The 108,693-nt window shown below is 45.0% G+C and overlaps 1 long non-coding RNA gene across 1 annotated transcript; it reads right to left on the bottom strand.

The window, feature by feature from the left end:
- Positions 1-312: 312 nt before the first annotated feature.
- LOC117977194 (uncharacterized) lies at positions 313-97,560 on the bottom strand. Its single transcript, XR_004668193.3, has 4 exons — positions 96,213-97,560; positions 26,152-26,252; positions 19,893-20,123; positions 313-13,629 (listed from the first exon to the last, which is right to left on the bottom strand). It is a non-coding gene; the product is annotated as an uncharacterized LOC117977194 (long non-coding RNA).
- Between the last annotated feature and the right edge of the window lie 11,133 nt (positions 97,561-108,693).

Raw genomic sequence — 108,693 nt, 5'->3', positions numbered from 1 at the left:
CCATGAACAGAAGCCAATTCTGGAAAACGTAAGAGAAAAAAAAAATGTACTGAGAGAACGTGAGCCTAGCAGCACTATTCACAACAGCCAAAAGGTGGAAACAACCCAAATGGCCATCAGCTGATGAATGGTTACGTAAAATATGGTCTATCCATACAAGGGAATATTCTCCAGCCTTAGAAAGGAATGAGGCATTAACACAGGCTACAATGCAAGTGACCCTCAAACACCATTTGTTAACTAAAAGAAGCCAGGCGCAAAAATTCATGTATTGTATGATTCCATTTACATGTAATATCCAGAATAGGTACATCCAGAGACAGAAAGCAGTTTTGTGGTTGCCAGGGTCTGGGGAGAGACAGGAAGAGGAAGCGATTGTTTCACGGGTAGGGGGTTTCCTTTCCGGGCGATGATAATGTTTTGGAACGGGATAGAAGGGCTGGTTGCGCAGCATTGTCAATATGCTAAATGCCACTGAATTGTACGCTTTACAATGGTTAGTGTAATATGAATTTTACCATAATTTTTCACAAAAAGAAAGATCAAAGGGTTAAGATTTTTTTTAAAAAATAAAAGGAATATGGGCTGGCCCAAAAGATAAAAGGAAAGCTAAAAAGCCCGGTTTGGGAAAGGGCAGGAACCAGGGCAACCCCGTGGGTCTGGGTAGCGTGGGTGGAAAGTCGGCTAGGCGTCACCCTGCCCCAGGCAGCACCCGCCATTTTTAATCCTTGAGTCAAAGACCCACACAAACCTCAGTCCCAGGCCCAGCTCCTGACAGAAGAGGGCAGGAAGCCTGGACCAACGGTCTCTCCAAGCTGCACAAGAGAAGAGAGATGGGAAAATTCATATTTTGTTGTCAAAAGAAGGGAGACGGCGGCTGGGAAGACAAAAATATACGAATTTGTGGGGAAGGAAGCTGGAGATGTGAACTGGGGCAGGGACAGAGGTCATCCGCCCTCCTTTCCCCTGTCATTGCTCGGAGGAACCCATTTCTGAAAAAGATATCATTCGATAGCTGCCCTGTTGCCCTCGTGCAGCTGTGAGTGACTCAACGCACCCTCTCCATCGGAAAGGTGGCATATGGCCCCTGTCCATCCAATCACCAATCAGAGTGCCCCACCTCGAAGCCACAGAAACTGGGTCATGGATGGGCACATAGCCCAGGCGGGACCAATCCAATCCTCGCAGGAACTTCATGGGAAGACCCCTCTTTCTGCAGGAGGCCCCCACCTACCATCTGCAGTGCAGTGGAGCGGGAGAGTGGTGTCAGATCCATCTGAGCCAAGTGGACTAAGAGTGAGGAAGGGGAGGTTCCCCACACACACACCAAAACAAAAAAACAAAAAAACAAAAAACAAGGTGCTGCTTCCAGAAGAAGGAATGTGAGCTAGGTTGGTCAAAACAACAGATGGTCATCACAGACATTGCCATCAGGAGGTTCACAGGACTGTGCTGACCTGCTGCCAATATCAGATCATGGGTCCCCTGGTGGTCCCAAATTACCCAGACCACTTAACCCTCAATTCCCAGCTTCTGGAAGCGGGGAGTCCAGGTCAGCAGGTGATTCAAAGATCCCCAGTTGAAGCATAGAGTATTTGAATTAGCCCCCCAGGTTGGATGCAGCACTCGGATTATTTAAATTTTATTTGCAACTCACGGCTGTCTTGCTGACACTGTAATTATTTTGTCAGGATGCTTCTTTAGTGCCAGGCTTTGCTTTCCCCCAGCAGCCTCCCTAGGGCTTGGTTCTGAACAGAAGGTTGGATGTAGATTAGCCAGAAGCAGCAGGACTGCAACGGTGCAGCAGCCGAAGCTGCTGTGTGGTGAATGCAAGATGAGGCTTGAGGGTCTCTCTCGGCTGGGCCACCTCCGTCACCTGCTCATCTCCAGCAAATCTTGTTGGAAATGACTTGCTACTGCCCAAGTATTGACAGTCAGCCCCACCACCTCTCAAGCCAAGCCAGCACCTGGTCCTGTCTATTCTTCTTCCTAAACCTTTCTCAAACTCCATCTTTTTCTCACCCATTCTTTTCTCTGCTACCATTCCTTTGCCTCCTCTGAGCATCCATCTCAACATTCTCTGTTCCTCCACCCTTGACCATCCAGAAGCCATCATTATCCCTTCAAGGATCATCTGACCTTATTATCCACTCCTTTCACCCATTATTATCCTTCGACAGCTCCCTATTGCCCTCAGAAAAAAACTCCAGCCTCCCAGCCTCCTTGGCATGGTTTAGAGGAACCTTCATGATTCAGCCACTACCTAACTCTTCTACCTTTCTGTTACTTTCTCACAATGAACTTCTTTGGGTTCTTTAAAAGTGATGTATGTTCTTTTACCTCTATGGAGCCTTTGCATATGCTATTCCCTCTGCCTGGAGTGCTGTTCCTTCACTTCCTTTACCTGCTTAACTCTTCTTTTTTTCCTATTTCTTTTTCAGCTACTGCAGATCAATACCTGCTCAACTCTTAGTCATCCTTCAGTTCCCATCAGAGAAACCACTGCCTGCAGAAACGTCAGGTGCCCTTTCCACAGGCTCCCATAGCGCCCTGCTCTTTCCCAGTCAAGAGTAAATTATAATTCTTGATTTGCTGCAGAACACACACACACACATGGGGTAAGCACCTTATGGGAAGGGACCTTGACCAACTTGTTCACTGCTTCCTCAGCACAGTGCTTGGCACATCAGAGCCATCCGCTAAATGTTTGCTAAATGAAATTACTTTTCCAAATATTTATTATTTCTAGTTTGCACTTTTAAACTTTTTGTTGATGCATAATGCACATATAGAAAAGTGTGGAAGTGCTAAGTGTACAGCTTACTGAATGATCACAAAGCAAGCTTACCTGTGCAACCCCAACCCGGGTCAAAACTAGAACATCAAAGGATCCCAAAAGACTTGCTGGGCCTGCTAGCAATCATTCTTTCCTGCCCCCTCTTCCAAAGGTAATCACATTATTGACTTCTAAGACAACAATTGTTTTCCCAGTTTTAAAACTTTATATTAATAACTTCAAATTTATATGTTTACATATTAACATTATATGAACGCAATAGGACTCTTTCACGTCTGGCTTTGTTCGCTTAACATTGTTTCTGAGATTTATTTATATTGTTGCAGTAGTTGTAAGTTGTTCTTTTTTTGACTGTACAATATTTCACTGTGGGAATGTACTATGATTTTTAATCCATTATACTATTGCTGGCCATTTGGATACATTCTGGTTTGAGGATATTTATGTCTTTGGTGTGCAGATATACACAATTCTGTTGACTACGTACTAGGAAAGGAAACAATGGGCCAGAAATCATGTGTATGTTTATCTTTAGCAGATACTTTAGCCAGTTTTCAAAAGTGGTTGTTTAGACTCCCAACGGCAGTGGGTGAGAGTTCCAGCTGTTTTACGTCGTTAGTATTGTTGGTCCTTTTAATTTCAGCCATTCTGGTGGATCTGTAGTAGCATCTCATTGCAAATTTCATTTGCATTTCCCTGACAAACATTGAGGCTGAGCACTAGTTCATTGAATATCTTCTTTTGTGAAGTTTATTTATATTTTTTTCCTATTCCTTTTCTTATTGCTTTGTAAAAATTCATGACATATTGTGAATATGACCCTTTTTTCAGTAATTTGTATTGCAAACACCTCACTCATTCTGATTGTCATTTTCTTAATGTGACTTGATGAATAAAAGTTCTTAATTTTAATGTAATCCAATGTATAGGTCTTTCATTTATGGTAAGTGCTATTCGTGCCTTACTTAAGAAATCTTTTCTTGCCCCAAAGTCGTAAAGATATTCTCCTATCCTTCAGTGGCTTTATTGTTTTACCTTTCATATTTAGATTTAAAATCCAGCTGGGGCTGGGCGCAGTGGTTCATGCGTGTAATCCCAGCACTTTGGGAGGCCAAAGCGGGCGGATCACAAGGTCCAGAGATCGAGACCACCTGGACAACATGGTAAAACCCTGTCTCTACTAAAAATACAAAAGTTAGCTGGGCGTGGTGGCAGGCACTGGTAGTCCCAGCTACTCGGGAGGCTGAGGCAGGAGAATCGCTAGAACCCGGGAGGCGGAGGTTGCAGTGAGCTGAGATCATGCCACTGCACTACAGCCTGGCAACAGAGTAAGACTGTCTCAAAAAAAAAGAAAAAGAAAAAAAATCCACCTGGAACTGATTATTCTCACGTAGGAGTCAAGTTTCACCACTTTTCCTTATGGATAGCTGATTGACCCAGCTATATCTGTTGAAAGGACCACTCTTTCCCCATTACTCAGAAAGGCCACCTTTGTCATAAATCATGTTACTTTATATTTGTGGGTCTGTTTCTAGAAACTGCTATTCTTTTTTGCTGGTCTGCTTGTGTATCCTTGCACAAATATTACACTCTCCTCGTTATTGTCATCTGTTACTAAGTCTTTCCTCCAACTTTGTCCTTTCTGTGGTTGTCTTGGTTGTCCCTGGAATTTTACATTTTTGTATAAATTTAAGAATCAGTTTATCAATTTCCAAACACAAAAAAGAAACCTGTTGAGATTGTGAGGATTGCACCGTACCTGTAGATTTCGTGAGAACTGATAGCTTTACAATATCGAACCTTCCAGTTCATGAATATAGTATCTCTCTGCATTTATTTATGTCTTTTAACATTTCTCTCCCTAATATTTTAGAGTTTTCTGCAGAGACTCTTACATGTCTTTCAGTGGATTCATTCCTAGCTATTTGATTTTTGATACTATTGTAAATAGCATTGCTTTTAAAACCTCATTCTATAATTGTTTCCCTTTGTTATATAGAAATGAGATCAACTTTTTTAATGTTAAACTTGTATCTAGGGACTTTGATAAAATTAATTTATTATTCCAATAATTTATTGGCAGATTCTTCCAGATGTTCTAATTACTCAAATATGTCATCTGTTGATCATTTTATTTCTTCCTTTCTAACCTTTATACATTTTTTGTCTGTTTTATTGCACTGACTAGGACCTTCAGTACAACGTTTTGTACCAGTCATATTTAGCAGGCATCCATTCTTTCAACATTTTACCAAGGTTTTTACAAATACACCCTTTTAGACTAAGAAAGTTCCCCTCTACTCCTGGTTTGCTAAGAAAGTTCCCCTTCTACTCCTAGTTTGCTAAGAATTTTTATACTAACGAATGTTGGAATTTATCAAAAGCTTTTTCTGTTTATATTGAGATAATCAAATAATTTTATGCCTTTATTATATTAATATGGGAAATTGCATTGATGAATTTTAAATGTTAAACTATCTTTGCATTTCTAAAATATATCCAACTGGTCATGACGTATTACTTTTTCTTAATTTCTTGCACAAATTAACATATTACTCTTAATATATACCAGATTTTAAAGTGTGCTAATATGTTTAGAGTATTTGCGCCTATACTTAAAAGAGGGATTGGTCTAAAATTTTCCTTTCTTACAATGTTCCTGTCAGATGTTGTTATCGGGGTTATAATAGCTTCCTAAAATGAGTGAGAAAGGAGTCCTTATTATCCACTGGAAGGATTTGTCTATTTGTATTATTTCTTCCACAGATGTTTAAAAATTTTTTGCCAGAGAAACCATCTAGACCTGCTTGAAGTTTTCTTTGTTAAATGGTTTTAAATTAGATTCAATTTTCTTAATAGATAAAGGACTCTATATTTTTATTTTTTTCTTGTATCAGATTTATGATGTGTTTTTTAAAGGAATTTGTTCATTTTATCTAAATTTACTGTCATAAAGTTGTTCATAATATCCTCTTATTATATTTTTTCATGTTCATTTGACCTATAGTGATGCCCTTTTTAAATTCTTGATCCTGATCATTTTAGGCCTTCTCTGTTTTTCCTGATCAATTGCTAAGGATCAAAAATGAGTAAAAATGTTATTCGTCTTTTCAACAAGCTTTGGGCTTTGTGAGCCTTTCCTTCGTATATTTGTTTTCAATTTCATTATTTGTTACTCCTAACATTATTATTTCCTTCTTTTTATTTTGTGTTTAATTTGCTGCACTTTCTCAAATTTATGAAAACAGATGCTTAGATCTGATTTCTACTTTTTATTATTTTCTTAATATATGTATTTAAAGCTGTATATTTCCTTCTAAGCACAGCTTTAGTTACCTCTAATAAGACTTTTTTTTTTTTTTTTTTGAGATGGACTTTTGCTCTTGTTGCCCAGGCTGTAATGCAATGGCACAATCTTGGCTCACCACAACTTCTGCCTCCCAGGTTCAAGCAATTCTCCTGCCTCAGCCTCCTGAGTAGCTGGGATTACAGGCATGCGCCACCCTGCCCAGCTAATTTGGTATTTTTTTTAGTTACGGGGAGGGGTTCTCCATGTTGATCAGGCTGGTCTTGAACTCCTGACCTCAGGTGATCTGCCCATCTCGGCCTCCCAGAGTGCTGGGATTACAGACATGAGCCACCGCACCCGGCCTTTTTCCCATTTTTTATGAAGGTATAATCTACATAAAATAATTCCACTTTTTAGTGTTCAGCTCCAAGTTTTGACAGATGTATACAGTTGTGTAACTACCACCATGGTGAAGACAGAGAAGAGCTCTGTCACTTCCCAAAAATAACCTTATGCCCCTATATACAGGACAATAATTTTCTCTTCAGCTGCATCTAAGCGGCTATCAAACCTATCCACTGAGTTCTCATTTTGGTGCACTTGTTTCTGTTATAGAAATTTAATTATTCATATAATCACCATTATATGTGATCATATATGTTGTTTCATTTGTCTGTCTACTTTTTAGTAGCTTAAAGCAGAAGGGTAAATCCAGCCCCTGTACTTCATCTTGATCAGAGTAAAAATTCCGACAAGTTTTTATAGGTAATCTTTTCATTATCATTTGGTTGAAAATATTTTCTAGTTTCCACTGTAATTTCTTCTTTGACTCATCAGTTATTTAAAAATGGATGGTTTATTTTCCAAACACATGGGAAATTTTCTAGTTATCTTTGGATTAATTTCTCGCTTAAATCTACTATAGCCAGATAACATATTCTGTGTGATTTCAGTTCTTTGAAATTTGTTGAGACTTGCCTTATGGCCTAACATATGGTCTGCTTTGTTAAATGTTCCATAAGCTCTTGAAAATAATGTATATTCTGTAGTTGTTGGGTGCAATGTTGTAGGTATGTCAATTAGGCCAACTTATTAATCATGTTGATCAAATATTGTAAACCTATACCTTTTTATTTCATCGGATCATATTAAAATCCCTTAATGTGATTGTGGGCTTATCTATTTTCTTTTAGTTTTGTTGACTTTGAGATTACATTATTTGATATAAATGAATTTTAAATTTCCAAATCTTCCTTATGAATTACACTTTTTATCATTATGAAATATCTCTTTTACCAGGCACTGTGGCTCATGCCTGTAATCCCAGGCCTTTGGGAGGCCTAGGTGGGCAGATCACCTGAGGTTGGGAGTTCGAGACCAGCCTGGCCAACATGGAGAAACCCCGTCTCTACTAAAAATACAAAAAATTAGCTGGGTGTGGTGGCACATACCTGTAATCCAGCTACTCAGGAGGCTGAGGCAGGAGAATCCCTTGAACCTGGGAGGCAGAGGTTGCGGCGAGCTGAGATCATGCCATTGCACTCTAGGCTGGGCAACAAGAACAAAATTCCATCTCAAAAAAAAAATTAAAAAAGAAATATCCCTCTTTACCTCTAGTAATATTTTGCCTGAAATTATACTTTGTCTGATATTAGCAAAGCTATTTCAGCTTTCTTTTCATCTATCTTTTTCTATCCATTTATTTTCAATCTATCCTCCTGTTTATGATAGTCCCTTGTAAGCAGCACATTGTTGACTTTGTTTTTCTAAACAGTCTAATAATCTTCATCTCTTAATTAAAATATGTAATTCATTTGATTTTAAATATATTATCATCTTGTTACCTTTCTTTTGCATCATCTAGTATAGGCTCCCTTTTTCCCATCTTCATTATTTTCTTTTTGAAAATATTCAATATGTATTATTACATAACACTCTCAATTATCTTATTATTTATACATTCTTTTACTGTCTTATGGATTTACCTAGAGATTGCAACATACATCCCTGATGTACCAGAAAAAATAAATCTAGCCTGGGCAACATGTGAGATCCTGTCTCTACGAAAAAATTTTAAAATTTGCTGGATGTGGTGGCATGCATCTGTGGTCCCAGCTACTTAGGAGGCTGAGTTGGAAGAAGCACTGCTTGAGCCCAAGAGGCCGAGGCTGCAGCGAGCCATATTTGTGCCACTGCACTCCAGCCTGGTCAACAGAGCAAGACCCTATCTCAAAAAATAGTATACACACACACACACACACACACACACACATATACACACACACACCCCTACACACATTTATTTCATTCTGAATCCCTAAGTTTCCATCTACACACACACATATTTATATATATACACACACACGCACATATGCATATATATGTGCGTGTGTGTGTGCTTTTACCATTTGTCAGAAAACAAAAGGTCCTTGGAACACTTTAACTCCACTTACTACCTCCTAATTTAAATGTTTTTTTGTCATGTGTTTCAATTCTATGTATAGTTGACCCTTGAACAACGTGGGTTTGAACTGCATAGGTCTACTTACACATAGATTTCCTTTCACTGCTGCCACCACTGAGACAGCCAAGACCAACCCCTCCTCTTCCTCTTGCTCCTCAGCCTACTCAGTATGAAGACGGCAAGGATGAAGACCTTTATGATGATCCACACACCACTTAACAAATAGTAAATATATTTTCTCTTCCTTATGATTTTTTTTTAATTTTATTATTATTATACTTTAAGTTTTAGGGTACATGTGCACAATGTGCAGGTTCCCTAGCTTACTTTATTATAAGAATATGGCATACAATCCATGTAACTTACAAAATATGTGTTAACTAACTATTTGTGTTTTCAGTAAGGCTTCTGATCAGCAATAGGCTATTAGTAGTTAAGTTTTTGAGGAGTCAAAAGTTATACATGGATTTTTGGCCAGGTGCAGTAGCTCATACCTGTAATCCTAGCAGTTTTGGAGGCTGAGGTGGGCTGATCACTTGAGCCCATGAGTTTGAGACCAGCCTGGGCAACATAGCAAAACCTATCTCTTAAATTTAAAAAATTTTAATTAAAAATAAATCAATAAAAAGTTATACATGGATTTTTAACTGTGCAGCAGCAGGTCACCACCACTAACCCCAGTGTTGTTTAAGAGTCAACTGTATATTATCTTAATGTAATATTTATAAACATGTTACCACAATAAACCTATTATCATTACAAACCCTATCATATAAAAAGATAAACATATTAATTTATGCAATCAGTGTTCATTTAGATCTATCCATTTATTATTTATCCTCTACATTGTTCTTTATTTCATCCTGAATTCCTAAATTGCCATGAAGGATCACTTTTCTTCTACCTGGAGAATACTACTTATTATTTTCTTTAGCATTAATCTTCTGGTGAGAAATTCTCTTGGCTTTTGTCAAAGAATGTCTCCATTTTTCCTTAATTTTTAAAAGTAGTATTCTGGATAGAGAATCTAGGTTGATAGTTTTTTTTTCCTGCACTTTGAAGCTATCATTTTATTGCCTTTTGGCTTCCATTATTTTTAGCTGTTATCTTTGTTTCTTTGAAAGTAACTTATCTTCTTTCTGGATGCTTTATAAGGTTTTCTCTTTGTCTTTAGCTTTAAGCAGTTTGACTATGATATGACTAGGGATGATTTTCTTTGTATTTACTGCATAAGGTTCTTATAGCTTCTTTAATATATGGATGAATATCTTTTACCATTTTTGAATAATTCTCATCAAATATCTTTAATCGTATTTCTTCCATATTCTCTCTCTCCTCTGTGATTCCAGTTCCATGTTTTAGACTGTTGCATCTTATTATGTGTCTCATGTTCTTTCATTTTCCACCTTTTATCTTTCTTTGCTTCATTTACATATGTTCTTCTGATTTATTTTTCAGATTACTAATTTTCTTTTCAGCTGCATCTAATCTACTATCAAAAACACATCCACTGAGCTCTCATTTTCATGCGTTTCTCAGTAGAAATTTTATTTGATTCTCTCCTACAGTTTGTTATTCTCTGCCAAAATTCCTCATCCTGTCACCTAGTGCTTTGAGTGTTTTAATAATTATTATTTTAAAGTCCCTGTCAAATAATGCCAATATCTGAATTCCCTGTAGTTCTATTTCTGTTGACTGTATTTTTTCTTGGTTTTTGTTCTAATCTTGTCTTTTTGTCTTCCCAGCATTTTTGTAATTGTGTGCTAGACCTTGTAGATTAAAAGTGTAGAATATTTTAACCCCCTATATTGTATTAGTCTTAGCCTGGATTCCTCCAGAAAGGAGAACCTGAGACCTTGATTTGTGTGCAGGTTAATTTTGTTAGTAATCCAAGCACACAGGAGTGGGATTCTGAGAAGAATGTGACAGGGAAAGAGAGAAAGCCAATTCATGAGTACGCTCTTGAATCGGTCATTACTGGGGGTAACTGGGGGTTGATCCAAGCTAAGACCTCGTAAACAACAACAACAAAAATCTAATTGCGTCTCAAAATGTCGTGCCTAAAGAATGGAAGAAAGAAGCATTTATTCCCCAGCTCACATTCCCCATTGGTCAAGGGTTGCTTATGGGTGGTTAATTCCATTTCACTTCCAGGATGCATGTGCGTGATGGAAAGGTAGATTCCCATGGACAGAGGCGTCAGAGTAGCCCTGACATGGGAAGTTAGAGATAGCAAAGGCTGAGGCAGGTGATGTTGAGTTACACCTGCACAAAGTTAGTTGCGGCAACAGTGGCTGGAATAAAATACAGAGCAGTAAAATATGAGGAGGGATGGAAAAAACTTCCAGTCTCTTTCCAAAGAGGATATATTTTGCTTCTAACAGGCAGTTAGGTTAGGAAAAGATGAACCTGATTCAATCATGGATTTTAATGGCTCAGAGCCGAGCTTCAGTCCTTCTGAAGGACGGTCTGTTTCTAGCTCTCCCTTACTGCTAAGGAGCAGCTCTCCGGGGTCCTAAATCAATCCTAGGGTGTTTACCAGGGCCCTCCTTCTGTGGCTGTCTCTGAATGCCCGTATTTTTTGCCCTAGCTCCATAAATCTACCTTCAAATCAATGAATGCCTTAGGGGGAAAAGTGGTTTGAAATATCAGACTCAGCGTTAACGGTTTCTTTTCTTTCTGGGATCTTGGCCCCTTTAATCCTGGTTGCCTTTGGTAGCTTTCCAAAGCCTTTGATCAGATTTTGTTTTTTACGCCCAGGTTTTCTAGTTGTTCTCAGCAGGAAGATTTGTCCAAAACAAGTTAGCTGCCATTGCCAAAAGCAAAACCTTCCCATTTGTTTATGAAAAGTTTTTGGAGGTAGACATGTACCTTCAAGTGTTAAAAACAGCCTTAAAAAACAATCGCCTCAAAGTCTGGGTTGGGCTTTGCATCCATGCTCTCCTCCTCTTTCTAGGACCCCTGCCCCCGGCCCTGCCATAGCTGTCACAATGTCTGGCAGTTGGCACACACTTAATATGTGTTAAGTGAATGCACACCCTGCAGAGTTGCTTGCTGTGTCCATGGAGGATGCTGTGGGGTTGGGAAGACCATCCTCTTCCTTCAAAGTCCGCATGGGGCTGACAAGAAGCTAAGGTGGGGATGAAAGGTCCCACAGACTTTAACACTCATAAGACTCCCTGGGAGAAGACTGATATGAGCTGATTTCTAGATCCCATCCTGGAGTTTTAATTTAACTCTAAGGCCAATGTCTACTGGGAAAATATGCACTAAGCAACAATGGCTCCAGCACTAATAATTGCCCAAGACCTGGAATTCCTAGTTCAAGAGTGGCCCAATTTGGGGACCCCTTATAGAGGATCTCCAGGCCAGAACAAGCTGGGCCTGAAGATACAATATCTACTGGAATGGTGTTTCCCAAAGCGTGTGACCCCAAGTGACTTTGGATGGTAGAGGGGCCACCGCTTGAAACAGCATTGAATCCCAGAGTAAGTAACTCTTTTTCTATCCTCATTCAGTCCATTCAATTAAATCAAGGAGAAAGGCTCAGGATGGTGCTAGGAGGTCCTTAACCCTTCTCCAACACATGTCCATCTTCCTTTTTAACAAAAGACGGGCAGTTCTCGGGTTAAGAGCCTTCTTAGGCCCAAGTATCAGCTAGCAGACAATAACATGATTCACTGTATTTCTCTTTACTTGTAAAGTCTATTTATAGAACATTATATTGGCTTTCCATTTACCTTAGTGACATAAGTTTAAGTAAACTTTTATGTCAACAAAAATATTAAGTTAATAGTAGCTTTAATTGTACATAGCTGGAGCAAAAACCATGAAGGTTGTGTGCAAAGAAGTGAAATTTGAGAAACAGTGTCCTGAAGCAGTTCTCCTTCACTGGGAACAGACAGATGATGATGAGAACAAAAGATGTGACCTCAGGGAACCTAGGAAGCCAGAAACCCAGACCAAGGGGCCTGGCCTGTTAGTTCCTACCACCCAACCAGGAAGGAATGAGGGTCAGTCGGGAGCAGACGGGTACCAGCCTCTCCGACCTCCGCCAGAGATAAGTTGCTTGGGGTCAGGACCAGCCATTTCCTAGTGATGCTGGTTTCCAACATAAACACTCCTTTAAGGAATCCAGCATTTTTTCTAGCACCTCTTGAGACTGAAAGAGATGCATGTGAGACTCTGAAGGAGAAGGTGAGGAGCCGGTGGGGGCAGTGAAAACTTTCACATGGGACTCAAGAGAAGTGGAAAGAAGTTTGTAAAAGGAGCCAGGTGAGTTTAAGCATTCACAAGACGTTTTCTATGGGCTCTGTTTCTCTCTCTCTCTCTCTCTCTCTCTCTCTCTCTGTGTGTGTGTGTGTGTGTGTGTGTGTGTGTGTGTGTTGTGAGACACAGTCTCACTCTGCTGCCAGGCTGGCATGCAGTGGTGCAATCTTGGCTCTACTGGAACCTCCACCTCCCCGGTTCAAGAGATTCTCCTGCCTCAACCTCCCACGTAGCTGGGACTACAGACGCCCACCCCCATATCCAGCTAATTTTTGTATTTTTAGTAGAGATGGGGTCTTGCTATGTTGTCCAGGCTGGTCTTGAATTCCTAACCTCAAGTGATCTGCCCACCTCGACCTCCCAAAGTGCTGGGATTACAGGCATGAGCCACCGCGCCTGGCCAGCATGGGCTCTTGAACCTTCCTAAAGGGATATCTAATACTCACCAACAGTGGGGCAAATAGTCCCACTTCCAAAACCTTCCTAGGTTGCCTGACATGAAGGCCACTGATTGGTTCATTACAAATTTGCTGCAAAAACGTAAGGCCTGCATAGGCCACTGCCATGAGAAGGCAGCCCATAGGTGACGGAAAGCCAATGGTCCTGCCTGTCACATTTGCCTGAGATGAATGGCTTTCATTTCCCCAAGCCACCAAGACATCATCACCCACAGCACCTCTGCCCGAGTTTAATTTCACATCATGCAGCTTTCACAAATGAGTGACTGCGGGCAGTGTTTATCGAGGAAATCTTTTTGTAGCCACCAAACCTGTGGAACCATTTTCTTCTTTAATTTCCGTCCCGTACTTCCTGCAGAAACAAATAAGATTGAATTAGGGAGCCACTCTGGGAAGGCAGGAAATAATGTATGTATCCAAACCAAGAAACATCCCATCCATTATGTAAGTGAGAGGGGCTGAGAAGAGTGAGGAAAAAGTTGTAAAATGGCAGCCCGAGGGCCCACACTGGTCGGCAAAAGTGTTTTGTTTGGATCACGCAGTGTTTTGTTGTTTTGCTTTTTAATGTTAAAAATATGTAAAAATTCAGAGATTTAACATAAAAATCCAGCTGTCAGGCTTCTCCTGGAAAAATCAGATCTGAACACACTGGGCCGACAATATGGCAACAACCAGATGGAACCAAATGACCGGGGCACAGGCTCCCCAGTTTGCCTCAATCCCTACCCCTGCTTTGCTCATGTGTGTTTCCCATGGAGTAACCAACTCATCTTGGGTTGGCCCGAGGTGGTTCTGGCCTTAACACTGAAAGTCTCATGTCCTGGGAGCCCTCTTGGTCCCAGATGAACTGAGACGGTCAGTTATCTTGGATACCAACCTGGCCCCGATAAACATAGTGGACAATATTCATACAGTATGCATCTCCTGCTAAGCACAGCTCTAAGCATTGTAAGTGGGTTAACTTATTTAATCCTTGCAGCAACTCTATGAGGCAGGTACTATGTCATCCCAGTTTTACAGGTGAGAAACTGAGGCACAGTCAGCTGAAGTATATGTAGCCTAGAGGACTCAGCTATAAGTTGGGACTTCAGTCTCTTTCCCTGGGTGGGGTCTAATCCAGGGAGTCAGGGCATCTTATTTTAGGTCCATGCAAGAGGAGGAAATTGACTGATCTGCTTCTAATCTGCTTATCACCATGGCCCTCTTGGTGGCAGAGGTGGTTCCTACCCACCCAACATGTGGTCCCTCCTCTTCTTGCTTAAGATTACAGGGCCTCAATTTTGTCCTGGGCCCATCGTGTACAGGGAAGGTGAGCCCCTCCCCAACCCAACCCAAAAGAATGACACTAGATGGTCCCCAGCATAGTCATTTTACTCCCCTTAGCTTGGTTTGATTGGTTTAAGATTTATGGCCCTGTTCTGAACAAGGAGACATTAAGGGAGATGTGGTGAGGTTTTTGTTCCTTGGAAGGTTTTCACTCCCTGATAAAAGTAGCAATAGGGAGGAGACCTTCTCCTATATTCTGTCTTGAATGAGGTTGTTTAAGGATGGGATGCTCGGAGCTGTGGCAGCCATTCTGTGACCAAGGCACAAACCTAAGGATGAAAAGTCAACAGATTCAGCAGGGTGGGCCCGAGGGACAGAAAGAGCCTTGGTACTTGGTGACACAGTGAAGCCACCAAGCCAACCCTGGAGTAACCCACCTCCAAACTCCTTTACTGATTGCTTAGGTCACTGTTAGTTCATTACATTGTAACTTGCAGCTAAACATATCCTAACTGATATGCCATGGGACCCTTGAGAACACCTTTGCTTTTCCCATAAAGTCTAGAGCAGCCCATGCCCTATTTTCCTTCTGTCTGAGCCCTCCCTTTATCCTGTAGGGACTTCCAAGGTTTAGGAGGCACCTCCCAAGCATGAGGCACACACAGGCCCAGTCTCACCATGTCGGCCACATGGAAGTGAACAAAACAGAGAAATATCAATTGGCTGAGGAGCCAGAAGCTCACCTTGTGGAAAAGAGCCGGGTCAAGAGAAGGGGCGTGTTTCTCCCAATGTATTCGGCAAGTAATGGAGTGAGCACTAGTGAGGGTGAGACCTGTCCCTGCAACGATTCCTTCCCATCTCCTCCAAGTGCTCTCCCCCATCATAGCCTCTGCAGGTCCTGGCTTTGACATTCACTCGCCGTGTGACTTTAATGGGGTCGTTTGCCTTTCCGTGTCTCAGTTTTCCCATCTTTAAAATGGAGATAATAATAATCTCATCCTTGTAGTGTTGTGTGGTAATTGAACAAAATGATAACTCTAACATTTTCTCCAAGGTGCCTGCCACATAGGCGCATTCTGTAAATGTTTGTGATTATCTTTATTATGGAGGTGGGGAGATGGAGTAAGTGAGAAGGAGTTGGGCACCAGCATTCCCATTTTGTGGGTAAGGAACCTAAAACTTTGAGAGGTTAAAACGGATTGTCCTCAAGTCACCCAAATAATAGGTAAATAACTAAATTTGAATTTAAACCTGGATCTATCCCATTCCAAAATCTGCTCTAGAAAGGAGAGTATTATTTTGAAGCAGGTACTAAAGGCAAGGAAAAAACCAAAAATTTCTATTCACATTTGGGATACTTTCAATAAAGAAAAGCAAAGAGGTTTTCTGGATGGCAGGCTAACCTATTTTTACTGAGACCTTTAATTAAAGACAATTACCCTTGGTGATAGAATGGCTGATCTCAGCTCTCAGGAAAATTACCCCAAATGGCAAATGGAATTAAATATCCACTCAGTTACTGACAGATGCTCTCCGAAGCAATAGAACCATAGGACTTGATTACAATGACAAGACTAGGGTCTGGGCCCCAGATTGGAGGAGAACAAAATCCACTTTCAAACAATTCTCCAATGATTTCAATTAACCGTGGGCTAAACCAGGCAGTTAGTTGTATAAGCATAGATCTCTTTGTGGTTCAAATTAAATTTCGTCTAGTACAAATGCTGCTTTGAGATTTTTGGAGAGAAAACACAATACTCAGGAAATGAATTTGGATCTCGTCTGCGTGTGTTGTGTAATTAGAGATCAGGTGGGCTCTCCCTATTCCCCAGGGCATGTTTAAGTTATTTTTGTTTGATGATAATTATTTATAATTATTATTAGCAACATCCTCATAATACTCCCATTCCTACTTACCTGTCCAATTCCCATCTACCATAAAAGAATCAGCAAACTCTAGGCTCTGAGCCAAATCCGGCCAATGCTCGTTTTTTCGTAAATACATTTTTTAGAGCACTGCCATATTCATTCCATTTACATATTGCCTCGGGCTGCTTTCCTGCTGCAAGGGTAGAGCTGAATCGTGGGGTAAGTTGTAACAGAAACTGTAGGTAGCCAGCTAAGGTGAAAATTTCTTTCAGGCCCTTTAAGAAAACATGGCTCATGCCTGTAATCCCAGCACTTTGGGAGGCTGAGGCAGGCAGATCATCGGAGGTCAGGAATTTGAGACCAGCCTGGCCAACATGGTGAAACCCCGTCTCCACTAACAATACAAAAATTAGCCGGGCGTGGTGGCATGGGCCTGTAATCCCAGCTGCTCAGGAGGCTGAGGCAGGAGAATTGCTTGAACCAGGGAGGCGGAGATTGCAGTGAGCTGAGATCACACCTCTGCACTCCAGCCTGGGTAACAGAGTGAGACTCCATCTCAAACAAAAAAACAAAAAAACAAAAAAAGGTACAAACCCCTGCAGAGAGTAGAGAGGAAGACTTTCTGAAGGAAAGTCCACGCTCAGAAGTTCAGACTTTGCCCCGAAGGTGATAGGGAGCCCCTGGAAGGTTAGAAGGAGGGGAAACACAGCCCCTGCAGCAGATGCCATCAGTGCCTCATCCTGTCCCCTGGTCATCTCCTCTGCAAGGATAAGGTCACCTACTGCAAACGCCTGTGAGCATGCAAGCCCTGCCCTGTCCATGCTCACATTAGTGATCCAGGGGCTCTAACGTCCCCACAGCCCAGGCTCAGGAGTCAGCTAGACCTGTATTCAAATTTCAGCTTCTCACATGTCCTACTGAGTGACCTTAAGCAAGTTGCTAAACTTTTCTGTGGCTAGAGAGATGGGCAGGCCAACTTTTCAGGGCCTTGGGGGACATGTGAGGAGAAACAGGCAGCACAGATGTTAAGTTCGATTTGTGCTTGTTTAAAAGACAAGGAGGAGGACAGGTACAGTGGCTCACATTCAAAATCCCAGAACTTCGGGAGGCCAAGGCAGGAAGATTGCTTGAGCCCAGAAGTTCAGGACAAACCTGGGCAATGTAGTGAGATCCTGTCTCTACGAAAAATTAACAATTAGCTGGGCATGGCAATGTGTGCCTGTGGTCCCAGCTACTTGGGAGGCTGAAGCAGGAGGATCACAGCTGCAGTGAGCTGTGGTCATGCCACTGCACTCCAGCTAGCCTGGGTGACAGAGCCAGACGCTTTTTTTTTTTTTTTTTTGAGACAGAGTCTGGCTCTGTTGCCCAGGCTGAGTGCAGTGGCACAATCTCGGCTCACTGCAAGCTCCGCCTTCCGGGTTCACGCCATTCTTCTGCTTCAGCCTCCCAAGTAGCTGGGACTACAGGCGCCCAGCACCACGCCCGGCTAATTTTTGTATTTTTAGTAGAGACGGGGTTTCACCATGTTAGCCAGGATGGTCTCAATCTCCTGACCTCGTGATCCGCCTGCCTCAGCCTCCCAAAGTGCTGGGATTACAGGCGTGAGCCACTGCGCCCGGCCAGACACTTCCTTGGAGAAGAAGCAGAAGAAAGAAGAAAAAGAAAGGAGGAAGAGGAAAGAAAACAATAAAGGAAAAAAAAAACTGTTGTAAGAAAACAGTATAACTCCTGATAGTGTCCCCTGTCCAACACAGTGGCCAGCTCAGAGAACGGAAGTCTGTGTCTCATCTTTCCTCTGGGATTTGAATAAAGTCAGTTCCACCTGCTTAAGATCCTAGAAAATGGGGGCCATTTTTATTATGTTTCGATTTCAGCAAATTACCACTTTCCTCAGGCAAGTCCACCAAAATAATGGACAGGAAGTTGTAGAAATTCAGGAGAGAGGCCCATTTTGCTCGAATGACAGCAAACCACATTTGAATTTGAGCTAATTTAATTCTCTGCTCCAGTTCAATATTTCCAGCGAAGATTTTGAGAAACAAAATTAGATTTTCAGTAATGAAGATGCATTTCAATACATGCCACAGCTGGGCAGATTCAACTTGTTGCACCAAAGGCGCTATTTCCTGGCCACATTGAAGAGTAAAATCTGAAACTCACAGTTTAAATGAAGCCAGGAAAGAAAATAGACCCTTTAGCACTAGGCAGGATGGAGAAGGTTTTAGCCAGGCCCTTGAACTACTTCATTCACAGTATCTTACTGTGCTGGAAGAAATAATGACCCAGCTCTCAGGAATATAGACAGTTTGAGCTGGAACAGTTTTTAGAGGTTACCTAGAGCAACTAAGATTCCATAAAACAAGAACCAAAAGATTTTTTTTGTTTTTTTTTTTATAAAACACGGCCAGGTACGGTGGCTCACGCCTGTAATCCCAGCACTTTGGGAGGCCGAGATGGGCGGATCACAAGGTCAGGAGATCGAGACCAACCTGGCCAACATGGTGAAACCCCGTCTCTACTAAAAATACAAAAATTAGCCGGGCGTAGTGGCACGTGCCTGTAATCCCAGCTACTCAGGAGGCTGAGGCATGAGAATTGCTAGAACCAGGGAGTCGGAGGTTGCAGTGAGCCGAGATGGCGCCACTGCACTCCAGCCTGGCAACAGAGCCAGACTCTGTCTCAAAAAAAAAAAAAAACCCCAAAGAAACAATATTTTGCTCTGTTGCCGAGGCTGGAGTGCAGTGGTGGTGGTGCAATCATAACTTACTGCAGCCTTGACCTCCTGTCCTCAAGTGATCATCTTGCCTCAGCCTCCCGAGTAGCCGAGATTATAGGCACACACCACCATGCTCAGCTAACTTTTCAGTTTTTAGTAGAGTCAAGTTCTCGCTGTATCGCCCAGGCTGGTATCGAGCTCCTGGGCTCAAGTGATCCTCCAGCCTCAGCCTCCTAAAGTGCTGGGATTATAGGCACGAGCCACCACGCCCAGCCCACCATGAGATGTTTCTAAGACTACAAGAGCCCAGCAATTAGTAACAAAATCTTTAAATCCACCTATCGAGAAAGATATTCCCTTTTCAATTCATCTTTCCCATTACATCAATGAAGGAGTCTCTGTTTGGTGTTACTAGTTCTTTAACACTTCCTTTTGAAACAATAGGCCTTAGGTCAGTGGCCACACTGCCCCGCTAGAATTTTCCTTATAGATCAGGAGTCAGCAAATACTTCCTGCAAAGGGCCAGAGAGAGACTATTTCAGACTCTGTATGCCACGTGGTCTCTGTCACAATTAAAGGCAAAGGCAGCCATAGATAAAAATCATAAAGTTTATAGACAAAAAGTCATAAAGTATAAGTGTGGTTGTGTTGCAATACCTTTATTTATGGGTACTGAAATTTGAAGTATTCTTCACATATCATGAAATATTATTCTTCCTTTGATTTTTTTCCCAACCGTTTAAAAATGAAAACATCTTTCTTACCTTGGGAACAGCACAGAAACAGGTGGCCAGCTGGATCTGGCCGTGGCCATAATTTGTAGACTTTGTTGTAGAGTAGGGTGGTGGCCAGAGAAGAGGAGTTCACCGTGCTCGTCACCAGCTTGGACTCTGGAATTCCAGCTCCTCAGTTTATCACTTCTGTGACTCCAGAGAGTTGCCTTGCTTCTTTGAGCTTCAGCCTTCCCCTCTGTAAAGTGGGAATAATAACAGCACCTGCCTCAGCAGGTTGTTATGAGCATGAAGTGAGTGCTTAGAACATTACATGGATGCAGTGTTAAATCGATATTAGCTCTTGTTATTGTTTATTTTTACTTTTACTTTCTCTTTAGAGCAAGCAATACTGATTTTTCAACCATGGTGATAATATAATTTCCTTTTTACCTAAACTTATTTAGGTAAAAAGTCAGTTTAAAGGGAAATATCATTTGAATGCATATAGTCTTATGCAAATAGGGCAAAAATTATAAATGGAACACTCAAATGACCAAAGGTTCAGAAATGCTTTGCCAGTTCCTTACCTTCACTATACAAGGTTGAGAAATAAATATTAATGATCAGACAGAGTCTTCATATAAAAAGAGAATTAGCCCAGGTGCAGTGGTTCACACCTGTCATCTCAGCCCTTTGAGAGGCCAAGGCAGGTGGATCGCCTGAGCTCAGGAGTTCGAGACCACCCTGGGCAACAGGGTGAAACCCTGTCTCTACTAAAATACAAACAATTAGCCAGGCATGATGGTGGACACCTGTAATCCCAGTTACTCGAGAGGCTGAGGCAGGAGAATTGCTTGAGCCCTGGGGGCAGAGGTTACAGTGAGCCGAGATGGCACCACTGCACTCCAGCTTGGGCTACATACAGAGTGAGACACTGTCTCAAAAAAATTTTTTTTAATAAAATAAATAAATTTTAAAAATAAATAAAAGAGAATTCGAGTACATTCCCTTGTCTGTGACTTTTAACTGTTAGAGTCATGTGTGTACATTGTCTTCCTGTCCCTGCTATACCACGAGCTCCTAGAAGGAAGGGACACATGGCTTCTGAACCCCTAATCCTCAGATGTGGAACATAGCCCACAGACAATGACCACTGATCGTTGTTTTTTGAATTGAGGTAAGGTGGATTATTCCATCTCAACTGAGAACTAAAAATAAAATCCTAAGCCCCCCAACCAACTGAATGGACCCCCCTCTTGGCCAAGAGAACCTCAGAGAAACCATAAAAACTGAGTTCTGGGCCAACACGGGACAGGAGGTCAGACTCACCCAGTTATAAACCCCTTCCCTTTTGTGGCTCAGACACAATAACTGACCAACACTAATGTGAACATAGAGATCATAAGACTGATAGAATGGACTCTTTGTGGCAATAAGATACCAAATTTTAAACAGGATCTAAGGCCATGCCAAACAAGGGTTAAGTCACACATCCCCATCCTTAAAGAAACTACTGTTGTCAGCTAACGACCACAAGGTTTCTCTTTTTCTCTAGCATCTAAACAAGCACTGACCTCAAGATCAGCAACACTAAACAATTGCAACTTACGCCTTATGCTGACTAACTGCCCCCCATTCCACAAGCCACATCTTCAGCTTTAATGGGACAGAAACTGATTTCAGTAACTTCCTCCTGATAAAAGACTGACAGCCATAAACAGGTTCTGGCCAGTTTATAGAGGCTGCACACTGAGTGCCTTCATGGCCCTGCTTCACCTTTTGACCTATAGAGCCTAACTAGAATGCATTTAAACAATGTCTCCTTCCCAAAGAGAACACAGGCCACACGTAACACACGTTTGTTCATGCATACATCAGAACCCCTTTCATGAATATTCATAGCTCCTCCTGTAACCCATTGAATATATCTACTTGGCCAACCCATTCATGAATTCCTGTCTCATCTTTCCCTCCCTCAAAGTGCCTACTAACGGCCTCCTCCAGAGGCGATGCTTCCCATTCTGGCAGAATGGCCACCTTCCAGGCTATAATCCTTTATAAGAAATAGTCTCCCTTCTAAATTTATAAATTTGTGATTTTTTTTCAGTTGACACAACACATATGAACCTTCAAGTTGCTTCCAGCCTCCCAAAAGACTAGGAGTCTGATTTCTTGATTCATTCATTTCACAAACACTTAAGAACCCCAGCCAGGAGCAAGCTCTGCTCAGAGAACCCTGAGATAAGGAATAAATAGCCATTGCTCCTGGTCTTTGATGGTTGGCTCTGAATTCTTTGATCATGCATTCCTAACTTTAAAAACTGCTAAACACTCACCTTTAATATGTATCAATTATTAATATGTATTCATTATTATTTATTATTATGGTATTATATAATAATTATTATGTTATTATATAGTCATAACTTTTTCCTTTTTTTTGGAGACAGAGTCTCAGTCTGTCTCCCAGGCTGGAGTGCAGTGGCACGATCTTGGCTTACTGCAACCTCTGCCTCCTGGGTTCAAGCAATTCTCCTGCCTCAGTCTCCTGAGTAGCTGGAATTACAGGGATCTACCACCACACCCAGCTAATTTTTGTATTTTTAGTAGAGATGGGGTTTCACTATCTTGGCCAAGCTGGTCTTGAATTCCTGACCTCAAAGTGACCCCACCTCAGCCCCCCAAAATGCTGGGATTACAGGTGTGAGCCACTGCACCCAGCCATATAGTCATAATTACACATAATAATATATTTTATTACAAGATATAAAATATAATTATAATTATAAAATATAACATCTGTTATTATAATTAACAACATACTATTTATTAATTAGGAATAAAAAGGAAGAAATGACCATAGCTCCTGAGCTGCCCCTGGTGTGATGAACCAGGAGCAGCTCAGAAGCAATGATCATTCCTTTTTATTCCTAATTAATAATTGAATTATTAATTATATATGTATTTATTTATAAATTGCATGTGAATACCACCTTTTTTTTCTTGACACAGAGTCTCTCTCTGAAGCCCAGGCTGGAGTGCAATGGCACGATCTCGGCTCACTGCAACCTCCGCCTCTTGGGTTCAAGCAATTCTCCTGCCTCAGCCTCCCAAGTAGCTAGCTAGGATTACAGGTGTCTGCCACCACGCCTAGCTAATTTTTGTATTTTTCGTAGAGATGGGGTTTCACCATGTTGGCCAGCTGGTCTTGAACTCTTGACCTCAAGTGCTCCACTTGCCTCAGCCTCCCAAAGTGCTAGAATTACAGGCGAGAGCCACTGTGCCCGGCTGTGGATACCACTTTTCCAGTCTATCCCGCACATTATAAAACAGGCAAAAGACTGTGAAACCAAAGTTCTAAGGACCCCAGCACTGCTACTGTCTTTCCACACACCCCAATTTGAACAGGACCCTGGGTGTGGCAGAGGCCAAGCTGACACCTGCACACAGTCATAACGCAGGGGTAAGCCCCCGGTCAAAGTGTGACTGTGTTTGCTGGATGGGGAAAATGGGCCAAGGTTGGGGACATCTGTGACAGAGACCTGAAGCTGAGCTGGAGCTGAGATAGAAGTAGACTTAGGGAGGCAGAAAGTCCAGAAGGAACAGTCCCTCCCAAGCCGGGTCCCCGTGGTTTCAAGCTCTCTTCCTCCTGCCACCTTCACAGCTCGGGAATTGGAGGGGGAGGAGGGAAGAGGCAGGGAGAGCTGAGATGCCCTTTATCCCGGCACATTATCTTAGCATGGCCGGAATAACTCCCCCCATCATGAAATTGGCCATGGGGGTTTTCTTATTTCCCTCCTTGTGTTCAAGGAAGCATGCACGTTGCAGCAAAACTTCCTGCTGTCTTTCTGGCAAGGAGCCTAGCTTCATCATCACTGAGCACTGCCCTTTGGTGCCTGTGCAGAACACGACAATAAAGCCTGACAGTGGGATTAGGATTTTGCAGACCCTCGACAGCAGGTCTGTGGGGCTTGGGAGCCTTCCAGGGGCCCTGCCTGTTACAGAAGCTGGGCACGCTGCTCCATAGATATTTGTCTAGTGAATGAATGCAGGCACAGATGAATGAATGGAGGAATATTTTGCTCAAGTCCTAGCTCTGCTATTATCATAACAAAAACACTAATAGAGTAGGAGCTAGATTGCATTATTTCCAATTCTTACAACAGTACAGCAGAAATTATTTTAGCCCTGTGAATACTGGGACTGAGAGGAGAGAGGTCTGCCAGCATCCCACCTGCTAGGAAAGCGGCAGAGCTGCTGCGAGGCCCCAGGTTGCCTGACCCTGAGCCAGCTTCTCATCCCCTTTGCCAATGGCTTCAATGTGGGGACTGAAGGGGATGCCACTGGCTAGGTCAACCCAATCATCTGACTCTCAGATATCACCTCCCATACCTCTGCCATCTGTTTACCCACAAGCCACTGGAATACTTCCAGGGACGGGGCTCCCATTTTTACCTGTGGAAAGCTAGAAGATTTTTCTTAATTTGGAGTGGACATTGGTCCCCTGTGCTGCTGTCCCAAGGAGTCCATCCTTGGGAGTTTTAGAAAACAAGTCTACTCGCTTTCCCTGCTACCGACAGAGGGGTCCGTACAGTGTGGTTCTGGATTCCCGTCATAACTTAAAGGGAAACTTTCACAATGTCCACAGCCCTTGATGTCCTGCAAATGAAAGAGGAGCATGTCCTTAAGTTCCTTGCAGCAGGAACCCACTTAGGTGGCACCGACCTTGACGAATGGAACAGCACATCTGTAAGAGGAAAAGTGGTGGCATCTACATCATAAATCTAAAGAGGAGCTGGGAGAAGCTTCTGCTGGTGGCTCGTGCCATTGTTGCCATTGAAAACCCTGCTGATGTCAGTGTCATATCCTCCAGTAGCACTGGCCAGAGGGCCATGCTGAAGTGTGCTGCTGCCACTGGAGCCACTCCTATTGCTGGCCACTTCACTCCTGGAACCTTCACTAACCAGATCCAGGCAACATTCCCGAATCCACGGGTTCTTGTGGTTACTGATTGCAGGACCGGCCACCAGCCTCTCACAGAGGCATCTTATGTTATAACCTACCTACCATTGCTCTGTGTCACACAGATTCTCCTCTGCACCATGTGGACATTGCCATCCCATGCAACAAGAAGCTCACTCAGTGGACTTGATGTGGATGCTGGCCCGGGAAATTCTGCCCATGCAGCGGCACAATTGCCCGCAAACACTGGTGGGCGGTCATGCCTGATCTCTACTTCTACAGCGATCCTGAAGAGATTGAAAAAGAAGAGCAGGCTGCTGCTGACAAGGCTTTGACCAAGGAGGAATTTCAGGGTGAATGAACACTGCTCCAGCTCCTGAGTTCACTGCTACTTGGCCTGAGGTTGCAGACTGGTCTGACAGTGTGCAGGTGCCCTCTGTGCCTATTCATCAGTTCCCTACCCAAGACTGGAGTGCTCAGCCTGCCATGGAAGACTGGTCTGCAGCTCCCCCTGCTCAGGCCACCGAATGGGTAGGACCAACCACTGAATGGCCTTACACTGTTCTTGCACAGGCTCTTAAACAACATGGAAATAAGGTTGACAGAAAATAAACATCGATTTCTAAAAATTTTTTTAAAAAGGAAAGGAAAACCAGTCCACTCTTTTAGATATGTGGATTAATGTGTGTGTGTGTGTGTGTTTAGAGAGGTAGATAATGCTAGCATTCAATATTGATAGAATATTTATATATAATTAAGATTTATTGAGTGCTTATCATGTGCCAAGTACTTTACAGAAATTATCCCACTTAATCCTCACAACACAACTGTGAAGTAAGTATCATCCGACCCCCTTCTTCAGATGAGGACACCAAGGTTCAGAGAGCTTGCACCACCTGCCCAGAGCCCCACAGACAATTCCTGTCTGAGCAGAAGCTACACCGAGGCCCACAGTAACCCCAGCACCCTCCTTTCAGCTGCCATGCCACCCTCTTGCAGGCCTTACTAGCCTGGTCCCTCGCCTCTAAAGACAGTCCATTTGTGTTATTCAAGTAATCACTTTCCCTTTTAAAAATGTTAGAAAGCACAGGATTCATCCATAACCCCACCACCCAAAGATAACTATTGTTAATATTTCCATGCATTTTTCACATCTAGATATAGATAGTTTGGGTTTTTTTTTTTTTTTTACAAAAATGAGCTCATACTATACATATTATTTTGTAACCTATATTTGCTACTCAATTATATGTCTGGAACATCCTTCCATAACATAAAAGCCGGCATCATTTTATGACTGCCTGGAATTTCATTCTATGGATATACCAAAATATATTTAACTACTCACCTCTCATTGCGCATTTAATTTTCTCCAAATATAAATCCTCCAACACATATCCTGGCACATGGATCTTTGTGCATATATCCCAGTATTTCGTAGGTTATTGCCTGTAAGGAAAATTGTTTGAGTCCAAGGTTATGCCCACTCAAAGGTGTTGCTACAGAATCCTGACACCCCTCACCAGTGTAGGAGAGGGCTTGTCTCTCCACCCTCTAGCCCACAGAGCTGTCATCTTTCTTAATCTTGGCCAATCTAAAAATTATAATAAAATGGCCAGGGAAAATTATAGTAAAATGACATCTTGTTTTCATGCACTTATCTTTTATTACCAGTGAGGCTGAATTTATTCCAATATCAGACAGTTTCAGTCCATCTTAGGCATATTACATCAATTACTATGGTGTCCCTAAGAGCACAAAATACCCCAGGGGGGGTTCAAACCAGCATAGATTTCAGAGTCATCTGCACAACGGGTCTCAGCCAAGTGGTTAACGGTCCCCACAGGGTGCTGCCCAGCCACCAGGGCCTAAAATGTGCTCAGACTCCAGACATGGAACAAGACTGTCTGGTTAATAGCACATGTGGTCCAGCCACCCCAGTGTGGCATTTACAGCTCTCTGGTTTCTATCAATGCTGCCCCTGCTAAACTACGTGGCTGTCTAGTCTGCACTAAGTGCAAAGCTGGCTCCTCTGCGGGGCACCTCACCCACGCCCACAGGAAAGGCTGCCTTGATTTGAACCTCTCCTTGGGGCCTGCAGGGTGGGGTGCCTGTGTGTAAACACACGTGTGGCTTTTTGTTCTCCTTCCGGCCGATTATTTTAAAGCTAGGAGTTAAGTAAGATTCAGCTTGGTGATCAATTCACTCATGATGCTGCCTAACCTGTTGCTGTTTTATAAACTCAGGAAATTCTTCTCATTGATGGGTCTCAGTGTTGAGGGTGTGACAGGCCAGCCCCCTCCCACAATGCTGTGCATGCCTGGAGGAGGGGATGTGGCGTGGCAACCTCAGCTGTGTCCTGATGACCAGCATCCCTCCCCCTTTCTCAGGGGAACTGCACCTCTATTCTTCTTGCCCAAGTCCGTCCACGACCCGCTTCCTATGCCCTACCACCAGCCTATGGAACAGGCAGAGTTCCAGACCCCGGTTCAAGTTCCCCACTGCCAGGTGCCAGATGAGTTATCTTCTCAGAGCCTCAGTTTGCTCATCAGTAAAATGTGGACAATAATAATACCTACCTCCTAATGTGGTTGTGAAGGTAAAACAAGAGTACCTCCATTAACATCATCTTGGAAATGACTGCATGTAGAGCTGATTTCGTTTTTATTTTACAAATACTGATTGAATGGCCAGTTGGATTCCATTGTAATCATGCTTCAAATATAAGTGAGGCATAGGAAAACTTACAGAGAAATTATAATTATTGGATCTGGCTGCCCCCAGGCCTTTCTGTGGCTTCGGGTATGGGCCCTGATGCAAGATACATGATCACTAATATTTGCTGACTTGAATTGAGCTAAGGTGGTCAAAGCCAGTGTTTATGAACCGCTGAGTTCCTTTCAGCTTGCAATAGCTCAGTGGTGCATGACTCAGTGGCTGCAGCACGTCTTTTATTCACTCATTCAGGAAGCACTGATGAGCTCAGATGTCAAGTCTTGTGCTGGGGAAGGCCCAGGAAGAGCAAAAAAGGGCCCTGTTGTCGAGCTGTTTATCATCCAGAGGAGAACAAACACCCACATATACTACTGTCCAAAGCCAGTGGCCAGAACATATATGATGATACACTCTGACCTGCACCCTCTGCAGCAGTCAGCCCAAGATGGTCAGGATTTGACCGATGACTGCCAGCTTCCCAAATCAACCCTTGGGTTCCCTTTCACAGTCCTCTCATAGCACATGCTTCCATAAAGGTATCACTGCTAATGGTGAGATCGCGAGGCAAATCCAGAGGAGATGCTCTAACCACTGAGCTATGCTGCCTGGCCTGGGAGGAACGAAGAAAGAGAAGAAGGAAAATGAAAGGAGAGAAGAAGAAACCTAAGTCCTAAACACAGAGTGACACATTCTCTCCCACAAAGGTTATGAACAAGCCACATCTTCCTTACACTAAAATTAACTCATTCTAGCCTGTCAAGCTTTGGTGTGTTTGAATCACCTAGAAGGCTCGTTAAACACTTGGATCCTGGGACCCACCCTTAGAGGTCCTGAAACCGACAGTCTGGGCTGGGGCCTGGGAATCTGCAATTTTACCCTAAGTTCTCAAAGTCCTTGAACCTCAAAGCATGGTCTTCAAACAGCATCTTGGCTATCACCTGCGATAGCGCTGCACCTGCCAATGCAAACTCCCAGGCCTGCCCTTCAACCTATTAAATTGGAATGTGTACTTAAAGGAGATCTCTAGGTGTTTTATGTGCACATTAAAGTTTGAGAAGCCCTGCTTTTGGTGATTCTCATTTAAGAAGTCCAAATACCACTTGGAGCATAATAAATAATACTAACAATGAACTAGGCAGTGTTTGGAGTGCTTAACGCATAATAATTCATTTATGAGTCAAAAGAATCCTATGAGGTAAAGTCTATTATTATCCCATTTTACAGATGAGGAAAATAAGGCACAGAAAGCTGAAGTAACTTGCCAAAGTCTCAAAGCTGGCACGTATGAAGGATGAGGTTGAAACCCAGGCTGACCAGCACCTGCCGCTCCCACTTGCCTGCTGAATTCACCTGGAAATTGACAAGCCCTGCATCATACTGGCTGCCTTCCTGGGCCCTGACTTCTCAAACAAGGCGATCAGCAGCTCTGCAAAATCAACAAGAGCTGCACTGCTCTATTGTCCTGTGGCCGAATAACACATGCAAATTACATTGATTCTCTGGGAAGAAAATGGCTGTGTGGGTCTGGGCAAAGTTATTACATTTTTAAACTCAACCAGTTTAGAAAAAAAAAAATTGTGCATACACAAAGACATGCTAGGGGCTCAAATGAGCCCTACAATTAAATCAATTCATTGCCTCAAATCTGCACTGAATATTAGGTTGGTGCAAAAGTAATGGCAGGAAGAAAAGCTAGGGAAGAAACTTAAGAAAATTGCAAGGAAGAGAAAATATATTTACTATTCTTCAAATGGAAGTGGATCGTTAAAAAGATCTTCACCCTCTCTTCATGTTGAACAGGCTGAATAGGAGGAGAAAAGGGAAGGGTTGGTCCTGCTGTCTGAGCAGTGGCAGAGGCAGAGGAGGTGGGAGGGAAGGCAGGTGAGGCAGGCAAACTGAGTGTAACGTGTTGAAAAATATCCTTGTATAAGTGGACCCATGCGGTGACTTAATATATTCCATAAGGTTCTGGGGCAAAAATGATGGCAAAGCAGATAAAGAGCCACTCGTAGTGTCTTCCACCCAGAAGAACTTGTTTGGAGACTTTTGTGACCTCTGTCCTCTGGACTGAAACTATTTTATAAAACCAAGCTATGTTCTCTGAACTTAAAATGTCAAAACATTAAGAAAACCTGTACAGCAGGACTGATTGCTTCAGTGTGCCTCGCCTCTGCCTGTAAGCGCCCTTCTCTCCAGGACGTTGCTTGTATTTGGTGGCTCTGTTCTCCCACCATTTCTGCAACTGAGTTATTGGGTAGTCATGTTCCCAAGTGAGATCAGGCAAGGCTGGAAAAGGCAAACTCAGCAGCGGAAGCTTCGGGGCTTTCTGATGGATTTTTAAGGATATGAGGACTTCAGAACCTTGGAAGGTTTTTGGTTTGGTTTTGTTTTTCCAGTTCCATGAAACAAGAAAGACAACGACAATCAACGGAGATGGCACACATGCAGCCAGGAACAGAACGGACTGAGTCCCAAGGCTAGAAAAGGATCTCCCCTTGATCGAAAAGGATTCTGTGTTTGTACATTTCAGCAGAGAGCCAGCTCCGCTTCCAAAAGACAGAGAGTGACAAAATGGGCCTCTGAGCAGCCTTGGGCCTACCCATCAAGGCTGAAATCCATTTGTCTTGGGTTTTGGCAAGGCACTCTGGCAAAAGCAGCGGCCAGGCAGCCAGAAACACAAACCAGAAGACCATGCTTTGAGACAGGCTTCAGAGGGGCCAGCTGAGCTCTAGTGCAATGTTTAATAAAAGATAAAGAGCTCATTGCAGTACTATTTATAATAGCAACAAAAACTTGGATGATCAGCGTAAGATTGGCTAAATACATTTGTCTATATCTCTACAGTGAAAATTAGATTTTCAAAGAATATCTAACAACTTAGAGAAATACTTACTCAGTTGACACTTGAACCATGCAGGAGTTAGAGGCACTGATCCCCATGCAGTCAAAAATTTTCACAGAACTCTGGACTTCCCCAAAACATTAACTAATAGCCTAATACTGACTAACACCTTACTAATAGCCGAGTAATACATATTTTTGTATGTTGTGTGTGTTATATGCTGTATTCTTACAATAAAGTAAGCTAGAGAAAAGAAACTGTTATTAAGAAAATCATGAGGAAGAGAAAATATATTTACTATTCATCAAAGGGAAGTGGATCACTATAAAGATCTTTATCCTCTTTTCATGTGGAACAGGCTGACAAGGAGGAGAAAAGGGAGAGGTTGGTCTTGCTGTCTTGGGGGTGGCAGAGGCAGAAGATGGGGAGGAGGTGGAAGGGAAAGCAGGCAAGGCAGGCACGCTGGGTGTCACTTGTACTGAAAAAACTCCTTCTATAAGTGGACCCGCGCACTTCAAACCCATGTTGTTCAAAGTTCAAATGTCATATAATGTTAAGTGAAAAAAAAAAAAAAAGCAGGACCCACAGCACAAAACTATTCTGTACAGAGATAGATAGATACATAGATATAGATATAGATTTTTTTTTTTTTGAGACGGAGTTTCACTCTTGTTGCCCAGGCTAGAGTGCAATGGCGCGATCTTGGCTCACCACAACCTCTGCCTCCCAGGTTCAAGCGATTCTCCTGCCTGAGCCTCCTGAGTAGCTGGGATTACAGGCATGTGCCACAACGCCCAGCCAATTTTGTATTTTTAGTAGAGATGGGGTTCCTCCATGTTGATCAGGCTGGTATCAAACTCCTGACCTCAGGTGATCTGCCTGCCTCTGCCTGTCAAAGTGCTGGAATTACAGGCATGAGCCACCATGCCTGGCCAGATACAGATATATTTTTAAGGAAAAATACTGGAAGAGTAATCAGCAAATGTTAAAAATGTGAGTAGATTTTCTTTCTTTCTCGTATCTATCTGCATTTTCTAATTTTCCATAATATACATACATTCTTCTTATAGACAGAATAAAAGGAATTTATAATTCTTATCATTATAAACCAAAAATACATTGCTGATATTGTTTCCTGATACAGTAAATATAATAACAGTTACCATTTATCGAGCACTTAGTATGTACTTTAGATAGATGATTCTATTTTACAGTTACAATAACCACAAGAAACAGGTACTATTATTATCTGTATTTGCTTATGGGAAAAGAAGCATTTACCATTCAAAAGTTAAATGTCTTGCCTGCAGCTCAGTTACCACTTAAGGGACAGAGCTGGGTTCCAAGGAGGATGTCTGTGGTGTTAATGTCCATGCTATTAACTCTGAAGTAGCCCCAGAAAGTGAGACCCAGGTAGGGTTGCCAGATAAACTGCAGAACACTCAGGTAAATTTGAATTTCAGGTACACAATAAGTAATTTTTTTTTTTACTGTATCATGCAATGTTATTCATTGTGTAGCTACATTTCTAATTTAACTAGGCATCCTGTTGGTTAGTTGGTTGGTTTTTTAATTAGAGAAATGACTTATTTCACAAATTGCTATAGGAAGGGGTTGAAAGTAACATAGCAGACCAACAGTTTTGGGAGAAGTCAGGTTCAGGCCCCAAAGCTATTTATTTATTTATTTATTTATTTATTTATTTATTTATTTGAGACAGAGTTTCACTCTTGTTGTCCAGGCTGCAGTGCAATGGCATGATCTCGACTCACTGCAACTTCCACCTCCCAAGTTCAAGTGATTCTGCTGCCTCAGCCTCCCAAGTAGCTGGGATGACAGACATGCACCACCATGCCCAGCTAATTTTGTATTTTTTGTAGAGATGAGGTTTCTCCATGTTGGCCAGGCTGGTCTCGAACTCCCAACTTCAGGTGATCCGCCTGCCTCAGCCTCCCAAAGTGCTGGGATTACAGACGTAAGCCACCATGCCTGGCCTCTTTCAATAAGATCTGGGAACAGTCAGCCCCCAGACAAGCACAGAGAAAATATCTATATGTCTTGGGTTCCCTTTTGTTACACCCTCCTATGAAGGAGAGGGAGCTTTCGCTAATACAAATTGGATGCCTGGAGCAGACAGCCCCATAAAAGTGAGGGATGCTTGTGATTTGAAGACTCCACCAAGCAATATTGCTGAGCACTTGAAAGCCACACTCCAGGCATGCCCACACTGGGTGGTAACAGATTTCCGAGTCTCCTCTATGAAGTGACTTGTCTGGCTTTGCTGTCAGTAGTCAGAGTAAGAAGTGCCTCACAGCCCCCATCCTCAAGTCCTAGCCCCAGTCCTGGGGCTCACTGTGACAACCACACAGTCTTTCACATCCAAACTTAGACCATTTGGCTGGTCTATTAGGATCATCTAGGGAGTTTTAAAAAATACTGATACCTGGGCCTTTTCCCAAAAATGCTGATTTATTTGGCTGGCCGGTGGTGGGAAGTGTGGGTATTTTACAGCAACTCCCCAAGTAATTCTAATGTCCAGGCAAGGGTTAAACATCACCGCACTGAATCAACCACAATAAACCAGGTGCTGGGATACCCATGACAGGGGAGAATGTCACATTCATCTGTCCAACTGAAATACGAAAGTAAACCTCACCGGGTTGCTAAAAGGATTAAATGAGCGGCTCAGTACATGCCCTGCACAGAAAATACTTGGCAAGTGTTATTTCTTTCCCAGAATCAAACACACTCACTGACATTTATTGAGCCTTTTTTTTTTCACCCAGACTTATGTTATCTCATTTAGTCCTCAAAACAGTTCTATAAGGTAGAGATCATCATTGTCTCATTTGTAAGATGAGAAAACTGAGTCAAACAAAGGTGACCTCATTCTCAAGGTCATCAGCTAATAATAGTGGAGCCAGGACTTGAACCCAGGGCCTTTGACTCAGAACCCCACGCTCTCAGTCCCTTCCCTGTATTGTCTTCTTGCTGACAGAGCCCTGTAGGGCAGATGAAGCCACCTACACACCACCTCCCAGCCTTTGCCCTGACCATTCCTTTGCCTTGAATGGCAATCTCTTCTCTGCCTCTGCAAATTATAACCTGCCGAGGAAACATCCCGCTCCTTCTGGGCTCTTGCAGACCTCACGGTGAGTGCTCAGTCATCCATTCATTTATTCTTTCTCTGACTAAGCAAACATCTATTGAGCACCTACTGTGTGCCAGACACTGCGCTAGACACTGGATATAAACACTAGAGAGTCTTTGTTGGGCCTGCCGTTCCAGGATGGAGACCAAAAATAAACAAAACAAACAAATGTATAACTGCACATTGCAGAGATTGCTCTAAAGGGAACTGGGAGCTTTAGCCTGACCGTGAGCACAGAAAACCATGGGGTGGTTTTAAGCAGAGGGTTGGTGTGACCAAACTTGTTTTTCTGGCTGCTGTATGGAGGATGGATTGGCTCAGGGGTGAGGGTAGAGGCAGGGAGGCCAGAGAGGAGGCTAAGGGAGGAATCCAGGTGAGACGGGAAGAGGACTGGCTCAGTGTGGAGGTGGCCTGAGGAAGAGGATGGACATCTTCCAGAGAAGCAGCTTGCTGCCGATCAGATGGGGTGGTGGGGGGGTCATTGCCACTTGCTCTGGCCCTTATGACAGACATTCTGCAGCATTTTTTACTGTGGCTTGTTTCATGACTGTATACATTGCCTCTGGAGTAATGTTCTAAATATTTAACCATCGGTGTCATGAGGGAGAGGCCAGTATTGACTAAATCAGAACAAACTGTGACTCCAGCTTTGGGCAGCATCCCCTGCTGGGCTAGGCATTAACCCTTTAGTTGTTGGACATCAGTGAGGTCCAAGGGATCCCAGGTGAACAGCCTGGGTGGAGGCAGAGGACTCTGGGGGTTTAGGATGACACTATTTGTCAGCAATATTAAAACCAAACAGCACATGCCCCCTCAGGATGCCTCCCTACTCGATTTTAAACTTCTAGGAAGCAAGGCTAGACTTAAGAAAATCAATTAGCTAGAGATTTGTCCAACAGGTATCCCATCCCTTGCAAAGACCTGGACTTCCCTGGGAAGATGTCCAGGCTGACATTTCAATTTTGCATTTCTGCGAAGAGATGCAGAGTCCTCCAGAATCAACCCCTGAGCCTATGAGGGCTACATGTTCTGTGAGCCCAGGACTCAGGAAGAGAACATGTTATCTGCGGGGGATTGCTGCTGGCAGCCCTGGAGAGACTGTTCTGTGCTAGGGCACACCGCCTCAAGGATGCGGGGATCTTGGCAGACAGTCCTGGGGAGCCCAGCCAGGAGGACACAGCGGGAGGCAGAGTGAGCCGAGCCACTCCTCCCCAGGGTTTGTCCTGAACTTTGTCATCTTGAAATTCTGACATTTTTAACGGTGGAAAGAAATTTTAAAAGATCATGATTAAGAACAAAGAAGCAAAGAAATCTATGTGAGTGAGCACAGTTTGTTCTGGAAGGCTTTCCCTTTGCACATTCAGATTCTCAGTTCTCCACCTGCAAAGGGGTTAGATTTGCTTTTTGTGCTCTTTGTACTTTAGAAGGATGTTCTGAAGATTGATGAGGGCCTATTAATAGCCACCATGTTAATGGTTCCCTCCCCTCTTCCTCGCCTTCCCTCACTTCCTTCCAGAGATGTTCTACTGATTTAGATAATGGAACATGCAGGCACATTGTGGAGTCTGAACTCTTCTAGCAGCCTCGTTACTATCTCCCTTCATCTTGACATCCTGGGGTGGGGCTGTTATTGTCATCTTACGGGGGCTGAGAGAGGAGTATGACCAGCTGTGGCCATGCTGCTGGTGAGAGGCAGATCTGGAAATGGAACCCAGACCTCTCTGACTCCCTAGTCCAAGTTTTGGGCTGGCTATAGATGGTCCCTAACTCCCCCTCCCATGAGAAAGTCCATTTTAAAAAGGAAGATGCCCTAGAATTTAAAACCATGGTCAGTCTAAACTGCTTAGAAACGAAGCATGGAAGGAAAGCAAGCATGAAGTCTGGACATGCACCAGCCTGGTTTTGAATCCCCTTTTCCCACTCACCAGCTGTGTGACCTCAGGCAGAGTGTTTAACCTCTCTGGTCTCAATGCCTAGTGAAGGAACAAGGATGCTCTGGCTTTGAAGGCCATAGAAAGACAACCCCACAGCCTAAAGGTTTCAGAAAAACAGAAAAGCCCAGTGGCTGACGTGAAGAAACTGCAACAGCTTTGGTCAGTCCCGGAGTCCAGCCTGGTTTGGTAGCCTAGTAGCTGTGGGGCTTTGGACAAGGTGCATAACCACTCTGTGCCTGTTTCCTCATCTGTAAAATGGGGACAATCACAGCCCTTGCTGTAAAGGGTGGGCATGAGAATCAAATGTGATCATTCACACCAAATCCCACCATTAGGCTGGTTCTGGGTGTCCATCCTCAAGGATGAAATAAGGTCTAGGCTGCCTGCAAAGGCCTCCAAGCATTTTGGCCATTGCAGCAACCTTATATTGCCACAGCCATCAGGATACCAGACAGTGGCGCCCTTGGTCCCTGACCTTGAGCGGTGGTTAAGAGCAAGGATTTGGAGTTAGATGTTCAGTTCCAACTCTGGCTCTGCTGCCTTCTGGCCCATGACCTTGGGCAAGTAATTAGCTTCTCTGTGCCTTAGTTTTCCCAGCCATAATATTAGTACATACCTCCCAGGGTTGCTATCAGAAGTAAACAAATGAGTATATGTAAATGCCTTGGAACAGTGCCTGGCATATAAAAAATTCCATCAAGGTCTTTCCTGGTATTATTGTTTTTCTCCTCACTTCACATGTTGGTAATCTCCAAAAGAACCAGCTATCTCTGCCGTGGGAAGATGCTCTCTGGACCGCCTGACATTGCCACTAATGACTGAGGACCCCAGCTGGATCTGAAATATCCATCTCCTCTCACCCCTCAGAGCCACCGCAAGCTTGGACTGTGACCTGCTGGGTTCCAGAGAGGGCAAGTCTTCCTCCAGTAGAAGTCCGTGGCTCCATGTCAGTGGTTCTAAGAGGCTTCTTCCAAAGGCTACATTTCTTCTCATAACTATCCCAGTGCGGGCTCTCTAGGCCTGCCTATTATATATAAATACACTTAACTTTTATGGGGGTATGCAGTGCTCTCGGCATAAACCATCTCCTCTGTCCCAAAGGACTAGGGGAAGGGCTGGAACATGGAGCATGTGCACATGTGACAACACCAGGACAGATTCTGAGACCCAGATGATTGGAACCTACACCACAAGGTATCACCCTAGAGACATAAAACATCACTGAAGTCTTTCAATCTCCCCCCACTGCATGTGTGCAATTTGGGCGTGATCCTCCCAGCATGGATCAGTGCATCCCATCTCTCTCATCCTCCTCCGCCACCACTGTGCTTATCAGACCACTGGGGAGGCCTCCTGGCTCCCGGTCCTGCTTCTGTTCTGGCACCTCCTTCACTCTGTGCTGCACACAAGCTGCGCGGGTGATATGGTACAGCAGAACCCCACTGGTCACGGCCTTGCCCCAAAGGCTCCTGAGGCCCTTAGAGCTGCTCTTACAGCCAGCCCGGCAGGGCCCTCCTAGGCGTCTGACTCTCTCTTTCAACCTTAATGGGTAACTTGATCTCAGTCATCAATGGTTAGATGCATGTATTTTGTTTCTGGTTTGCAGATGAAGTAGCAACTAAAGCCATCAGTTCATTCATTCATTGATTCATTCAGTCAACAAATATTCATTGAGGGCCCACTATGCATCAGGCTGTGTCCCCGATGTTCAGGGGACAGTGGTCAGCAAGACAAAGTCCCTGGCCTGGGCCAGTTGCAAGGCTGTAGGGATGTGCAGAAGCACAGCAGCCGGGCCTCAAGAGGGCCCGAGCTTGCTTTAAGGCTCTGCTGTGGCTGTCTGGAAACTCTTAACTGTTTTTAGACAAGGGCCCTGATTTTCATCCTGCGCTGGGTCCCACAAATTGTATAGCTGCTCTGTCCCTGCCCTCAGGGAGCTCACATTCCACTGGGAGACAACGGACACTCAGTGAATCTTAAACATCAAGCCCCAGAGGAGAAGTGCTGTGAAGAAAGTGAACCAAGATGGTACGTGCCAACCAGTGAGGGTGGCCTGGCCAAGGCTGTCAGGGAAGGCTTCCCTGAGCGGGTGCCTAGAGGGAGCCAGGCAGCCAGGCAGTGGTGGGAGGTGGGTGGGGAGAACCTTCCAGGCAGGAGGAGAAGAGCAAGGGCTGAGTCCCTAGGGCAGGAGGGTGTTTGCTAAGCTGAAGGGACAGGGAGGAGTCAGTGTGGCTGCAGCTTGGAGAGTGAGTGAGAAGGCACTGACCTAAGCAAAGCAGGGGGCCATTCAGTGCAGCTTGAGGGGAGGATCCAGAACCCCTACCCACCAGCTCACGGTCTGACCTTGCCCAGATTCACTGCAAGGCCTGAGGCTGGTCCTGAAACCCAGATCCTCCCCAACGGGATCTCTGCAATGAGAAGGGCTGGCTGGACAATGTTCACCATCCCTTCCAGCTGCAGCCAAGTTGGGACAGCCCTGGGGGGTTTCTCTTGTCCACATGCTATGGATACAATGCTGGGGTGGAGGGGGCAGCCACCATATCTTCCCATGCTGGGGTTGAGGGGTTCCCAGCTCCCCCGCACAGCCCTCAGGTTTCAGGGAGCTTGTCTACTCTTTCTGAGAATCTGCTACCACTTTTTGCAGACCCCAAATGTGAGTTCCAGCCACATCATTCCCCCCACTTCTCTCATTCAAGAACCATGTTCCTGATACTGCCTTATCCTTACACTATTGTGCTGTTATTTACTTCAGGGTCAGGAATTGGATTAGGACTTTTTCTTAAATGATCTTATTTTAAAGGGAAACATTGTACCATTGCTATGTAATACTTGCCATAAATAGAAAGTAACCATGAAATAAACATTCTGCAATATCCATGTTATCAAATTCTAGCTAGACTTGCCATAAATAGAAAGTAACCATGAAATAAACATTCTGCAATATCCATGTTATCAAATTCTAGCTAGATAGCATCCTAGCCTCAGGCGTGCTCTGTCTTTGTTTAAAATGGAAATTTGCAAGTGCTAGAAATGGCGTAAAGGAGTTAAGGACTCTAGAAGCAAACAGAGACTTTCTCCTAAATAAGAAGAAAGTCTGAGAGAGAATGAAAAAAGGACCATTTCACCCTGTGACTCAATTTTGTTTAACATCATGTATGAGTATATCTTAAAATTATCTTCCTAACAAAACCAAACAAAACCTAAACCCAAACAAAATGAAACAAAGCCCAAGCCTGTCTGACTTAAGGAAAGACAAGAGGCTGTAAAGAAGTGAACAGGGAGCTCACCGAGACTCCCGGAGGGCCAGAGACTCAGGGGCGGGGCTCAAAGCATCTTGCAGAACTGGCCCAGGGAAGGTTCCTGGAAGCTCGTGCTGGGCACAGGTGTCACCACCACCATCAGGACTGCTCACCAGCCTCTGACGGCAGAACTGCTGCCATTGCCACCACCCCTAGAAATAGAATGTAGCTGCTGCAACCCCTCACTACAAGTGTGCTCCCAGCTTCTTTTTTTTTTTTTTTTTTTGAGACAATTGTCTTGATTTGTAGCCCAGGCTGGAGTGCAGTGATGTAATCATGGCTCACTGCAGCCTGGATCTCCTGTGCTCAATGAATCCTCCCACCTCAGCTTCCCAAGTAGCTGGGACTACAGGCGTGAGCCATCACTTGGGCTAATCGTTGTGTTTTCTATAGAGACAGGGTTTTGCCATGTTGCCCAGGCTCCACCTTCTTTATGTTACTAGCTTCTAATTCAAAATCTGAGTGCTTCATCTGATTGGCAGGACTGGGATCATGTGACTGTCCTCTAGCTGCAAAGCTGGCTGGGAAAACGAGTGACATTTTCAGCTTCTATCATGAGAGGTAGATTTTTGTCTCAGAATATGGGAGATTCCCCAGGCATGGGAAGGGAGGTTGAATACCCAAATGTCAGAAAAAGAATGAGAGAAGACCATTACATGTACCACCTGTGCCAAACAGAGTTAACACAGCAAACCCGGCCACCATCCTTTGGAAGGCAAGAAAAAGTCCCTATGAGGTTGACCCTTGGCTAGAGTCTGGGAACTCAGATTTCATGAGGGTCCTACCCACCGTTAACTGGTAAGAGTGGCTTCTGTGCCTAAAATACCTATACAAAGAATAGTGTTTGTGCTGAACACCTGAGCTCCTTCTGGGAGTCTGGAATTTTGGTACCTGCCAGGCCGAGGTTGCCACATGATCTGCCTCCAATAAAAATCCCAGGCCCCAAGTCTCTAGTGAGCTTCCCTGGTGGACAACATCTCACATGTGCGGTCACAACTCATTGACGGGGTAATTAGGTATCCTGTGTGATGCAGTGGGAGAGACTCTTGGAAGCTTGTGCCTGGTTTCCGCCTTCACCTACGAGCCTCTTCCTTTGCTGATTTCACTTGTTATCTTTTCATCATAAGTCACAGCCAGGAGGATGACCGTATGCTGAGGCCTGGTGAGGCTTCCTACTGAACCGTAAATCCTGAGGGTGGTCTTGGGGCCCCTCCAGCCTACCACCAATGTGACAGCCTTTGAAAAAACACCCACTCACCCTCACTCAGCAGCTCTCAGAGAGGAGAAAAGTCTAGACACTCTTGGGATTTGTAACTGCTAAACAGTGACAATGACCCTTCAAGGCGTGTTTGTGAACTGGGTAAGGCAAATCTGGACAACCCTGTTCACAGAGGGGGAAACTGAGGCTCAAAGAGCAGAGTGGCCTGCCCAAGACCCCAGGTCCAGTAAGCTGAGAGTGGAAATGAGAGCCTGAGCGGTTCAGACTCCTAACCCAGGGCGCCCGCACTGGGTCACTTCCCCAAAGCCCTCTCCAACCTTATGAAGCCTACATAGGATTCATCCCGCCAGTTGAGGGCTCCATATTGTACAAGATTATTCCAGGCAACCGGAGCTTTATTTGTTTGTTTGTTTATGAGACAGGGTCTCACTCTGTTGCCCAGGCTGGAGTGCAGTGGCACAATCATGGCTCACTGCAACCTTGACCTCCCAGGCTTAAGTGATCCTCCTACCTCAGCCTCCCAAGTAGCTGGGGCTACAGGCACATGTCACCATGCTTGGCTACTTTTTGTTTGTTTTTTTTGTTTTGTTTGGTTTTTGAGATGGAGTCTCACTCTGTTGCCCAGGCTGGAGTACAGTGAACACAATCTCAGCTCACTGCAACCTCTGCCTCCTGGGTTCAAGTGATTTTCCTGCCTCAGCCTCCTGAGTAGCTGGGATTACAGGTGCCCACCACCATGCCCAGCTAAGTTTTGTACTTTTAGTAGAGACGGGGTTTCACCATGTTGGTCAGGCTGGTCTCGAACTCCTGACCTCAAGTGATCTGCCCACCTCAGCCTCCCAAAGTACTGAGATTACAGGCATGAGCCACCGTGCCCAGCCTAATTTTTGTATTTTTTGTAGAGATGGGGTTTTACCATCTGCCCTGACTGGTCTCTAACTCCTGGGCTCAAGTGATCCTCCACCTCAGCCTCCCGAAGTGCTGGGATTACAGGTGTGACCCACCACACCTGGCCAACCTGAGACTTCTTGCAAATGTATATGTAGTTATTTCAATTGTGTCTGCCTCAAATGGAGTATGAGGCCAGAATTTTTTTCCACCACCACTGTCTAGTAATTAAACATGCATCACCCACCCCCTAACATCAGCATTTCTCCACCTGTCATTCTCAGACCACCTGCATCTGAAGCAGAATCACCTGGTGTGCTTGTTTAAAATGCAGATTTCTGGCTGGGCGTGGTGGCTCACGCCAGTAATCCCAGCACTTTGGGAGGCCAAGGGGGGCAGATCACGTGAGGTCAGGAGTTCGAGACCAGCCTGACCAACATGGGGAAACCCTGTCTCTACTAAAAATACAAAAATTAGCCGGGCATGGTGGCAGGCACCTGTAATCCCAGCTACTTGGGAGGCTGAGGCAGGGGAATCGCTTGAACCCAGGAGGCGGAGGTTGCAGTGAGCTGAGATCGCGCCACTGCATTCCAGCCTGGGCGACAGAGTGAGACTCCGTCTCAGAAAAAATAAAATTAAAATAAAATAAAAAATAAAAAATAAGATAAATAAAATAAAATAAAATGCAGATTTCTGGGCCTCTCCCAGACACGTCCAATTAGAATTCTCAGGAGGCACCTGAGAGCATGCACTTAACAAGCTCCCCAGGGAACGTTTATGTTTAGCACAGTGTCCCCCAGAGTCCTCAGTAAATCAAAACAGGACCAGAGAAAGTGCAGGCTGGGGGGACTTCAGAGTTAGGCATCCGTATTTCAGCCTGCGCTGCAGGGTCCCCAGCGACATATTTAGGTCTCATTCTACATATTTATTTACAGCCAAAATCGTCAGCAATGTCTAACATAACTGGATACTGTGCTTGCAAGTTCAACTCAAAACGGAGGCCAAGTTTTGCCTTTTATTGTTGCTTTTAGTGTCCAGAACCTGGCACATCTTCCTCAGCCATAAGAGTGGGGTGGCCCCAAAAAGATATGTCTATGTCCTAATCCCTGGGACCTGTCAAAATTACCTTGTAAAGAGTGGATATTACCTTATATGGTAAAATATGTGATTAATTTAAGGATTTTGAGTGGAGCTGCTTATCCTGCATTATCTGGATGGGTCCTGTATCCAGTGACAAGTGTCCTTACTAGAGTGAGGCAGGCAGGCTGGGTGCAGTAACTCATCCCTATAATCCCAGCACTTTGGAAGGTCAAGGTGGGAGGACTGCTTGAAGCCAGGAATTCGAGACCAGCCTGGGTGAGACTCCCATTTCTACAAAAAATAAAAAAATTAGCCAGGGGCTGGGCACGGTGGCTCACACCTGTAATTCCAGCACTTTGGGAGGCTGAGGCAGGTGGATCACCTGAGGTCAGGAGTTCGAGATCAGCCTGGCCAACATGGTGAAACCCTGTCTCTACCAAAAATACAAAAATTAGCTGGGTATTTTAGTGGGTCCCTGTAATCCCAGCTACTTGGGAGGCTGAGGCAGGAGAATCACTTGAATATGCCGGGAGGCAGAGGTTGCAGTGAGCTGAGATCACACCATTGCACTCCAGCCTGGGCAACAAGAGCGAAGCTCCAACTCAGAAAAATAAAATAAAATTAGCCAGGCATGGTGATTCATGCCTGTAATCCCAGCATTTTTGGTAGCTGAGGCAGGAGGATCACTTGAGCCCAGGAGTTCAAGACCAGACTAGGCAAGACTCTCATCACTACAAAAAATAAAAAAGTAACTGGGCATGGTGGTGGCACGCCTGCAGTCCCAGCTCCTCGGGAGGCTGAAGTAATAGGATCACTTGAGCCCAGGGCTTCGAGGCTGTAGTGAGCTATGATTGCATCATTGCACTCCAGTCTGGGTGACAGAGTGAGACCCTGTATCCAAAAAAGAAAAGAAAAGAAAAAAGAGGAGAGAGAAGGGGAGAAAGGGAGAAAGGAAGGAATGAAGGAAGGGAGGAAGGAAGGAAGGGAGGGAGGGAGGGAGGAAGGCGGGCGGGCAGAGGGAGACTGACAGAGAGGTGGTGAGGTTGGAGTGATAGCAGCCACCAGAGGTGGAAGAGGCAGAGAATGGAACCTCCCCTGGAGCTTCCAGGGGGACTGTGGCCCTGCTGATGCCTTAATTTCAGACCCTGGCCTGCAGGGCTGCAAGAGAAGAAATTCCTGTTGTTGCAAGCCACCCTATTTGTGACTATCTGCTACAGCAGCAGCAGTTTTCGGGGAAACTAATGTAACCCTGAAAAGTACTCCATGCTTTGAGAAGGAAAAGTAAGGCATTAAACTTGCCTGACCCCAGGGCCCTTGCACAGGCTGATGGTTCAGCCCGCATGCCAGCTTGCCACATGCCCAGCTCACCGCATGCCCAGTTCCTCACAGGTGCTTTCCTTGACACCCCCACCCACCATAGAAGGAGCTGCCAATCACTCTCTAGCCCCTTACCCTGTGTTAGCGTTTCCTTTGCGCTCACCATGACATGAAACGGTCTGTTCATTGGTTTGCTTGTTGGTTGTCTCCATGAGAGTGGAAACCTTGTCTTGTTCGTTGCTGCCTTTCCAGTGCCAGGCACTGAGTGGGAGCTAAAGAAACATGTGTTGAGTGAAAGTAATTGCCGTTATGTTACACTAAAACATCGAGAAATTCAAACTCTGTCTGATAAAGCTTAATATCCCAAAGGATTTTTCAGCTACAAAGGATCTTTTGGCTGCACCCAGCCCCCAAGGTATGCTGTTATTCCCTTCTGCCATAAATTCACTTAAATGGGAAACTGAGCACCTGACCTTTGCCCTCTTCCTGCTAGTCATGGCTATGTGACCTTGGGCTTATGTCCTTCTCTGAGCCTCAATGGCCTCATTAGTAAAATGAGGACTTTGATTTACTGTTAGTGATGGGTTTCTACTTAGGGAGCAGTTTCCACCTGCCCCACCCTGTGCTAAACCCTTCACAGGTGGACTTCCATGGGGTCCTCATGACAATCCTATGACATAGGAACTATTATTGACCCCACTTGACAGATGAGGAAACTGAGGAACAAGAAAGTGTCATCACTTTCCCAGAGTTGCATAGCTAACAAGACAGAACACATGCGAGGCTGCTACGCCACTCAAGATGCCCTCCGCTCTCAAGCCTGCCACTCAGTTTAAACAGTAGGCCAAGGGTGACCTAAATTGCTAACAAATTTATATGTGCATAACTGCACACTTGCTCGTCTTTAATCACAGTGGATGTCTGAGGAAACTGTTTTCTTCTCTCACTTTAAAAAATATGTAACCGGCCGGGCGCGGTGGCTTACATCTGTAATCCCAGCACTTTGGGAGGCCGAGGTGGGTGGATCACTTGAGGTCAGGAGTTCGAGACCAGCCTGGCCAACATAGTGAAACCCCATCTCTACTAAAAATACAAAAATTAGCCAGGAATGGTGGTGCGCACCTGTAGTCCAGCTACTCGGGAGGCTGAGGCACGAGAATCACTTGAACCCGGGAGGCAGAGGTTGCAGTGAGCCAAGATTGTGCCACTGCACACCAGCCTGGGTGACAGAGCGAGACTCCTGTCTCAGAAAATATATATATGTAACAAAAGCCAGCACGCTGGAAGTCTGACCGGCTGGGCACCTAAATCAAAGAACAATTGCAAATGATGTTGCCCACTGCATTCTGTAAACATGCACGGGGGAGAAGGTTCTGGTTGTAATGGCCCTCACATTCATTCACATAAGACTCCTGCTTCTCTCCTGACACAGGCAGATATATTGCTGTATCGGTGGGAGGGATGCCAAGAGTCCTTGAATTATTTACTATTAAAAGGCACTGAGCTGCCGGCGCCCTCTCTGCATTATTTAGCACTGTCAGGTAGTTCTGTATGTGCAATATGCATACATTGTGTTTGCATTCACTCTGTTAAAAGTGACTTCGTTCTAGGCAGTGTTGGGAACGTCCCTGTGTCTGGCGTCAGTTACTCAGTCCATCCTGAAGTCAGGAAGAGCTAATGGTGTTTGCTAGGGGCACAGAGGTTCAGAATGAAAACCAGGAGGAAACAGAGGGATTCATGTCCCCCATAAAGGTAAGATGACAGGGTACCTCTCTCAGGGCAAAAGGCAGAGCAACACAGACAATGAGGTTTTAGCTGCCCCTTGACTGAGAGCGCACTGGGTGCCTCATGCCAAGTCTTTCTCTCAAAATGTAGGATATCTATCCTGCCTTTCCTACGGTAGCCGGTAGATAAGATGCATGTATATGACAATGGAGGAGAAAGCAAAACAGTGTTCATCTAACCTTCACCTCTTATATATCTGACTGTTACCCCCTCACAGTCTTGGATCCTACATCTGTAAAATGGGAGTGATGAGACGTTCCTCGTGGCACAGAGCTGAAGAGCAGGTGAGTTTCAGGCAGAATCCGTACACGCTCATCTGTCTACACCTGACACTGCATAGGCACCAATAAGTGTGCGGGGGATCTGGAAAATGAATGAATGTGAAGAGAGGCAGTTGCTGTCTGATTGGATAAAAGGAGACAGAAGAACCCGCCGTGATTGAGTCCTGGACAGCAGTGATATTGGGGGAGCTGGGAACCAACTTTCCTTCCTATTTTATCCTTTTTTATCTTAAATTTTAATTGTTATGGGTATGTAGAAGGTATATTTATGGGGTACATGAGATACTTTGATACAGGCATGCAATGTGTAATCCATCACATCAAGTAAAAGGGCGTATCTAACCCCTTGCTTCATTCTTGCAGGTCCCAAGTCCTTCTTCTGTGCTAAGGACTGCAACATGTGTGGGATGCAGAGATGCATTTAATAAACATTTATTGAGCATGTACTATGTGCTGGGCACTGTTTAAAGCTGTGGGAATATATTCATGAATTAAAAACCAGGTCAAAATACCCATCCACTCTAGTATAAAGAAAATAGAGTTGCTGTCCTCGAGGAGCTTAGAAACAGAGATGGGTAAACGAATCATAGCATAAGGTGTCACAGGTGCAAGGAGCAGAGAAGGAAAAAGGCAACAGGCATGGGAATAGGTGGGCGGGGTTTCAAGAGAAGCGTCATAAAGGAGGTCGCATCTAAGCTGAAGTGAGGGGCTGTCAAATCCTCACCTGCACTATACACAGAGATGCTTGGGAAAGATGCTGGGCTTTGGCTAATAGTGGAATTCTCAACTCATAAAAGGGCAGTTTCAAAGTTGGGGACTTGTGCTGCCATAACAGATGAATTTCTGTGTTAACTTGAGGAGATAATAAAAATTTTAATTAAACATCTGCTGGGTTACAAAAGGCAGCCTCATGAAAAAGTAATCTCTGTCATTTCCTCTTGAAAACGTCTAGTGGAAAGTAAATGGGGAAAGGAGCCTGATAAAATACAAGGCAGCATCTCAGCCAGGCTGGAGATCTAGCATGGAAAATTGGGAGAGCTTTTTCTTCTCCTTTCTCTCCAACCTCTTCTTGAAGGTATCTATTTTCTTAGGGGCTGCCTGTAAAAGAACCTGCAGTCAGCCCATTAACAGGATTCAGGCAAATCCCAGCACTTCTGGGGGGTGGGAGGAGAAGAGATTGAAAGGAGCTTCAGTGTCAAGGTCAGCCTTGGGGCTCATTTGGTTGCAAATGATGGAAACTCCATCTGTCTTCAGGCATGGATGGATCCAGGTACTCATGATGCAATCAGGAATTTGTCTCTGACCATCTCTGGTCTCTGTCTTCCTCTGCATTGGCTTCATTCTTAGAGGGCATCCCCCATGTCCTAGCAAAATGGCCTCTGTAGTCCCAGGCGTACATCCTACCAGCTGAGCACCCACAGCAGAAAGATCATCTCTTGTTTAATAATGCCCGCAAAAGTCCTGGGATTGGCTGTGAGTTGCCCGACTTGGGTCACATGCCCATCCCTAAACCACTTTCTGTGACCAGAGGAGTATGCATATGCATTCTCCTATGTCAGGGATGGGTCACACATCCCCTGTCAGCACCAAGGGTCTGGAGTCAGACCTTCTTGAACCACAGGGTCTGAGAGCGGAGAACTGCTAACTCATCAAAGTCAAACTAAGGCTCAGTTACCAAAATAAGGGGGGAAGTGATACCAGTCAGATCAGAACCACCATCACCCAGTAGAGGCTCCTGGGAGAGTTTATCTCAAGGAGAGATGACTTAATGCTGCCACTGTGTGAGCCTGGGATCCCAAAGGAAGGCGTGATTCTCAGTATACATTGGTGTCTAAACCCTGAGCCCCACCTTAACCAGGTGACCTTGACCATGTGTGCTCACCTCGAGGAGGAGCAGGCTGTGGGTATAGTGTATAAAGCCTAATCCCCAAGCACTGTGCCGCATCAGGGTCCCAGCAGCCCACTGCAGTAGCCCGCCACGAAAGCATATGGCAAAAGTCAGGAACCATCCCCCCCTTAGCTGCTGTGCCGATCGGTTACCATGAGCTTAGGAAGCGCTGGCGGCTGGGTGACCAAAAGGACCTGCTCCCCAGCACAGGCAGAGCAGCAGGACTTAAAGGCTTGTCTCAGGGGAGGCATCAGAAACTGTGGCCACGGAAGCCACACGTGGCTGGGGCTGATATGTGTGCACATGTGAAACCCCTGGATACAATCAGAAGTGTCTGATGAGTGAGCAGATCCAGGCAGGAGTAACAATCACAACCATAAGCCACCTCGTACCAGGCAAGCACTGTACTGAGCACCTGAGGACATCATTTCTTTTCATCCTAACAGCAACCCCAGGAAATAAGAATCACAACCCTTCTTTCCTGGATGAGGAAACTGAAGTTGAAAGAGATTATTTCACTTGCCCAAAGTCACACAACAGTAAGTGCCAGAGCTGGGATTTGAACCCAGGACTGCTGTACCACATAGGTCCTGCTATTCTCACTTCAGTATGGAACCCCCCATACACACACACACAGACACACACACACACACACACACACACACAATATGGAACCCCTCCATACACACACACATACACACACACAGAGCAGGTAAACACTTTGCACACATCCACAGTGAGGTACCAGATCATGCAGGTTACAGAGAAAATGAAGAATCATCCATGGTCCAGAAGTAGACATTTTAGTGCTGGGGGCTGGGTTCTGGTCCTGATTGCAACCGTTTTAAGCTTCTGGCCTCTTGCAAGTCACCTAAGTCTCTCCTAGCTGTTTTATCCCCTGTAAAAAGGGAATGATAGTATCCTGACCACCCCGAGAATTCCATAGGTTCATGCACATGGATGTGTTTGAAAACCGTGAAGTGCAGCATAGATGTAAATAATCATAATAATATTCTGCAAAGAGGAGGCCAATTAATGTATTAAATATTTTTGAAGGAAAAAATGGTTTGTGTTGATACCACAACAGTTTCTCAGCACGAACAATACCATCTGCCTGCAAATATTGTGATGTGGGAAGAAAGAAACAATCTTTACCCAATTATCTTCCTTATAAAGATATACTGAAGTACAATTAATTCTCTAACTCTTCTATAATATTCTCTTAATTAGTGGTAAAAATAGGCATTTCTTCCCAAAGCTTCTGCTGTTATATACTAAACACTGTTTCCTCATTCGTAATATGCTAATATACTAGTAATTAAGAGCTTTGAGATTCTGTTTAATGACTGCGTTTGGTTTGTTGAGGATAATTGCATCTCCTACCCACTATTCTGGAGTTCCCAGGCACAATCTAGGAGCATAAATGGGCACAAAAGGAATAAGGGGAGCCCCTCCCCTCTCTGGGTGGTGGCCCCTTCCAGACCTGTCTCCTCTAGACTCTGAGGGGCATGAGCTTGAGCACTTTCCCTCCTCCTTCCTGCAAAGCGCAGTGTTCTCATGGCACGCGCATTTCCTCCTGTCCCTGCCTTTGGACTTGACATCTCACTCCCTCCAGACTTCTCACCTGCAGCCTGCAGCCTGAAGACACCACCTAGTGCAGGCTTCTCAGCCTCAGCCCTGCCGACATCCGGGGTGGGAAAATCGTCTGTCGTGGGGGCCGTCCCCTGCACCATAGGATGTCCAGCAGCATCCCTGGCCTCCACCCTCTAGTGAGTAGCACCCCACCTCCCAGCTATAACAATAAAATATCTCCCCAGCCACTGCCAAACATCTCCTGGGGCAGGCGGGGCGCAAAATCAGCTCCAGTTGAGAACTGCTGACCTGGTGTAAAAAGATTAAGAACAATGGAAAAGTCTATTCATGGAGGGTCAATTAAATAAATCATGGCACATTTCTCTAGTGAAATTTCTTCAGCAGTTAAAAAGAGTAAGTCGGCCCTATATAAACCGATGTAGAACAACCTCCAAGCAAAAAAGTCAAGGAGCAGAACAGCATCTATAGGAAGCTGATTTTTATGTTCACTATATTTGCATTCAGGAGAAGGACACAAGAAGATTGTAACAGTTGTCACCTCCTTGGAGGACACTTTAGTCTGTTCTGACTACTATAACAAACTACCATTGACTGGGTGGCTTGTAAACAACTGAAATTTATTCCTCACAGCTCTGGAGACTGGAAAGTCCAAGGTCAAGGTGCCAGGTAGATTTGGTGTCTGGTTGATATGGTTTGGCTGTGTCCCCACCCAAATCTCATCTTGAATGTAGCTCCCATAATTCCCATGTGTTATAGGAGCGACCCAGTGGGAGGTAATTAAATCATGGGGGTGGTTTCCCCCATACTGTTCTCGTGGTAGTGAATAAGTATCATGAGATCTGATGGTTTTATACAGGGAAATATCTTGCACTTGGCCCTCATTCTGTCTTGTCTGCCGCCATGTAAGACGTGCCTTTCACCTTCTGCCATGATCGTGAGGCCTCCCCAGCCATGTGAAACTGTGAGTCCATTAAACCTCTTTTTCTTTATAAACTACCCAGTCTCAGGTATGACTTTTTCAGCAGCATGAAAATGGACTAATACGCCAGTAAGGGCCCGTTTCCTGGTTCATGGTTGGCCGTCTTTTTGCTGCATCCTCACATGGCAGAAGGGGAAAGGGAACTCTCTCAGGCCTCATTTATAAGGGCACTAATCCCATTCATGAGCTCTCATGACCTAATTACCTCCCAAAGGCCCCACCTCCCAATTTCAACATGAATTGCAAAGGAACACAAACATTCCATCCATAGCAGAGGGTAACCAGATAGCTGGACATCAACACAGAAGAAAGCCTTGACATGTCTCAATTTTTGTATGAATTTTGTTCCACGGACATGCATTACTTATTTAAAGAGTAAATATAATTTAAAACAAAAAACAAAAAACACCTAACACATTGTTTGACTTGGAACAGCCTCAAATTCTACTTTGGTTCACTCCTCAGGGAGCCTCTCAGACAGGATTTTTTTAATGTCACATTCTGTCATCTTGAACATAATCAACAACTCACATCTTGAAAGCAGTTTCCAAGCCAGGCAGACTGACGTGTTCTGTGTGAGGCCAGGCCACTGCTAGGTTTTCAGAGAGAGAAAGTGGGGTCTAAGGCTTGGGAAGGTCAGGTCCCTGATTCGGAGATGACCTCGAGTCCTCTGTGACATTTCACAGCCAGGATTGATGAGAAAGCTGAAATATAAAATCCAGAGATACAAAGGATCACCCTGGAGGGGGAAGTTTGATTCATTGCTTTATGAAAAGAATTTAAATGGGACTGCTTCAAATAGTGAGCCCCTTTGGCAGAAGAGAAATACATCTTGCCTGAAAAGAAGTGTGATTTATTTCACCCTCTTTAGGACTGTCTCTGATGAGAGATGTTTAAGTCCCGCCTCATACATGGGTCGGATTATGGGTAATGAACATAGCATAAGAGACTTTAAAAGCCATTTTATCTTTCTGGTATCAGTCTCCTCATTTGTCAACCTCTCAAGTCATTGAGCCCGACCAGTATTTTCCAGTGTGTTTGCTACAACTCTGCAGAAAAGTATGAGTTGTTATGCAAGAGACAAGGCCTCAAGAATAACTAAGCTTGAGAAAAACTGGCTTAAAGAAAGTTAGGCAAGTTGCTTTTTGCAGGACTTCTCAGAGCCTTTATTCAGAGGGACAGTATTTTTTCTTGAAAAATTAATGTGTGAGGTTTCTTTCCTTCCTACATTTTCCAGGGTCTTTTTCCTAGAAGGCATGGAGACCCATCTCTGCTTCCCAGCCCTGGGAACTATTGCAGGATAGGCAGAGAAGCCGCCTCAAATCAAAGTTTCTTTCTGCCTTTAATAAGTCAGGTGAAATAGCACGGGAATGTGACATGTCTTCCAGTAGCAGAAAAACAGTGATGAGTTTCAAAGGCAAGGAGAGAGATAAAAGAATCTGCAACACTACAGACAGAAGATATTCTGGGGCTTCACTGCCCTGCAAAGTGGTACTCTCCAGCCCCCTCCCCCGTCACAGGCCCCCACCAATCAAGTAGATAACAAGACCCAGAGAAGTCGCTGGCAAAGAATTCCATTTGTCAGAGGCAGCAAAGCTTCCAAACAAAAAGAGTGATCACTCAGAGGATGCTTGATAACTGGAAGAGCGCCCCCACCACCCCATGCCTTATTGCTTTCTGAGATGCCCCTCCTGAGACTTTGTACAACACCAGGTGAGGAAATGCCTGTGATGACCAAGGCTGAATCTTCCAGTAGCCCGGGGGAGAGCAGCTCAGAGAAGCACGAGTGGGTTTAAAATGTATTTTTTAAAAAATCAATGACAACAACAAAATGCAGGATTTGGGGCACACCTGAAGTTTGCCAGCTGAGATTCATGTCTACAACAAGGGCTAAAGGGCAGAATGAATCTCTAAGAGGGAACACATGCCTTCCTAAACTTCTCTTTCTGTTTGTGGGTCATAGACGTCGTGATGAGTCTATGAGGATGATAAAGAAACAACATAAATTGCCGAGACTAATGGAACACCCAATGCATTCTACTGGATGTCCTATAGTTCTACCAACTCATAGACCACCCCAGCCCTTTGGGGCTCAGAGGAGGACTCGACGGAGGAGACAAAGAGAAGATATTAGGGAGCAAAAGTAAGCTGCTTAGATGGTGCCCAGAAACTGAAGGGTAATTTAGCATTTCTATCAAGAGCCGCAAAAAAAAATGTGTGCCTTTTGGTCTAGCAATTCTTCTTCTGGGTAACTGTGATAAGGATTTAATATAGAATGCTAGGGGAATCTTTAGGTAAAAAAAAAAAAATAAGTTATTCATAATTGGGGATGCAAGGGAAGGAAATAAATTGAAGTCCAAGAATTGGAGAATGAACAACTAAATTACAGCACCTCTATCTGATGAACTATTATGCAGCCATTAACAGTAAGGCTTATGGAAAAACGTTAGTGATATGAAAATATTTAATGTAAGGGAGCAAAGCAGGATACAAGTTAGTACATTTTGCACATCTCAACTGGGAATAAAATGCACAGAAAAAAACCCTGAAAAGAAATGTACCAAAATGTTAACTGGGGCAGGCAAGCAGGGAAGGATGGAAAAACCAGGGGAAATGGTTTTATAGCAACCGAGGGCAGCGTGTAAGGTGCAGGTGGGAATTCGCTCTATATCACGATGTCAGGCTGCAAGAGCCCACCTGGAAAGGAGAGATGGGCTGGTCAGAGGAGGGCAGGGGACAATGAGAAGAAGGCACAGCATACGTCCTCTCCCAGATTCTGAAATAGGGCCCTGTATTAGTTTTTTACGCCTGCCATAACAAAAATGCCACAAACTCAGCAGCTCAAAACAACACAAATGTATGGTCTTACTGTTACTGTAGGTCAGAAGTCCAGGAAGGCTTGACTGGGTCCACTGCTTAGGGTCCACAAAGCCAAAGTCAAGGTGTCAGCAGGGCTGTGTTCCTTCCTTGAGGCTCTAGGGGAAAATCCACTTCCAAGCTCATTCATGCTCTGACTCAATTTTGTTTTCTGTGGTTGTTGGACTGAGGTTCCCATTCCTTGCTGGCTGTCATCCAAGGCTGGTCTTTGCTCCAAACAGCTGCCTGCATTCCTTCTCGGGTTTTCCATGAGACACTCTCTACTTCCAATCCCTCTGACTTCACCTTCTGTCCCATTTCTCTGCCTCTGGCTAGAGAAATTTCTCTGCTTTTACGGGCTCTGGTAATTAGACTGGGCCCACTCAGATAATCCAGGAGAACCTCCCTATTTTAGGGACCATCTGCAAAGTCCCCTTTTCCATGTGACATATGGTATTGGCAGGTTCCAGAGATTAGGGTGTGGGCATCTTTGTGGGCCATTCTGACAACTACAGATCCCACCTCCCTTGCCGCCTCATTTCAAGAGCACCTGACCTCACTTTCAATCACGCGACACCACACATCAGACTAGGCCTGCCATCCTGCATCCAGTCTAAATGAACCACAGCTGTCTGTCTCCAAATGTGTGCCCAGAGCTGGAACACATCTTGCAACTCCAGCAACCTGAACGGGGCGCCACACAGCCATGATTGGTTGTCTTCTCCTCAAGAGCCTCGAGAGATTGTTATGTAGCCAACACCAACCAGGCTGCACCTACTCAAATCAAACATTTATCAGGTGGCTGTAAAAAAAAATGTGAGACAGGGCTAGGCATGGTGGCTCATGCCTGTAATCCCAGCACTTTGGGAGGCTGAGGCAGGTGGATCACTTGAGGTCAAGAGAGTTCAAGGCCAGCCTGGCCAACGTGGTGAGACCCTGTCTCTACTAAAAATACAAAAAATTAGCTGAACATGGTGGTGCCTGCCTATAATCCCAGCTACTTGAGAGGCTGAGGCATGAGAATCACTTGAACCCAGGAGGTGGAGGTTGCAGTGAGCTGAGATCTCACCACTGCACTCCAGCCTGGGTGATACAGTGAGACTCTGTCTCAAAAAAAAAATGTGAGAGAGAAGGAGGAATGACAGTTCCTGTGCTGCCCTCATCACTCTGCCAAACTCTCCCAGCCTTGGCTGAATGCTCCTTGGAGTCACCTGGGGAGCCGTCCCTGAGAGAGGCTGGTTCCTGAGCCCACCTCCTCAGACCAGCTGAATCAGACCTTCTGGACAGCGAGGCCCTGGAATCTGCATTTTAAATGTGTCCTCGCTCTCCCCCCGGTAATTCCTATGCACACTGTTTAAAGGGGTGTCTCTAACTTGAAAGACTGAAGCTAATAATGAGAAAGGTGCATGCCTTGAGTGAGAGACAATCAGAGGGTGGTTGGACTCTTTTCTCGACTCTGAAATTAATGCAGCATCAAGGGGAAGCCTTTTGGGAAACAGTGAAGAAAAAGAGAGACTGGAACTGCAAAGCCAGACAATGGGGTTCTGCTGAGGAGAGTTCACGGTGCAGGGCACGTAGGAAGATGGACAAGCCAGCCTGAGTGGTGGTGATCTTGGCAGCTGGGTTGGAGGATGAGCCTCAAGTAGAGCTAAGCTGAAAAGGTGGCACAGCACCACTGCAGTGCCCAGGTCTCGGGGCCAGGCGGACCTGGGGTCACCAAGTTCCCCAGCTGTCTTATGCTGGGAAATAGCTCATTCTCTCTTAGATTGCTTCTTTATCTGTGAAATGGGGATAATGATAGTCCTTTCTGGATAGGGCTCTCAGGGAGGTGGTTCCCTTAAGGCTGTTTTGCTTGTATCAGTGAAGAATGCGCTTGGCTGCAAGTAATAGAAAACCAATGACAGAAGTCCCAGAGGTTGGTTCTTATTGGCAAGGGTTCTTCAGCAGCTCCACAAGATCAGGACAGAGGTCTCTGGCTCTGTAGGCAGGGCCTCCCAAATGTACACACTGGTCACCTGGAGACCCAGGTGCAAATTTGAGTGCAGTAGGTCTGGAGTGGGGTCCACATTTCTAACAATCTGGCCCACAGACCACACTCTGAGTAACTTTTTTGAGACAGAGTCTTGCACTGTTGCCCAGGCTGGAGTGCAGTGGCGTGATCCCGACTCACTGCAACCTCCGCCTCCCAGGTTCAAGTGATTCTCCTGCCTCAGCCTCCCAAGTAGCTGGGATTACAGGCACCCGCCACCACACCCAGCTAATTTTTTTTTTTTTTTTTTTTTTTTTTTTGTATTTTTAGTAGAGACGGGTTTTATCATGTTGGCCAGGCTGGTCTCGAACTCCTGACCTCATGATCCGCCCGCCTCAGCCTCCCAAAGTGCTGGAATTACAGGCATGAGCCACCGTGCCCAGCCTGGAGCCTTTCTTTCATGGCTACAAAACTGCTGCTTTGCTCCAGCCATCACATTTTCAGGCAAGGCACAAAGAGGCACAAAGGGGCTATGCCAGCCATATCTGCTCCTGTTATCTAGGGGGAAAAAAAAAAATGGAGCTTTTTCACGAGCTACCAGAGCAGACATCCTTGTGGGTTTCGTTGCTCTAAAATGGGCCTCGCAGCTAGCCACAGCCACACAGGAAGCTGAGAAAACGAAAAACAAGATTGTTAGGATGGGCTTAAAGTTTAACCCTTAAATCAATCACAATTCACCCAGAGCTGGGCACTCTGCCACCCAGTGTAAAATCGGGTTTGTTTGGCAAGAAGGAAAGGATGGATGCTGGGCAGCATGCTAGCCACACTCCACTGCTTGTTTCATGAATAAAGCACTTCACATAAACTCTCAATAAATGGTAGCATTTTATCAGCAGCATCTCATTATTAACATGTATTAAGAGGACAAAATGCCAGTTGCCTTCCACACTCCCAAATAACCTCATGCAGAACAGGGGAGGGGGTGTGAGGCCTCCTGGACTGCGCAGAGCCTACAGGGTCATGGGAACCACCTTCAGCAGCCCAAGGAAAGTGTCTACACAAGTCAGTATCTAAGCTCCCTGGGATCATGGGTTACAGAGGTAAATCCTGGAGCACACGGCCAGGTTTCCTCCGCTTCTCTGTAGCTCACACTTCCACGAGGGGCGATTTCCAACTCCACCCTTGCCCTCTTCCTGAATCACAGCCCGAGATTCATAAAAAGAAAATGCAGGGCCTTTCCTGAGTTCGTATCAAAGTAAAGCTGCTGCCTTCTTTTGAGTTGCAAGGAGGGATACATGGATCGGACCCACCTCGTAAATTCAGCCAACAGGAGGAAGTATCTTCATGGAGAGTCTTGAGTCTCCTTCTGCTTCCAGGGTCAGAAAGGAAGAAACCCCAGAGAACCTGGAAGCCCTGGAGACAAAGCTTCAGCTGCCGGCTTCCTATTGGAATGTACAGGGTTGGAGCTCCCCTCCAGCTGGAAGCCATCTGACCTTCCAGGGCCCAGTGGACAGGGACCTGGTTAATTCTAACCTCCCTGCAACTTGTCCCCTAGATTTTGTTTTTAACTGAGTTTCTGCCATGAGCAATGTTACATCATGGTTGTTGTCGGAGTCCATTTTACAGACAGAGAAAAAAGCAAAGAACCAGAAAAGTGAGCTCTGAAAACTCAGTCTGAAGTTGTCTAACCTTGAAGGATGTTGTGTTTAGATCTCGTTAACAAGCTATCACTGGTGTTAGAGTTTTTACAAATGAAAAGGGCCCTTCATTTTTCATTTGTAAGGAAGGAGTTATGGGCATAAAGAAAATTCAATGAGATTTGGAGTCCAAAAGCCTGAGTTTAGATCCTGGTTTTTTCCACTTAGCAGTTCTTTCATGAAACTGAGCCAGTTTCACTGAACTTCACCTATATGGATATTGGTAATAAGAATGGAGATATTAATATAATCATTATAACACTTGAGAGGATGCTTAGTGGCACTGTTCTAATTGCTTTACATGTATTCACTCATTCTGCTACAATACTGAAGTCCATGCGGTTTATCATCCTCCCCATTTTTCAAATGGGGAAACGGAGGCACAGAGAGATTAAGTAACTTGCCCGAGGACACGCAACTGATAAGCGGCAAAGCTATGACTCCAACCCAGCCTTATTTCCACTCTACCCCACTGCTGTTTGCAGCCTTGAAAATGCTAGACCACGTGGGGTAAGATTTTGATACTCAGGTATCATTATCTCCATCTTATACAGAAAGAATATGTGACTTGCCCAAAGACACAGAGACCACCCACCTCCAGAGGCCCAGGGAGACACAAGAAGGTAGCTTCTCTGTGGGTTCCCTCCTCCCTCCCCTTCTGCAGCCCAAGTCCCCACAAATGGCCCCCCTGATGGAGCCTCATCCTCAGTCCTCACAGTCCCCACCCACGCTGAGCACAGCCCTGCAGCCCATGGCCTCGAATCAAGAGCACCAGCCCCCTATTCATCCCACTGGCAGGAAAACCAGTTAAGCATTTTGCTATTTTTATTTCTGCCAAAGCCATCGGGTGATGCAAAGAACAATTTCTTTTCCTTTTTCTCTTTTTTTTTTGTCTTTATTAATACATAATTACCCTTCCTCCATCATTCTACAGAATGTGTGCTTTTCTGTCTAACATTGAGTCTATTTAAAAGCTGGGGTGAGACGTATTTTCAACGCCCAGAAAAAAAAACTTGTTTGGTCCCTGGAGGGGAGAATGAGCAGAGATGAATATAATGTTTGTGTTACTGACTGTTGTTCCTCATGAAAGGCTGTAACGAATAAGAAATAAAAGGCAGGGGGTGGAGGGAGGGGCAGAAAGATGGAGCTGTGTACCTGCAGGCTCCTGGCCCTTTCTGAAGCCACTGGCCTGGGTAAGAATCAGCCTTGAGTCTCCACATTACTCCATCATGGTGGGTACAGGGTACAGGGTATTCCATGCCAAAACTCCACTGCTCTTGACCAATGAGTTCATTGCTATTCAGGTCTTCCTTTGAAAATGATGAAAGTGTACCTAATCCATGGAAAGAGAAAAAAGCACACAAAACAAATATTCCCAGTGGTATTAGCACAGCAGATCTGACAGGGGCTGGCCTGTGCAGTTGAATCTCAATTGAAGGAGATTAGTGGGAAGGGGGGCATCACTAGGGGATTTATAAAGATGAAGAGAGAAGCTTGCCTACACAGTGTATGTTATATATAGATTGATATGATTAACGATACAGAAACCTATGTAGGAACTATACTAGAAGCATCAAAATAATGATGGTGAGGAGTAAGTCAGAAAATGCACATACCAGACCAGGCACTGTGGCTTTCTCCTGTAATCCCAGCATTTTGGGAGGCCAAGGTGGGAGGCTTATTTGAGGCCAGGAGTTCAAGACAAGCCTGGGCAACATAGTAAGACTCCAACTCTATAAAAATTTAAAAATTAGCCGGGTGTGATAGCACGTGCCTGTGGTCCCAGCTACCCAGGAGGCTGAGGTGGTAGGATTACTTGAACCCAGGAGGTCGAGGTTGCAGTGAGCTGTGATCATGCCACCACACTCAAACCTGGGTGACAGAGCAAGAACCTGTCTCTCTAAATAAAGAAAATGTACGCCTGGCTACATGTTAACTATCAGCCACCACGATGCAACTAGCTTGCTGATATGAATGGTTATGATGTCACTGTGTAATAGAGTCATTATAACCACACCTAACATTTATTGGAGAGATACACTGTTCTGAGTGCTCCACTGCCCACAACGGCCCCTAGAGATAGGTACTCTTATTGTCTCGATTTTGCCAGTGAGGAAACTGAGGCACAGAGAAGTACATTACTCAGGTCACTCACTAGAAAATGACAGAAAATAACTCAAAGACTCTGGCTCCAGAGTCCCTGGTTTCAGTAACCATCAGAACAGCAGGGCTTTAGCACAGTGGCTAAAAGAAGACTTTAGACTCAGACTGACCTGGGTTCAAAAGACAGATCTGTGACTCTTATTTCCCCTACAGAATCACAGTACTTTTAAACCCTGGAGAACTATGAAGATGGCAGATTGAAACTCCTTGATTTACTTGGGAGCACAAGAGAAACCTCTCCCCAAGCTCATGCAGCTGGACCATTGACGGCCTGCTCTGGACTGGGCCATCATCATTTCCTGCTTACCTGTCTGGGAGATGACCAATGGGGACTGCTCCTCACCACCCCAGTGCAACCTGTGCCTCAGCTCTGGGGTTCTGCAGCCTGCTTCCCCCAGATCCGGAGAGGGGAGTTGAGAGTTCAGGGGCCTGAGAACTCCCTGAATGTCATAGCCACCATCGAGGATCCAAGGAATCTGCCATCATCTGGTGTCTCCCAAAAAGCCTCCCAAGAGTGAACCCCAAGTGCTCCCCCCCAGATGGACACTTCCCTGCACTTTGATACTTGGTTTGATCAAAACCTACTGAGACGCCAAGGAGGGAACCATAAAACAAAGTTACATACGGCTTCAAGGAGGCTACTCACAAATGCGTTACAAGATTGATCTTTTCAGTTTAAAACATCAACTCTCACTCTTTTCCTCTGCAGGTTCCCCATTGGTGAAAGGGAGACAATAATAGTACCCAGCTCTGGAGTTGCTATGGACATGAAAAGAGCAAAGACACGGTGCTCAGAACAGTGTCAGTCTCCGGGAAATGTTAGGTGTCGTTCTAATGACTCTATCACACAGTAACATCAGAACTGTTCATATTAGCACGCTGGTGCCTAGAAAGGCTGAAACGATTAACATGTAGGCAGGCGTAGGTAAAGTGTGCTCTGTAGGAGGCCCGGCTTTATGATGATGGCTGATATTATAGAGTGCTGGTGCCACGCCAGGGATCCTTCTAAGGGATCTAATGAATAGATCCTAACCCTCACAGCACACCTATGGGGAAATTTAACTCTTTCTTCCCATTTCCTCCTCATTTGGCGGCTGTGGGAACTGAAGCACAGCCAGGTTAAGTCACTTGCCTGAGGCCAAACAGCTAAGAAGCTGCAGAGACAGAATTTGAACCCAGGCAGCCTGACTCCCGAGTCCCAGTGTGTAACCACTACACCACACTACCTCTCAGATCCACAAAGGAATTTATGTTTCAGGAAACAGTCACCAGTGACATCCCTTCAGCCATGCCCACACCCCAGCCATGGCCACCACACTCATTGCTGGCTCCATACCAAACTGATTTTTTTTCCCCTCTTTGTTTTCATTGTTCTATCTGTTTTTCTGATTTTTTAAAGGAGAAAAAATTAATCCTGAATGAAACCAACTTTCATTGCAAATGAAACTGAATTGTCCACAACTGAAAGCATATAATTAGAGAATGTTAATCTCCTGGCGATTCTTCTCCCCACCCCACCCCAAACCAAAAATACATGAACATTTGCAAAAAAGAATTCATCTTTACCTAAAACTATAATTAAACGGCTGCTGGCGGTTACCTTGGTGACATTAAAAAAAAAAAAAATCCTTCACTACAGCTCCCCACTCTGGATAATACAAACTTGGCAGCCAAATAAGTCAACAGGTTGCCCAGGAAACTGTTTCCTTGACAACCATGAAGATGGAAGGGGACGAAAGAGTTAGGGAAATGTCAGGGTAACAATGCTATATTAAAGAAGAAAGAGCCCCTTTGGCATGCTGAGAAGCTTCCCAACTTGTACTGAGCAGCAGAGCAGAGAACACAAATGACTCTGAACATGAGGAAGGCAGCTGGAAGAATGGCAAACCCCATTTCTCCCTTCAGTGGCTCACCCACCGGGTGGAGTTCCAGTGGTGGGCATGGAGCAGCTGTGCATTGAGCACCTACTACATGCCAGCATCGTCCATGTCCCCTGGCTCTAGTCTTGGATGGTTCTCTCCACTTTGGAAACTTGGCCAGGTGGGCCTGGATGCTGGGGATGACAAATAAATGGCAGGACTGTTTTTTGAAATGCTAGTGTCTGTGGTTCTCCCTGTTTCACTTTCTCGTCCTCTGTTTTAGCCAGGCTAACTCTGTGCTTTCTGGCCTGGTCTGGAGGGGAGAGAGTGTTTGCAGGATTGGGAAAGCTGAAACTTTGTTTTCAAAGGACACATAGCTCATGGGTGGGATTGGTCACACGTCCTGAAATGCCAGGAGAGCAGACATGAGCATCCCTGAGGAATACAAGAAGGGAGAGGGAGGGGTGACCCCAGAGCATACAAGGATTCCTCAAGCTGGGATCCTGGGCCCTGATCCTTGGCCATGCTGCAGGTGGATGGGGGAGTGTCATGCCCTTGGGAGGGAATATGGCCACAGGGTCTCAGTCTGACCAAGAGTGGCTAGGAAGGAAGCAGCCAACCTGGGACATTATATGGGCTGGGACAATATATGTCTCCAAGGTGACCCATGTGGACAGATGACCATCAGCGCCTGGCCAGGCATTTGGGGCTATGTAAGGTTCCAAATCTTTCTGTACCCAACCAAGAACAAGTGAGGGAGGCTTCAAGTCAATTTAAAGAAAATAAAGGAATGTTCTATTTCTTGTCTCCCTAAGTGTGTGGACAGAGAGCCATACATGCCAGGTATAATTTTCAGCTGTGTTTTCCAAACAACTTGAGAAAGTCCTGCGGCTGAATTCTGCAAAGACGGGAGAGACAAGAGATGATGCAGAGGCTTCTAGAACCGAAAATTCCAAACCTATTTTCTCTTCCACAAAACTCTGTCACCTCTGGCTGGCCCTGCTATTGCCGTTGCTTTGTACCTTGTCCAAACAGGCTTTTAATCAAATTATTCTCTGACCATAAATGAGAATGCAATGACATACTGCTAATCCTCACAGAGCATATGGTAAACTCAGGACTGTCTCTTGTCATAGGTGAATCTGACACTGGCAAAAGGAGAAATTGATCTGACAATACACACATGTCAGTAGCATACACAAAAAAAGCTCGCACTGGTATAGCACTGTCACAAAAGGCAATTTCTTTGCTCTTTGCAACAAACCCTGCGTGGCAGGTGCTCATCTTACAGATGAAACCAAGGCACAGGAAAGGCAAAGTCTTGCCCAGGGTCCCCTAGCCAAGTCAGCCGCAGGGCCCAGGACCAAGGCCAGGTCTAGTCAGTCAAACTCCGCCCATGTCTGTTTCCCTTGTGCTACACTTCTTTTCTCCTTGCGTGATTCTTTCCTCTTTTCCTTTCCTTTCCCTGGGTTTTTATCTTTTTTCTTTTTTTTGAGGTGGAGTCACTCTGTCACCCAGGCTAGAGTGCAGTGGTGCAATTTTGGCTCCCTGCAACCTCCACCTACCAGGTTCAAGTGATTCTCCTGCCTCAGCCTCCTGAGTAGCTAGGATTACAGGCGCCTGCCACCAAGTCTGACTTTTTTTTTTTTTTTTTTTTTTTTGCATTTTTAGTAGAGATGGGGTTTCACCATCTTGGCCAGGCTGGTCTCGAACTCCTGACCTCGTGATCCACCCACCTCGGGCCTCCCAAAGTGCCGCGATTACAGACGTGAGCCACCGTGCTCGGCCTCCCTGATGTTATTTCCGGAAAGGGGTCCCGATGCAGACATGAAGAGAGGGGTCTTGGACCTTGTGCAAGAAAGAATTCAGGGCAAGTCCATAGAGGACAGTGCAAGCAAGTTTATTAGGAACGTAAAGGGATAAAGAATGGCTACTCCATAGGCAGAGCAGCGGCATGGGCTGCTCAGCTGCTTATACTTATAGTTATTTCTTAATTATATGCTAAACAAGGGATGGATTATTCATGAGTTTTCCAGGAAAGGGGTGGGCAATGCCGGAATTGAGGGTTCCTCCCCTTTTCAGACCATATAGGGTGACTTCTGGGTGTTGCCATGGCATTTGTAAACGGTCATGGTGCTGGTGGGAGTGTCTTCTAGCATGCTGATACATTATAATTAGTGTATAAGGAGCAGGGAGGCTGACCAGAGGTCACTTTTGTCACCACCCTGGTTTTGGTGGGTTTTGGCCGGCTTTTTTACTGCAGGCTGTTTTATCAGCAAGGTCTTCGAGATCTGTATCTTCAGACCTATCTCATCCTGTGACTAAGAACGTCTTAACCTCCTGGGAATACAGCCCAGTAGGTCTCAGCTTCATTTTACCCCGCCCCTATTCAAGATGGAGTCGCTCTAGTTCGAATGCCTCTGACATTTTCAGTCTACTTTTTTTTCCTTTTGCCTCCCCAAATACTCCAGCGGTTCTTAACTGGGGGGTGACCCCCTCCATCCTTGCCCAGGGTCCATTCGGCAATGTCTGAAGAAATTTGAGGTTGTCATACAGAGAGGGGGATGCTCGTGGGTAGAGTAGAGACCAATGATTCAGCTCATCATCCTGTAATATTCAGGAAAGCCCTGCACAGCAAAGAATTGCCAAGTGTCCCACATATCAACAGCCAAGGCTGAGAAACCGTGCCCTCAGAGGGGGATAAGAGGCTGCACATGGGAAGCACCTGGCCAGGACCTGCCAGGACCTGCGCCATCGTAGTGATTGCCAATGATGCCATTCAAGCGCTATTGCAATTGGGAAGTCCGGCTTATTCATGATAAGGAAAGAAGAAAAAGTACACTGAGCATTCGCGGGCTTTGGTTCTGAAGTTTATTCCTTTAGTAAGAATTCATTGACTTCCTTCCATAGGAAAGGCCCTGGGGTCCACAAAGGAATGAAACGTCTTGTTTTGTGGACAAGGTCACACCGAGGCCGTTAAGCCTAAATGTACAACCCAGGACGTAAACCCCAAGAGCACTGGGGGTGAGGGTCCCAGAAGGTCTATTGCCACTGGCTCTCTCTGTAACCCTGGGATCAACTGGAATGTTGCTAAATTCTTTCTTCCCAAATGCCAACAGGCATTTACTAGAGGGTGAGAAAAGGCATTCAGGAAGTGCAAACACGAGCCACTGCTTACACATCGGAGAACCTCAAACCTCAAAAACAGCCAAAGATAAATTATTTTGCCCAACCACTTTTCTCCCTTACACCCACCACCACTGAACAAAGAAAAAGTCTGGAAGGTAAGGGAGAAGAATGCGGTTTGCATATCTAACAGCCCCTTGGAAGGTGAAACTAACAGAATCACAGATGATCAGCCTGAAAGGTGTAACAAGGTCGGGGGTGGGGGTGGGGGTCGGGGTGGGGGTGGGGGGGGTGGTAAACTGTTCAGCTTCTAAAAACATGAGCTAAAAATACCCTGCACATGTCATTTACAAATTCACGGGGCTGTTTAGACAATACTGTGATGAGACTGCAATTGATACGTTTTCCCCTCAGTGATTAAACACAGCCTGATTTTTAAGTACCAAACAGCTGCCTCCAGGTTTGTCTTGAAAAACCAATCTTTCATTTCTGTGTTTGATTGGCACACCAGGAGGTCCCAATCACAGCTCCTTTATCCCCAGCGCCTAAAATCAGGTGATATTCGGCTTCGGGAAGGGGCAGCTGAAAGGAGGCAAAGGGGAAAAAGAGCGGAAGCAAAAGCTCCATGAGAGAGGCTTCTAATCACAGGCAAGGAAGATACCAGCACCTTCTACCCAGCAGCTTTCTCCCGAAACCATGAAGGGCGGTAGGGGTGGAGATCAAGGAGATAAAATGACAACAGCCTGTGTCTCTGGAAATAATTAAATATTCCCCCTTCACACTGAGAGGGAGGGCAATAAATAGTTCAATATAATCAGGCAAAGCTTTTTAGGGACCTGGAGATTTTCAGTGAATGTGAGCAAAATGATTCTGCTTAAGAGCCTCCCTCCCCACCTACCTGTAGGGGCAGTGGGCTGAGCTGCAGGTGGTTTCTGCAGAAGCTGAGAGATGGATGTGTCCAGAGCCTCTGCATTTCTTTGAGAAGAGGGGGCGTCTGGGTTTTCTTTTGGGGTTGATGGAAAGGTTCTAAAGTTAGATAGCGGCGATGGTTGCACAATTTGGGGAATGTACTAAAAACCACAGAATTTCCCACTTTTGAAAGATGAATTTTATGTATGTAAATTACATTTCAATAAGGCTATTTTAAAAAGAAAATAGATAAAATCAAGAAGTTACTCTACATAATTGTTTTTTTCTTTCGAAAAAGGGGGAGGGTGGTTTAGACACAAAGACTCTGGATTCGAATCCTGACTCTCCTGACTTGTAGCCGTGGGATTCTGGGGACCTACTCAGCCTCCCTGAAACCCAGTTGTTCCATCTGTAAAGTGGGGATGTTAAAAATGTCCTTTCCTCGCAGGGCTGCTGTGAGGACGAGTGTGATGCTGTTTGTAGGAGCCCGACACAAGGGAAGTGCTCGCTGAGCTCTGCAGAATGAGATGAATGGATGGTTTGTAGGAGGCTAGAAAAGCTCCACTCACAGGTGCTTAGGTGGAAAAATGGGCTGGAAATGGGGTGAACTAACAACTTTCAGACGACAGGACTAGGGAACCCTGTGGTGACAGCATAGTCTCCTCAGACCCTTGCATGATCACTTGCCCTAGAGATGTAGCACCCGTAACAGCTGGCACTCATCGAGCACTTACTGTATGTGAGGTACCTCACATGCACCTCATCTCATTGAATCTTTATTTCAACCCTAGGAGGCAGGTACTGTTAGATCCCCTTATTACCAACAGACAGAGCCTAGTCACTTGCACAAAATCACCGAGACAGTAAAAGGCGGGGCCAGCTCAAACCCAGGCAGGCAGGTACCTGAGCTAAGTCAGGGGAACTAGAACTGGCTCCCACCGGCTTGAGAAAGCAAGTTGTTAAATATCCAGGCGTTCTAGTGATTAAATGTGGGAAAATGGAGGGTCTGACATGCCTCATCATACCCTGTAGCTGTAGCTGTGGGACCTGTAGCTGTGGGACTCTGGGCACATACTCAGCCTCCCTCCCTGAATCTCAATTGTTCCATCTGTAAAGTGAGAATGTCAAAAGTGTACCTCCTTCATATGGGTGCTGTAAGGTCAAGCATGATGCTGTTTGTAGGAGAATTCTACAAGTAGGTTGTTAAGTCATTGGTAGCAACCTTGGTAGAAATCAGCCATGATGTATTTACACCAAGGAAATCAGCAATCGCTCTAATCCTGGGCTCTTCCCCAGCCCTTGCCACATCCAGTTTCCCAGCACATCATCGATGACCACGCTGGGAGAGAACTTTTGGCTTCTCCTTCCTACTTGTAATAAACCCTGACATGCTCATGGCTCTTTAGGGTTTACAATATGCTTCTAAATCCACCTAAACCAAACCAACAAAACTGTGAGGGAAAGACTATTTGCATCCTCACTTATTTGTGGGATCTAAAAATCTAAACAATTGAACTCAAGGAGATAGAGAGTACAGGGATGGTTACCAGAGGCTGGGAAAGGCAGTGGGAAAGTGGGGAGGTGGGGATGGTGAATGGGCACAAAAAAATAGAACAAGACCTAGTATTTGATAGCACGACAGGGTGACTATAGTCAATAATTGTGCATTTTAAAATAACTCAATTATTTATTTATTTATTTTATTTAAATAATAATTTTAAATAATTGAGTTATTTTAAAATGTACAATTTAATTGTACATACTGTTTTATTTTAAAACAGTATAACTGGATTATTTGTAACACAAAGGATAAGTGCTTGAGGGGATGGATACCCCATTTTCCATGTTGTGATTATGACAGATTTCATGCCTGTATCAAAACATCTCATATATCCCATAAATACATATACCTACTATATACCCACAAAAATTGTTTTTAAAAATTTTAATTATTTGCATTGATGATGATCAAAACAGCCTCCGTGAGGCGATCAACCCAAGGGCCTAAGAGGACAGCAGACCTTCTGAGTTCTAGCCAGGCCCTTTCATCTTGAAAGGCAGCCGCCCCAGAAGTGGGTAGCAGGTAGGGTCTGTTTAAAGCTATCCAGCATCTCCATGGCAACAGGCAGTAGCTGCCCTGTGGGCGTTGGGGAGGGGACCCTCTGCCTCATTCCACAGAATGATTCCACAGGTCCCACGGGCCCCGCTGAGGAGTCAGCAAAAGCTTTCTGCAGTTTCCACATGGAGACGATCTGGAGGTGGAAGTTAAGTGGGTGTAGATCTCAAGGCAAGTAAAACTCCGAAGTCAAGTCTGACTGAGCCCAGTGCTTTGCATAACAGAGAAATAATAAATGTTTCATGAATGAACGAATGAATAAGTGAATGAATGAAAAGTTTTGTCTATACTCAGAGATTTACAAACTCAGTCTCAAGCATTAAGAGAGGGGCTTGTTCATTCCTGAATTTCACTAACGGCTTCCCTGCATTCATGCTCTTTGCTTCAGCTTTCTGGTCCCACACTCCCTGACTCTGGGTTCAGGCATATGACTTGCTTTGGCCACTGGGGTATGTTAGCCCATCTGATGCCAGCAGAGCTTGAAAAGCCTGAGGGTATTCCCACTTGTCCTCCTGCATGATTGGGATACTATAGCTCTCTGGGACCACTGCCACCACCATGGGAACGTGTCAGACTGTGACGAATGTGGTGGTAGGTGGAAGAGCCAAGTGGTCCCAGCAAAGACCATGCTAGAGCACCAGCCCCCAGCGGAACCACCAGCTGACCACGGACAAATCAATGGGACCAACTGGGATCAGCACAACTGCCCAGCCTACACATCAACTCATGAGAAATAATCATGATAATAAAAGGTTATTGGGGCTTTTTCATTTTAAAAAATGATTTATGGTTTAAAAATAAATGTTATTGTGTATATTTGAGGTTTACAACATGATGTTATGGGATACATATGGATAGTATAATGGTTTCAAAATTATTGCTTGAAAGGACATCAAGATGGAAATAATAGGCACTGGGGACTCCAAAAGGGGGAAGGGTGAGATGAGAGTGAGGTTGAAAAACCACTTATTGGGTAGAACGTTCACTGTTTGGGTGATGCGTCCACTAGAAGCCCAAACTTCACCATTACACAATATATCCATGTAATAAACTTGCACAGGTACCCCCTGAATCCATAATAAAAAATATTCTTAAAAAGGTTATTTGTTTGAAGCCATTAAGTTTTGGGGTTATTTGTTATATGTCAGTAGCTACCTGATACAGGCTGCCTGCTTTACAATTCTCCAAAAAGCTCAGAAGGGCCTGCTTCTTTCTTGTCTCTGAGTCTGCTGCCTCATTGAGAATTCTGATGAAAGGCTTCAGTGTAGCTGCTTCTTCACTGAAGACTCAGGTACAAGATCATCTCCCATTGAGGGAAACAGGAAAATCTGCCTTCAGCTAAATGAACAAGGACATCACTGAATACCACCACTCCCTTGGGAAATAGACTTTAATAGTCCCCGTAGCTGAGAAAGACACAAAGAAATTCTGAAGAAACAATAAGCTTCATTTTCATTTCTGCTTTAGAAGAAAAGTTTTGCCTGAATCATTGCTGATCTGTCTCCCCTGCAACCACCATTTACCTGCAGCCAGATTCCCTGCCAGGATTAGAGGACATCAGCTAGTCTAGAACTGATGACTTAAAAGGTGTTTGGGCTTTACCCTTCTTAGGGGATCCCTTTTTCAGGGATGACATAAAGTCCCAAGATACACCAGAATCAGCGCTGCTAAGGACTGGCAGGATCCAAAATGTGATTTTCAGTCTCTTCCCAGTGGAGGTGAAACGAAGTGGTCTGCACTCTCTCTACTCCAAGTGTGGTCCAGGGACCAGCAGCATGGGGATGGGATTATCTGGGAGTTTGTCACAAACACCAAATCCCAGGCCCCATCCTTAACCTCCTGCATCAGAACCTGTGCTTCGACAAGATGCCAGGTGATGCAACTGTACATTTTGTGCGGGAAACTCTGCTCAACAACACCCGTCTCTGCTCGTGGAAGTTCATGTAAGTTACAGGGGTTTTAAACCAGTACATCACCTTCATTCTCAGTGTTATAAAGGACACCCTCCGCTAACAGAACACAAATTTCCCAACCCCCAATGCGTACAAGGCACACACACACACACACACACAGGCATGCACACACTTCCCTCAACCAGGCTGGTCAAAGTCCCTCATTTGTGAGTCCTACTTGAAAGATTATGTCTTCTGAAACACAGCGCTTTGTACCTTAAAGGGCCTCTCAAATGTCCCACTGAGACCCAGGGGTTCATTCACCAGAAGCACTTAGTCTTGCTAGGAGATTAAAGGTTTCAAATGATTCCTTTCTGATCCCAACAGGATAGCTGCTTGCCTAAAATACAAGAGCCTCGTTGGAAGTAATCTCCATGGAAATCATTAACCCAGTTTATTAACAAGGAAAAAATCCTAAGGATATTTTAAACTTTTAAAATATCTTTGCAAGCTAATGGCGATGAAAACAAAGCATTTTTAAGGCAAAAGAGTCCCTATAGCAGAAGTTAAAGTAAAACGCTCTCTGAATTTTAGCAATTCTATTTTAGGCTCTTAAATAAGCCCTGGAAATCCTGTTAATTTAAATTACTGACCACTCACCAACACCTTCCCTGAAATAATTCGCACCTTAATCGTCTCACGAAATATTTTTTTCAAGAAAAAAATATATGGACTGAGCACGGTGGCTCATGCCTGTAATCCCAGCACTTTGGGAGGCAGAGGCAGGCAGATCACAAGGTCAGGAGATCCAGACCATCCAGGCGAACATGGTGAAACCCCGTCTCTACTAAAATACAAAAATTAGCTGGGTGTGGTGGCGCATGCCTATAGTCCCAGCTACTCGGGAGGCTGAGGCAGGAGAATCTCTTGAACCCGGGAGGCGGAGGTTACAGTGAGCCGAGATCGAGCCACTGCACTCCACCTGCGACAGCGGGACTCCATCTCAAAAAATAGAAAATAAATAAAAAAATAAAAAGCATATGTATATGAGGTTACTTATGTGCTGCTAACACATTATTTTCTCGAACTCTCTGAACTATGGGATGAAAAGACAATTGAAAAACAGACCTAGGCTATGTTTCCAAATGATTTTTCATCCCCTGTTCACGATAACCTTTTCAAGAGAGAGCTGGCGAGGCTGAAGGTAGCTATAATTATATAGCTACCAGCCCTGAAAAGACAAGGTTGTTCAGTGGTACTGATAAGACACGGGTTCAGAATGTTTTAGGCAGCATGCAAATGTATTCTGATTTCTTTCAACTCCCTTTAGAAGGGGGGAAAAAATCTTGTTTGAAGTATATTCTTGAGGTGGAGCTGGTAACAGATTAATTAGAAAAATGAAGTGATGGGAAAGGGAAGCCCTAACTGATCAGCTCCCTCTCTCTGTCCAGCTGGGATGAAGCAAGCTTTTAAGGACCAGCCCCCTAATTTCGGAATATGGTCAAATGGGTCCTCTTCAGCCATTTGGAATCAGTCACTGGAATGACCAGCTGGTGCCTGGATCACATCCATCCCCCTTTTAGCTGCCTCCACCTTCTGATTCTCCACTTTAGAAACATTCCTCCATCTCTTAGTCTGTGGGGACTGGGAGATGCTGAACTCACTTCTGACTCCAAAGGGAAACACCTGATCCAGGCCTGGCCAATCAGCTCATCTACTCCCTTCCCAGTCCCCAGTGATTGGTTCAGGGGTGGGCATGTGACCTAAGTCAAGCCACTTAGAACTTTTCCGGGAACTATTGGAAAAGAGGTCCTGTCTTTCCACTGGAAGCTGCAGGGGGTAGGACTGGAGCTTCTGGAGCGTCCTAAGAAGAGCCTGCCTGGGAATGAAGCCAGCAGAGTGGAAGGCAGAGCTGAGGGAGGGAAAAGCTACTTTCTCCATAAGCCCTGGATCCAGCCATACCTGAAACCTCTAGACTTCTAAAATCTGAGAATTAACAAATTCCCCTCTTTTGTTTGTTTAATAGTTTTGAGTTGAGCTTCTGCTGTTTATAACCAAAGCTGTCTACCTTGTTCTATTCAAAACCCCTCAGGATTTTCACAGCAACGTCAAGAAAAACAGCATATTCCTGGGCCAAAAAAACAAAACCCCTCAAGAGATCATCTAGTCTATCCCTTGTATTTGAGTATGCAAATAATCTAAACTTTTTAAAATTTTGTATTCTTAGTCAACATCCCAAGGGACTGAGACTCTGCAACCTCCATCCAAAACCAATTTGAGAAAACACTAGGAGATGAAATTTTGAGCTTAAAGATGCAACATACGTCTGTAGGTGGCTTGGGAAATATTCTTCTGGCTGACAAAAAAAAAAAAAAAAAAAATCCACCAACAAAACCAAACTCCTAATATTAGATTTCATGTGCTACCAAGTAAACTTTTTCTCATATAGAACAAATTGTTTCTATAGAAATGAATGCTTTTCTAGCAACCCAATCTCTATTAGGGTTGCTATGGGAACAGATTGAGAAAATTGGGGAAATGTAGAAAAAGGTAAATGACTGCTCAGTTTCTTTCTTTTCTTTTCCTGGAAACCCACAGAGGGCAAAGGCCTTTTTACTTCTGAATACCTTAATACTTGGGGCTGACTCCAGGAACACTTAAGAATATAATTTTAACTCTGTTGAATTCTCATTCCCCAGCAAGGGTGTCATCAAGTCTTTAAAATTTAATTCAGAATATGGCAAGTTTCAGTAAGAACCACCCTCCAAAGTTTGCTTTTAAGGACCAAGGGTAGGCAGGACTGTGGAGTAAGAAGCTACAAAGCTATGAACGTAAACGTATAATAATAGGTGCTAACGACCACACACGTGCTACAGATACCGTCTTTTGGAGAGCAACCCTTCATTTGGAGAAACATAAGCACACATGCTTTGTGAAAGCTTCATTGTACACAGTAAAATCAGCAGATTGCCCGGCTCTTGTAATGCAAATGAGGAATACACGGGTGAATGTTTTCCGTTCTTTACCTAGAAGTGGAAGGGAGTGCAAACCCAAGTTAGACGGTCTCTTCACCATTACTCTGTTTCTGAAATCATCTATTTACAAGTAGGGTAATATATCTGTCGGATAAAGGAAGAGAATTCTCTCTCAACTCTCACTAGCTGTAAGGCCGGTAGGATGGAGTGGAGAGACATTAAAAACCAGAAAGCCACAATCACCAGTTTAGAACCGCATGACCTTGGGGTAGTCATTTCATTGCTGAGCCAATTAAGTTGCTCTCCTCTGTGAAATGGGATTAACAAGATCTGTGAAATGGATATCTCGGTTGGTAGAGAGTGGAGTTACCAGCCCTGCTTCATACGAACCTCGCATGTCTTCTGGAGCCAGACGGATAATACAAATGTGTGAAACCGGAAGTGTTTGGCAAACAAGAGAATAGTGAGGTCTGTGGCAAAACCAGAAAGCAGTATGCTCCTATACAGTTCAAAACGGCTTTAACACCTTGCCTGCAGGTTAGATTCACCTTGGAGCCTGCCAGCTGAAACCCCCACATCTGCATCCACTGTGTAATATGGGTAATGTGACACAGATGTGATACCACTGATGAAGTAGAGCCTACCCCCACAGAAACTTGACTGCTGAGGGAGGGAGAAATATGGGGCCACTGGGAATGCCTTCTGGGTGAGAAGAGAAGAGTCCATCCTGTGAAAGTACAGCTCCTCACCTCCTCCTCTGCCTCCACCCTGATCCAAGCTATGGTCACCTCTCACCTGGGAGAGGCAGTAGCTTCCTCACTGGAGTCCCTGCTTCTACTCCCGCCCCTACAACCAGTCCTCAACACACAGCAGAAGGAATCCTTTATAACAGAAGTCAAATTGTACCCCCTTCTTTGTCTCTGACCCTCCGAGGACTCCCCACATCCTTCACAATAAAAACTGCACCTCTGGCGGTGACCCTATGTGACCATATTATTTCCCACTCTCTGCCAGCCACACTGGCCCCCTTGCTGTTCTTCGGCACATTAGGCATGCTCCTGCCTCAGGGCCTTTGCACCTGCTGTTCCCTGTGCTTAGACATGTTTCCTCTGGACATCCACACGGCTGGCTCCCCCAGCCCCTGCAGGCTTTTGCTCCACTGTTACTGCTTCTTAGCCAAGCCTTCCTTTGGCCATTCTATATAAAATGAAGACACCCAACCCCAGAACTCAGCCCTTCCCTGCTTCAGTTTTCTTTACACCTCATATCACCAGCTAGCCTCTTTACTTGTCTCACTCCTCTGCTGGAGATAAACTCCATGTAAGCAGGGATTCTTGTCTGTGTTTATCACTGAATTCCCAATGCCCAGAAAAGCACCTAGCACAAGGAGGCTCTCAGCCCCCTTTGCTGAAACACCGTGAATGAAGCAGGAGAGCTGAAGAGCGGGAGGAAGGTGCCACAGCCCATGCTGGTCTAGCCTCCCCAGGGCCAGGGGGAGATGTTTCTGCATCAGGGCCACTCTTTCAGCAAGTGTGAGCACCCACCACAGGCCAGGCAAGAGGTGCTGGAGACAGGATACCATGATGAACAGGACAGGTACATCCCTGCCTCCCAGACAGCTTACAGCCTGGCAGGCCAGGCAGACAACACATGAATCCACAGAATCACAAGCAGTGAAATGTGCTGTAAAGAAAAAATAACACAAGGTGAGGAGTCAGGGAGTGGGAAAGGAGGCTTGATGTTGAGTTTGGGGGGTCAGGGGTGGCTTCCCTGAGCAGGGTATACTCGGGCGGCAGCCTGATGGAGTAAGGAACCCAGAGGATGGGGCACAGAGATCACGCCTCTGCCTGATCCCTCCACTCTCCCCTTCCCGACCCTCTGACTTGACAGGAGCCCCACCTGTGCCTGTTTGCCCTTCCCCCTTTTAGAACTGATGGAGCCTCACACCACAGGTGAGACACCTGGCTGGAGAACTTAGTCTGTCAGCTCACTCCGTCTCCCTCTTCCTGTCTGTCAAGGGGCTTGCCAGAGAGAGCTAGTATCTCCTTCTTTCTCGGTTGTGTGATCTGGCCTTGTTCTCACCTTCTTTGGTATAAACCCACCTTGTATCTGGAAAGGCAATGCGCCCGGCTAAAACATTACATGTCCCGGCCCCCCTTAAAGCTAAGCTGCAGCTTTGTGACCAAGTTCAGTGTTGTGGGGCATAATGTTCCTTAAAGAGAGGTGCCCCAGCGGGGAAGTGGGCTCCTTTTGCCCGTTGCCCCTTTTTCCTTCTGATGCCCGGAATGCAGACACAGTGGCTAAAGCTCTAGCAGCCATTTTGGTCCATGAGGCAAACTTGAGGGAGGTGGTGCGAAAAAATAGGACCTTAGAGACCGAGGAGTGGCCAGACCTGTCTCAAACTGCCTGCCTACTTCTGAACTTATTTTGTGTGATTAAAAAATATATCCTCCCATTTGATACACTCCAGGGCTATATTATGACTTTCATGAGCCCTAGGAACATTTGCCTTCATGGGCTCCTCCCTCTATATAAAATTACATTATAAAATTATTTTAATTATATATTATATAATTATAATCTAATTATATAATATATAATTATAATTAAAAATATTTTGTGACTATGTTGGTATAAAAGACAAATATAATCTAGGCTGGATTCATTATTATGCATTCATTATTACTATATTCATTTTTTTCTTCTGATCTTAAAAGAATTTTTTTTTTTTTGAGACAGAGTCTCACTCTGTCACCCAGGCTGGAGAGCAGTGGTGCATCCTTGGTTCACTGCAACCTCCACCTCCTGGGTTCAAGCAATTCTCCTGTCTCAGCCCCACAAGTAGCCAGGACTACAGGTACCCGCCACCACACCCAGCTGATTTTTTTTTTTAGTAGAGATGGGGTTTCATTATGTTGGCCAGGCTAGTCTCGAACTCCTGACCTCAGGGATCCACCCGCCTCGGCCTCCCAAAGTGTTGGGATTATAGGTGGGAGCCACTGCACCCAGCCAAAGAAATCAAAACAGAAACTTTTTTGTGGGACCCTGAAAATATCACGGGCCCTATACCCTGGGCCACCAATGCCTGAACAAGTGCGTCCCACTCCACATGCCTTACCATGCTGTTAAGGCCTTTACAACCTGATGACATAGGTAGGTCCTTTAATTCTTCCCATTTTTTCAGATCAAGAAACTGAGGCCAGACAGGTAGAACATCTTGCACATATTTGAATCCTGATCCATTCAGCTGCAAAGTCTAAGTCCTTAACTTTTTGTTTGTTTGTTTTTGAGATGGAGTCTCACTCTGTCACCCAGGTTGGAGTGCAGTGGCACAGTGGTGGCTCACTACAACCTCTGCCTCCCAGGCTCAAGTGATTCTCCTGCTTCAGTCCCCTCAGTAATTGGGACTACCGGTGCCTGCCACCATGCCCGACTAATTTTTGTATTTTGAGTAGACATGGTTTCACCATGTTGGCCAGGCTGGTCTTGAACTCCTGACCTCAAGTGATCTGCCCACCTCAGTCTCCCAAAGTGCTAGGATTACAGGCGTGAGCCAATGCGCCTGGCCTAAATTCTTAACTTTTGATGCTAGAAAAGGAGCTGATTCTTGATAAAGCTATTATTATGAATGCAAACAGCTCTGACAACTTAAGAAAATAGACCTGATAGATGGTAACAAAGTGTATTGGACACACAGACCTTCTGGTAGCTCCTTTTTATTTTAATCTATAAGATAAACCCAGCTATGAGCTCTCTGCAGGAAATGTTTTAAATCCTCATTTTTTTAGGACTAGATTTACTCATCCAACTCCACAAAGAAAATAACTCCATTTAGCTTGACAGACTCCACAATGAAACAAATTATTTTTCTGGAAATGATCCTAAAAATAGCATGGAATGGGTCTGCTTACAGATACCAGAGGCAGTAAGACTGAATGTGTTAGCTTTAAGGGTGCAAATGTGTTTTGAAACAGACTCTTCTGTGGTCCCAAGAAGAAAAAATTGATTTTCCAGATAGCACAATAAATCATGCAGGGAAACAACTTTGGAGCAAAAACAGCGTGAACTTTGACAGGATGGCACAGAACTCAATTCATCTTCCATGCCTCCCCTAGTCGGAGCCAAGAAAAAGGCTTTCCCCACCTCGTCACTATGTTTATTTCCCTTCACGTCCTCTTACCACAAATTAAAAGGCAAGGAAATGTTGATGAAACAAAGACCAAAGTATTGCTTATGCTCTGCAAAGGCACTGCCGCACAGGAGAGATGAGCAATGGTTGGTTTCTTGAGAATAACTGCATCCTACAGAGCTTTTTTCTCTCCAAGCTGTGATCTAAGTAAACAACTTGACCCTCAAACAATGCTTTTTGTTTAATCATCCATCCATTCAGCATTTATTAGGTGCTTCCTGGATGGTCTGCACCATATCAGATACCAAAGAGCCACCTATGAGACTCTGCCTTTGGAGAGCAAAGCTGGTGTCTAGATGAGGGCAGAGACCATACGCAGAGGAATCCAGTGCCTGACACTGTCCCAAACTAGAGGTTAAGAATAGGAATGCTGGGGTTACGGGTCCGAATTCTGCCATTACTACTTACCAGCTGTATTAGTCCATTCTCACACTGCTAATAAAGACATACAGGAGACTGGGTAAGTTACAAAGGAAAAAGGTTTAATTGATTCACAGTTTAGCATGGCTGGGAGGCCTCAGGAAACTTACAATCATGGCAGAAGGGAAAACAAACACATCCTTCTCCACATGGCAGCAGCAAGAGGTGCTGAGCAAAAGGGGGAAAAGCCCCTTATAAAACCATCAGATCTCATGAGAACTCACTCACTAGCACAAAATGGTGGAGGTAATCACCCCATGATTCAATTACCTCCCACTGGGTCCCTCTCATGACACATGGAGATTATGGGAACTACAATTCAAGATGAAATTTGGGTGGGGACGCAGCCAAACCATATCACCAGCAGAAAAAGTTTGGGCAAGCTGATTAATCCAGGTCTCAGTTTCTTCATCTGTAAAATGGGAACAATAAGAATACCTTCCTCTTAGAGTTGATAGGATAATTAAATGAGATCATACATGAAAAGCGCTTAGCACACAGCAAATATTCCCACAATACTTGCTGCATTCTACATGCAAAGTGCATGGAGAAAGGAAGAATTGAAGAATTTGGAAGTTTTTTTTGTTTTTGCTTGTTTGTTTGTTTGAGACGGAGTCTCACTCTGTTGCCAGGCTGGAGTGCAGTAGTGCGATCTCGGCTCACTGCAAGCTCCGCCTCCCAAGTAGCTGGGTTTACAGGTACCCGCCACCACGCCCAGCTAATTTTTGTATTTTTAGTAGAGATGAGGTTTCACCATGTTTGCCAGGATGGTCTCTATCTCGTGACTTCGTGATCCACCTGCCTCAGCCTCCCAAAGTGCTGGGATTATAGGCATGAGCCACAGCACCCAACCTGGAAAGGGCTTTTTAGTTTTGGGGGACTTGTGGGTGCTGGAATGTTCTATCTCTTACTCTGGGCACTGGTTACATGGATGTGTTCACTTTGTGAAAATTCATCAAGCCGTGCATTTATGACTTACTTTCTGTATGTCCTCGAATAGAAAGTTTACATATAACAACAGTAGAATGCCTAATATTCGATTGAAAATTGTTGGAATCTCAGCCACATAAACTATTTTTTTTCTTTTTTTTTTTTTTTTTTTTTTTTTTTTGAGACGGAGTCTCGCTCTGTCGCCCAGGCTGGAGTGCAGTGGCGCCATCTCGGCTCACTGCAAGCTCCGCCTCCCGGGTTCACGCCATTCTCCTGCCTCAGCCTCCCAAGTAGCTGGGACTACAGGCGCCCGCTACCACGCCCGACTAATTTTTTGTATTTTTAGTAGAGACGGGGTTTCACCGTGTTAGCCAGGATGTATTTCTTTATCTTCTCCTAAATTTTCTGTAAAGCCCATTTCATGCATCAATGCCTGGTGTGAGTCGGGGTTATTCTGTGGGGAACAGAGGAAAAGGTCTGAATCAACATTGTGCGGCACAGAGAAAGTCAGCCAGAAAAGTCAAAGGCCAGCCCAGAGCAACAGAGACGAAAACCTCCAGGGGCTTCTCAGAAACTTGAGCTAAATTCTCAAGCTGAAAACTTGAACTGTAATTCTCACCTGCACAGGAGGAGTCGGTATCCCTCATCTTACAGATGGGGCAACTGAGGCTTAAAGGTGTGAGACTTGCAAAAGGTCATCTATGGGGTAAACCACAGAACCAGCCAACCTTCCACTGGTGTAAAATGGGGTTGGAGACAAACTCTAACTAGACCTGAAGAGGCGAGGACACCACAGCCAAGGGATGGGGATGCTGAAGGCAAGGGCTGAGGACTGCACTCCTCTGCTCTCCCCAAGAACAAGTCAACCCTAGAGCTGGGTTGACTTGTGGGGGAAAGGACGGCATGATCTACCAGCACAACACGCAGGCTCAGATTTCAGGTCGACCCTGGGTTTAATACTGATTCTGCAATTTACCTCAAAGATGACCTTGTGCAATCTCCTATCACCTTTAAGCCTCAGTCGCTCCATCTGTAAAATGGAGGATACCAACTCCTTCTGTGCAGGTGAGAATTACAGGAAGTGTTTAGAACACAGGAAATACCCCCAGGAAAGGCAGCTGTTGTTACTGAACTGAATTGAATCTGGCAGAAGACAGCTCCTTGGCAGCACGGAGAGGTTGGAGCCTGTTAAAACAACTTTGCTCTTTTTCCATATTTCTGGTAGAAATGTCCACAAGTAAAGACATGACCTTTAAGCTGATCGTTGGAGGAGAGCCGTTATTCCCACATGCACAGCTCTGTCTTCTCTGAGAAGTGGGCTGTGGCAAAGGGGATGTACCAAATCCAGGGCCATGGGTTGCAGGGGCTGGAGCCCAATGGGGTGCATAATGGAGCCACAGATATAATTAAGAGGCAGTTGATTTGCAATAATTATGCACTGTTTGGTTAATTCTTTCAAGATGCTAAACAGCCCTTTCCTGGGGCCGCAGTAATTGACTCTGTCAATGGCGATGCATACTGCTGTCTGGAGACGTCTGCTTGGACGACCTGCCGACTCATTTCAACACTTGCACAGCATACTCGCTCACTTTCTTTGCTCATTGACTGACAGGTCTGAGCAGAAGTGCCAGGGTGGAGAGTCTGCTGTGGAGTGATGAGGAAGAGAGGGCTGGGGAAAGATTTAAATGGAAAGAAGTGCTGTCTAAACAGAGAAAGAGGAGGCAAGATGGGTGCTCTCACACTGAGCTCGGATGGCCTGGTTGCAAACCTGCTTTTACCCTCACCAGCTGTGTATGCTCAAACAAGCCCCTCCAGCTTTTGGAGCCTCAACTCTGCATCTGCAGAAATGGGATAAATGCCCTCACCTCAAATGGGTTGTTGCAAGGATTTAGAATAGCATAATGAACAGTGCCTGGCACCGTGAGGTGTTGAATAAACATTGGCTATTATACTTGCAGAGGGACGTAAACTGAGCAGTGAAAACATATCTGGGACAAAATTAGAAAAGTTTGCAGCTAGTCCAGAAGAGGCAGTATAGGCTTTGCCTGCTGCACTGGGAATTTGCTGTGTGACTTGGGGCAAAGTCCTTAACCTCTCTGTGCCTTGCTTTCTTCTATTAAAAATTGAAATAATACTTCCCTGGGAGGATTGCATGAGGATTAAGTAAGACGGTGCCGGGCACATAACAGATCCTAAAGAAACAGTGGATCTATGTCTTTCTGCATCTTCAAATCTGGCTCTGCCTAAAAGCCAGCTCTCCTGACACCAGTGGGCAGGCAGCTGTTTACTGTGGATTTCACAGGTACTTAAACTAGCAGCTGATCTGCCAGAGAGCAACAACCTGCTTTGAATGCTTAATAAACTCCATTGATTGCCTTTCCTGGCTCCATCCCAAACTTCTCCCAACCTGGCTCTACCCTGAGCAGCTCGACAGGCTTGCAGCACGTCAGGCAGGATGAGCCACTGTATCTGGGGGAGCAGGGGGGAGATTTCCACCCAAATGAGCCCATCTGGTCACGTGGATGACAGCTAGAGTGATGGCGAAGCCCTCTCACCAGTCCACACTGGCACTGGATGCCCTGCCTCGGGTTATCCTTCGTAATGGAGAAAGGGCTAACACATTGGTGGGTGCCGCCATCCAGCTTCCTGCCCCAGGAATTGGGAGGAAGGATGGAAATTCACTTCCAGTCATATCACAATGAGCATTAACATCCTTCCAGCCCCGCCTCCTCTGCTGACTCCACCCCCTCCAGTCCACCACCCCCAGAATCTCTCTTTTTTTTTGAGATGGAGTCTCGCTCTGTCACCCAGGCTGGAGTGCAGTGGTGCCATCTTGGCTCACCGCAGCCTCCACCTCCCAGGTTCAAGCAATTCTCCTGCCTCAGCCTCCCAAGTAGCCAGAATAACAGACATGCACCACCATGCCTGGCTAATTTTTGTATTTTTAGTACAGACAGGGTTTCGCCATGTTGGTCAGGCTGGTCTCAAACTGCTGACCTCAAATGGTCTGCCTGCCTCGGCCTCCCAAAGTGCTGGGATTACAGGCATGAGGTACCATGCTCAGCCTCAGAGTCCTCTTTCCACAACACAAATGTCACCATCTCATCCATCTGCTCACAAAGATCCAGTGCCTTCCCATGCCCCTCAGAGCGAAGATCACAGTCAAGCACAGCTTATGAGATCCTTTTACGCTGAACTCTGCCAATCCCTTTGGCTTTATCTGACACCACTGCCTGTCCCTGCTCCTAACTTATTTCTCCCAGACTTGCTACACAACTTATTCTACAAGCATATTGTTCTCTTCCACACCTTTGTGCATTTCCACCTGCTATTCACTCTCCCGGAAATACCCACCCTCTTTCTCCATCTGGAAAATTCCTATTCATCCTTTAGTATCCAACTGACATCAGATCCCTGCATGAAACTTACCTACACCTCCCCAAATGCATAGCTACTCCCTCGGCATTTCCATTGTGCTTTGAAAATCTTCATTCATTCTTTCTATGATTATTAGGTGATATATAATAATGAGCCTCTGCTGTGCACCAGACACTGGGCTAGATCCTGAGGTCAGAGAGCAACAAAAAAGGCCAGCCCCTGTGTCATGACCTATGGTCCAGCTTCTAGGCTCCAACAGAAAAGACAAGTGTGTCAAGCAGCCTTTGGGGTACATGGTGATGATGGAGAAAGACAGAGTGTGACAAAAGCCTGAGAAGAGGGTCTCAGCCTAGTCTGGGGAGCAAAATAAATCCCTCCTGGGGATGTGCTGTTTTAACTAGAATGCACAAAATGAAAAGCACTAGGCAGCGGGAGAAGGCGGCTGGGAAGAGAGAGAGTTCAGAGCTGAAAGAAAATCACAGTCAAAGCCCTGAGGCAAGAGAGACTGCCTGGGCCCTTTTAGGAAGAGTAGGGGGAAAGATGGGGGAAATGGGGTGGGAGGGAAGGCTGAGGCCGCATGGTGAGTGGTAGGAGGCATCTTGGGCCAAGAACAGGATCCTATCCTAAAGGCAAAGGGAAGCCAGGAGGGTTTTTTAATGCAGAGAAAAGAGATGCTCAATGCTGTCATTTATAAAGGTCACTCTGGCTGCAGTGGGAAAACCAGACCAGGTTGGGGAAGGCGGGGGTGGGTGGCAGGTGGTGAGGCACAGTTAAAAGACCATCCCAGTCATCCAGGAGGCTTGAAGGATGGTGCTGGCTTCCGAAGTGGAAAAAAGTAGATGGAGCTGATCTAGAGAAGAGGAAGGATCCGTAGGACTTGATGAGGGATCCCATGAGGGAAGAGGGAGAGGTGGAAATTGAGTAGGACACCCAGGTTTTATGCTGGCTGCTGGATGAATGGTGATATTCTTGTTCACTGAGATGGGGAGATGAGGTGGGGAGCAGGCTGGGTAGAGGCAGGGAGCTAGGCCCTGGGTTCCGTTTTGTACACTTTGCCTCTGCTGTGCCTGTGGATATCCAAGGGGCATCCCAGAAGCCTCTGGGTGTAGGAGTGTTTGTAGGTATTTATCCTGCATTCAGCACCTGCCTCGGATGTCCACAGGCCAGTGAGGGCGGCCCTCAGGGATGTGCGACATTTTCTGCTTTCTTCTCAAGCACACCTGCTGCTTCTTGTCCCTTGGCACTCCGTGGACATGCCAGATGCCACTCCTGTGTCCCACACAGCATAAAGGGAGAAAGCCCCTCCTCAACTCGCTATTGAACTATGACATTAGAGGCCCAAGGTGGCACTCTCAAACCCCAAGTCTACCCAAAAAGCCCCTTCAGCTGCTACCACTAACTTCTCTCTTCCAAAGAGACGCTCAGGCCTGCTGGAAAGCAGACAGCATTGGTTGCCTACCTGACAGCCATTTCTCCTTCCTCTTTGGTAACTGAACCTCAGTTATGTTCAGGTAGCAATGTGCCCAGCACCAGGGGTGAAGCAACAACAATCTAAGCCAGCCACAGTAATCCTTTTCTATTTTGCCAACAAATGGTCATCGCCAGGCACATGACCTGCTTTTAGCCAATGAGCTGCAAAGGAAAGTTTGTGAAGGGCTTCTGGGCTCCCTGATAAAAGGGAGAGTCACAGGAGGAGGAAGGCCCTTTGTTTCCCTTTTTGCCTTCCTTCATGGGTCATGATCATGGGCAGAAGAGATGTCAGGAGCTGCAGCAGCCATTCTGTGCTCATGAGGCAACAAGGCTAAATGAAATCCAACCCACTGAGGAAACTAGAGCTGAAGGATGGATGTATTGAGGGTCATCAGTGCATCCCTGAGTGCAAATCCTGAGGCTATTTATTCTTCTTGTTAAGAAAATAATAACTGACTTTATAGTTTAAGCTACTGTTGATTGAGTTTTCTCTTACTTGCAGCTGAAAGCCATACAGCCAAGTCTGGATATAAATTTATTCATTTGGGCCAGGTGCAGTGACTCACACCCATAATCCCAGCACTTTGAGAGGCCAAGGTGGGCAGATCACTTGAGGTCAGGAGTTCGAGACCAGCCTGGCCAACATGGTAAAACCCCGTCCTACTAAAAATACAAAAATTAGCTGGGTGTAGTTGTGGGTGCCTGTAATCCCAGCTACTCAGAGGCTGAGGCAAGAGAATCACTTGAACCTGGGAAGCAGAGTTTGCAGTGAGCAGAGATTGTGCCACTGCACCCCAGCCTGGGTGACAGAGTGAGACTCTGTCTCAAAAATAATAATAATAAAAATAAATTTATTCATTTATATCCATACATCTCCATAACCCTACTTACTTATCTGTCATGTCACAAACTAGAATGCCAGATACATGAGAAAAGACTTTTGTCTGTTGTGTCCCCAACTGTGTCCCTAGAGCCTGGAACAGTGCCTGGCATGCAAGGGCACTCAACAAGTGTTCGATCAGTGGATGACTCTGCACCTGTTTCTAATCACCAGTCTCTTACCACATTCATTCAGAAAACCAACTCCATGAGCACATCAACTACTAGTACTACAACAAAACCTGCCATCTCCTGAGTGCTCACCCCATGCTAGTCCAAACCTTTTATATGTGTGATCTCATTTAATCCTCCTGTTCTCTTCCCTTTCATAGATAGGGAAACTGAGACTCAGAGAGGACAGGTGACTTGCCCAAAGGCCAAGAGCTGGGATTCAAACCCAGGTTGTTCACTCCGAATCATGGGCACTCAACTGCCATGCTATCCAGCCTGCTAAATAGGTGACATCCCCCACACCCATGAGCCTTTGGGGCAGCTGGGCCAGTGTCAAGAGAGACAGAACAGGGCAAGGTCCAGAGGTGTGGAAAAATGTAGCCACTAGAAGGAGGTGGTCACCATCATTAATTCAAAGACAGCTGAACATTAAGAGGAAAAGACAAGAACTAGAGCTAGAAGGTTATCGCAGGGTGCAGGAGAAATGGAGAGAGCCAGGGAAGACCCCATGGCACAGATTTGGTGAGCTCCATCCTCCTTACTTTGCCTCTTCCCACCCAGGCCAGGCCCCTGCCCTATTACCCAGGAGGTCTTCAGTGGAAGAGAATACTGTTGTTACTGTGACATATGAAGCACCCCCTCTTTACCCACCCTCTGGACACGTTTCAATCCATGGTCCCGGCCAGCAGAGGGTAGCCCGGCTTCCTCTACTCATCCATCTATGACATTAGAGGCCCATCGGTTCCTTCTGGGTAACCTCACAATGCCTCAGAAAATAAATGAAGATGCTTCCACGTCGCAGTTCCCACTGTTTCAATTTACTCTTCCAGTTGAGATGCATCAAAGGAGAAAAGCATTCCAATGAAATGTGAATCTGAGCAGCCTGCTTTCTGACTCCGGGCCTCCGGGCTCCTCACTTGGGTTTTCCTTGGCTGGTTTTACCTCTCCTGACCTTGCTGCAGTGAGATCCATTCTCAGCCGTCAAAGACCCTTGCTTCCCCACAAAGGAGCCCTGTTTCATCAGACATTCTACACCCTGCACTCCAGCGATGGCTTTTATCTTCTAGCAGAGAAAACACGTTCTTCACAGAGGAAGGGAAAGAAGGGACCCACCATTGGTTGAGGAAGCAGTCACATTGACATACATTCTCATTTAATAATCACAGTCGCCCCCAGGGGTAGACAATGGCATTCCACTCTTAAAGACATGAAAACTGAGGTTCAGAGAAGTGAATTATTTAACTGAGATATAAATTCAGGTTTGCATTCTAGCATCTGAATCCATTCTCTTTCTCATCCACCAGGCCACCTCTTAAGACCATGATCTGAGCACTTTGCCCACCGAAAGTCCTCTTGGGATTAACGGAGCACAGATAAGAATCTTCTATTAGGAATTTAACACTGAGGAGAGATAGAACACTGCTAGTGGCTGGATAACTGTGGATAGCTAGTGGCTGGAGTACAATGCCAGGGGAAAATGACAAGTTTTGTTTGTTTGTTTGTTTTGAGATGGAGTCTCGCTCTGTCACCCAGGCTGGAGTGCAGTGGTGCAATCTCGGCTCACTGCAAACTCTGCTTCCCAGGTTCAAGCAGTTCTCTGCCTCATCCTCCCAAGTAGCTGGGATTACAGGTGCCCACCACCATACCCGGCTAATTTTTGTATTTTTAGTAGAGATGAGGTTTCACCATCTTGGCCGGGCTGGTCTTGAACTCCTGACCTCATGATCCACCCGTCTCAGCCTCCCAAAGTGACAATTATTAGCATTTTAGTATCTAATACTGCTCTTTTATCAAAAAGTGCACAGCACTCATGAAATTGTTTTAAATCACTTAAACTAATCACAATGTATTTTGAAGACAGATTTATAAACATTATAAAATATTAAGCGCTACAATGAATTCACAAAATATATAGTACAATTTATATGTTTAATACAAATTAGTAGCCGATAAACTAATAAAGCATTACAAAAATAACCAACTCAACATGGAATTAAAATATAGGGATAGTCCAGCATGGTGACTCACACCTGTAATCCCAGCACTATGGGAGGCCAAGGCAGGCAGATTACTTGAGGTTAAGGAGTTCAAGACCAGCCTGGCCAACATGATGAAAGTCCATCTCTACTAAAAATACAAAAATTAGCCAGTCATGGTGGCGCACCCCTGTAATCCCAGCTACTCAGGAGGCTGAAGCAGGAGAATCACTTGAACCCAGGAGGCAGAAGTTACAGTTGGCCAAGATCATGCCACTGCACTCCAGCCTGAGTGACGGAATGAGAATCCATCTCAAAAATAAATAAATAAATTATAGGAAATTTTAAATAAGAAATTTTAAAAATAAAACATTATTTGATTCTTTAACTGTAATCATTAAAAATAAAAGTGTGTGTCAATGATGTCACAGATGAGTTCCAAGCATTTTGTTGCTCAAATTTTTCCAGCTGTTAAAAAATGTTTGTGCCCCCATATTAGTTAGAGGAATGAAGAGGAGAGAGTTATTTACCAACCCAAACATTTTCCTCTGGAATCCCCATTTTCAAATAACTTCGAGACCCTTTGGAAGAACTTATTTCTTTATAGAGACTCCAATATTGTTCCTGACAGGAACCTGGAGTTTTTGTTTTAAGGCTGTTGTCACCATTTCAGCTTCGAATTTTGCATGTCACCATTTATAGTTACAGAATCACTTGCCTTTTGCTGTTGCAGGGTAATCTGTATCAGTTTCAAAACCACCATGTTCATATACCATTTATGGGGAATTCTTATTAGGATAATCTTTGCAATACAAGTTTTGTTTCATCAAATATATATTTTTTTATTTCTCTTTAGGATAATGGAAATGGAAAAGATGTTTTCTAAATAAGGGATGTTTTGTTCAATTAGAATTTTTAATGCAGCATAAAATGCTCTTGGAATGTCTCAAGATATAAATGATTCAGATTTCAGACTTCTTAGAATACCAAAATAGCAGTATTACATTCTTTAAAATACAGTATTTTGATACTTAAAAATAGCGTCGTACACTGGAATACCAAAAAAAATTATTTTTTACTGCAATCATTAGCCCAGTTGCTAGGAAACCTGTGAACAAGCCAAAAGCTAGGGTATAGGTAGGTAAAAGGGCACTTCTTTGAGCAAAATAAGGAAAACCAGCATTAATTTTAGCAACCGTCAGTAATAAAGAATGAAAGGTGACAAGATAATACTTAATTGTATTTAGGAGTTTGTATTTTTTTAGAACATGCTCTTAATTGCATCCGTCACTAGGTATGCAAATACTAATCATTAGAAATAATTAGGACAGGCGCAGTGGCTCATGCCTTAATCCCAGTATTTTGGGAGTCTGAAGTGGGTGGATCGCTTGAACCCAGGAGTTTGAGACCAGCCTGGGCTACGTGGCAAAACCCCATCTCTACCAACAAAAATACAAAAATTAGCCAAGCGTGGTGGCATGCACCTATAGTCCCAGCTACTTGGGAAGCTGAGGTAAGAGGATGGCTTGAGCCCAGGAGACAGAGGTTGCAGTGAGCCGAGATCATGCCACTGCACTCCAGCCTGGGTGATAGAGCCAGACCCTGTCTCAAAATAATAATAATAATAATAATAATAATAATGTAGACATGGTGCTTGTTATTCTTCCAAATACTATATTTATTTTCAGACAGCACATGAATATTTTCATTTTCTATGGTTAAATAAAGACTAGGTTGTTGGGTCTCAACCCTATGTAAAGGCACCACAGATTAGAAAACAGGAACCCAAACTGTTTTGAGTATTTTAAAGTTCTAGCCTTGCGCACCCTGACCAATAAAATATGACAAGTAAAAGAGGAGCTGGTTCTTGACAAAAAAGGGAAAAGAGAAAAGCGTTTTTAAAAGATTAATTGGAGTTCTGCTCTTTGCTGAGTGCGCTCCTATTGGACTGACCCTCCCACAGATAACAACGATAAACTCGGGGGTGAGGGGCAAAACTACATGAAGGTTCTGGAAAGCCAACAAAAGCAGGCAAGCTCTAACGAAGAGCTGATACTTGGAAGAAAGGAAAGGCAAGAGGTTAGTTTCCTGAATTTTTGCGGCTTTTAGCCAGAGGTCAGGCCACAGTCAGCGCTGCATGAGCAGCTACAATTCTGATAGAGAACCCATAGTCTTTGTAGACTGACCAACCAGTGGACAGAGTTCAAAGTAACCACAAAGTGAGGGAAAACCTGGAGGAGAGAGATCCAAGATGGCACGGTAGGGAGTGGGATTCTGTGTATAAACGTTGTCCAAATCTCGGTTTAACCCCTGAACTGCATGGGGCAGATTCCAAGCAGCCTAAATGAAGGTTAAAAAAAAAAGCTGAACTGAGATATTAGCTGTCTCACTAGAGACAGACTTTGCAGTTTTCGTTCAACCAACTCAATTATCTGCTTAAAAAATCTGCACTCTTTGGCAAATAAGAATCTAAAGTCTCCACCACATAATATTCAAAATAGGAAACCTCAGCAGGAAAAGAAAAATATAACTAGAAACCAAATGGAAATTCTAGAACTGAAAAATACATCATATGAAATTTAAAATTAGGGGACAAGTTTAACAGCAGAATGTAAATGACGTGGGGAAAAGTTACACCTTAAAGATAGGTCCATGTAAATTATCCAATCTGAAGAAAAGAGCAAGAAAATATGTTTTGGATATTTTTGGTTTTTGAGACCGGGTCTCACTCTGTCACCCAGGTTGGAGTGCAGTGGTGTGATCATGGCTCACTACCTCCTAGGCTCAGGTGATCCTCCCACCTTAGCCCCCTGAGTAGCTGGGACTACAGGTGTGCACCACCATGCCCAGCTAATTTTTGTATTTTTTGTAGAGACGAGGTTTCACCACGTTACCCAGGCTGGTCTTGAACTCCTGGGCTGAAGCGATCTGCCCACCTCGGCCTCCCAAAGTTCTCGGATTACAGGCGTGAGCCACCATACCCAGCCTCTCAGGTTCTGTTAAAAATGAACAGAAAATACAAAAAATACAAAAATTATCCAGGCATGGTAGCACATGCCTGTACTCCCACCTACTCAGGAGGCTCAGGTGGGAGGATTGCTTGAGCTGGGGAGGCAGAGGTTGCAGTGAGCCAAGATCGGGCCACTGCACTTCAGCCTAGGTGTCAGAGAGAAACTGTCTCAAAAAAAGAAAAAAATAAAAAACAGAACCTCAGAAACTTGCAGGACAATATTAACAGGACTAAGAAGATCATTCAGGTAGCAAAGGGTCAAAAAACCTGGAACCAGGAGAATGAAACTCATAGCAATGTGGGCAGAATGGCCAGGATGTTAGCCATGAATCTGTGGAAAGAAAAACCTCAGATTCAAGAAATATTACGAAAAAGAAAACATCAGATCTTGGTAATTAGTTGACTATAGGCATGCAAAAGAAAGAAATCTCAAAACTGACTCCAGAGTTTCGAAACTACAAAACCATGAATTAAAATGAGGGATTATGACTACATTAACAAAGTTAAGCAAACTCAGAAGACAAGTAGAAAACAGGAGAATGTATTTGCAATTAATTTTCTAGCTAATAATATATTACACATAGATAAAGAGAGTGAGAGGGATGCATCTGTATCTATTTATATCTATATGTATACTTACATATAGATACAGGCTAATCTCTCTACTTTATAAAAAACCCTTAAAAATAGAGGGGAGAGGCTGGGCGCAGTGGCTCACGTCTGTAATCCCAGCACTTTGGGAGGCCAAGGTGGGCAGATTGCCTGAGGTCAGGAGTTCGAGACCAGTCGAGCCAACATGGTGAAACCCTGTCTCTACTAAAAATACAAAAACAATTAGCTGGGCATGGTGGCATGCGCCTGTAATCCCAGCTACTTGGGAGGCTGAGGCAGGGGAATTGCTTGAACCAGGGAGGTGGAGGTTGCAGTGAGCCAAGATTGTGCCGCTGCACTCCAGCCTGGACAGCAGAGTGAGACTCCATCTCCAAAAAAAAAAAAAAAAAAAAAAATAGAGGGGGGAAAAGACCAAAAACATATTAGAAAAATTGATAAATGGTACTTAAACATAGGAAAGATGCTGAACATCATTCATAAGAAAAGAAATGAAAATTAAAACTACCTGGATATGAACTACTATTTGACCCAGGAATCCCATTACTGAGTATATACTCAAAGGAGTATAAATCATTCTACCATAAAGACACATGCACACGAATGTTCATTGCAGCACTATTCACAAGGCAAAGACGTGGAAGCAACCTAAATGCCCACCAATGACAGATTAAATAAAGAAAATGTGGTACATATACACCATGGAATACTATGCAGCCATAAAAAAGAATGAGATCATATCTTTTCCAGGAACATGAATGAAGCTGGAGGCCATTAGCTTTAGCAAACTAACACAAGAACAGAAAACCAATACCACTTGTTCTCACTTGTAAGTGGGAGCTGAATGGTAAGAACTTATGAACACAAAGAAAGAAAACAGCAGACACTGGGGTTTACTGGAGGGTGGAGGGTGGGAGGAGGGAGAGGATTAGAAAAAATAACTATTGGGTACTAAGCTTAGTACTGGGGTGATGAGATAATCTGTACAACAAACCCTCGTGATGTGACATGAGCTCACCTATGTAACAAACCTTTACATGTACCCCTGAACACAAATGTTTAAAAAAAAAACTACCCTGATATATCATTTCTCCTTTATCATATTGGCAAATTCAAAAGCTTGCCACTGGCCAGGCACGGTGGCTCATGCCTGTAATCCCAGCACTTTAGAAGCTGAAGCGGGCGGATCATTTGAGGTCAGGAGTTCAAGACCAGCCTGACCAACATGCTGAAACCCCGTCTTTACTAAAAATACAAAAAAATTAGCCGGGTGTGGTGGCACATGCCTGTAGTCCCAGCTACTTAGGAGGCTGAGGCAGGAGAATCGTTTGATCCTGGGAGGCGGAGGTTGTAGTGAGCCGAGATCATGCCATTGCACTCCAGCCTGAGGGACAGAGTGAGACTCCATGTCAAAAACAAAAAAAAAAAGAAGCTTACCACCCAACTCTGCTGACCAGGCAGTGGGGAAAAAGACTCTTCACACATTGTTGGTAGGAGTGCATAATGGGTTAATCCCTAAGGAGGGAAATTTGGCCAGATCTATCAAAATCACATATGTATTTACTCTTTGACCCACCAATCCAACTTTTAGCAAATTATCCTGCATAGCAATTGCTAAACAATTATGAAAAAAGGATATACACAGATTATTCATTGCAGCAGCATTGATAATAACAAAAGACAGGAAGCAATCTAAATGTCCATCCGTGACAGACTGATTGAATGAAATATGGTACCTCCACACCAGCAACTAATGAAATTATTTGCTATAGTGTATGGATAAGAATAGGGTGAAAGGGAAAGAGATGGGAGGGAGACTTCTCCAAGCATATTTTTATGTAGTTTTGCTTTTGAACCATGTAAATTATATCAAAAGGGGTAGAAAGAAGCTATTCCTAGAATTGAATGCAAGCAGAAACAAATAATTCTAACAGTACAGCAAATATAAATAATGTACTCCACAGGGAAAATAATTGATTCAAGTAACTAAAGCTTACTTCTAGATCTTTGGGGTGGAGAACTAGGTGGAGGACACACCAAGATAATGGTAAGGAATGTGTGTGTGTGTATATGCATATAAAAAAACCTATATATATACCTATATATATATACACACACGTATAGTTACTAAACTTGATTTAGTAGATTTATTGTTGATAGTGGTAACAGTACAGTAATTCTGGAAGTATCTTGTGTGTTGCATGATAGAACAAATGAGTCAATATACTAATTTTACTAAAACGAGGATTTCCACTGTGGGTGAATGAAGATATAAATATGGAATGGGGGAGATGGGCAAGAATTACCCAATCTGAAGAATGAAGGGGAAAAAAATGATTCTTAGAAAATGAACAGAAACTCTGGCTGGGCGCGGTGGCTCACGCCTGTAATCCCAGCACTTTGGGAGGCCGAGGCGGGTGGATCACAAGGTCAGGAGATCGAGACCATCCTGGCTAACACGGTGAAACCCCGTCTCTACTAAAAAATATAAAAAAAAATTAGCCGGGCATGGTGGCGGGCACCTGTAATCCCAGCTACTCAGGAGGCTGAGGCAAGAGAATGGCATGAACCCAGGAGGCAGAGCTTGCAGTGAGCCAAGATCATGCCACTGCACTCCAGCCTGGGTGACAGAGCAAGATTCCGTCTCAAAAAAAAAAAAAAGAGAGAAAAGAAAATGAACAGAAACTCAGTGTTACTCAGAAACAAATAGTGGTCTCTCTATGAGGTCATAGTTTAAACAGACATATACCCTGGCTCTCCATCCGGAAGAACTAAAAGTAATGACACTCCAATGTCATGAAAGCTTACCCAGCACCCAGATCTGGGTTTCTAAATACTATGCACCCCTTAAAAAGAGACATAATTGATTCCATTTCTGGGCAACACCTTGTGCCAGAATGTAAGGAAGTGCCCCAAAACTGATGGAGGCATGTCACAAGGTCAAAGAAGCCAGCTCGAAGGGACTCCCACTGGCCAAATCTTGGGGAAGTGGGGAGAGTCCATAAGACCAGTGATACTAAAACTAAGAAATTTTAAAGTGAGGAGGAGGGATGGGGCAGCGTGGGGGGTAAATGAAGTGCTTCTTTGTAAAATACCAGCTAATAAGTGTAAAATGAATGACATAACTAGAAAATTGTTACCACCAAGAAAATAATTATTCAGGCAAGGATCATCAGTGGATGCTAAAACCACTGGGGAAAGGCAGTTGGGAACAAAATAGAAACGTAGCCTCACTTATTACTTACAAAAGGAAAAAAGTACCTTTGCAGTTGAGAAATCCCACAGATTTCTTTAAAAAGTGCTCAAATGTAGCATCGCCAATAATGGATCATTATTGACATTATATGCCTCCCAACATGATGAAATGGGGAGAAAAAAACTTCTCTGTGTATTACACCTGCCAAAAAACGTTTATCCTAAATCTAATCACAAGAAGTAATCAGACAAATCCAAATTATTGAACATTCCAGAAAAGAAATGGCCAGTTCTTCAAAAATGTCCATGTTGCCAGGTGTGGTGGCTCACGTCTGTAATCCCAGCACTTTGGGAGGCTGAAGTGGGAAGATCACCTGAGCCCAGGAGTTCAAGACCAGCCTGGGTAACATGGTGCAATCATGTCTCTACAAGAAATCCAAAAATCAGCTGAGTGGCAGCATGCGCCTTGTGGTCCCAGCTACTCAGGAGGCTGAGGTAGGAGGATCACTTGAGTCTAAGAGGTAGAGGCTTCAGTGAGCTGTGACCATGCCACTGCACTCCAGCCTGGACGATAGAGCAAGACCTTGTCTCAGAAAACAAACCAGAAGAATGTCAATGTCATGAGGGATGGAAAGAAAAAAGGCAAGGGGAGGGAAGTGTGGGGAACATTCTAGATTAAAGAACTCTAAGAGACATGACGACTAAATTCAACGATGATCCTTGATTCGTACTGGATCAAGGCAGAAAGTGTATTTTCAAAGACTGATAATGAGATAGTTGGGGAAATTTGAATATGGACTTTATATTAGGTAAAATTGCTGTATCAGTATTAACTTGTTGGGTGTGATAATGGTACTGTGGTCATGTAGGAGAATGTCCTTGTTCTTAGGAGATGCGGGATGAAGTTTTTAGAGGTAAAAGTTCATTGGGTCTGCAACCTACTTTCAAAGAGTATATTAGTCTCTTCTCGCACTTCAGTGAAGAAATACCCAAGACTGAGTAATTCATAAAGAAAAGAGGTTTAAATGACTCACAGTTCAGCATGGCGGGGGACGCCTCAGGAAACTTACAATCGTGGTGGACAACACCTCCTCACAGGATGGCAGGAGAGAGAATGAGAGCTGAGCGAAGGGGGAAGCCCCTTATAAAACCATCAACTCTCCTGAGAACTCACTCACTATCACGAGAACAGCATGGGGAAAACTGCCCCCATGATTCCATTATCTCCACCTGGTCCCAACCTTGACACATGGGGATTATTACAATTCAAAGTGAGATTTGGGTGGGGGCACAAAGCCAAACCATTTCCAATAGTTTCGGAAAAAAATTTTTTGAATCTTAATGTGGAAAAAATGTCAAATGCCAACAAATTATGAGTATAAAGGAAGGATGTAAGGGCGGTTATTGTACTATGGTTTTACCTTTTATATAGGTTTGAAATGTCTCAAAATAAAAGTTGGGGAAAATGATGAATCGGGCATGAAAACGAAATTTTGCATGTGGATAAAGGGGGCCCTCGTTCATCAACAGGCGTGAACTTCGTTAAAATAACAACAGGTACATTCTGAATGGTTCTGTTGTGAAAAACTAGTTACTACTTAGCCACATCAGCGGAAAATACTGTTAATTTATATTCAGGATTGGAAAAGCAGGAGAGAAAACCATTTATAACCAAGTGATGCAGATGAATGAAACTCCAGCTGTCTCTACTCAGACAGAAAGTGAACAATTAGATCTTACTGATGTTTGATTTCTATGAAGCCACTTGGCAGAACTTTTCAAAGCCTGTGGCTGTGATTATCTTCACTCACTCAGGTTCTTGGAAGATGCATGGCACACCTGAAGCTTGCCTTAACTGGCACAGAAATGCCATCTGTGTCTTTAAGGCATGCTGAGAGCAAGACACAGCATAGAAGGTATAGGTTGCTACCGTGTGTACACAGGTATGCTTGTGTGTTCACAAAATATTTCTGGAAGGAACTAAAAGAAACTAACAACCGTTTCTCTCTAGGGAGAAAAACAAAGTGACTAAGATCTGGGACTTACTTTTTATCCTTTTCTTCTATTTGAATTTTTCCACATGAATTATTTTTTAATGTTTTAAATTAATGGTAAGGAATGGATGGGTGGGTGGATAGATGAATGGCTAGATGGGTGGGTGAGTGGATGGATGGATGGATGAGTGGGTGGGTGGGTGGATGGATGGATGGATGGATGGGTGATGGGTGAGTGGATAGAAAAATGAGTTTAAACACAGCCTCCATTCCAGACACTTACTCCACTGTGCCCCACTCCTCCATGCCCCAATTATAAGGATCAGCTGCTTTCAAGCTACTTCCTCTCATTTGAGGATTGCTGGCTGTGTGCCCTGATTGGGTCTTTAACTCCTAAGACACAGCTTCTCTCAGGCCTGCATCTCCTCTGATTCCAGGGTCCCTCCTCCCATCCCAGCCCTGAGACACTCTTCTATCTCATTGCCATCGCATCCCGAGCCAAAGAGACTGCATCTGTCAAACTCTAACATCCACTTTATCTGCAAGGACAGAACCGAATTATAACAAATCTCCTGAATTGAAAATGCTCAACCTCTAGCACAGAGCCGCATTCTGTTCACACCCCTGGGAAGTCTTCTGATGGGCTTCCAAGACCCCACACTTCCCTGGGGACTGCCTGGTGATATCCTTTTCTCTGTCCCCATGGCAATGTGCTTTTTACAGTGATTTCTCGCATGACTGCTAGGATCTCATCTCTCTGGCCTCTGCACAGGCAGTGTTTCTGGCTGCTTTCATTTCTGGCAAAGGACAGAAAGGACTATGCAAAGGGCTGAGACATCTTCTCATTTCCGCTGCCTGATGCTGCCAGGGCTATAGAAATGAAGAAAATTCAACTCTGGGTAAATGATACCACTTGAGGCCTGAGGTAAGTGAGCAATATGCCAAGCCACTGCCCCCATCACAGGCCAGGAACCCATAAAAGTTTGCCTAGAAACAGCAAACACCACGATGTCTCAGTCTTCCAGGAATAAAGAAGCGTGAGAGTTCTGTTCATGCCCCATCCAGATCCTGTTCACCAGGCAGATGCCCATCCCTAGGTCCTGTGGGTGTGGAAGCATTGGCTTCTAAAGGCTCTTCACTGCCCTCTTCTCCAATAAATTGCCTTCTTCCAAAAGGGAGGCCCCATTTCCACGCCAGGAAGCAGCCCATGAGCAATGACCTAGGGGTCAAACCACTTCTGTGCAATTTACACTGCAGACCCCACCCACCACCCACTCATTCCATGGGCTAAGTCTGAAGCTCAACACCAGCTGAAACCACAGCCTTATTCTGCTCCTTCCCCTGCTCCATCCTGCTTCTCTCATTCCATTGATCCTGAGAGCATGCCCTCAACACCTCCCAAGTGCTGCGGTCCCCGTTGCAGGGGACTTTGAGGAGCTCCTCAAAGACACAGTTATCCCCCCACCATCAGTATCATTGCTGTTTACTGAGCTCCCACTATGTAGCTGCCACTTTGCCAAAGCTCTTGAGAACCGTCAGATATAACCCCCACAACAATCATATGAGATGGGGATGATTATTAGTCCCATTTTACAGATGATGAAATAAAGGCTAAGACAGGTGAATCCACTTGCCCAACATCATAGAGCCTATAGGTGTGGAATCAACACAGCTGCTTGAGCTGGAATGGGGCTATACACCCTGAGAGAACAGGACAGAACATCCTGGAGCCTCATACAGTGTCCAGATTCCCACTACAGAACTCTCCATCATATCTCACCTGTTAGCCTCTGGCAGAATTATCGCTTTAAGGACAAACAAAGTGAAAATCTCACATTCAGAAACACACACAGACACACACGCACACCCCCATCAAGATGGATCTTTCATTTCAAACCACCCAAGAGAAATACAAACCAGTCAGTCTCCTTAATCCCCAACCATAGGTTCCTGGACAATATCACACATACTTGAATGACCTTATTACTATCAATTATTGTCCCTCATAGAAAACAAGCAAGACAAAAACATTCTGATTTTGGGGAAGGCCCAAGAGCTGGTGTTCTTAGGAGAAAGTCCAGGCTTTGGGGTGAGCAGAGTGAGATTAGTGGGCATGATCTTCAGGGATTACAGGGTTTACTCTATCTCATCCTGCCCAGCTACTCTCCCCCACAGTCTCTACTTGCATCAGTATTTTGCTAAGGTTTTTGGAGTGCTTTGTGTATGCCAGGCCCTATGTCAAGTGCTTTATCTGAGACATCTCTTCTAATCCAGGCTGGGCGTGGTGGCTCACAACCTGTAATCCTAGCATTTTGGGAGGCCAAGGCAAGAGGAGAGCTTGAGCCCAGCAGTTCCAGACCAGCCTGGGCAACATAGTAAAACCCCATCTCTACAAAAAGTACAAAAATTAGCCAGGTGTGGTGGCGTATACCTGTGGTCCCAGCTACTTGGGAGGCTGAGGTGGGAGGATCTCTTGAGCCCAGAAGGTCGAGGCTGCAGTGAGCTGTGATTGAGTCACTGTACTGCAGCCTGGGCAACAGAGCAAGACCTTCTCTCAGGAAAAAAAACAACTCTTTTAATCTTTACAACCACCTGCTTGATGCACACTACCATTTGACAGGTCAGGAAACTGAGGCTGAGAAAAGTCCAGTAACTTACCCAGGTTCACACCGCTAGAAAATGCCAGAACCATTGCTGGCATCTAGGCCTGAGTCCAAAGTCCCATCTCTTGCACTCTAGTGATCACGCCAGGGCCTTGCAGAGCCCCTCAGCAACTGACTTTAGATCTTACCTAACACAATGGCCACAGGAAGCCAAAGAGATGGAGAGGACCTAGAATTCAGGTCCATGCAGAAACATGAAACGAAACCAAAAATCTTAGCCTGAGAAGTGTGTCCTCTGCATCCCCGTTGCAGAAATACAGAGAAGAAATCAACAGAGCTGGGACTCACAAACCAGCCAGCTATTTCCATATGAAGAGAAGAGACTGATGGGACCAAGCCTTTTTTAATTTTTTTTTTCTTTTTCTGGAAGGCCATTGGTGGGTGTTTCCACCCTTGCTGGTGACAAAGTGTTCCTTTAATTATCAGTGTCGGGCTGAGTCCAGAAAGCTATTTTCCTCTGCTATTGTCACAAGGAAATGAAAGGCGTGAGACTCCCAGGCGGCTCTCATTTGGGGGCCGCGGGTGGCCGCAGAGAGGCTGCCTGTGGGGGAGAGGGGGGGTATGTGTCGTGATCGAGCCACTGCAGTGACTATCCAAGCTCAGATATTCCCCTCGGGTCTCTGTTACTATCACCAGAAAACAGTCGGCACCCTGACACAGCCCCCTCCCTCTCCTTGCCGGTTCCCTGAAGAGGCATTCCTCTTCAAAACACCCTGGTGGAAGGAAAGCAAGGGGGTATATTTTTTTCTGCCTCTGACCTTCAGTTCAAGTCCTCAGAACACTCCAAGGTCTTAGCCTCATGATTCCGATGTCCCTGCCCCGAGGCTGGCCCTCACTGGCTGCAGCCTAGACGTTCGGTGCAGGAAGACATGGGCTTTTCTCTTATCCCACATCATGCCTGTAAACCTTCACTGACTTCCCACTGCTGTCTCAAAAGGAGCTACACATATGTGTTAAGCATTTTTGTTTTCTTTGAGACAGGGTCTCGCTCTGTCGCCCAGGCTGGAGTGCAGTGGTGCAATCTCGGCTCACTGCAACCTCTGCCTCCTGGGTTCAAGCAATTCTCATGCCTCAGCCTCTGGGGTAGCTGGGATTATAGGCATGTGACACTACACCTGGCTGATTTTTGTAATTTCAGTAGAGATGGGTTTTCATCGCGTTGGCCAGGCTGGTCTCGAACTCCTGATGTCAGGTGATTCGCTCACCTCAGTCTCCCAGGGTGCCAGGATTACAGGCGTCAGCCACCACGCCCAGCCTGCATCAAGCCTTTAAGGCCACTGTGATCAAGACCCTGGAGGCACAAAGGGTGGTGCTAAAGAGACTTGAGCTGGGAATCAGCACACCTGGCTTGAAATCTTAACTATGTAACCTCAGACAAGTCTCTCCACCTCTCTGAGCCTCTCTGTTTCTGTATTAGTTCTCGACTGCTGCATTTTAAAATCACCTCAAAAGTTAAAGGCTTAAAACAACACACAGTTACTATCTTACCATGTCTGTGGGTCAGGAGTCCAGGAGTGGCTTCCCTGAGTCCTTGGCCCAGGTTCTGTCACTAGGCTGCAATCAAGGTGTCAGCCTGGGACATGGTCTTATCTGAAGGCTCAACGGGGAAAGGGATCCACGTCAAAGCTCACTCCTGTGGTTTTTGGCAGGATTCGGGACCCAGGATTTGGGTCCCTTCGGGTACCTGTCGGACTAAGGGCCTCGCTTTCTTGCTGACGATTGGCAGGACATGCCCTCAGTTCCTTGCCACATGGGTCTCTCCTGCTTGCTTTGTTGGAGCAGCCACAGCAGAAAAGCCAGAGAGACTGTGCCAGAGGAGCGTCACTTACATGATCAGGTTATAAAGGAAATCAGTCTTTATGACTTTATCATAGAAGTGGCATCTCATAACTTCTGCCATCTTCAATTTGTTAGGAGCAAGTCACCAGGCCCAGCCCACACTCAAGCAAGGGGAATTATATAAGGCACACACAAGGAGAGGGGGTCATTCGGGGCCGTGTCAGAAGAAGCTGCCAGAAGCTGCCCACCCATTTCCTTCTCCATCAAACACAGACAATACAAAGGTTGTTACAGAATTGCATGAGGTGGCGTACATACACTGCTTAACACAGTGCCCGTATGTTATAAATATTCAATAAATGGTTCTCTGACTTCTCTAGAGCGGTGTTTTTCTCAACCTTCTTTCATGATCACCCCCACCCTAAAATGCCTTTTAGATGGGTTTTGTCAATTGACCCTCTCTCCCTCATGAAATCTTTTTTTAAATTTTTTATTTTAATTTTTGTGGGTCCATAGTAGGCATATATATTTAGGGGGTACATGAGATGTTTTGATACAGGCATGCAATGCATTAGAAACACATCATGGAGAATGGACTATCCAGCCCCTCAAGTATTTATCCTTTGTGTTACAACCAATCCAATTATACTCTTTTGAGTTATTTTTTGTATACAATTACTTTATTACTGACTATTATTGACTGCTGTGTTAGCAAATACAAGGTCTTATTTTTTCTATTTTCTAACTTTCTAACTATGTATGCAGAACTGCATATGTGTGCACACACAAGCACACCACATGCCACAAACATGCACACACGCACAACCCACATAGCCACACTGTCTTCCCCTGATGCTGCGTGTTTTCTTCCATGTCTGGGCTCCCGCTGGCTGGCTTCTTGCCACCCAGAACCACTTATTATCCTTACTCATCTGATGAACTCCTAGTCATGCATAAAAACTCAGTCGAGGCCGGGCACAGTGCTCATGCCTGTAATCCCAGCACTTTGGGAGGCCGAGGCGGGCGGATCACGAGGTCAGGAGATCGAGACCATCCTGGCTAACACGGTGAAACCCCATCTCTAGTAAAAATACAAAATATATATATATATATTAGCCAGGTGTGGTGGCGGACGCCTGTAGTCCCAGCTGGTCAGGAGGCTAAGGCAGGAGAATAGCATGAACCCGGGAGGCGGAGCTTGCAGTGAGCAGCGATCGCGCCACTGCACCCCAGCCTGGGCAACAGAGCTAAACTCTGACTCAAAAAAAAAAAACTACTCAGTTGAAGAATCAGGGTAGCAGGTAGCTCTAGGATGTCCCTCAATGGTCCTTGCCCTGCTAGCGTTCACAGCTTTGTGCAAGTCCCACCCCTTGAGTGTGAGCTGGACCTACCAACTCACTTCTAACAAATAGAATATAGTGAAAGTGATGGGATGTCTGTTTGAAGTAAGGATACCTAACTACGCTGGGTCCATGTTGCTCACCCCATCTTGCTCTCTCTATCTCACTTGGTTTGTTGGAAGCTGGTGCCCACAAGGAACTGAATCCTGACAATAACCATGAGAAAGTTTGGAAGTGGATCCTCCTCTGCCAGCCAGGCTTTCAGATGAGACCTCAGCCTTCACTGCAGACTTTTGAGGGGTGAGGTAGGGTACTCAAGGAAGCCTGGAATCTTGACCCACAGAAACTGTGAAACGACAAATATGTGTTGTTTTAAGTCGCTAAGTTTTGAGTAATTCATTACACGGCAACAGATAATACAATCAGCTTCTTTAGGAAGACCCTCCTGATAAAACCATTTAGGTACAGACACACAGAGGCAAGCACACATTCATCTAAACACACACGCTCACATACATGCACTCACATGTATACACACACACACAAGCATCAAGCACCCTCACTCTGTGGTGACTTGACCTTGGAAAGAATCACACTTTCTCATCACTGCATTTCATCTCCCAGTCTCCCCACTGTGATTCCTTGAGGTTGGGGACCGTGTCATTGTCCACATCGTTGGATACGTGATCCTTACAGGTATCAAAATATTTTCAATACATGAACATTCATCAAGCTCTCCTTCAGAAATGAGGATCGAGGACTCGTTCTGCCTCTTGGTTTGGCTGTGTCTCCTTGCCTCTTTTTCACAAACAGAGAGATTGCCTTTACAACACCCCTTTTCCATCGCCGCTTCTGATGACAGGAAATTATTTACCTTTCGTTCCTGGAAAACAGCCTGCAGGTTTCCTCACAGAGAGTAATGAGACCAAGAAGTCAAGAGCATTTGCTGGGCACCAGCTGCGTGCCTAGAACACCAGGAAGGGAAAGAGCGCAGCTCTTGAAAAGGGTATTGACCTCGCTGGGAGTTACAGGCACTGCCAGGCGGTTTATGATGGTGTGACAAAGCGAACGGTTCAGACGGCCAGCAAGGCAAACGCAGGACACTCGGAGCCTGACTGCGTGAGCTTGGAACCAGCGCTGCCACTTGACAGCAAGGTAACCTGGGGAAAGTTACTCAACCTCTCTGTCTGTTTCTTCTGCTGTAAAATATGAAAAACCGTAGCATGTACCTCTCAGGGCTTCTGTGAGGATTCAAAAAGGAGCACATGTGCATCTCTCAAATAGGACTCAATAAAGAGTAACTATTATTTATTATTATTGTCATTATTAAGTCCAGAAAAGAAAGAGAAAAGAATGGGTGGTAGTAAGCAGGGAAGGCATCCTGGAAGAGGTGGAACTGAGGCAAGAATAACTGGTTGGGTGGCATCGATTAAGCAGACACTATCGAGGGAGATGCCTCTGGTGGCAGAAACTGCACAAACTGTTTGAATGGAAGAATGAGCATCAGGTTGCCGATACTACAACTCAAGGAGGGAACGGTGGAGCTTGAGTGTTATTCTCGCAAGACAGCTCGGGACAGACAAAGAAAGCTGGAGCCCAGCTCAGCTGTGGGGTTCGTGTTCCTGCCTCTCGATGGGTAGGAAGTAGGAATGTGAGGGGAAGTGGTTCCCCCCTGTTCTGGGGAGAGACACTGGGACGCACCAAAAGCAATGGAAGACTGAGATCGTGGGAGATGGTGGACTTGGCACCGAAGACTAAACCCCTTGTAAAGTGAAATTAAACATGGTAATCCAGACTATTGTTGACCCAATACCATTGATGTGGTCAGTGTTTACCTTAGAGAAATACTCACCTGTGTGCACATGGAGACAAGTCCAGAGACGGTCACTGCAGCATTGGTTGTAAGTGAAGCCAAGTGAAATGAAATACTGTACAGTATCAGACAGCAATATAAAATGAATGAGGTGAGGAAAACAATAGGGCATCTCCCCAGCAGACTAAACATGGAGTTACTATATGTTCCAGCAACCCCACTTTTGCGTCTATACCCAAAATATTCTGAAGCAGGGTCTCAGATATTTGTACACATGTTCACAGCAGTATTATTCACAATAGTTAAAAAGTGGAAGCAACCTGCCAATGAATGAATGGATAAGCAAAATGTGGAAAATACTTAGAATGGAATATTATTCAGCCTCGAAAAGGAAGGGAATTCCAACACATGCTATGACATGGTTGAACCTTGAGGACATTATGCTAAGTGAAATAAGCCAGTCACAAAAAGATAAATATGGTACGATTCCACTTCTACGAGCTTTCTAGAGTAGTCAACATCAGAGACAGAAAGTAGAAGCATGGTTGCCAGGGCCTCAGGGGAGGGAAGATAGAAAGTTGTTGATTAATGGGTACGAAGTTTCAGTTTAGGGAGATGAAAAAGCTCTGGATATGGATGGTGAGATGGTTGCATAACAATGTGAATGTTCTTAATGCCAGTGAACTGCGCACTTAAAAATGATCAAAATGGGCCAGGCACGGTGGCTCACACCTGTAATCCCAGCACTTTGGGAGGCCTAGTGGGGCGGATCACCTGAGGTCAGAAGTTTGAGACCAGCCTGGGCAACATGGTGAAACCTTGTCTCTACTAAATATGCAAAAGTTAGCTGGGCGTGGTGGCTGGTGCCTGTAGCCCCAGCTACTCGGGAGGCTGAGACAGGAGAATTGCTTGAACCTGGGTGGAAAAAGTTGCAGTGAGCCAAGATTGCGCCATTGCACTCCAGCCTGGGTGACAGAGCAAGTCTGAAAAAAAACAAAGATCAAAATGGTAAATGTTATTATGTTATGTATAGTTCACCACCACCACCACAACAAAAAGAATATATGGGTCTGCATGTATTAACATAAGTTTTTTAAAAAGAGAGCTGGGCACAGCAGCTCACACCTGTAATCCCAGTGCTTTGGGAGGCCAAGGCAGGAGAATCCCTTTCCTCATCTGCAAAAAGGGAATAATAACACAGCTATCTCACGAGCTGCTGGGAATGTTAAATGAGTTCAAACCCATAAAGGCTTTAAAACTGGGCCAGGCACATAATCCCTTAGTAAATATTAGCTATTATTGTTATTATTAGCCTGAGTCCTAAATAACTGGAAGAATTTTAAAAAGATGTTTCAGGAGATGGGGTTTGCTTGGAACAGAGGCAGGCAATGTAGGTCCCCAAATGCCGGGCTTGCATAAGGGAGTCCAAGTGAATTGTGACTGTGGGGCTTATGCCTCTGGGGTAGCAGGGAGACCCTTTTCTAAACAGTGTCATCCTGGATTCAGATCCCTAACTCATTTCACCTCTCTTCCCAGGACAACTGACAATGAGAACGTCTATTTCTTCAAATCTTACTCCTACCCACCTCGGCTTCAACTGACAGTCACAAAATAATCCAAAGTTGATACGTTTCCCAAAGTCTGAGTAATTCAGGTTTATGTTTATTCAAGGGCAAGTTATTATACATATATTCTTGAGTTCCTTCTCTCCAACCTAATTCATCATCCTCACACACTGGCACTTCATTCACCCCCAAGACCCTCTAATGGGGCTTAATTGTGTTTACCTTGCCTTTCCCCAGCTTCTTATCTGCAAAGCTCCTGGCTTCCCTCAATGTATCAACAAGCCTGATGAATCCAGCTGGACTAAGGCAGTCTCTGAAAAAGAGGCCAAGGTGGGGCTAAATCAACACAAATAGGAAACAGGATGGAACAATATGGCTTCACATCCTGTCTCAGTCCCTAGCCAGCATGACGGCTGTTCATTCAATGATGGATTTTGTGAGTAGGTATCAGGCCAGGTGTCAACAGCATCAAACTGGAGACCAGGTTCCCATTCAGAGAAGTCTCACACAAAACTCCAGATCTCAGGCTTCTCTTGGAGAAACATGGGCTGCGGCAATGCACAGTTCTCTCCTGGCAACAACTGGCTGAGCCTAGTGGCAGCTTCTTCCCTCCCCTTTTGTTCAGTGGAAGCATGACCTCTTTAGCTACCCATAGCTCCCTACTGTATCTTAGCCAGACCCCTTTCCTGCTCTTTTTCCCTATCATCATTCCAACTAATCACCCCTGTAATCACAAGATATGCAGAAGTAAATCACAAGTGCTATCTATACCCGGGAAGCTTGGAGACTAGCTGGAGAAACTCTCAGAGATCCACTAATGATAATCGCACAGGGTAGCAGGTGAAAAGATTCATCAAAAACAGGACAAGAATGAGGAGTCCAGGAGTCTTCCTGTAGGACATGACTATTAAGCTCAACCTTGAAGGACCAGTAAGATTGACAGAGGAGTATCCCAGGGGAAGAAATGACAAGGACAAAGGCAAAAAATAAGAAAGTGGGGCTGTGTTCAGAGAACAGTGTACATGTTCAATCAGCAGCCAGGTGCAAAAGGTATGAGGAAAGAAGGTCAGAAACATATTGTGGATAACCTCAAATACAAAACTGAGCTCAGACTTTTTTTCAAAAGGAAATACTAGCGACGGAGTCTGTGTTGCAATTTAAGGAGAAGGATCTGACAACATCGTGCAGAATGCATTTGGTTCAGGGTGGGAGGCACCGTCTGGGAAGCAATTGCAATAATCCAGGCAGCACATTCAGGGGAAGCTATAGTAACAGAGAGAAACAACCCCCAAATCCCAGGCAAATCTTCTAAACCAGGCCACCGTGCCAAAGTCAGCCAACAATGAACAGGGAGGCCCTCCTCACGCTCCAAAGGAGACGGTGCCTCCAGCACTGATTCCATGGGGGAAGGAGCCTTCTAACTTCAAAGTCTTCTGAAATCCAATTATCTAGCTCCTCCAGGCATTGGAGAAACAGCTGGCCCACTGCTGGATGAACACATCTGCACCAGCCCTGACCCCCACAGGTCCGACAAGAGCTCTTCCATCAAAACTTCCCTGGGAAGACCCTTTCCTTTATGGTAACCAACACGTTTCTAGTCTGTAACCATAAAGCCAAGTCATATTTCCTTCAATATTTGAAATGCAGTGGCCCTAAGCCATCAGCTGCCCATATTAGGAGGGAGTTCAGTAATTTCCCAGGGGACCCTTTCCATATTCTTTTCTTTTCCCTTGTGATAAATACATATAACATAACATTTACCATCTGACCCATTTGTAAGTGGACAGTTCACTACTGCTAAGCATAGTCACGTTGTCACCACCATCTATGTCTAAAATCCTTTTCATCTTGCAAAACTGGAACTCTATAGCCATTAAACAACCCCCCATACCTCCCACCACCCAACCCCTGGCAACCACCTTTCTACTTTCTGTGTCTATGAATTTGACTACTCTGGGTGCTTATATAAGTAGAATCATACAATATTTGTTGTCTTTTGCTTATTTCACTTAGCGTAATGTCCTCAAGCTTCATCCACATTGTGGCATGTGTCAGGATTTCTTTCTTTCTTAAGGCTGAATAATATTCCATTGTATGTATATGTCACATTTTGTTTATTCTTTCATCGATCAATGGACATTTGAGTTGCTTCCACCCTTTGACTATTGAGAATAATGCTGCTATGAACATTAGTGTATTAACATCTGTTCAAATTCCTGATTTTATTTCTTTTGGGTGTATATCCAGAAGTGGGAATGTTGGGTCATATAATTCTATGTGTAATTTTTTGAGGAACCACCAAGGTAGTTCCACCATTTTAAATTTCCATCAACATTGAACAAGGGTTCCAATTTCTCCACATCCTCACCAACACTTTTTATTATTATTTTTTTAATAGTGGCCATCCTAATGGATAGTGGTGGTATCTCCTTGTGGTTTTGACTTTCATTTCCCCTAGGATTTGTGACATAGAACATCTTTTTATGTGCTTGTTGGCCATTTGTGTATCTTCTTTGCAGAAATGTCTATTCAAGTCCTTTGTCCATTATTTAAACCAGGTTGGTTGTTCGTTTGTTGTTGAATGGTAGAAGTTGTTTATATAGTCTGGCTACTAACCCCTTATCAGATGATTTGCAAATACTGTCTTCCATTCTATAGTTGCCTGACCCCTCACATTCTTGAGGACTACCACCTCCAAATTGTTTATATTGACTCGTAAATCTTACTTATCATCAAACTACCCTTTTCTAAACAGCATCATCCTGGATTCAGCCCCCTAACTCATTTCACCTCTCTTCCCAGGACAACTGTCAGAGAGAATGTCTATTTCTTCAGAACCTACTCCTACCCATCACAGCTTCAACTGACAGTCACAAAATAATCAAACTTGATATGCTTCCCAAAGTCTGAGTAATTCAGGTTTACATTTATTCAAGGGCAAGTTATTATACATCTGTTCTTGAAATTGTAACTGTGTGTTGGATATGAAGCAAGGAGAGTGAACCTTTTGTCAGTGATTTAAAAGTGTTGAAATCTTCAGTGATTTTTTTTTTTTTCTTTTTTATTGATCATTCTTGGGTGTTTCTCGCAGAGGGGGATTTGGCAGGGTCACAGGACAATAGTGGAGGGAAGGTCAGCAGATAAACAAGTGAACAAAGTTCTCTGGTTTTCCTAGGCAGAGGACCCTGCGGCCTTCCGCAGTGTTTGTGTCCCTGGGTACTTGAGATTAGGGAGTGGTGATGACTCTTAACGAACATGCTGCCTTCAAGCATCTGTTTAACAAAGCACATCTTGCACCGCCCTTAATCCATTCAACCCTGAGTGGATACAGCACATGTTTCAGAGAGCACAGGGTTGGGGGTAAGGTCACAGATCAACAGGATCCCAAGGCAGAAGAACTTCTCTTAGTACAGAACAAAATGAAAAGTCTCCCATGTCTACCTCTCTCCACACAGACACGGCAACCATCCGATTTCTCAATCCTTTCCCCACCTTTCCCCCCTTTCTATTCCACAAAACCGCCATTGTCTTCATGGCCCGTTCCCAATGAGCTGCTGAGTACACCTCCCAGATGGGGTGGTGGCCGGGCAGAGGAGCTCCTCACTTCCCAGTAGGGGTGGCCGGGCAGAAGCGCCCCTCACCTCCCGGACGGGGCGGCTGGCCGGGCGGGGGGCTGACCCCCCCCACCTCCCTCCCGGACGGGGCGGCTGGCCGGGTGGGGGGCTGACCCCCCACCTCCCTCCCGGACAGCGCGGCTGGCCGGGCAGAGGGGCTCCTCACTTCCCGGTAGGGGCAGCCGGGCAGAGGCGCCCCTTACCTCCCGGACGGGGCGGCTGGCCGGGCGGGGGGCTGACCCCCCCACCTCCCTCCCGGACGGGGCGGCTGGCCGGGCGGGGGGCTGACCCCCCCACCTCCCTCCCGGACGAGGAGGGAGGACGCTCCTCACTTCTCAGACGGGGTGGCTGCCGGGCGGAGGGGCTCCTCACTTCTCAGACGGGGCGGTTGCCAGGCAGAGGGTCTCCTCACTTCTCAGACAGGGCGGCCGGGCAGAGACACTCCTCACATCCCGGACGGGGCGGCAGGGCAGAGGTGCTCCCCACATCTCAGACGATGGGCGGCCGGGCAGAGACGCTCCTCACTTCCCAGATGTGATGGCGGCCGGGAAGAGGCGCTCCTCACTTCCTAGATGGGATGGCGGCCGGGCAGAGACGCTCCTCACTTTCCAGACTGGGCAGCCAGGCAGAGGGGCTCCTCACATCCCAGACGATGGGCGGTCAGGCGGAGACGCTCCTCACTTCCCAGACGGGGTGGCTGCCAGGCAGAGGCTGCAATCTCGGCACTTAGGGAGGCCAAGGCAGGCGGCTGGGAGGTGGTTGTAGCGAGCCGAGATCACGCCACTGCACTCCAGCCTGGGCGCCATTGAGCACTGAGTTAACGAGACTCCGTCTGCAATCCCGGCACCTCGGGAGGCCGAGGCTGGCGGATCACTCGCGGTTAGGAGCTGGAGACCAGCCCAGCCAACACATCGAAACCCCGTCTCCACCAAAAAAATACGAAAACCAGTCAGGCGTGGCGGCGCGCGCCTGCAATCGCAGGCACTCGGCAGGCTGAGGCAGGAGAATCGGGCAGGGAGGTTGCAGTGAGCTGAGATGGCAGCAGTACCGTCCAGCTTCGGCTTGGCATCAGAGGGAGACCGTGGAAAGAGGGGAGAGGGGAGAGGGGAGAGGGGAGGGGGGGAGGGGAAAATCTTCAGTGATTTTTGCAAGAAAGTGACCATTAAGAGTTTTCCAGAATAAGAAAAAGAAAACAGTTTATGGCTGGATGCGGTGGCTCACACCTGTAATCCCAACACTTTGGGAGGCAGAGGCAGGCAGAACACCTGAGTCAGGAGTTCAAGACCAGCCTGACCAACATGGCAAAACCTCACCTCTACTAAAAAACAAAAATTAGCCAGGTGTGGTGACACACACCTGTAGTCCCAGCTACTCAGGAGGCTGAGGCACGAGAATCACTTGAGCCCAGGAGGTGGAGGTTGCGGTGAGCAGAGATTACGCCACTGCACTCCAGAAACAGTTTATAACTTTGGACATAAACAGGCTGTTTCAGTCACATTTATTTTTCAGTAAGTCCACAACCTACAAAAGTTAGTAAATATGAATGCCAGTTGCAGAGTAAATCACTGTTGAAAGGCATTATTGGATTCCTATGCTCACAGTGAAATATCTTGGGGATTATGATAGAGAAATGTTTCATAAACTTGAGGGGAAAAATATTGTTAACCAGAAACCCACACTATATTTCATAGTAATTTTCCTCTAAATATGATGAAATGTCGAGGAATAATTGGGTATAATTTACACATTATTTATGTCAAACTTCTCTCTCTTTAGACCCATTGCAGCATTTATGAATCTTAGCAGGTTTTCCAACTTTAAATTTTTTTACTAAGTATTATTATTCTCTTTAGAGTTTCTGTAAGTGCAGTATAGATACAACCTGTGATGTGCAAGATGATTTTAGATTGTACACAATGAATATTTTGTTTTAATCTAATGACATTCAAGTCTTTGATTGCATTTATGTTTTGGCTATTTTTATTTATGCCAAGTGATACTGCTTTTCTGTTTACCATAATGATACCAACTTTCTTTTTAAAGTAAATCTATTAACCAAAAAAAGTAAGTTGGTTTAAAGAAAAACTAAGTCAAGAATAGTACAGGTGGGCCGGGCGCAGTGGCTCACGCCTGTAATCCTAGCACTTTGGGAGGTCGAGGCAGGCAGATCACCTGAGGTCAGGAGTTCAAGACCAGCCTGGCCAACATGGTAAAACCCCATCTCTACTAAAAATACAAAAATTAGCCAGGCCTGGTGGCCCACGCCTACAGTCCCAGCTATTTGGGAGGCTTAGTCAGGAGAATCACTTGAACCCAGGAGGTGGAGGTTGCAGTGAGCCGAGATTGTGCCATTGCACTCCAGCCT

The sequence above is a fragment of the Pan paniscus genome, chromosome 21 (genome assembly GCF_029289425.2).
Source record: "Pan paniscus chromosome 21, NHGRI_mPanPan1-v2.0_pri, whole genome shotgun sequence".
Lineage (NCBI taxonomy): Eukaryota > Metazoa > Chordata > Mammalia > Primates > Hominidae > Pan > Pan paniscus.
Note: the sequence above shows the minus strand (reverse complement) of the source record. Positions and strands in the feature narration are given on the sequence as shown.